Below are 117,059 nucleotides of genomic sequence, written 5' to 3'. Positions count from 1 at the left end.
TGCACTGCTGTTACAGTCTTACAATCTATGTCTTGATGAGGTCGGCACGTGCTCAGTGCACTGCTGTTACAGTTTTACAATCTATGTCTTGATGAGGTCTGCAAGTGCTCAGTGCACTGCTGTTACAGTCTTACAATCTATGTCTTGATGAGGTCGGCACGTGCTCGGTGGGCTGTTGTTAATCACGCGCGAGCGATAGAGGACACTTATTAGTGAATTCCTGAGAACTTTTTTTGTTGACACAATTTTTTTAAAGCTTACATGCCGATCTCCCCAACCGGGGAACGCTCTAGCTATTATTTTACGAAGATCTCGAGATAGTTTACTGAACTATCGATCTCCAGGGTCTGATTTAAGGCAGCGCAAAGAGTGAAGCCATAAATGGGCGTCTCCCTCAAGTGGGACCTTCACAAGCTACAAAATAATGTTTAAATCTTACAAATATGAATACTAAATGTAAAAGAAGGAGGAAACTGATATTGAACGCTCGAGTGATCTCATGTGTCATTATTGTAGCATTAGTGAGGATTGTCTTCATTAAAAACTTCGAAAGAGGGTAGGAGTCCCCACAAAAGTACTGATTAGGGCTCCACTTACTTAGATCCGGCACTGCTACTACATATTAACTAATATAAACAAATTCTGTTTTTCATAAGTAAATGCAAAGTGGAGTAATTTTTTTTTTGTTGAGACAGTGGGTAGGCGCCAAAGTGGAGTAACTTTTTTTTGTTGAGACAGTGGGTAGGTGCCAAAGTGGAGTAACTTTTTTTTGTTGAGACAGTGGGTAGGCGCCAAAGTGGAGTAACTTTTTTTTTGTTGAGACAGTGGGTAGGCGCCAAAGTGGAGTAACTTTTTTTTGTTGAGACAGTGGGTAGGCGCCAAAGTGGAGTAAATCTCACTTTCGTTCTATCTTATCATCTAGGTCTAAATGAAATAAAGAGAAGATCAATTCAAGACACAAGATCTAGGTCTAAATGAAATAAAGAGAAGATCAATTCAAGACACAAGATCTAGATCTAAATGAAATAAAGAGAAGATCAATTCAAGACACAAGATCTAGATCTAAATGAAATAAAGAGAAGATCAATTCAAGACACAAGATTTAGGTCTTAATGAAATAAAGAGAAGATCAATTCAAGACACAAGATCTAGATCTAAATGAAATAAAGAGAAGATCAATTCAAGACACAAGATCTAGGTCTTAATGAAATAAAGAGAAGATCAATTCAAGACACAAGATCTAGGTCTTAATGAAATAAAGAGAAGATCAATTCAAGACACAAGATCTAGGTCTTAATGAAATAAAGAGAAGATCAATTCAAGACACAAGATCTAGGTCTTAATGAAATAAAGAGAAGATCAATTCAAGACACAAGATCTAGAGACCCGGGAACAGATGGTAAGAAACAAAGGAGTAGAGAACATAGGTAGCGCCCGGTGCACGACATTTTAATAAAAGTACACTCCATAGAACAATTGAATATATTCCCTAACTAAAATATCCACCATATACATGCAGGCCCGGTCCTAACAGTTGCGGGGCCCAATGCGAAACGGATTGCGCGGGTCCAGTCTGTGTAGGAATAAGGAAATTAAGTGAAAATTAAGAGTTTGTGTTAGAAAACAAATTCGTCTTTGCATTTTCTTCATTCTTTACTACTTACTATAAAATCACGACAAAATTTTTAAAAATATCGCTTTTGATTTTTTTTTTTAAAGATTGAGATAGATTTAGATCTATATTTATATGCCAATGACATTTACAGTACCGGAAGCTCAAAATTGGAAACAGTGAAATCTGCCCATATGGAGTATCACCAGAGAATGCCGACCACGTCCTCCAAAACTGCTCTCTTTACCAAGAGGCCCGAATAAGACACTGGCCCCAAAACACCCCAATAGAAAGAAAACTATATGGAGAGCTCCCTGATTTGGAAACCACTGCGCAGTTTATCTCATGTATTGGTCTAGTCATATGAACACTCCAACATAACAATGAGAACAATGAAGAAGAAGACTTACAGTAAAAGAAAGTTATAGAACTTTCGGAATTGGTTAAATTTAGCCTTGTTATTACAATTTTAAAAAAAAAAGGAACGCTGACAATACCTTTTATTAAATCGCGCGTAGAATTGACGTTTTCAATTTTAAATGATACGCCAAAACGACAATTTTGTCTATTTTTCATGGAGGCCGACCCTGTATACATAATAAGCCTACATTACAAAATGTCACTACTCAATTTCGTTTCTGCAAAATAAGATAGGGGGGCCTACCGTTTAAGGTGATAACAAGTAAAATTAAAAAAAAACAAAAAAACTTAAAAAACAACAACAAAGCTTGTATTTAGTGTATCAATTAGTTTGAATCAGTCATGCCATTAAATTTGTATAGATCTAGAATAGTAATAATAAATCTGTGTGATTACAAATATTTGTACAAACCATATATCAACTCACTCTATTTGTTAAAAAGTTTAAACATGTTTTTATTTTTGTTTAGCGCAATTTCATGCGCTTAGCTTTCTTAATACACTATTGGACTGGGCCAGATGGAAAAGGGTAGTGGAAGAAAGAAGGGTGTATCTGGGTGATCGCTTTTTAAATGCATTAATTAAAAAAAAAAGTGAACGATCTAAATTCGAATTCGAGGTCTAAAGCCTCCTCATCCTTCTCAAGCCAATACACTAAACACTATGCCAGCGAATGGCTAATGAAATAGAAAGTTTTAAACTTTAAAACGGCGACCTACAAAGTATTAAGGGGGCTAATTCAACTTATACCACAACATCAGTCAAGTACAATGGCTTTCCCTTGTTCGAGATAACAAACAAAATATTTAATTACCAATAGTTAAGTAACTAATTTTTTTAATTTATTGATTCTTGTTTTGTCAAGTAAAAGGAATAACTGTGCAAAATTTCAGCTTGATCTGAGATTGTGTGTTTAAAAAAAAAAAGTAAAATCTTTTACCAGACAGACAGATAGTCAGAGGGAGTTTATATAGGCTCTGAAAAAAGACTTATAAGTACATCCATCACCAATTACTGTTGAATCCCCCAGATATTCCTTTCTTTCTCCCCCCCCCCCCATATTTTCCCAACTGGGATAGGATCATAGCACATTGAGAAAGCTATAGCATGAAATAGTGCTAAACCAAAACAATCAGTATAAATATTTATAACCGAACAGACTTATTGTTGTCTTAATATGAAATACTTATTAACCCTAACCCATATTATTTCTTAAATTTGATCGCTTAAAAAACTAGCAAAACAAATATTGAATTTTGCTATTAGAAGGATCGTTAACACTTTGAACCAAATAAAGATGAAAAGAAAAGGGACATAATGAAGAAAAATCAAATTGTTTTAAATTTCGGATAATCTCCCATAACTTGATATTTTTTTATTTTTAAACTTTAATCTTTTAAAACCCAATAATTATGACTTTAATTTTACTCGATCGTTTAAAAAAATTGACTTAAATAATTATAAGTATATTAGCTTTCAATGTTGGAGGCGCGGTGGCTGTGTGATAAGCGCTTGGCTCCCGGGTTCGAATCCTGGTGAAAACAGATTTTTTTTTACTTTCAGGATCTTTAGGGTGCCTCTGAGTCCACCCAGCTCTAATGGGTACCTAACATTAGTTGGTCGTTGTGCTAGCCACATGACACCCTCGTTAAGCATGAACCACAGAAACAGATGACCTTTACACCATCTTCCCCATAGATCACAAGGTCTGAAAGGGGAACTTTACTTTTGAGTTCACTGTAGAGTTGTATTTAACATTTAACTCAAGAAGGAGGAGCTTAAGATAACCATTGGTTACAAAAATTAATGTCTAAAAATAATTGCAAACAAAGAAAATATACACCTAGGATTGAACTTTACACTTTAGAAAAACAAGGTCCCGTTTAGATCTCGTAAACTAGAAAAGATAGTGAAAATCCGACATCATGATATTTTAGACCATTCAAAGTTCTGATGCAACGGCTACTTTCTTCTTTTCTGAAAGCGAAAAAATTCATTTTTAAAATCAACTATGCAAGCAGTTTTTCCAGACAAATACACCATTTTTACAACTATTCACTATTAATAGTACCAAAACACGGGAGGCTATTTAGTAGGGGAGAATATAATCTACCATATTTGCAACACATTTATGCCAACGGTATAGATTTTTTGTAAAATATCTATATTTACAAAAAAATAAAATGGTTTTTTTTTTATGTTATTTTCTCGACAATATTTCATTAGGCATAGAAAGTGAATCAGAGTTTCTCTTTCAAAATCTTCGACAAAAAGGGACAATTGTTTTCGAATGAAATTAATTCAAACATCGAAAAATTGTAGTTCTTAACCGACTATTAAGTTGATTTAGATGAGAAGTAACCAACCACTATGAAATAAAATTTCTGGAACCACATTTCATCCTTTAACTCTAGTGCGCACGCGCACTCTTCTCAAGAAGAAATACTTTTCTTTCAGTAAACAGTGAAGCGAAATGTTTAAAAACGTTTCTTCGCTATATCCAATGAACTTTGTTATGCAGCAGATTATCTTCATACTCTCTCTCTCTCTCTCTACCTCAATAATAATAAGGCTTTCTTTCTTCGAGTCCGAAGATTAATGAAGAGTACAGTATTTCACTAGCCACGCAGTCCCAGCAGCAATCCACATATTTTGTTATATCCAGCGCAAACATAACCGTTGTCAAGTGGTGGTCGACTTAGATTCTCCTTCCTTCCGAAAACGTTTGTCATCGGCATTAAATGTTCTTTTGGTCTCAAATTTGCATACCGCGGCCTTCGTCAGAAACCTCAAACTGTCTTTTTTGCAATCGGATGCTGCCAGGTGCTCTTCTCGGTGCTAGTTAAAGCAAGCTGGTTTTCAAAACGATTCCGGGGCAGGGCCGCTGCTACCTATTGGTTTATTTTTTAAAAAATATGATCGTGTCCAATGATTGTGTCCAATGATCTAGGTACTAAGCTAAAGAGTTGTAGATGTATTTGTTTTGTTTTTATGTAACGTAATGAATTCAATCCTTATCGTCAGTAAATTATTACAACAGCCTAAATTACAGTTTTTGTAATCAGTAATGAAAAAGCTGAAAATTATTTTACCGCTTAAAACCAATTTATATTGCCTTTTTATCCACTGTTGAGTATATACTAGCCTTCACCTTGACCTATACATTAGTCCGTTAAACCAATTGGGGCACCACACACGATCTGTCAACCGTCTTTCTCCATTCCACTCTGTCCTTTGCCTTGGATAGAATTTCTTTTGATGACAGGCCTATCCATTAATTGATGTTCTCTTCCCATCGCTTCCTTTGTCTTCCTCTTCTTCTTCTTCCTGGTACTGTTCACCTAAGGAGGGTTTTTGCGATCCTTGAGAACCTTGTGATGTGGCCATAGAGTTTGAGTTTACGTTTTTTGACAGTGCTTAGCAGGTCATTGTAGGGTATTAATCCTGTTTCTAATGTCTTCATTCGTGATACGGTCTTTGTCAATGACACCTAGGATCTTTCTGTATCAACGTTGTTCCAATCTTAGGATCCTCTTCTCGAAATATGTAGTCAGCGTCCAAGATTCGCATGCATATAAGAATGTGGCCGTGACTAGGGAACGCATCAGTCTGAAACATTTAGTTCTATAGAAATCTAAGGCTCCTCAAAGCTTAAATCATAATGAGAATACCCTGGCAAGACTACCTTACAAATTATCATGTTCTGTTGGAAACCGGTGTTTAGAGTTTAGGGGTACTGTGTCGGACATCTTAACTGTATGAGGGATGACCGCATACCAGAAAGCGATTTTTTGTTAGCGAGTTCCAAAGAACAAAGGTGCCCCAAATTTTAAGGAAGCGCTATAAAGATCAGCTCAGAGACCATTTTGCACATGACAAGTTAATAAATAAATAATATTTAGTGCCTGTACTAAAGATTTAAAAGAAGAGCCGCATTTTGCGAACACTGGACTAAAGATAATATTTATATGTAGTTAGAAAATACTTGAAGAAAGAAAAAATGTGTTAACTGATCTGGTTCTGTATAGTCGTGTATAAGAAATATCACCCAGATAGAATACATAGAAAAGTCCAGAAATGAGTTGGCGCTTATAGAAGGATTTGTGAGAATCCCTCGAGCTTGTCTCTATTTTTGTAATTTTGTCTTTTCGTTTCTAAAATAATTTACGAATATCGTTTTTTTTTAATTTTAAGTTTTCAAAGGATAATGTAATATTTAGAAATTATATAAAATATTTTAGAAATTATAATTACTTTTTTTTTTTAATATTCTAACCTAAAAAAAATAAATAGATAAATAAAGGTAACCTTGGATAATGATTTGGCCGGCCCCTAAATTCGGCCGCCTACGTGCAATGCACACATTGTAGGCCAATGATAGGCAGTGTACCGTCGGCCATATGTGTCTAAGAAACACTTTTTTTTTTCTATTAAAAAAAACAACAAACTACATTCTAGTCTTGATGCAAATTCATAAATTTCAACTCCAAGCATATTTTAACCATATAGGCCTATGCAAAGAAAAAGTGGAAATAAATTTGTCTAAGTTTCTTTTCTTTTTCATCACATCTTTAAATCTTTAAGCCTTTCCGATCTGTCACTTACTGTGCGAGCTACCCCTAGACCCCAGCTGGTTATTTAAAAAAAAAAGGGGGGGGGGTTCGTGAAATAATTATTTTAAGGTTGGCGATGGAGGTGGGGGCACCACTGGTAAAAAAAATGAGAAACACTGCATTAGGCTTCGTCAGAATGACTAGTTTAGATGTAGTTCTAGTCTAGGGCTGAAATAAATTTCAATAATGAAGAGCGGAAATGACTTTTGTTTATGTAATCCCGCGAGCTAAAGATCTACTATTATAGTCTAAAGAGGCCTGTGCCACAGTGTCTGTGTTGTGAACTCAATATTATACATGCCCTGACACTCAAACAGTACACACAGTCAGTTGTCCTCGCTTAACACAAGGGAGGAAATACTGTTAGCTGCATACCTGTGCGACACTCTAAGGCCAGGTAATGCTGCAACGGTGTTAGCGTGTCCACGACTACACACCTTTCTGTGGAATAAGGTTGACTGTGTCGTCACTGTTAATGTAGGTAAGGACGCCTTTGCTTGGCTGACTGTCAACCTGAATACCCTGTTACCTGTTTCGGTTCTCTTGAACGAGAAGGGAAAAAAATCGTATAGAGGTCTAGATCAACATTCTATGATTATGGACTATGAGTAGACTACCGTGTCGTAGTTTTCTTGTGAAGTGTTTGTGGAATTATTTTGTGAAATTCGGATTATTTATTCAAAGCTTATTTTTTTTTATACTCACTGACAAGTTGAAGTAGATATACATTTAAATTTAGTTTTTCGTAATAATAGGCCTACATAAATTTAAAATTATGATAAATACTAGATCTATAATTTTATCTAAATCTTTAACTTTAATCTAATTTAACTAATTATAAAAACATTGTGGACTATTTCTAGAGTCCGGGTCCAGATTCTAGATGTAGATCTACCTAGAATCTAGATTTTTTTTTCTAGATCTATAAGTAGTAAGTTACTAAGTAGTAAGTAAGTTAGATTGGTAAATTGATACAACCAAACAACAAGTAGATGTAAAATCTAGAGGTAGACAGCCGAGATATAGAGATCTAGAATCTAGATCTATACTCTAGTATAGATCTATACGACTAGGCCCTATAAAAAATTATTAATATAGCCTATATCTATATCAGTATATCTAGATAGACTTGCTATAGTATTTAACTTATACTGTCTTAGTATAAGTATAAATATAGTTAATAATACAGATCTAGAACTAGATAGATCTAGAGTCTATATATCACTATCAGTTATTTACTTTAAGCAATATCTCAACTAATCTAGACTAGATGTAAAAATCTATAAATCTAGTTTTTAAGTAGATTTACTTTACAATAAAGATTCTTTCTAGATCTAGATCAAAATAGAATCAAGTAGACTAGACTCTTTCATAATCACATGAAATACCATTACAACTAGACTAAATCTATATATATATATATATATATATATATATATATATATATATATATATATATATATATATATATTATTATACTGAAGTATAATATAAATTATATGACACTCTTTTATTTAATGCATCAGTACATAAATATTAGATCTAGATTTAGTCTAGGTACATGTCAGTCAAAAAAACATTAATGATGCTGCAATATGACTTGATATTTAAGCAATAAAATTATTTTTCATGTCATAATGAATTTTAAAAAGTGTTTACCAAATATGCTAATTGAATTAGATTTTTCAACATTTATTTTTGTTTGTTTGCTGCAATATTTAACAATATCATAGGACTGTACCAAATTATAACTTCTTATGGTTTAAATAGTCATGCATCAACCCATCCATAGCTGTAGATCTGTTGATCTCTCTCTCTCTCTCTACATATATGCATATATTTATGGCTGCTGGTCATGTATTAGACATCCTGGACTGTTTTTTAACTGTTGTTCGGTCATCTTGATGGTCCTGGGCTCATACCCTGCCAGTACCATCCCCCGTTGTGCTTCAAGAGGTTTGAGTTAGGATGTAGATTATCTTAAACTCTGAAAGAACATACATAACATGAAATAAATACAAGAAAAATAAATTGACATTTTTAAAATCTTTTTTTTTTAATATACATTATTTATCAATTTTCTGTTCTAATATTTAAAAAAAATTTTTTTTTACTTCTAGTAATTTCCTTTCTCACATTTCATTTCATAAAATCTTTGTCTTTTTTAAAACCAAGATAACTCAAGTTATCACTGCAGTATTCAATTACTTCCATTTTATTCTCACTATGTAGCTCAGTATCAAAATGTCTTCAAAAATGTAATTTGAGAAATCTTTCTATCCTAGGTTAGAATGAAAAAAGTCTAGACAAGTTTATTTTTTAAGCTTAAATGTAAAGAGTTTTCAAAGTTTCAAATAAATGGAATGTGAAAACCTTTTTCTTTATCAAAAATCTTATAGACTGCCTAGAGTAGATTTGGAAAGCATTGGAGATTAATTAAAATTTCATATTCTTCTCAACTTACCTGTTAAAAAAACAACAACCAATCATCTTACTATCAGCTATTACAATAAGAATTTAATGCTTTCAAAATTTAGTGAAAATCTGCAAATAATATTTCCCTTCATTCGCTTTTCATATTCAGAACTGTTGATTAAAATGCATACATTCACAAAAACAATGATAAGATATGACTTTCAAATACAGAAAGAATACAACCAATGAAACCTTCAGAATGCTCAAATATATTTCTTATTTCACATATATATTGAATTTTGAAATAAAAACTCATGTAACAAGCAAAGTATAACATACTCTTAAAAAAAAATATAATGATAGATCAAAGCTATATAAAGGAAGGAACTCCACATCTACACCTATATCTCAGTAATGCAGAATTTATTTCCCCCTTTTGATTTCTAACAAAATTATTTATTACCTATAATTAATTGACTTAGTAGTTATTTTTTAAAGTGTTTTGTTAGGTACAATAAATAATTGTGGAAAGTTAAAAACTTGGTCATAGAATGGGTATGGGAGAAATAACATGTACAATTACCCAAGGGGATAAAACCCCACATATTTAGCCATATCACTTAATACTGAAAGATTAATTTCTCTTGTTGTTATCAAACAAAATAATTAATTTTTAGATAATTTTTAAGATAAAGTTTAAAATATAAAAGTAATCTCTTTCATAAGTTTCCCTAGCGATAGTTTAAAAACATAACTGTACAAAGTCAACAAATCATGTTTTTATATTCTTTCCCTTATCATTATTAAATTTATCTGATCATCATTAAATTAATTCTATAATTAAAGAGAGAAAATTTTTTTTTTTATTAGTGATAAAGCACAGTTTGAATACAAAAAATGCCTACTAAAATTTTTGCTCTCTAGTTCAAATTAACTTTAAATGTCTTCTACATTCCTGATAGCCAGCACATTATTTACACTAAAAAAAAAAATTCCAAGATGACACCTGACAAGTCCAAATAATACAAAATGCAAATTAGATACATCCCTTACATTGCTCTGTTTTGGTTCAGGAGCTGGTAAAATGTTTAGGTAGCATAATGTCACATAGATGTTGGAACACTGTTAAGATGAAGCTATAGCCTACTTTCTAGATGAAGTAATTATTAGAAATGTAAATAGTATTTTTCTATACAGTGTAAACAAAAAGTTGATCTAACTGAAATAATAATTACAATTATCTGTGATTGGAAATACTAGCAATTGTAGTTTATACATCACAGTTTTGTGTATAATTTTGATTCCATTTAATGATGTTCTTGTAAAGTATTTTAAGATTTTGTTTTCTTTTAGACCAAATTTTTTTTTTTTACAGTTAATTTAAAAGTTAAATGATCTAAAACTAATATTGTAAAATGAAGAAATAAAACATTTTCTGTATTATATCCCCCGTCATCCTGCGGGAGGTTTGGACTAGGAAGTAATTATCTTCATCTCTGAAGGAACATCCGAAACATGTAAATACAAAACATTAAACAAACAAACATTAAACATTATATATTCAACATTCCTTCTTCTTACAGTGCTACTCTGTTACAGTTAAATGAATGTAAATATATCTATAGATACAATTTCACATTTTTCTATTCCATTTACAAATCTGTATAGGTATGTAGGCTTACAGTTTCATTGCTCAACTACTCATATCTAAACTAATCTAAACTAAAAGTTGATCTTTTTCATCTCATAAACTTTGTCATTCATTTTAAACATAAACGTTTTTGAACTAAAAAAAAAAAGAATAACCCCAGTAGCACTTAAAGTGATTATTGAATGATTCAAAAAGTGAAAGACTATTTGGTCTTATCTTTGGAGTGATTGTAGCTGTAGATTGAAACCAGGTCTAAGGCTTAGTGAGAGGAAGTGTTGTAGGTGGAGCTGATAAGAAAGTACTGTGGTTCAATGTTACACATTTTTTAAAATTCAAAATCTATGTTAATTTTTTTTTTTGTGCCATGTTTTTGAAAAGAAATCTTGCTAAAATTATTCCTTTATAGTTGATTCAATTCATTGTATTTGTGTTTGTTCTCTGAAGCACACAACTCATGACCAGGCAGACATCTGTAAATGGCTGGTTGATTGTGTTGTATGTGCTCTGGACTGTCATCACCATTGGTCCATGTGATACAGTCATCCTGTGGGAGTTTTGAACTAGGATGTAACAATCTTCAAATCTGATTGAGCATCTGAAACATGTAAAACAAACCAAAGCCATAGCACTAATTATCATATCTATTGCCTATTACATGTTCTCCATTTAGATTTCTGGAAGTGATTTGTATGGATATAAAAATTCTCAAAAGATGGATATATGTGTTCTAATGTGTGGAACTTATAAATGAACTGAAATATTTCATGGATTATGGCTTATTGTGAAATGGATAATTATCAAGGCTGACCAATGATATGGCCAGTAAAGGTCCAAAGCCAAAGGTAAGTTCCATGATGTGTTCTGTTTATTATTATTGCAGTGGTTATAAATTGGAATCCTAAAATTTACGTTTTTTTTTTTTTACTCACAGCACTTGAATAATGATTGGTAAATGATTTTATCAAATTTAAAGCATTATTAAGTATAAAAAAATGATCATAATACAAATAAATAGATTGCCAGATTTATTTTGTACCTATATAAATAAAAAAAAATAATCCACAACATTTTATATGATAAAAACAATGTTAAATTAGCAATGCCATACTGCTATACCTAAGTTTGGAATGCAGATGCTTATTATGATAGCATTGTATGAAATATTATGTCTGCTGACCAAGTTAGTGTAGCATGCCATTTAGGAATACATAACATTTGCATAGTTACAGAGATGATTTAATTTTGCATATTTTTCTTTCTTAACTTGATTGATTCCTCCTTAGTTCCCTCTAAAATCTTCAAAGCACTTTGTACTATGTTGGGAAGTATTTGAAGTAATTGTTGGTCCCTGAACTTTTAAGTTTATCTAGTTTATTTATAGCTCTTTGTTTCTTCTAATGAACCACAGAGGACCCTCATGGACTTATAAAGAGTTCTCTCTCTATTTTTTTGTGTGTGCAAAGTTTATAGCAACTCATCTGTCTGTTTGTCTATCTGTCTGTCTGGTAAAATGTTTGTGTTTCTCCCGCACCCATTCTCGGATCAAATTGAAACTATGCACAATTATTGGCATAGACAATACATGAATCAATTCAAACAATTATTCAATTAATTACTGGTAGTTAATTTTTTTTTTTGATACCAACAAGGGAAATTAATCCTTCAATATTCGCAGGTACGGCTAAATATGTAGGGTTTCACCCCCTTGGATAATTGAACACATTATTTCAACCACACCCATTCTTGGCTCAAGTTGAAACTTGAAACAATTATTTATTCTACATAAAACATAAATCAATTTAAAAATTAACCAATTAGTAAATTAATTATTGGTAATTAATTATTTTGTTAGATATCAAATTAAGGAAAATAACTTCCACATTGTTGAGAGATAGTTGTAAATGTGGAGTTCTTTCCTTTAGATAAGCTTTTTTTAAAAAATGATTTTATATATTTTGCTTGTTAAAAAATGTAATCAGGGGGTTGTCAGGGTAGATCCTCACTGTCTCGATTTTAAAGAAAAAAAACTGCCTTATTAAATTTAGACTTGAAAGTGCCCAAAGCTTTTAAGAGTAATGGGGTCCTTATAAGTCTTGATATTATATATTTAATTGTTTAATATTTCTTGGGGGCCCTAAGTTATAGCTTATGTTGCCTATAGGCCGTGAAATTCGTAAGTCCGGCTCAGCCAAATGTCTTTTGTTTTTACCTGGCCCAGCAGGGTTTTCTATATTTATGGTATTTTTTAAAGGTGTAATAATAAAATACACACAGACAGACGCATGACAATCGTATTAGGCCCTAAGTTAAAGGAAATGTAAACATCCAATACAGAAAGTCCTTCAAGATAAGTGGCACTTAGACACTGTCAAGATTGCCAACTCAGATTAGTGTTTCTAACTTAGTGTATACTTTCATTGCCTCATACTGTCGACAGACACGGCCTATTTATGATGTTTTTTTTTTTAAATATGTATTAAAGAAAGTTGTTTGCAGTGATTCTTTATTTTATCTTATATAATACATACGTTACTTTAAGAAAGAATCTGATTAAGTACTAATAGCACTAGGGAAGAAGAGGCATTTGTACAAATTTGTCCTAGCATATGGAACGAGGAATGTGCCTTCATTATATATATATATATATAGCTTTGAAGAAAAAAAAAACATAAACTGTTTGATGTAATACATACTTAATGTCCTGGACACTGCTTAGTGTTTTAATAACTACATATGTTTAAACAGACATTGATGATCCAGTAATGAGAGGAATTCACTTAATGAGGATATTTTAAAATAAAAACATGTATTCAATTTGAAATAAAAAAAAATCATGGTATCATGGTACATGGTATAGGATGAGTTGATTTACTAGATCTCATACCTTTCTGTTAGTATCTCTGTTACATGGTATAGGATGAGTTGATTTACTAGATCATACCTTTCTGTTAGTATCTCTGTTACATGGTATAGGATGAGTTAATTTACTATGTCCAAAGACTATGTATTACTGCCAACCCAGCGACAGATGGCTGCCTGGTAGGAATGGCAGTCTATTCGTGTGGTATGCGCTCCAGACTGTCGTCTCTGTGGTCCCGGGTTCAAACCCTGTCCCGCCGTCTTGAAGAAGATTTTGGTTAGGATGTAATAATCTTTAATTCTGAAGAAACATCCCAAACATGTAAAACAAAGATAGAGTGAACCGCGTAGATTTTATTTCTCAATGTGCTTAAACATGTTAAAGAAACACTTTCTCTGCTTGGCTTAGTTCTCTTTGTCCATCTCTGCTTCTAGTTGCCTCATGTCATGTTTTAACTTGACATCCGTGTAAAGTTGCTATGATACTAACGATGGGCATTTGGATATAGAGAGACTGTAAAGTATGGAAGTATGTCCCACACATGCATACGTAAGCACATAGACTCAACGAAGAAAAAAGTCAGTAGTGGCCTACATAAGAATAAATCAACATAATAAGATGAAGCACAGATACGAGTTTAATACACAGACATGGCCAAGCACTGGTAGAGTTCAAACATATCTGTATTTATTACACATTTGTTAACCACTGCTGAAGTAAAACACAGATCTGTGTTTAATACACAAACATTGTTGAACATTGTAACATTCTTTCCTAATCCAACGTGTGAAACAGTTCTAACCACCACAAGACACATTCCTACGGACCGTCTGTGATAACCATCTACAAGTGTGGCGGCGGCGCTCTTCCCCGTGCTATTTTATCCTTCCTATTGTCGGAGTGAAGTCTTCAAGATTGGTCTCGACACGGTTGAAAGGCACCAACCAAGGACTTCCTCCACCGCCCTGATTGAAACATCGTTCAGAGCCTCTATCAAAAGACGCCATGACGGCAACCCAGTTCGGGGCCATTGTCGGTAATTTTTTTTTAGAAACAAACTTCGAAAAACTTTGCGGCCTAGCTAAAGATTCTGAGATTATCTCTTTGATATCAGTCCATTTACCTTGTCACAAAAATTGAATAAGTTTTAAATTGATATTCAACCAAACAGTCGAATGCTGTAACTGGGTGTGACTCCAGACATTTCAAAGAGCTTCTTCATATTTGAGGAGCAGTGCTTTTGAATTAGTGTTCACTGTCTGTTCACTAGAATATTTTTTTTGTGGCGCCTGTTTTGTATGGTTTTTCTACGTTAGTAATTCTGCTACAGTTGAGTATCATTTGAGATGCGGACATTTCATTAGAACTTGAGATTTGGTACAGTTCACTATCAGTTGACTTATGGCGGAGTTCACTATTAGTTGAGATCTGGTGTTGTTTACTATCAGTTGGTATTTGGTGGAGCTCACTGTCAGCTTACATTTGGTGGAGCTCTTACATCTGGTGGATCTCACTGTCAGCTTAAATCTGGTGGAGCTCACTGTCAGCTTACATCTGGTGGATCTCACTGTCAGCTTACATCTGGTGGAGTTCTTACATCTGGTGGAGCTCACTGTCAGCTTACATCTGGTGGATCTCACTGTCAGCTTACATCTGGTGGAGCTCTTACATCTAGTGGGTCTCACTGTCAGCTTACATCTGGTGGATCTCACTGTCAGCTTACATCTGGTGGAGCTCTTACATCTGGTGGAGTTCTTACATCTGGTGGATCTCACTGTCAGCTTACATCTGGTGGATCTCACTGTCAGCTTACATCTGGTGGAGCTCTTACATCTAGTGGGTCTCACTGTCAGCTTACATCTGGTGGATCTCACTGTCAGCTTACATCTGGTGGAGCTCTTAAATCTGGTGGGTCTCACTGTCAGCTTACATCTGGTGGAGCTCACTGTCAGCTTACATCTGGTGGAGTTCTTACATCTGGTGGAATCTGTTCTGAGAGAGAATTTTATAATGGATCCTAATTAGCCTTGTGGTGCTACGCTAATCACTTACTTAATGGATCCTAATTAGCTTTGTGTGGCTACGCTAATCATTTACTTGGTGGATCCTAATTAGCTTTGTGTGGCTACGCTAATCATTTACTTGGTGGATCCTAATTAGCTTTGTGTGGCTACGCTATGCATTTACATATCTACGATAGCCGCCCTGGTCTTTGGTGCTGAGAACTTGGTGGAAAAAAAAAAGAGAAGGAAAAAAATTGTGTGAAGGGGGAAGGTTTGGGGGGGCTCGGGGGGCTAGTTGTGTATATAACGTGTGTGGATCTGGCGGAGTATTTCTCGACTGTTGAATTAGCGTTGACCGACAGCGGTGTTGTGTTTGGCCTGCAGGCGATCAGTCGAGCCACGTCTCCCTCCCATTAAATACTTGTATCACACTTGGATCTCAGGTCCAGTCAATTGTCGCTCTAGTCAGCCAAGCTTGGGGGCGGGAATTAGGATTATTTTAAGTGCTTTAAAAAGTTGTTCTCCATAGGATCTAAAATATAAATTGATTTAAAATCAAGATAACGTTTTGTTAAATTAACGGCATTTCAACATAAAACTAAACAAATATCTGCTGAGGAATGTTTGCCTTTGTTAATATTAGCAACACTATTTTTGTAGGCACCAGAAAGCAACTCTTTAATTTTCGAACATACACACGCGGGACATTTTTTTTTCACTTTTATATAATTTTTGGCTTGGTATCTGACGTCGCTTGTGTCAATTTGAATAAATATTTCTTGAAGTAGGGTTTAAGTGACTCAAGTTAATAGAAAACTGAGATCCAGATAATTTTGTTAGTCTCGCATTATCGTCACTTCTTGCTACTGTTCCATATAGATGTATTAGCATTACACACCGGCTACCCCAGTTGATTTGTTTCCTTGCAGTATCAGTATATAAATAAATGATTTTTCTCGGATGGCCGCGCTCAGACTGCAGATCTATATCAAAACCTTTTCTATGTGAGGACCTAAGGGTTGAAAGAAAAATGTGTAAAATATTTCTTCCGAATACGTTCAGCGGTACCAGAGATCTGTTGATAGATGAATAAAACATGAATCAGTCAGTTCGTGGTATTTTGAGAATATATATATTAGATTTGAGTTTCCCACATATAGACTATAACATGACCAATAACTTGGACTATAAATGAGCAATTGTGGAGGCGCGTGGCTGAGCGGTAAAGCGCTTGGCTTCTGGACCGAGAGTTCCAGGTTCGAATCCTGATGAAGAGGGACCTTTGGTCGCCTCTGGGTCCATCCAGCTTTAATGGGTACCGGGCATTAGTTGTGGAAAAGTAAAGGTGGTTGTTTGTTGTACTGCCCACAAGACACCCTCGTTATAGACACCATAGAAACAGATGACCTTTACATCATCCGCCCTATAGATCACTGAGTCTGAAAGGGGAATTGTACTTTTTATAAATGAACTATTAACTTGAAAAATAAATGACTTATAAAATGGACTATAAATGAACTAGTCAATGTATTATAAATTAAATGAACTATTTACTTGAAATATAAATACATCAAAACACGAACTATCGTCTAGACTACTGTATAGGTAAAACTGGCGTGCAGTATGTCTGGAGAGAAGACCACCATCTCCACACGAAATTGTTTGAAGTGGGTTTGTTTTTTATGTGCACCGAGGATTAACTCAACCTAGTCACCGTTAGTACCTTGACCTTCATTCCCCGCCCCCCCCCCCCCAAACTTAGAACATTGAACTAGTTAACAACTGTGTTTCAACCTCGCTTAATCATGGGGGAAAAAGTTTAACATTTCTCCATCAATTAGCAATGCTCTCTGCTCATGACCACTGTAGACCATCTTGTCTGTGCCTGCTGCGTTAGTGTCTATCTGAAGATTGCATGGCTCTGCCTGTGAATTACTATTGGCTCTGAGTTCGAATAGATTGGGCAAGATGCATAACAAGAAAGATGAACGTAGAATGACTAAGTCGTCAACTTCTGGAGTTGAAATGCTTTAATACAAACGGGAACAGCCTAGTCTCGGCCGCAGTGTAATAGCTGTTCACTCTACGAAAGCCTGTGCATCAACTCAAGTTCTAAGCTCCAGTCTCGGTTTCCATTGGTGTCGTCATTTGTGTGCGTTCACAGCCGGCCGCATAAGGTGCGTCGCTACCATCACTAAAAATAGATAATGTAATAGGATTATTAAGCAAGCAAAAACAAAAATAATTACTTCAAGAAGACAATACCTCTTTTATACAGCTTATAGAGTTATTATTGTGTTTTATAAAAGAACTTTATAAAAATGTGGATAATAGTACTTACTTAGAGTAGAAAATTATAAATTATGCGTAACTTAATTTGTTTAATTTAACAATTTCACATGTGGACTGCCTGTGCCTGGTAAGATTTGGAAGCGCGTTACTTCCAAACTCAGAATTCCTAGTTCGAATCCTGTATGTGACTGACCTTGTAATTCCTTGTCGCCGCTCTATCATTTAACCTGCCTGGTCACAGTCATATGTACAAGGTCATTGTGCTGTCCACCTAATACCCTGGTAAATCATAAGGTCGACTTAGGCCATGAAAACAGATGAATTATAAATAATTCTAACTTTTGACTTGTTACTTTGACTTGCGTAAATTGCTCCGTTCAGACCTTGCGATCTCTAGGGCGGAATGATGTCAAGGTCGTATGTTTCTAAACGTCATGAAATTCAAAATCTTCACTGAGATCAGAAACCGGAAACCTTCGATTTATCTTATCTTATAGAATACAGACGTTACTTCGAAAAGAAGATGATTACCTCCTGCGCGTCATGCATCTAGTCATGCATAGTAACCAATGACTTAAATTCTGCCAAGTCACTGGTTTTCCTGGCTGGCTCAGGCAACCCATTCCATGCTCTAATAGCACTAGGAAAGAAGGAGCATTTTTACAAATATGCCTTAGCATATGGGACGAGGAATGTGCCTTTATCTTTGTGTCTTTCTGAGTATTTGATTAGATTTTGTTTTTGTATTTTAAGATTATGGTTCAGTGTTTTATGTATAATTGCTACTCTACTTTTGAGTCTTCTGTCCTGAAGGCTTTCTAAATTTAGTGATTTAGTCAAATGTGAATATTCGTTTGTTATGAATCTATTTTGTGTCTGCTCCAGTTTCTTAATGTTTTATTGAGTTAAGTGGTCCCAAGCAGAGGATGCGTATTCTATTATTGGCCCAACCAAGGTTTAGAGGCCAATCGCTTTATCACTCAGCTACCGCGCCCATTACCCTTTTAGGCATACATTCTGATTTTGGTGACAGAAATCACTCAGAACTACAAATGTTTCAACAGAATGAATACAAGACGCGGACACACAGAAACCAACAGAGAGCCTAAGATAGTCCGCCCCAGTCTAAGCGCGGCGACCAGGAGCATAAAAACGTTATAGCTCTCTTAAGTCAACATAGCTCTTGTTTGTGATTGAGTTTTAATTTATGGGTTTCACTTTTTGTTGAGATATGACTCAGGCCTGCACCCGCTCTCTCACCCGCCTCATTCTCCTTACTGGAGTCACCCAGACTTAGAAAAAAAAACAAAAAAAAAACAAGCCTTTGGCGATAACTAGTTTTAATGGTATTTAATAGTTGAACTGTTTGCTTCAAGGAATACCAAGTAAATGATTCGTCACATTGAGCCTACTATTTTGAACAATCAGTTATATCGCAAATATTTATAGCAAACAGAAAGACATACAGTCAAAACAGTCATGAAACATTTTTTTTTGTTCCATAGCTCAGCTTCCAAGTCCAATTTCTTTTGTTCACAGGTTGGGGAGGGGGGGGGCAGGGAGGTATGTGGGTGAAGAGTTCCGTGTTGTCTTCAGGTGCTCAGCAAACACGTTCAGCTGGAGTGCAGTCTTACTACTCCTTACAACAGCAACCTGGGTGCCTGAGTGGACACGGATCTCGAAAAGTGGACAGTTTATGTATATCTTTGGGGAAAAACAATAACTAGCTAATTAACCGCACAGGAAAAAAATTCAGATTGACCGTTATATTTTTATAAATCTATAATAATCTTAAAATAAATTTGGCTTGCGTCTTTGTATTTTGAACAGAAGTATGTCAGTTGGTATTCCCGCATTGAGATATTCAAGAGTTTAACATCAATGATTAAACGTTCAGGAACATTTTGCGCACCGTCTTTAGTGCAGCTCATTAGCTGGGCTGATACAGTGCGCACCGTCTTTAGTGCAGCTCATTAGCTGGGCTGATACAGTGCGCACCGTCTTATGTGCAGCTCATTAGCTGGGCTGATACAGTGCGCACCGTCTTATGTGCAGCTCATTAGCTGGGCTGATACAGTGCGCACCATCTTATGTACAGCTCATTAGCTGGGCTGATACAGTGCGCACCGTCTTATGTGCAGCTCATTAACTGGGCTGATACAGTGCGCACCGTCTTATGTGCAGCTCATTAGCTGGGCTGATACAGTGCGCACCGTCTTATGTGCAGCTCATTAGCTGGGCTGATACAGTGCGCACCGTCTTATGTACAGCTCATTAGCTGGGCTGATACAGTGCGCACCGTCTTATGTGCAGCTCATTAGCTGGGCTGATACAGTGCGCACCGTCTTATGTGCAGCTCATTAGCTGGGCTGATACAGTGCGCACCGTCTTATGTGCAGCTCATTAACTGGGCTGATACAGTGCGCACCGTCTTATGTGCAGCTCATTAGCTGGGCTGATACAGTGCGCACCGTCTTATGTGCAGCTCATTAGCTGGGCTGATACAGTGCGCACCGTCTTATGTACAGCTCATTAGCTGGGCTGATACAGTTACACATGTGATTTATTAATACCCATTATCAATGACCCTGAATCTCTAACTAAATCCAGTATTCTAGTCTAGACTTCTGTTTTAGTGTTCTTAAAGAGTCTGGATCTGTTTCAACAAACTAACATTTTATATACATGGTCGTAACCATGATTTCTTTTTCGGGGATGTGGGATACAAATGTATCATTCATTCGATATGAAGAACAAAGTAATCGAGCTTACAAAAAGTTATCAGCTTCATAAAGGAGGAATCCTCTTTAAAATAAAAAAAAACCTTTTTGTGTTACTTGTTACAATTCCTCTTAGTAGCTTGCAAACTTTTCATGGATTAAAGATGGACACGTATTTCGAAAACGACTCTAACGATTTTGAGAAAAAAATACTTGCTGATTGGCCACACAGGAAAAACTCTGGTTAGATCGTTATAAATTTTTAAAATATAATTATCTAAAGATTAAATCTTGGAAATTCCCGCTTATATTAACTAAAGAGTTTAACAAACAACAAATAGACGTCATTCTGCTGACTTGACTTTCTATGTTTCCAAGTCTGGATCTAGATCTATAGCACCCAACTAGAATCTGTATATATAATTCTCTTCGTCGCCCGACCATGTGGGACACGCACGCACTCCGACTCTCTAACCCTCGATGAAAAAGTCATGGAAAGATAACTCTTTCATTTCTGCAAATAAGACTAGAGTTACCACAAGTAACTTTCGCTGCAACAGAAGCCGCGCTCAGAAAAAAAAAGAAAAATTACTTGCGGGGGAGAACAAGTAATCTTCTCTGTATTCACTCGTCACTAAATAGCAGGGCCGGACTTAACCATTGCGGGGCCCTATATGAAACGGATTGCGCGGGCCCAGTTTGGGTAGGGATACGGATAATAAGTGAAAATTAAGACATTGTATTAGAAAATAAATTCGTCTTTGCATTTTATTCATTCTTTACTACGTACAGAATTACTTTACGAGCCTTGCGAGTAGCGAAATCATACAGTATATCATAAAAATTATGTTTCCTACATAGATCACGCTCAATAGCAAGAATTACCAAATGTTTCAATCTATCTTTGAGAATTATTGACCTCGAGTAATTTTTCATTAGTTTGAGGCGCGAGAAGCTTCTTTCACCTAATTCCACAATAACGGAAATCGTTTTTTTTTTTATTGCGCGTAGGATTGACGTTTTCCATATTGAATGACACCCCAAAATAACAATTTTGTCTCTATTTCTTGAGATTTTTATGAGTTTTCAAAAGATTTTAATAATGTTAATAATTTCCTGAGATTTCCAGGACTTTTCTTATATTTTGCAATTTCATGAGATTTCCAGGAGCTCCTGGTAAATCAGGAGGCCGCGGGAAAAAGTGATAAAATGTTTTAATTTAATAAATTACACCTTGAATTAGCGCGGGGCCCACTGCGGGCGCATAGGTTGCAGTTGTCTAAAGCCGGCCTTGCTAAATAGCGGCGTATGCTACGCCGCGGGTCGACTAGTTTTATATACTCTGAGTAGATTTATAGAATGGCGAAAACCAGATTTTATTTTTGACGGAGGAAACATGGCTTAGTCTACACCTTTTTTTTTTAAATCTACCATTCATCAGTTATTACGAGCAAATAATTCGCTCTTATATAACATAAGCAGCCTCCCTAAAGCTTTTTAAACATCGATGTTTTTTTCAGTCATTTTCATCCGAAGTCATCCAGTCAAAGTTATCATTTGATTATTTTTACTTCTTGGAGCAGAACCAAAATTGATTTACGATTGTACAAGATGAATTAAAAAAAAAAATGTTAAACTCAGTTAAATACGTAAATTTGGTTAGTTAGATTTTAATTTTCTATGTTTAAAAAAAGATTTCAAAGTAAGAAAAAGGTTATTACAACATTAAAGGCTTCACAGCAAGCACAATAATAATGTTTGTCATTGACATTGAAGTCTTTTCTCTTTTAGAAATATTCTTTACAACGGTAAGGTTTCTAAGTGCGTCTTGAAACCAATGACCCCACAACAACCAGGGCACATTTCATGGTGTATTATGTTTCACATATTAGGACATAGTGCATCAAGAATTTTGTATTGTCATGAGATGTGATAACATTCGAGTGTACATGACTTTGCATAAATATTTTGTAGTTCCTCAAATGTCCCCCTACCTTCCACCCCCCAGCGCAAACTTCAATGATAGATACTTAGGAGCCTTATTGTCTATCTAATGTCTGGCATACCTTCAAAGACCTTAGGAATCAGATTTTATCTTTTAATTCCTTTGACTTAGTTTTCTATGAAGAAACAGTATTAATTGATCTTTTTTTTTATAAAGCATTGTTACAAATTAAGTGCTTTGTGTAGATCCTCTGGAGTCAATGCTTTGGTCCTATGGAGCCAATGCTGTAGATCCTCTGGAGCCAATATTCACACCTTCAGCCACATGCAAGGTGGCAGGGGATTATCTGCGTCGGGGAGTCGAACTTTGATCATCTTTTCGACCATCCCAATCCTTGACCTCTCCGTGGAATTGGCAGTCAGTCTTGTGTCTGGTCTGCACGGTTATGTTGTGACACCTTGAAGCCGTGAAACCTTTTCCCCAACGTCCTCGTATCTCTTTACGCTGCAAGTCACGTCGGGAATGATTCAGCAGAACTCCGTGGGATCTCATCGCCCGGATTCAGTTACAGCATAAAACATGACATCACTTCAAACACGGCGCCCAGACTTTCCCTACGCCCTCCCCTACCGGCTCTCTCCTTACAGCCCAAGGTCATGGTCATTCTACCCGCTGGTAAGGTGATGCCATAGTTTTGATATAGAAAATGTGTCAACCGCCAACTGTCAGCTCTTAACACATGTACAGCAGGTAGTTGCGTCATTGGCGTTAGGGGAACATTGGATATCGCCACCCGTCACTGATGTGCGTTTAAAATGAAGGAATAAATATTTGATTTTATCTTTAGGTTTCTATAGGGTATACATTTCATGAATGTCTCTAGATTTTCGAATTAAAAACAAACAAACACCACCACCACAATGACGGAAACAACGCGCTGAACGAAAAGCTCAAATATAACATCCAACTTATGGTGTACGCTAATGGGTATGAAATTGTCGGGACACACATTTGAGACTTAAAGAAAACACCTTGCCGAAGACAGACGCAGACGACGTAAGGAAAACTTAAATAGGTCCGAGGTGGACAACGACTTTGTCTACATCAAAAGTGTCAAAATTTGCAGGTCACAACTTTGTCTGTGTAGTAAAGGGAAATACTGAACTCGTCCTCAATCATCGGAATCGACAAACAATTCCTTGTATGATTTATTAAGGCTCAAAGCAAAGATGATAATATTATGAGTATACTCAGACCTCAGCTAAAAGTATGCGTCTTCTTTATGTGCCATCACATTTCTGTGCCGTCATTAAAAAAATATATCCCTGTTTTTAAACGGCAGGGGACAAAAGAATTAACAAGGCTTTTGTTTGGAGATTGTTGCGCCGGAAAAGTAGTCCCGAAATCGCCGGAACTATTTTTATTTTGTATTCCTAAAAACAAAGTACCAAAATGTCTCCAGCCTACTTGTTCTGCATGTGAAATAAGATCGTCTCTGATCTCTTTCTTTTCTTCCTCTTTCCTGTCGACAATAAAATGTCTGAAAAGAATATGGTAGCTTTAACAATGCATTAGAGAACAGAAGCGCAGATAGTGTCAAGCGTGGAACCAGAAGGAACGCGTGCAAGCGATCTGGAACCGACAGCCGTATCTTGTAGAGAGATCGCTAAGTTTCGTGATCTGTTGTGGTGGTTAGACCTAGCGCAGGCTTCACTCGTCTGGCACATTGCACTTGGTCAACCAGCATTTCGTTTGTCATGTCTTGAGTCTGTGGGTGTTGCATGTCAAGGCGGTAATCAATTCATCGTATGTGTGAGATGGATGTTAGCCGAATGTGTGAATGAAAACTGGAGGTGTGTCAAGTTTGCTGTGTGTGTGTGTGTGAACGTCTTTGAGACTTTTCTCTCTGAAAAAAATTTATGAGTTTACTTGAAAGGCATACATTTAATCCTTATCAACCATCTTCATGTTGGTAATGATAAATTCAGGTGTTAAAGCCAGGTGCCGAAAAAGGGGGCTAAAGTCAGGTGCTAAAGTCAGGTCGCTAGATTTATGGTGTAAGCTAAAAGCAGATAGAAACTAGAAGTTATTAACCAGACTGGAGCTGGAGTTTCGTTAATCACTTGTGTTTCTTTCATCTAGGTGTTAATTTAGTTAATATCTACACTAGGAGTTTAGTTACTAACTAGACTAGGACTTAATTTAGTTAATATCTACACTAGGAGTTTAGTTACTAACTAGACTAGGACTTAATTTAGTTAATATCTACACTAGGAGTTTAGTTACTAACTAGACTAGGAGTTAATTTAGTTAATATCTACACTAGGAGTTTAGTTACTAACTAGACTAGGAGTTAATTTAGTTAATATCTACACTAGGAGTTTAGTTACTAACTAGACTAGGAGTTAATTTAGTTAATATCTACACTAGGAGTTTAGTTACTAACTAGACTAGGACTTAATTTAGTTAATATCTACACTAGGAGTTTAGTGACTAACTAGACTAGGACTTAATTTAGTTAATATCTACACTAGGAGTTTAGTTACTAACTAGACTAGGACTTAATTTAGTTAATATCTACACTATAAGTTTAGTGACTAACTAGACTAGGAGTTAATTTAGTTACTATCTAGATTAATTTTAAAAGCATTCTGTCGTTACCGTCTATAACCCCCTCCCCCCCCCCCCAATAGGACGACAATGGTTATGGGATACTGTAACTTGAGTCAGTGACTCTCATTGGCGGTAATATGATCACGACTCAAGCCCTGCTTATGACGAAGATATCGGGCTACAGATAGATGATTTTATCTCTCAAGGTTGTACAAGAATCGGGTGTATATAACCCAAAGTCGTGGGCGGCCCCTGTGGGTCTGTCGTTTATTCAAACATCTCGTCATACGATAGCAATGTACAAGTTGAGGATTAACATGAATTCCCTTTCAAATCTTGTATTAGAATTATTTTTTTTTACTTTTGTGCGTAAAGTACTTAAGTTTTAAAAGCTAAAGTGCCCGTTTTCAGAAAGTCAAAAGTAACCCTTGCATTTATTTCGAGCAAAGTACATGCAATGGTGATTTCGTATTTTCTATAGAGTTTTTTTTTTAAACATTCCATACGTGACAAAGACTACAACTGCCTTATTGATTCTTATTTGAAAAAGTGTTGTATCTATAAGGACTCTTTTTTACAAAATAATAACAACGGAATTCCACAAAAGAGAAACAGACACAGGACACAGAGAAGTTCATGGAGAGACTACTGAAACGGATTTTCCGTTACTGTTGAGTAGATTCCATTTCTTGACTCGTAACCTATCAGAAGATGCTTGTGTGTCTATGTAAGGGCGTATTTTGATATACTGTTATGAAGCTCTTGACCACTCCGCCACCAGACAGCCCCTGTATGTACGTTTAATGTAAACAAATTAAAGTCGACCACAATATAATATAAACAATATCCAGTGAACGATTTATCCGTTAAAATATTTGTCGTTGAATCAACATGACGCGTTGTTTTATTATTGTTGGCTCGTTTGATAAACTCTCTTATTTCTCCCGCTCACTTATAGGATAATATATAACAGGCATTCCGCAGCTAAAAATAAGAACAGACTTGTAGATTTCAATAGAATATTTAAAATAATGAATTAAATACAGCTTACAAGAATATTTGGTGAACTAATAATGGAATGATATTGTGGTATTAATGGTTAAAACAAATTGTGATCATTAATTGTGACTGAACGATTTGAGTGTCCCAATAGTCTGTCCACTTGCTTGAATAGATGTTGACACGTGGTGTCGTCTTCTGGTGATTGCGTTGTGGAACAGTTACTCGGAAGAGTGAGTTATCCTGCTCTGTCTTACTATATCGGCTCGGGAGGCCTTCTATGCTGCAGGCAATCTGGCTCAAGAGCGATGCCGCTGCCGGTCTAGTTGTAGAGATAGTTGGTGCTGCTGTCTACGCTCTAACCAACTACCAGTCTGAGGAGATGATAGACCATTAGGAACCTCCTAAAAACATTGAGTAGAGATCTCTTATATGCCTTACAATCATTCAGATGCAGGCATTGGCATCAATCCCAATAAGACATTTAATTTCATTAGGCATGTAAGTTCAAAGCAAACAGAACTCAATGATACAAAAATATACAAGGGAGATAAGTACAATAAATGTGATAATATACTATTTAGAATGATACTAGTTATCGTTCCTCCCTTGAATGTGAGTGCGTTGGTATACAATGAATTATTATGAAAGGAGGATGAGTATGGTGCACTGGATAAGGAGAAAATAAAAGACTAGAGGGATCAAGTTACAACTCTCTAAAAACATTTGCGTTTCTCTCCAAAATAAACTTTTGTATGCAGGCTTTCGTATCTCACAACCAAATGTAATGGAACAATTCGTGAACCTGTTGTCGGAGAACGATATGTCGGGTGAACGAATTGTCTGTGAACGATATGTCGGGTGAACGAATTGTCTGTGAACGATTTGTCGTGGAACCGTCCGGAAAAGTTGAGCCCAGTGCAAGTCCGACACGGTAGTTGAGAGGCCAGTAGAGTTTGATACAGCGGCACAAGAGTTTGATACAGAGGCTCGGTTATCAATGGTGAAACATTTATACAGTCAGTGCTACGTGTTGCTAACTTTACAGTATTGACAATGATTTATTTGACATTGAACTGTTACGTTATTTCGGAGCCCTGGGTTGTCAAGTTCTTTGAGCTGGTTGTGTCGTGTGGTACAGGCTGCAGAGAGCCTCTGGATCGACAGAGTTGTTAAATTTTGTCGGTCTCTCTGGGCCATCTGTATACCTTGAGAAACACTATTTTTCGGATTAAATATGCATTAGGGGACTTTTACGACACAGTAGCAATGAAGACAATCTTGTTTGGCGAAAAGAGAAGCCATGAAGTTCTCAGCTGGTTAACCTTTAAAAACAACAACTCTTCCTGGACCCTCCAGACTTGTAGACACTCTCTGGACTTCCGTGTAGTTGCTATGTAGTCTCATATATCTACATTTTAAAATATTAATATCAAAACATTTGGGAGATGTACATTGAGTGCAATTTTGTATTAACCGATCCAAGACGATTATCTCAAAGTCGTAAAAAAAAATATTTATAAGACTTGCACTGACCGCATGTTAAAATAAGAAATATTTCTACCATCACAATATGTGTGTCCCATATCGTTGGAGAGCATTGATTTGGTTTTCCTTTCAATTGTTTCTTGGATGCATACATTCCTACTTTTATATAGAGAGAGTTAAATCAGAGGAGTTTCCTAAGAATTCTTTTGTTGTTGTTCTCTCCCCTTATATTTGTCGCTTTCAAGTCAAACGATGAAATATTTGCAGCCCTCGCGGGGTTTTACCGTTAACTTTTTTGAAAAGGGGGGGGAGGGGATGAGTTCATTCAGAATCAACTGTGCGTGGTGGCGTGGTGGGTTTAGATCTGGATTGCAATTCAAGGTTTACGTCGTTGATGTTAAGCTTCTGGTATTTCATTTTTTTTTCCTCGTCTCTTCACAAAGGTCACATTTTGAATAAGTTATTTCTTCTAGTTGTAACACAGACTTAAGATGTTATTTCTTCTAGTTGTAACACAGAATTAAGAAGTTATTTCTTCTAGTTGTAACACAGAATTAAGATGTTATTTCTTCTAGTTGTAACACAGAATTAAGATGTTATTTCTTCTAGTTGTAACACAGAATTAAGATGTTATTTCCTCTAGTTGTAACACAGAATTAAGATGTTATTTCTTCTAGTTGTAACACAGAATTAAGATGTTATTTCTTCTAGTTGTAACACAGACTTAAGATGTTATTTCTTCTAGTTGTAACACAGAATTAAGATGTTATTTCTTTTTTTTGTACTGTAAGGCCAAGAATCTTTCCGCTTTAAAAAAAAAAAAAAAACTATTCACAGAAGCGATGGAAAAGATGATTGTATTGATTACAGTAATTTTCTGATTTTAGATATAATTAATCTTTGGCGGAAAATTCCCCTATATGGTCGGCCCAAAATTTGGCGGCTTGTTTCTGCTAAGTCCGAGTGGCGCTTTTATTTTTAAATACGTAATGACTCGATTCCCAGAAATGGACACTGCCATCGACAGGAAAATGGAAGGGGGGGGGGGGGCGAAGAGTCTTTAGTCATATCCTGACCACTGAAAGAAATCCTTCTGGGAGACTATTCAGCTCTACGAAGATGAGCTACGCTCCTGCCCTTAGTTCTACGAAGATGAGCTACGCTCCTGCCCTTAGTTCTACGAAGAGGAGCTCTGCTCCTGCCCTTAGTTCTAGGAAGATAAGCTCCGCTCCTGCCCTTAGTTCTACGAAGATGAGTTCCGCTCCTGTTCTTAGTTAAGATGAGCTACGCTCCTGTTCTTAGTTCTACGAAGATGAGCTACGCTCCTGTTCTTAGTTCTACGAAGATGAGCTACGCTCCTGCCCTTAATCAACCGATTTTTTCATTGAGTTATAAAATCATTCATGAAAAAGAACCTAATCTTTGTTTGTTTGATAGAATTCTCTATTTACGAGCTAAATTTCAAATTTCTAGACTGAGTAGCTTTTTTTGTTGTGATACTTTTCTTTGTTTTAAATGTCAAAAGTGAAGTGAAGGTAACCCTTTCAGACCTAATCACCAAGGGGGGGGGGGGGCAGGTGATGTAAAGCTCATCTGTTTTTGTGGCCAGTGGCTAATTTGTGTGGCATGTGACCAGCATAAAGACCAACAGATTTAAATTCTTCTACGTATGTCAGGTATCTAGTAGAGCTGGTAGGACTCAGGGTGAGTCCCAAATCTCAAAATCCAGCGATTCGAACTTTAGGCTTCTCTTTTCGGATTGCTTAACCACTCGGCCATGTTTTATATGTAACTGTAAATAAGTCTGTTGGTTGTAAGTACGTAACTCAGTTCTGTGAAGTGGACATACACGTGACAGTAATGTGCATCACCGTAAATGTTTTTAAAGGTAAAACTCTGACAGGGTTGTAAGAACTAATCCTCCTATGGTTCACCAGCAGCCCTCCCTCGGAAAGCTCTAATCCTATTCCAGTCTTTATGCGAAGTAAAAAAAAAAAAGTCCACGACTCCAAAATGTCGAGAGACTGAGCTTGTATGTGTTAACATGCACTGGTCTGGTCACGCTTCGTTGCTCACGTGCTATGTCGATAGCATGCCCCATCATACTATCAATAATACGTTTCTTTGAGAGCTCTATTTCTTTTCTTTAATAATATGTTTTTTTTCCTCTTGACAGGGAGTACCACCCCCAGCCCCTATTTTTTTTTCAAAGTCCCCATCCTCCGTTTTCTCCAAGTCCAAAACCTTTCTTGTATACTATAAATTGCATGCTCCTCCCTTCCATTGCATCGGTCACTGAAGTTGAAATGGGGAAAACAACCTTTTTTTTAAAAAATATCTTTGTGTGTGTGTTTTTTTCTCTCCCATAATGAAGAAATTATTTATTGTGTTCTTGCAGGTTGAAAATGTCAGTTCTACTATTCCGGCCCCCACACCGTCCCCTACAAGCCAAGCCATCTACTTGCAGAAACTTCTCGAAAGCAGTGAAGCTGTCAAGGCTGGCAATTTCAGGTAGGTCAACATGGTTTCCAACAACCTGTTTGAAATAGAAGGCCCACTGTCTCAGTCTCCTGTCTAAAGGTTCCCAACAACCTGTTTGAAATAGAAGGCCCACTGTCTCAGTCTCGTGTCTAAAGGTTTCCAACAACCTGTTTGAAATAGAAGGCCCACTGTCTCAGTTTCGTGTCCAAAGGTTTCCAACAACCTGTTTGAAATAGAAGGCCCAATGTCTCAGTCTCGTGTCTAAAGGTTTCCAACAACCTGTTTGAAACAGAAGGCCCACTGTCTCAGTCTCGTGTCTAAAGGTTTCCAACAACCTGTTTGAAATAGAAGGCCCACTGTCTCAGTCTCGTGTCTAAAGGTTTAGAACAACATGTTTGAAATAGAAGGCCCACGGTCTCAGTCTCGTGTCTAAAGGTTTCCAACAACCTGTTTGAAATAGAAGGCCCACTGTCTCCGTCTCGTGTCTAAAGGTTTAGAACAACCTGTTTGAAATAGAAGGCCCACTGTCTCAGTCTCCTGTCTAAAGGTTCCCAACAACCTGTTTGAAATAGAAGGCCCACTGTCTCAGTCTCGTGTCCAAAGGTTTCCAACAACCTGTTTGAAATAGAAGGCCCACTGTCTCAGTCTCGTGTCTAAAGGTTTCCAACAACCTGTTTGAAATAGAAGACCCACTGTCTCAATCACGTGACTGAGTTGTGGTGACTGAGTGGTGGTGGTGGTGGGGTGGCTGAATGGTGGTGACTGAGTGGTGGTGGCTGAGTGGATGTGACTGAGTCATAAATCTTCAGAACTGAGGAGTCTCGAGTTTAAATCCCGATGAAATTTAAAGCACTTTTTTTTAGGACGATCTTATCCCAGCCAGCTTTAATGGGGTATCGGACATACGTCTGGAAAGTAAAGGCTGACCACATGACACCCTCGGACACAGAAACAGATGTGCTAAAACTGATCCCAAAGATTTCAAGATTTGAAAGGGAATCTTTACCTTACTTTATCTTATTTTTACCTTACTTTACCGAATTCACACAAAACAGTTATTGTATCTTAACAGATCGATCAATAATACAGAAGTCTCATCAGACCACATTTACAAAAGATAGGCGTGAACTACTTTATCATTTGGAGATGTCTTAGTGCTATCGTTCTCACTTAGTAACACCACTTGATAGCTCCAGTGCATTGACATATACACTTTATTTGAGATCAGTATTGATGAAGAGTGTATGAGAATAACTATGACATGTGGACCAGGATATCGCCCCACAATATAAGTAACACCAATTACTTTTACACAATAATAAAACAGACATAATGCTGCTCTCCATTTCATAACCAAACAAAACACCAACTGCCTAACTTTGAGTTACATTCCTTTGAAACCACTCTCACAGAGCAAAACTAATTTTTAAAAAAAGTATCTTGAATTGAACAACCTGAATAGTCCCCTTTCTCCTCCAAAGTTAACACAAGGCCCAGACTGAACAGAACTCAGTTCTGACAATAGGTATTTATATTCGACCATCCAAATAAAGATAGATTATTCAGATAAAGATAGATTATCTAGAATCTAGAACTTTCTAAATAAAAACATTTCTATTCACCATACGAATATTGTCTTCTTCTGTGATTGCTCTTACTCTGTGTCTCTTACAGGCGTGCTGTCCAGCTGTACACAGAGGCCATCGAGCTCGACCCAGAGAATCACATCCTCTACACCAACAGGTCAGCAGCCCATCTGAAGAATGGTCAAATCGAAAAGTCCTTGGAGGATGCTAGGAAGGCGAGGACCATCTGTCCTAAATGGGGAAAGGTAAGTCACCCCCCGCATCCTCTCTAGGGTACCTACTTAGTTTGGGATAGGAGGGAGTACTGGGTGCGAAGACTCGCTTTTATTTAGATAACTTTGTTTGAACTAGTCTGTTTAGATCTAGTTTCTCATCTCACACACTTTAATTATTCTCAATATTCTTATTCTCCTATTTGGCTCTTTTTTCTTATCTAGTAACCGTTTTGACCCCAGCGCCCAGAGAATAATGAGAAGTATTGCCCGTTTAAAATGTTACCCATCTTGCGTGTCCATTAAGGCAAATGTAGGACTAAAAGAGACTTATACGTGAAATGAGAAAAAAAAATACAATAAAGGGAGAGAAAACTAGAAAATTGTACATAGTTTTGTTTCCTCGTGTTATCTCCCTTAGAGGGAAAGACATTTACAGAATGAAAAGTTTCTTCTATAAAAAGAGATCTCTCGCTACTTCGCTACATCCTTAGCGGATTTGCTACTTAGCGTTTTTTTTTTTTTTCAAGGGGGCTAATCGCCGCTATATCGCGAATATTGAGGGAAATCTTAAGTAAACCATGAAGGATGAATAACCAAAATATTTCATAAAATCCATTAAAATTTCATAAAATTGTATATCCAATCTTTATTATTTTGTTTTGAAATTCCTTCCCTCTTGCTTTGAGTTCATTTATTATCCTATAATAAGCTAATTTGAATATTGTAGTTGACCCTACCCATACTTTGGCATTAGAGTAGGTTTGTAAAGGAAAAAAAAACTTTTTTTGTGCTGTAAAGCATTCATTAAACAAAGTACCTATAAATACTTTGTCACAATATTGGAACCACTTTATTAAAGAAATTGGGAGAACTTGGAACCATCGAGACCACCGAACGACAGTCCAAAGCGCATGCCACACGACCAGGCAGCCATATTAAGAGTTATTAAACCTAATGAGATAAAAAGCTTAACATAGCCAATTTATTGTACTTCATTAATTTTGTTTCTCAACGCTCCAATGTAGATAGCTCAATAATATTTTTACTACTCATTTTTCACAAGAGCGAGAAGATAATGTACAAGAGTATCAAACCAAGATTTAGAGGGAAAAAAAACAACAGCAAAACTTAACCTAGACATACAGTGCGATCTATAATAGTTATATAAGCGACTTAAAAAGAAAAGTTTAAATGACATTTGTAGAGCACTGACTTTCAAATGTTACTTTGGCTAGTCTTTAGAAGTCCGCTGGCAGGGCTACAGTACACATAACTATGTTCTGCTGGAGGCCGGCGTGGACAGTATTGCTTAATTATCTGAATGGTAATTTTTCTAATTCTTAGAGTGGTCATTGTTCAGACTTTTACATTCGTTTGTTTCTGTATATTGTCCAATCACCTGATATATATTTTCTTATTAAAAATATTAATTGATTGTATTAAGAAACTAAATATTCATGAATATTCCTAATGAGCCCCCCCCCCTTTTTCCTCTTCTAATTACTCCCTCCCTTAATGACCATATTCTGCCTGGTTCAATGTCGTGATGTCCTTTCTGTGGTCAGTTCTAGGTGTGTTGTCCAGAGCTCTTATCCTCGGGGGTTAATGTTACTCCTAACCTTCAGTTTCCTAATTATCTCCCTTCTCCTCCTCATTCATCACCATTTCCCGATCATTTTGATTTGTGTGACAGCGGCGCATGGTAAAACGTTCGAATCCTTATTTTAGCTTTATAGATTTTTTTGTCTTCAAATTTTTGTAAGCTTAAGAAATATTGTAGTTTAACTCTTTTTCGTCCGAGGGCAAAATAACAAAACCAAAAAAAAAAAAACCCGCCAAATTAATTAATCTATTTTCAAGTTAGAGTTTTGGTTTATCCTCGCAAAGTTTCTGATTGCATCTGGTTGTTATTGAAAATAAAGAAAGTTTCCACAAAAGGGATCGAACCGACGACATTCTCCTTGTTAGCCCAACTGCTGTATCAATTTTGGTTTCGGGAATTTCCAGACTTCCAATTTTTTTCCTTCCACCCCTGAATCGTATCATTTTTAAGCTTTTTTAGGTTGTGATGTCCGTCTTCGTGTCAGTCCACAGTTGATGATGTTTGAATCGATTTAATGACAGAAAAATAGAAGCTAAAATAAAATATTGCCTGGAGCTTTAGATTTAGAACTTAGCCAAATCCTCTTTAATCCCTCCTGTCGTGAGTGAAATCCTCCCTGATCAAGATAAAGTGACGTACAATTAGTTAATGAAAGCAAAGAAATAGTATTACGTCTCCCTATCACGTCATGTCAGACACTTACCAATACACACGTACACACACCTCTACGTCTGCGACCAATAATCCGGGCGACACGTCACAACTATTTGACCTTGACACTTACGTGTATCGATCGAATGACTTTAATTTTGTTTTGTTTGTTTTATCTGAAGTTCCTGTCATTCAGTTTTTTTATTTTGACAGCCATTGGTTTACCCCAAATCACGTCATCAAAACACGTGTGAGACTGCTTCGCAATATCAGCAATCCCAAATCTTTTTTTTTTAATTAAAAATTTTGCTTTATTTTTTTTTATTACAAAGCTTTTATTAAGTCACTCTGTCTGTCTGTTTGTCTGGTAAAAAGTTTGTACACGTTATTTTCCTCACACCCTATCTCGGATCAAGCTGAAATTTTGGAGGATCGGTGGCTGAGCGTGAGCGGTAAAGCATTTGGCTCCCGAACCGAGGTCCCGGGTTCGAATCCTGGTGAAGACTAGGATTTTTAATTTGGGGATTTTAGGGCTGAGTCCACCCAGCTCTAATGTGTACCTGACATTAGTTGTGCAAAGTAAAGGCGGTAGGTCGTTAAGCTGGTCACATGATACCCTCGTAAACCGTGGTTCACAGAAACAGATGACCATTACATCGCAAGGTCTGAATGTGGAACTTAACAATCTCGTATCAAGTTAAAACTTTAAACAAATATTGATTGGCATAGACAAGACATGAATCAATAAAAAATTAATCAATTAGTCATAATTTATTTTATTTAATACCAACAATGTAAATTAATCCTTCAGTATTCATAGATACGGCTAAGTATACAGGAGGGGCTCGTTCCTTTAGATAATGTTATAATATAGTTATAATGTTTTTTGTTTGGTGTAATGCACAAATTGTAAGACAAATTTCCATATGGGCAATAAAGATTATTATTATTATTATTATAATTGAAAATTATATTTCTCCCATGCCTATCTCATTTATTGTACCTAACAAAACATGAATCAATAAAAACAAAAATAAACCAATTAGTCAATTAATAAATTATTTTGTCTGATATCGTTTAAGGGAAATAACGTCTACATTATTGAGAGAGATATTTGAAAATGCGGAGTTTTTTCCCCAAAGAAAAGCCTTATTATTAAAAAAGGATCTTTTATAGTTTTCCTGTTTACCGAATATCTCCCATTATCTAATAGGACTCTTAGGAGCAGCCAAGACACACGGGGCATTACACCGTCGCCAATATCCTGCTCGAATTGGGTGCAAGGAGCAGTTTAAAGAGTTTTGTAAGCAGATCATTGTGCTGTTCAAATCCAAGTTTGCATACTTCTCTCTACATTCGGATATAGTATAGACTAGTGCATAGTTTGACTTTATCAATCAGCAAGAGAAATAATGTATATAAACAGAAGACACTCATTAGTTTGCTTGTTAAATAGATGTGAAATATAACTACTTAAAGTCTAGCTTATGTGTGGTGCACCTTTTGTAAAACTAAGTATGTGTATTGTATGCACATACATAGTAACGTAAAAAAAAGGGGGGCAGTATGTGTAAACCAGTGTGTGGTTTACTGCCTGGGCCTGCCCACGGGTATACAAATTCTCTTTATCTTGTATCGAGCTTTTAAGATTTTACACAGATTTCCTTTGCTGTAGTTCGTCGAGAGGTCATCAAGACTCTGTGGTTTAAAACGTGTTTAAATTCAACTCTCGGACCAAACTGTGTGACCACACTAGATCCGTGTATTCTCGATAAATTGTAAAACTCATCAAACCACAAGTTCCTGCTAATCTATTGATAGGTTTACATTCGTCTGAGTGGTCCTATTGTAATGCGATTCCCCCCTTGAAGGCACTTGACGATGTGTCCAGTTATCTTACAAGTCACAACTTCAAGTCTATCGTGCCTTCTGTCTCTCGGTATCCAGTTCTACCACTCGACCGTTATCTCAGTGAATTCAAACGTTCTCGTTATCTCGTGAATGAATCTTGACGAAGGAAATCGCTTTGATTGATTCAAGAGACCAATCCCATTATCACCCTCGTTCGAATGTTCGGTTACACTAGCGAACGGGTTAGTTGTTTCCAGTTACTTGGATTCACTTCTTCCAAAGGCGTCAAAAGACGTGTCTAATAGTTCCGTCCTGTTCCGTTGAATTCAGAAAACATGGGCCTCGATTCTTGAAGAACATGGCCAGCTCCTCTACCATCAAAGCGAAAGCCACCTTGACATGCAATACATCCAAAATAGGGCTCCACAGCCACAGTGTTCGAGATGAACCATAATCGTTTCACGACTGAAGGAGGCCAATGACTAATGAATAAAGCATTTTTACCCCCCACCCCCTTCCCCCCGAGTAAGAATCCTGGTTTGACGATTTTATAAATATACTAGACTTTATCAAATTCCAATGATAGGTCTCTATATCTAGTGTTTGAAATCGATGCACAAACTGCTCCCGAACATTGACTCTTGAATGAATACGTAAAAACCCGAAGACTTAGAAGATGAATTATTTTCTAGTTCTGCAGCCAATTTGAAATTTATTTCTGTTTTTACTTTGAACAATAATAGCAGCCAAAATAGAGTTGTGTTAGTGTGGCCAACTAGCTAGTAATTCTTTTCTCAACAAAACACACCATCTATCAAATTTCTATGAAAATCGTTCGAGCCGTCGTCGAGATCCGTTTCCAGGTTCCTACCAAGTTTTTAAGCCCAGCCAGTGTCCACTAAGATACGAGGTATTGTAAAATAAAAACAATAAAGATGGTCTGATAAATAAAATGGTATAGACGAATATTATAAAGTTGCATATACACATCTTTTTGTGTTTGGTTCTTTTTTTTGCTTTGACTTCCGAGTCGAGAGGTCTCGGGTTCCAATCCCTGTGAAGACTAGTATTTTGAATTTGGGGATTTTTATGACGCCTCTAGGTCGCAACTGGGTTTGGGTAGTCACGCGAAACACGTCACCCATTTTAGAGACATTACCCTGAACAGGTCTACTCATCTCCAGTAGTGGTACAGTGGTTGGTTGTGGTGCTGATCACGTCACCCTAGTGAACCGTTTGTTATAGAAATAGATGAGCTTTATATCATCTGACTCCTAAATCATAAGGTCTGTTAGGGCTACTTGACTTACTTTTTTATCTTGAATATGTAGTTCAATTTCAAAATAGTGAACATTGATACTGACCATTGGGAAGACATAGCCTTAGACCCTAGTATTGATACTGACCATTGGGAAGACATAGTCACAGGAAAAACTGTTCTATGAGACGAGCCATAGTCGTTCTGCGACTGAAGGAGGCCAGCCAGTTTAATTTCTCTGACATGACATAAAGTAGATACAATTAATTAATTCAGATACATCCCATTCTCGGTCAGTAAATAAACTCTTCGAAAAAGAAAAATCCTTTTGCTGACCAAATGTTGCCAGCCAGTCGTGACTCACTCACGTCTGTCCCGAGTCAAGTTTTATACGTCTGCTGTCGGGTTTACTAAGATTACATAGCCCTTTGTCTCTCTGTACGGTTTTTTTTTTTAGCCTTGTCGCAGTTACCTCCCTCCGTATACCTCACTTTTATGCCACCTCTGAAATTGACTACTTCACCTTTCAACTCGGGCTTACCTGTCAAGTGGCAATGAAATATCCCTGACCACCTCTTTTCTACGCGCTACCCCACACAAACCCCCAATCCTTCACCTGCCGTCTCGTCTGGCTGTTGCAGTGTCGCGCGCTTCAAGCGCGGGCGATACGAAACTCAAAGCCTAAATGCTCTGTCCTGTATTTTGACTATTTGCGTGCGGCGAAAAACTTGAGTGGAAGGTCGAGGGGGGCAGATACGTGAGAGGTTAGGTGTGCGGCCCAAAATGAATGAAAGTAAAGCGATTTGTGGAGTTTTCACAGGTGACGTAACGTGATGTTTACAATCGTTCAATCATGTTCTGGATATATGAGTGATTCTATTGTGTGCTTAGTGTGAATTTCATTTGGGATTTATTCCATTGATTCATCTCAACGTTGGATAGGAGAGACAATGTAGATCTATAAGATCTATAGTTATAGATCTAATTTATCTAGAGGTTACATTGTAACCGACGGACAAAAAGTGAATCCTTTTATTACGATTTATTTTCGTTTAAAGATTTAGATCTAGATTTAGTATCACAGAAATGCTGATTAGAAAGACTTCCTACCCCGTTAATTGTTTGCTCTATATTTTTGTAATTGTGTCTCTCCTAACGAATATGTAAGTTTTCGTTGAATATTCTATAACTGTTATTTTCTGATATCAATGCTCTTTTTAAATATTCAGATAGACTCATACCAATAATACATTGTTTAAAATTTCCACTTATAGGCCTACTTACATGCATGCCAAACTATGGGTAAATGAAAGAATACATATACATATTATATCATGAAATACTGATTACTCCCATCAAATCTTTTGAATATTCGTTGTTCCCAACTGCGTCTTTTTTTCCTCTATCAATAAATCAATCAAAGTAAAACAATCGCATGTGAAGTCATATCTTTAAGCTGTAGCTTATTTGATCTCTTTGGCCATTGTTGTCAATACTGTTATTGTAGTCTGTCTGCTAGACCTTGCTGCGCGATCGATAAGCCCTAAGACTGTTGTACAGTAAGAGACCCCTATGGGAGATAGGTCAAACAGTCACCCATGATACACGTTGACCTTAAACTGAGGCACACAAATCACTGTGTTACATTGTGGACATAGACAGGGGCGTATTTGTGAAGCACGTGTATTTCTGTAATGTGGACATAGACAGGGGCGTATTTGTGCGGCACGTGTATTTCTGTAATGTGGACATAGACAGGGGCGTATTTGTGAAGCACGCGTATTTCTGTAATGTGGACGTAGACAGGGGCGCATTTGTGAGGCACGTGTATTTCTGTAATGTGGACATAGACAGGGGCGTATTTGTGAAGCACGTGTATTTCTGTAATGTGGACATAGACAGGGGCGTATTTGTGAGGCACGTGTATTTCTGTAATGTGGACATAGACAGGGGCGTATTTTTGAGGCACGTGAGGCACGTGTATTTCTGTAATGTGGACATAGACAGGGGAGTATTTGTGAGGCACGTGTATTTCTGTAATGTGGACATAGACAGGGGCGTATTTGTGAAGCACGTGTATTTCTGTAATGTGGACATAGACAGGGGCGTATTTGTGAAGCACGTGTATTTCTGTAATGTGGACATAGACAGGGGCGTATTTGTGAGGCACGTGTATTTCTGTAATGTGAACATAAAAATGAGCGTAGTTATCTTTTTTTTGTTTGTTTTAGACCAAAATAATCGAGGGAAAGGTAATTTTAGTTGAGTAAAAATTGCCTTTCACGCCCATTGCCACCCTTCTCCACGTTTTCTTCCTCTTCTTCATCTGTTCGGCGTTTCGCTGCTGACTGTAACCTCCTTTGCAGCTTGTACTTTGGAAAAGTAGCGTGCTGTTCTCAGCTGTTCCATGCTGTTCCGTGCTGTACTCTGCTGTTCCGTACTGCCACACCGAGAGTGTTGATTGTGCTGGGTTATGGTGAGGCGAATTAAATTTGGACATTCAAAGAGCGGTATGATTGATAGTATCTTGAGGGAGGGCGCAGTGCTTGCAGTGTAGTAGGCCTGTGGGGTTTATAGGTTCTCACCCCCCCCCCCCCATTAAACAAAAAGGCATCGCTGGCTTGGAGTTACAAAAGTGTAAAAAAAAAAAATGGACCTCAGTGCTTTCTGGTGCTTAGTTACGACATGACATATAGTGACTAGAGTCGCGACTGATAACAATTTAGCCATCAAGTCTGCAATGATAATGGTTCTCAACCCTGTTTTCTGCGGTCTTTTTTCTTTTGTTTGTTTGTTTTGATCCATGGGCTTGTATTAGTTCGTGGTCACTAACGTTACGGTCTGCCAGCCATTGGTGCTATCTGCTCTCTGGTTCCTCAATTGGGGGCTATTTGCGTTCATTAGCCCCCTCCCCCCCCCCCATCCTGATCCACAATAAAAAAAAAATGTGCATTCACTGATAGGCTTTTTTATCAGTCGAATCCTATAGTTAATAATTAGTCTCTGAATTCCCAAAAGGTTAAAACTAGTAGAAACTTGTTTTGTTGTGTTTTTGTTTGTTGGTATGATACGTTCATGATAAGCTGATTCTCATCTCATTTATACACCCGTGCATATTTACTTTTTACCCGCTATTGTAAATTCCAACTAAACAACTTTTTACAAAGGTTATATTAACTCTGTCTGTCTGTCTGTCTGTCTGGATTCTTGTATACGTTTTTCTTCCTCTCGGATCAAGTCGAAAGTGTGCACAGTCATTCATTGTGGATGTCAATACAGGAATCAATGGAAACAAAAAACAATTGGTTAACCAATTAGTTGTGATCAATGAATTTTTTTTTTATTTAGAAAAAGAGGAGATACAGCTTGCATTATTGACAGATACGGCAGCGATTGAAAGGTGCTCTCCCTTATTTCAATATAAGTTTTTTCTTTAAAGTATTTTTTATCAATAAAGTTTGTTCTTCCTATAATGAACATGATGAAAACCACGTGATGTTGAAGTGGCTGCTTGGTCGTGCCGACATCCTGCAATAGTCGTGATACTGTGAGATCCTTTGACTTAGAACGTGGCTAAAACTGGGATTTGTGTCTGTTGGTGGTTATTGATCTGTGCCTTAGTCAGCACCTCTGTATCTGGCAGGGGAGGGCACTGTTTTATTTCGCACATTGTGCGTCGATCCTCTTATTCAGTTCATTCTTTAGGTATCATTGTTACTGCCGATAGCTAATTAGTAACTTTATGTTACCACTAAAATATATTGGTTCTGACTTGGCATGTTGACACAAGGACTACGCCCTGTGTTAGATCTTGTCACAATGGAATTGGGTGGTGAATACTTCTCTGTGTTTTCAGAAGTTAAGTCCGTTGAACTATTGTCTAATGTAAGTCCGTTGACCCATTGTCTAATGTAAGACCGTTGACCCATTGTCTAATGTAAGACCGTTGACCCATTGTCTAATGTAAGACCGTTGACCCATTGTCTAATGTAAAACCGTTGACCCAATGTCTAATGTAAGTCCGTTGACCCATTGTCTAATGTAAGTCCGTTGACCCAATGTCTAATGTAATTCCGTTGACCCATTGTCTAATGTAAGACCGTTGACCCATTGTCTAATGTAAGACCGTTGACCCATTGTCTAATGTAAGTCCGTTGACCCAATGTCTAATGTAAGTCCGTTGAACTATTGTCTAATGTAAGTCCGTTGACCCATTGTCTAATGTAAGTCCGTTGACCCATTGTCTAATGTAAGTCCGTTGACCCATTGTCTAATGTAAGTCCGTTGACCCATTGTCTAATGTAAGTCCGTTGACCCAATGTCTAATAAAAGTCCCATGACCCATTGTCTAATGTAAGTCCGTTGACCCAATGTCTAATAAAAGTCCCATGACCCCTGGTCTAATGTAAGTTCGTTGACCCAATGTCTAATGTCGGGGAATCTTGTTTATGTAAAGAAATTATAGATTTTAATAATAAATTCACATAAGTAGAATTAATATGAAGCTTGACACTTATTGACTGACCTCTCTTATTGCCTTCCATATTCTCTCTGAAATTAGGTTCTCCAATAAGCTTGAATTGGAAAGATCCCCCCCTGCTTATTTTTACCCCACCCCCCTCTTTTTTTTTTTTTTTAGTTCTGTTGGAAAATTACTGTTGTTTCTCGAAATGTTAACATGTTATATTGGAGATTTTCATGCAGTGTTGAAAAACTATAAATAGCTAGTTGTGATTTTTTTTGGTGTTTCCGGTGTATAAACTAAAGGAAGCGTTGATAAACTATGTTTTTAAAAGGTCAAGGATAACATCCTGCGCATCTTTTAGTACTGCAGAAACTAACTTCACACAAACTCAACATGAAGGAAGCAGTAGACCTTCACTCCATAGGTACCTGACATTAGTTGGTGAAAGTAAAGGCGGTTGGTCGTTATGGTGGCTACAGGACATCCTAGTTAATAAACCGTGGGCCACAGAAAGGAAAGGGGAGTGGGGAACGTTTTTTATTCTTTCTAGACAACTAACTAGCGGTAATAAAGAAATTTGATACGAAGATCAACCACCAAGCATTGAGATTTAAAATTAAAATTTTTGTTCAATTTTTTTTTTATTTTGTTGACGTTCAGTTTAGCGTCCTTGACATTGTTTGATTGATCTTGAAAACCTCCAATGCAAACTAGAAACAACATTGACCTTGACATTTATTATTACGTCACAGAGTTTATCATATCGTCCAAATGTTTAAAAATAGTATTTCTATTATATCATTTTTTTTTGTTGACGCCAACTTGTCTCTTGTTTACATGTCAGCCATATCACAAGTGTCAATACGAACTACATGTCAGCTTCATCTGACAATATTTCTTTAAAAACAAACAAAGATTCAGTAAGGCTTACTAGAAACAAACAGACAAAACTGATGAAACTAACTTGGGGGACCATTCGTTAAATCGTGCGCAAAGTTTCCCAAACAAAGAAAAATACTTTGTCCGTAAGCACGTTGTCGATTAAATATTTGTCGTGAAAATCTTTTCGAGTTGGCAACATTTGCGGTTATTGTTTGTTTTCTATAAGTTTGCTTGCTGAGTGTTGCATTTCAAGAACGCCGGAAGTCTCCGTCAGTAGCCGATCGTAGTTGCTTCACGTTGGCAATGGAAGGAAGGGGGGATTAACTGTAGTAACACGTCACAAGGGGGGAATTAATCTGAAGTAGCATGCTCAACATAGGCGAAAAACGTTATTGAATTCTTTAATATTTCTTTATATGTATTATGTATATATATATATATATATATATATATATATATATATATATATATAGAGAGAGAGAGAGAGAGAGAGAGAGAGAGAGAGAGAGAGAGAGAGAAAGGGGGTGAAGCAGAGAAAGAGAGAAAATACAATTTTGAGATGATAGTTAAAAAATGAATGCAATGCATAGATCTGTTCACTAGCTCAGACCAGGAAAGATTGTAACTTGCCAGATATATGTTAGCAGATAATATGTTAGTAGGTCATATCTTTGTAAATAGTATGTTGGCAGGTAATAAATGCAAAGTTTTGTATTGACTCCATCTCATATGTTCTGGTTTGGATTAGTATTGTTTTTTATCTTGACATCTACGTCGTTATAAACCAAAGCAAGTTTTCTCTTCCTCGCCTCTCTAGTTCTCTTAATACTTATTCATCTCTCTCTCTTTCTTTCTATCTCTCCCTCTATTTTCCTCTCACTACCCTCCTTATTATTGAATCCTATTCTCTCGAACTCACTACCTCCCTCTGTCTCCCTCACTCACCCCTTCATTTTTTTCTTCTGATGTTTTCAATGGCCTGTACATATTTATGAGGCGAAAGTTATAATTCAGGGGCAGTATTTTTTATCTCTATTTAGCTCGTTAAACCAGTTGAGTTACAGTTTCTAATCAGGTCCCCAACCCTTTGCATTCATTTCCAATCAGTCAAGGTCCTCACGCTGACGCCAATCGTCATGGTAGGCCTGAGCGCTGGTCTGCGACGTGGCAACCTGGGGTACAGACACTGACCACAGGCTGTCACGTCACAGGACAGTTTTCAGGCCTTCTAAGACGATAGGTCTCGCTCTAACTTAGTGTATGTGTAGATATTTCTCTTGTTAATACAAAGTTTACTTTGATCTGACGCTCTGTTTCTAGTCAATTATTGAAGACGAATCTTTCTGTCTCCCTATCTTTTTATTTGTTTCTTTCTCTTTCTTTCTGTCTCCCTATCTTTTTGTTTCTTTCTTTCTGTCTTCCTATCTTTTTGTTTGTTTCTTTCTGTCTCCCTATCTTTTTGTTTGTTTCTTTCTGTCTTCCTATCTTTTTGTTTGTTTCTTTCTGTCTTCCTATCTTTTTGTTTGTTTCTTTCTGTCTCCCTATCTTTTTGTTTGTTTCTTTCTCTTTCTTTCTGTCTCCCTATCTTTTTGTTTGTTTCTTTCTGTCTCCCTATCTTTTTTGTTTGTTTCTTTCTGTCTCCCTATCTTTTTGTTTGTTTCTTTCTGTCTCCCTATCTTTTTGTTTGTTTCTTTCTGTCTCCCTATCTTTTTGTTTGTTTCTTTCTGTCTCCCTATCTTTTTGTTTGTTTCTTTCTCTTTCTTTCTGTCTCCCTATCTTTTTGTTTGTTTCTTTCTGTGTCCTTATCTTTTTGTTTGTTTCTTTCTGTCTTCCTATCTTTTTGTTTGTTTCTTTCTGTATCCCTATCTTTTTGTTTGTTTCTTTCTGTCTTCCTATCTTTTTGTTTGTTTCTTTCTGTCTTCCTATCTTTTTGTTTGTTTCTTTCTGTCTCCCTATCTTTTTGTTTGTTTCTTTCTGTCTCCCTATCTTTTTGTTTGTTTCTTTCTGTCTCCCTATCTTTTTGTTTGTTTCTTTCTGTCTCCCTATCTTTTTGTTTGTTTCTTTCTCTTTCTTTCTGTCTCCCTATCTTTTTGTTTGTTTCTTTCTGTCTCCCTATCTTTTTGTTTGTTTCTTTCTCTTTCTTTCTGTCTCCCTATCTTTTTGTTTGTTTCTTTCTGTCTCCCTATCTTTTTGTTTGTTTCTTTCTGTCTCCCTATCTTTTTGTTTGTTTCTTTCTGTCTCCCTATCTTTTTGTTTGTTTCTTTCTGTCTCCCTATCTTTTTGTTTGTTTCTTTCTGTCTCCCTATCTTTTTGTTTGTTTCTTTCTCTTTCTTTCTGTCTCCCTATCTTTTTGTTTGTTTCTTTCTGTCTCCCTATCTTTTAGTTTGTTTCTTTCTGTCTCCCTATCTTTTTGTTTGTTTCTTTCTGTCTTCCTATCTTTTTGTTTGTTTCTTTCTGTATCCCTATCTTTTTGTTTGTTTCTTTCTGTCTCCCTATCTTTTTGTTTGTTTCTTTCTGTCTTCCTATCTTTTTGTTTGTTTCTTTCTGTCTCCCTATCTTTTTGTTTGTTTCTTTCTGTCTTCCTATCTTTTTGTTTGTTTCTTTCTGTATCCCTATCTTTTTGTTTGTTTCTTTCTGTCTCCCTATCTTTTTGTTTGTTTCTTTCTGTCTCCCTATTTTTTTGTTTGTTTCTTTCTGTCTTCCTATCTTTTTGTTTGTTTCTTTCTGTCTCCCTATCTTTTTGTTTGTTTCTTTCTGTCTCCCTATCTTTTTGTTTGTTTCTTTCTGTCTCCCTATCTTTTTGTTTGTTTCTTTCTCTTTCTTTCTGTCTCCCTATCTTTTTGTTTGTTTCTTTCTGTCTCCCTATCTTTTTGTTTGTTTCTTTCTCTTTCTTTCTGTCTCCCTATCTTTTTGTTTGTTTCTTTCTGTCTCCCTATCTTTTTGTTTGTTTCTTTCTGTCTCCCTATCTTTTTGTTTGTTTCTTTCTGTCTCCCTATCTTTTTGTTTGTTTCTTTCTGTCTCCCTATCTTTTTGTTTGTTTCTTTCTGTCTCCCTATCTTTTTGTTTGTTTCTTTCTCTTTCTTTCTGTCTCCCTATCTTTTTGTTTGTTTCTTTCTGTCTCCCTATCTTTTTGTTTGTTTCTTTCTGTCTCCCTATCTTTTTGTTTGTTTCTTTCTTTCTCCCTATCTTTTTGTTTGTTTTTTTCTGTCTCCCTATCTTTTTGTTTGTTTCTTTCTGTCTCCCTATCTTTTTGTTTGTTTCTTTCTCTTTCTTTCTCTCTCCCTATCTTTTTGTTTGTTTCTTTCTCTCTCCCTATCTTTTTGTTTGTTTCTTTCTGTCTCCCTATCTTTTTGTTTGTTTCTTTCTCTCTCCCTATCTTTTTGTTTGTTTCTTTCTCTTTCTTTCTGTCTCCCTATCTTTTTGTTTGTTTCTTTCTGTCTCCCTATCTTTTTGTTTGTTTCTTTCTGTCTCCCTATCTTTTTGTTTGTTTCTTTCTGTCTCCCTATCTTTTTGTTTGTTTCTTTCTGTCTCCCTATCTTTTTGTTTGTTTCTTTCTCTTTCTTTCTCTCTCCCTATCTTTTTGTTTGTTTCTTTCTCTTTCTTTCTGTCTCCCTATCTTTTTGTTTGTTTCTTTCTGTCTCCCTATCTTTTTGTTTGTTTCTTTCTGTCTCCCTATCTTTTTGTTTGTTTTTTTCTGTCTCCCTATCTTTTTGTTTGTTTCTTTCTCTTTCTTTCTGTCTCCCTATCTTTTTGTTTGTTTCTTTCTCTTTCTTTCTGTCTTCCTATCTTTTTGTTTGTTTCTTTCTGTATCCCTATCTTTTTGTTTGTTTCTTTCTGTCTCCCTATCTTTTTGTTTGTTTCTTTCTGTCTTCCTATCTTTTTGTTTGTTTCTTTCTGTCTCCCTATCTTTTTGTTTGTTTCTTTCTGTCTCCCTATCTTTTAGTTTGTTTCTTTCTGTCTCCCTATCTTTTTGTTTGTTTCTTTCTGTCTCCCTATCTTTTTGTTTGTTTCTTTCTGTCTCCCTATCTTTTTGTTTGTTTCTTTCTGTCTCCCTATCTTTTTGTTTGTTTCAATCTCTTTCTTTCTCTCTCCCTATCTTTTTGTTTGTTTCTTTCTGTCTCCCTATCTTTTTGTTTGTTTCTTTCTCTTTCTTTCTGTTGACCTTTTTTGTTTCCATTTTCTCTCTCCTTTTAGTCATGTCAGAGTGGTGAGGTCGACCTCCCCTCTTACTTCCCCCCTTTCTTGTATGATTGATGAGCAAGATCTGTCAATGGCTTTATCAATTTATCGTTGTCCCCTCCTCTGCAAGCTGACAAGAGGGACCTATCAAATGTGTGTGTGTGTGTGTGCGCGCGAGCAGAAGAAAAAATAATTCTTCACGCACAAAAAAAAATATATATAATAATTCAAACATTTAGAAGAATGTGTTGATTCACATGTGAAGAGCAAGCACTTTGACTATGTTAAATTATTAGTTAAATGGAAAGAATGGTTGTCCAAAAAACCGGTTTAAAATTGATTTGGTTTATAAATTAATTAAGCCAGAATGAACACTCTTTATAAAAAAAATGTGTATTCACACACACAAATCACTATGACAAATTGACTGGATGTCTACAAGCAAGTCCATGAGTTTAACATCAAACTAAAATGTGGATATTTCTCATTGAACGAATTTCAAGGTAAACCTAACGTATGAGGAGTTATAAAAAGAATTTGTTAGTAAAGATTTGTGCTCATAATTTGAGTTATTTATCTACTGTCTCTGGTTTTCTTTATTGCACTCTCCTCCTGCAGGTGTGTGTGTATACATTTGTGACATTCAGGGAAGTATAGTTGTGTTAGCTTCACTATTCCATAGTTAGTCATTTTAAAACACAGTTGAACTCTACTTCGCACGCCTCCAGGCTATTAGAGGTCCCTCAAACAAAAATGAACACATATGCTCCTTTTGATTATCTCCCTTTGGGGGTGGTCTATTTCCAACGTAAAAGAAGACTTGGTGAGGTGTTGAAGATAAAGCTTTTAACCCAGTGCAGATTGGGCCGAGGGCGTTAGACAGATAGATGTGAGTGTATTTGGGCTTATGGCTCAAGTACTTTCGACTGATCTGACTTTAAAGATTGTTCTAAAATAAAGATAAAAGATTGAAGCTTCTGTAAGATTGTTCTAAGATGAAGATACAAGTTTGTCCAGCCTGTGGTCACCTACTCTGTCGTGTTTTTTCTTAAAATCATATCATTTTTTTCTTGCGTTTTCGACAGATTTTCCAAGTCCTTCCTGGGCGTTCACCTACACCGCATGACCAGTAAAAGTACCAATGACCCTATTGACCGGGATCGAACGATTGACTGTTAGGATATTATTTCTATGCTAGAGGCTTTCGGAACGGGAGCGAAGATGTAACATAGCTGTTCCCTTTATTTTTAACCTTGCTGTCCCGTCTCATTGAATTACACGAGTTCATTTCATTTTCTATTTATTTATTTATTTACGACGATTGGAAGGTCGAAAATGTAGTGGTGGACAGGGTCATCAGTGGTTAGACTCTTTTATCTTCGTCAAGTGCTATGAACTTGGTTCCAAGCATCACACGGGGTTTCCCTTTAGTTTTCCTATTCTTTCATTTTCTTCTCATTGACTTTTCCACGCAGACACCAGTTTAAGTTTGTTTTTTCTTAGAGTAGCCTCCCCTCTTCTTATGGGATTGGTACACTTCCAATAATAGAAACGCGATTTTGACGACACATTGTAAACTGTTGATGTAAGAAGGATTTTGACTTGCATGTAGACATACTTAAGTCACGTGTCTGAGCTACGAGACAAGCGCCCCGCGGTGTTTAGATCTTAGAGCAGCGGTTCTCAACCTTTTAAGCTCGGCGACCCCTTTATACAACCCCCCACTCTGCCTCGACCCCCCCCCCACACACACACATACAACAAAAGAAGAATAGACAAAAACAATCCATATTTTCGATGGTCTTAGGTGACCCCTAGCAAATCATCAATCGACCCCCAAGAACCCCTGTCTTAGAGACATAACAGTCAACTTGTCAAAGTCTACAGATAGCCAATGTCTGATAGTTGAAGTTATGTACAACTGTATATGAGATCATTGAAATATGTCAGTATTTGACCAATTGGCCACAAATCTAACTAATAATTAATTTGAACACTTGCAAAGACACTTTAAACCTTTTTTTATTTTATTGTTCATTTCTCTGCAAGCATTGACAGAAGCCCACTGAAACTCTTTTAGTATTTGTGTATACTTTCTCTCTCTCTCTCTCACTCTCTGTCTTTCCATCCATTTTTATCCTCACCTCTCTATCTCCTTTCTCTCTTCATTTGTCTCCCTCCCTCCTCTCTCGTTCTCTCCGACAACTTACAAACTTGTCCTACTCTACAGCCTCTCCCTTGCTTCCAGCCTTCTCTGTTTCTTCTTTCTCTCACTCTCTCTCTCTCTCTCTCCTTCCACAACACATCCTCCTTTAGTATCTAGGCCTATAGTTTCCTAGTGTATTTGAAAATAGCGTTAGATCTAGATGTCTCCTCTCTTCCCCTAGCCTTTACTTACTTTAGACTTGGATTCTTCCGCGCATTTGTCGGCAAGCTGTCTCCACACAGATCTGTGGCAGACAACGCCTGTAGCCTCACTTGGTGCTCTGGGGACACCTTCCTGAAGGTGGGGGCGCCAGGTTATGCTACGTGGACGTCCCTAGTGGCGCTCTCCTCGTAAGTTTACGTTGAAACGAGAAAAAAGAATCATCAATTTGTTTATTTAAAGACTCAGCCCAGTGAACGTCATTACCGTCCAGGTTTCTTTTGATCAGTGCAAAGAAAACAGTTTTACGTCCGGGTATCTTTCCGTCAATGACACTCATGGGCCTCAGCTTTGATCACCCCCTCCCCCTTTCCTCCCATCAAAAAAAAAAAAAAGTTCAGTTCCTAGCTGGAGACGTTGGCTCGTGTAGATACATATTATTCAGTGTAGGTGTCCTCCTTCCCATGGATGAGACAAGACGACGAAATCGATTTATCTGAAAATAGGTGTTTTAGTATTTAGTAAGGGCGCTCCTGACTCCAACCTACCTGTGTAGGTACCTAACTTATACTTAGGGATAAGCAAAGATGGTTGGTCGTTGTGCTGGTTAAATAGCATGCTGTTTAAGCGAGGATCATAAGTGAATGTTAATATACCCTATAGATCGAGTGAACCGATAGGGTATACATGGTTTGTTTAGGGTATAGTAACAAAAACTATTATTGAGTTTTTTTCATTTATATTTTGAAATCAATGTTAATTTCTTAGGACACATGTTTTTGAATAAATTGATTAATTCAGCAGACTTCTAAAGCTATATGATCGTCTATTTTGTCCTCTCGGCCCTTCGTTTTATTTTTTGCTTACCTTCTAATGCGTCTAGTTTGAACACTGCGTAAATTAGAAAGATCTGTACACACCCGTACTTTTAACACATGCAGCTTTTGTAATGTATATATAGTTCGTCCATCGTGGTTCAATGATGACCACTTTGTCATCCAGGGGGCTGAGGGCTTTGCACTTGGGTTTTATGCCTTCAGAGAAGCTTTGAGGGTGTCCCTGAAGCGTTTTCTTTGACCACCTTGCGAGCGCTTTCCTTCGCTTAGTTGGCCATTCAAGAGTCTTTTAAGGATGCGGCTGATCTTCCATTCTGCAGACGTGTCCTGCCCATCGCAGCTGGGACTGCATCAGGATTGAATGTAATGTAGACGTTAGTTCCTTCACTCTGTGGGACCAGTTCACCCGTTGGACGTAACTCGTATAATATGGGAGACAACCTTTTGTTTTTCGTAGCAATCTGTTGTAGTGAAACAAGGGCTGTAAACTTTTCATCATACAATGCGTAGATCTAGTTCTACATGGAGAAGACGTCTACATAAAGGATTTTCATAATTATGTTCTTTGTTTGCATTCTCATTATTTATAAGTTCCGATTTATATCCATTGAGCAATAAAATACAATAAGATAGAACACGAAGAGAAATGGGGGGGGGGGGGGAGTTGTAACGGAAAATCAAGAAAGTGAGGACAACAGCATTTGAAGTAATTTTGATAGTCTTGCAGCTATTATTATTATTATTATGATGATGATGTTAGAAACGAACGAGTATTCATTCTCTGGCACTGCCAGGGTCAAGTTTCGTTAAAACAAAATTCATTGTAGTCCCTTTATCAGTTTCCACTGAGAAATATCCTGGCGATGTGCCAGATCTGCAGCAATACAGCCCTCTGACAGGCAATGAGAATCTTCTTAGGAATATTAAGGGCCTTGAAGGTATCTGTGAGGTCAGTTGTTAATATCCCCTCGCTTGATATAACAAGGGATATATTGTTTTTTGGAAAACTTCCATAAACGATTAATCTCCAAGCCTAAGTTCCCATATTTTCGTTGTTTTTCCATGGCAGTTTTTCTTAAATTATGAGACAGTGATATTATTATTAATATTATTATTATTATTATTATTGCGTTTTGTTGGTTGAACCCAAATGAGAAAAAAAAAATGGTTGCTGCTGGAATTTAAAAGTTTGTCATTGAATATGTTCTTGCAACACACATATACACACAGACTTTGACAAGGGCTGACAAGCTTTGAGAGTTGTCACCTGGTACTTCCCAAAACCCACTGTTTCCGATTCCCGCGTATTTCTCAGAATCTTACAATGGTCCCAAATAGGAGTGGAGAAAGGGAGGGGCTCCATTGGATCTGGTCACGTTTAAACGTGAGTGTGTATCCTAAACCAGTGTACTAATTAAGTTTCTGCCCCGAGAATCAGGCTAAGCAGAACTATAGAAAGAAACTGTTGACTCACGAGTCATCAATAATGCCGGCTGTAATGGTGTTTAGTATTGTTGACAGGCTGACAATGTGCTGATTAGACATGTACTAGAGTTGTTTTTCCCCTCACTTAATGTACTAATCACTTCACCAGCTCTTGTTTTACTTACAACATACAAATACTGTCCATTAAATCTATCGTTGTGAACGTTCGGGACGGAATAGCGTTAGATTTATAGATGTGTCTTCATTGGTGAACATCTCAAATAGTCTATCTATCTATCTATCTATCTATCTATCTATCTATCTATCTATCTATCTATCTATCTATCTATCTATCTATCTATCTATCTATCTGTCTGTCTGTCTGTCTGTCTGTCAGTTCGTCCGTCTATCTGTCTATCCGTCTTTCTCTGTCTTTTTGTCTGTCTGTCTCTCTGTCTGTCTGTCTCTCTTTATAATTTATATGTATATAAAATTAAAGCGAAGAAAAAACAAAATGTTGGCCAGACATTCCATCAGACTTTACGATGAGATGGGTTGCTTGAGTGAAAGGAATCTCAATGAGGATTCTGCGCTGCAGTGGTGCCGGTATTGAACAAAACAAATGTATGGAAGTTATGAACTAACTTAACACATCATTTTGACAAGATCGAATATCTTTATAATGGGTGAAGTCCAGGCCAACAGCTGGGATGGAACTGAAGGTGTCACTAGTGACTGATCTCTGTGGAGACATTTTCCAAGAGGCGCAAGAGGAACTACTGTTAAGTAAAAAGCTCGTTGAAAAGACAAAAACTGGGCCATGTATTCGGTTTGAGGGAGGGGGGTAGTTTAGTCAGTAACTAAGTTCGTTATAACGATGTACACAATGTCATTCAAAAAAAAAAAAGGGTAGTTCCTTGCTTAGAGTTGATCTCGGCTTTATGTCCTATAGACTTCACTTCATTGAAACCTACCCGTGTGTTACGGAAAGTAATGGCGCAGTCAAGTGTTTAACTCTTTCAACTTAGCACTCTAAGGTCGCCGCTCTAGGTGTGTGTCTGGGTGTGTATTTTATTAGCCAATGTATGGAACGCGACCCATTTTTTATCCTAGCATACACACACTCCAATTTTTATTTATTTGTTTGTTGTTTTTTCGTTGAGCCAAACAAATGTCTTTGAATAAAACATGAGATTGTAATACTTGCGTCTCAATGAGATTGTAATACTTGCGTCTCAATGAGATTGTAATACTTGCGTCTCAATGAGATTGTAATACTTGCGTCTCAATGAGATTGTAATACTTGCGTCTCAATGAGATTGTAATACTTGCGTCTCAATGGGCGATCAGCTTTGTCCAAAGAGAGAAAATTCATTTGTCAGTTCTTCAGACATTGCGTTGTTCATTTTTTTTTGTCTTTTTTTCTTTATACAATATTTTGGCAATATCTTTCTAAATAAACCATCTTCTACTTTGCCTGACGTAGATCTATACAATCTATAGAACACCTAGGCAAAAGCTAATGACAGGTGCCCATTAGAGCTTGTGGACTCAGAAGTGGTCCTGGAGATCCCGAAATTCTAATTAAAAGATGCAAAAACATTTTGCATAGTGAGCGGGTAAAACTGTCTACAGGCAACAGCAACTGCGGATCAAAGTAATTGCAGGCTAATCATTATTTTAAAATAGTTTCGTTAGTTTTTTCCCAAATACGAAAATAAAAATAAATTAAATATTGTTCCTATCAGTTGTCTTAATTAAAAGGCCGATAATGAAAAGGTAATTTAATAAATTGTCGATAATGCAAGTGAAAAAAAAAAGGTCGACTACGCGTTTTTATTGCATTTCCCAACCCTTCCTCTGTTTATGCTTTTTAAACTTATGTTATGAAAGAAAAAAAACGCTGCGAAACCCACGAGGGCTTACCAGACACCTTCAAAATCATAGAAGGACAACAAAGAGACAAAGGGTTTTACTTAAGAAGATAGAAAGTATAACCAAGATCAAAACTAGGTCTATAAAGTGTTAATAGAAAAATGTTGAAAATGAACCATTAACTCTAATGTTTATCATGTATTTGTGAGACGAAGTGACTTTTGGCATCAGTTTATCATTTATCAATTACTAGGCAAAGTGAGAAATGGACAAATCATTGCCTACTTTGCTTGAAATCTTTAGGCATTCTATAGAATGTGTATCAAATACATTGCCGGTAATATATAAAACTTCCCAACTCAAGTACCAGCTCATCTTGTCATGGCCTGTGAAGAAAGGAATATTTTCAGCGTGAACATTAGTGTTATGGCGTATTTAGCTCAATTTTTAAAAATGTGGTAATTAATATTACAAATAATTAATTGTGTTTGTAGAGAGGCAGACCCCCCCCCCCCCTCCACCCGAACTAAATTCATTATGCCAAGAACATTTTCTGAAATCAATCAATTCATTGATAATGTCTGCAGAAGAGTTTTTTGTTTTGTTTTAACTACTTTAACTTAATGAACGTTCAGAAGTTTTCATTGATTTGCCCATTGTCTCGATCAATGAAGTCATCCATTCGATTCTAAAGTAGGGAGGGACTCGTTCACACGCGTTCATTGCTTAGAGGAAGGAGGTGTGTGTGTGGGTGGGTTGTGACTATAGATTGCATGTTTGAGGAGGAAGTGCCGAGTGTTGGACCGTGAGGGCTCTTTCAGATAGTCGTCGGGATCTTTAAGGAAGGAAGTCCGTGTTGACAGTTTGATACCGGGCGCAATCACGTACGTCTCCTCACCCCCTACCCGCCTCCTCTGGGTACCCTGTGATGTGGGGAGACAAAACAATGTCTCTGCTAGTTGGTGTGTTTTTTTCTTTTGGTACCTTGTGATGTGGGGAGACAAAACAATGTCTCTGCTAGTTGGTGTGTTTTTAAATCTCTTTGGGTACCCTGTGATGTGGGGTACTTCCAGGAGAGTATACCGACATCACAAAACAATGTCTCGGTGTTTTTTTTTTCTCCTCTCTTCTTCAGCCTGGCATCTGTCATTCTTGAAACGCTGTGCTTTAATTTGATTTTAACTCTTTCCTCTACCTTAATTTGATTTTAACTCTTTCCTCTCTACCTTGTTTGTACGAGTTCTCTTATCTGCTTGCAAAATTTATGTAGATGTCACTAAATGTAGATGTGACCTTATGTTGATGGGACTGCATGTAGATGTGACTCAATGTAGATGTGACCTTATGTTGAAGTGACTTGATGTTGATGTGACTTGATGTTGATAAGACTTTATGTTGATCGGACTGTATGTAGATGTGACTTTATGTGACTCAATGTCGATGTGACCTTATGTTGATAGGACTGTATGTAGATGTGACTTGATGTGACCTTATGTTGATCGGACTGTATGTAGATGTAACTTGATGTGACCTTATGTTGATCGGACTGTATGTAGATGTGACTTGATGTGACCTTATGTTGATCGGACTGTATGTAGATGTAACTTGATGTGACGTTATGTTGATCGGACTGTATGTAGATGTAACTTGATGTGACCTTATGTTGATCGGACTGTATGTAGATGTGACTTGATGTGACCTTATGTTGATCGGACTGTATGTAGATGTAACTTGATGTGACCTTATGTTGATCGGACTGTATGTAGATGTAACTTGATGTGACCTTATGTTGATCGGACTGTATGTAGATGTAACTTGATGTGACTCAATGTTGATGTGACTCAATGTTGATGTGACCTTATGGTGATGTGGCTAAATGCTTGATTTCAATAAATCCTACCCCAGTGCTGCTGCTGTAGGTTTCTGCTGTCTCCCTGGAGTCTCGTCACCAGAGGTCAAGATCAAATAAACTGGAATCTTTTTAGACAGCGGCATGTAGTGGTCGCCATCTGTTGTTAGTGGTCAGTTGTTGAAATGTTTGTTTAGTTCCGTTACGTTCAAATATGTCTGGCCATTCCATTAGCTTTGTACACGTGACTTTTTTTTTTCTCTTTTCCAAAAGATATTCTTTCTTTTTTTTCCCCTTCATGTATTCTTCCTTTTTTTCTTTCTTTGTGTGTGTGTGTTCTAATTTCCCCTCTCCAAAATGTACTTTTTTTCCCCTTTGTTTTATTTACTTTGGTTCACTTCTTTCAAACCTGCCTTCTCTCGAGCTGCCAACCTGTAGCACATGTTTGAACCACTGAAACGTGAGTCTGGCTCGGTGGGGGAGGGGGAGGGGGAGACTTGTTCTGGTTGATGTACATGTTGATGTAACATTTTGGAGAGTCCAGTTTAAACTGTCTGGCCTGGCCCCGTTGTAAATACACACACATAATTTCACTATCACTCTTTCTCCCCCCGCCCCGCTCTTCTCTCTCTCTCTCTCACTCTCTCTAAGATACACTCAGAGACACACTCCCACTAAACAATGTATTACATAATGACGAGGTCTCAAGTTGCGATGATTGAATCCTGCACTCTTTCTCGCCACCACAAATCCGTCAGCATATGCTAATACTCTATTACTCACCAGTAGGCTTACTAATCCTCATCATAATCGCTCTATTTACATAATAAGTCAAGACTAGATCCAGAATATAGAATATATATACAATCTAGATCTAGACAAGATCTAGATTCCTTGACTAGTTCTAGATATGATATATATATATATATAGTCTAGAATCTAGATCTACATCTAGACTAGATCTCTAGACTAGTTCTTGATGTAGATCTAGATAGAACTAAAACTAGAATATAGAGCTAAAATCTAGAACTATAATTCAGACTAGAGGTAAAATTGGAATCTAGGCTAGAACTAGAACTATAGTTTAGATATGGATCTAGACTCTTGATCTAAACTAGATCTAAATCTAGATTTAAATTTATCTAGATCTCGATCTAAAATCTAGATCTCGAATCTAGATTAGGTCTAGAAGCTATAATAGATCTAGACTAGGTTTAGGTCTAGACTAAATAGACTGTAGATACAGATCCAGAACACTAAATCTATAGCCTAATCTAGACTAGATCTAGAAATCTAGAAATAGAATCTAGATCTACTAGAGCTAGATCTAGGTCAATATTATGATCAGGATTAGTAGGCCTACTACTGGGTTATAGTGCACTTATGCTGTTCGCATCACATTCACTTCTTGGTGTGAGACTGCTGTTTGCATAATAAATAAATCTGCATCCCTAAGCTATCAGAAGATAAACTATTTTCTTAATGGATTATAAATGTAAATTTTGTTCAAATTGTTTAATACAATTAAGTCTGGCCTCTATTTATTGTAATTTAGATTGTTGTCAAATGTATAGCCTAATGAGGATATGTGAAAACTGCGCGCTATAAAAGTAGTTCGTTTTTTGTTGTTTTTTTTAAACTTACAATTGAAACGAAGTTCGTATTAAAATTATTTTAAAAACAACATTTGAATCAGTATTGTATTCCATGAGTTAGTTAGTAAATGGAAAATCTATTTTAAAATGATCCATTGATACTTTTCCATTGTGATCTTAGATGCAAATATTTTGTCCCTATGCGCGAATCTATGAATGAAGCTTGAGTTATTAATGAATCAGTCTGTGACCTTTTTACAAGACTTACCTCCCCTGAAGTTTTTCATTTGAAAGTTATGTCATTTTTTGAAAAATCTGGTTGCATATATAATTTTAAAAATTAGATGGTTTACTTTCGGAAAAGAAAAAAGTAGCCGTTGCATCATAACTTTGAATGATCTAAAATGTCCGATTTTCATTTTCTCTTCTTGTTTCTGAGATGTAAATGTGACGGACGGACAGACAGGCCACACAAAACTAATAGCGTCTTTTCCCCTTTCGGAGTCCGCTAAAAAATGACTAATGAATTTTAGTTGATATGAAACTCTGATGGACCACTGTTTTCTTTATATGTTAGTCATGTGTCCACTTCGACATTGATAGCCTGATGACCGTTTGATGCTCGTAGTACTTCTTATGGTTATGTTGTCTACTTTAACTTTGATAGAATATATAGGCCTGTGACGATCGATTCAGTCGCGATATTAAAAGCGATTTGTATGTCAGATGACTTCGAAATTAAGCACAGAACAAATCCAAGAATAGAAATTCAAATACTTTAATTCATGACTGCAAACTGAAGCCTTACACAGACAAAACAGAAACATATGCGGTGTAATTTGGATGTACAATCAAGACCGCTGGATGTTTATGTCACTAATGTGTTGTCCACTTGATGACTGTTGTGTTATTAAATCATTACGCCAGTAGTAGTGCGTGCCAACCGGACACTGCGCCAACGCTGAGGTTGTTTACTTACAATTGACCTAACGACATCACTGATGGAAATGTACAGATTATGTGCTAAATTCATTGAGAGCTGGTCTATGTGGAACTGGCCGTGCTCACTTCTCTTCGGCAACAGTGCTATGACTCTAAGAAGCACACAGTCTGAAAGTAGCTTATGAGTTGATTTGTTTTACGCTTATTACGATGACGTCATTTGGCGTTTTAAACAAACAGAGGCATGTCGCCTAATAAGTCAGTGTTGTGCCGGTAAACAAAATATGTCGATACCTTCTTCGTGAGAAATTCACTTTCTGATGAAATGATGGGGCCGTGCATCAGATAAGTGTGAATTCATGCCCTGAGAATTGGAGTATCATGATGAAATGGTCTTACCATACAAAACTTAAACACGGCAACCGAAAGGTAAGTTTTTTTTTTTCTTGAACTGTAGGTCTATAATGTGTGAGCGGGCATGTGATAACAATACAATCTTTTTCTACATCGCATCTTCAGCTAGGTTTATTGTATGCATTAATCGCTTATGAAAGACATTGTTTTAAAAGTCAAATCGTATTGGGACATGGGACAAATCCTAGTTGTGTTGTACTTTATGAACTTACTAACAACTGAACATGTTTTGGTGACTTACAGAATTATTGATCTTACAGAACAATCGATCTTACAGAACAGATGATCTTACAGAATGATTGATCTTACAGAACAATTGATCTTACAGAACAGATGATCTTACAGAATGATTGATATTACAGAACAATTGATCTTACAGAACAATTGATCTTACAGAACAATTGATCTTACAGAACAATCGATCTTACAGAACAGATGATCTTACAGAATGATTGATATTACAGAAGAATTGATCTTACAGAACAATTAATCTTACAGAATGATTGATATTACAGAACAATTGATCTTACAGAACAGATGATCTTACAGAATGATTGATATTACAGAACAATTGATCTTACAGAACAATCGATCTTACAGAACAGATGATCTTACAGAATGATTGATATTACAGAACAATTGATCTTACAGAACAATTAATCTTACAGAACAGATGATCTTACAGAATGATTGATATTACAGAACAATTGATCTTACAGAGCAGATGATCTTACAGAATGATTGATATTACAGAACAATTGATCTTACAGAACAATCGATCTTACAGAACAGATGATCTTACAGAATGATTGATATTACAGAACAATTGATCTTACAGAATAATTGATCTTACAGAACAGATGATCTTACAGAATGATTGATGTTACAGAACAATTGATATAGAACAGATGATCTTACAGAATGATTGATATTACAGAACAATTGATCTTATAGAACAATTGATCTTACAGAACAGATGATCTTACAGAATGATTGATATTACAGAACAATTGATCTTGTAGAACAATTGATCTTACAGAACAGATGATCTTACAGAATGATTGATGTTACAGAACAATTGATATAGAACAGATGATCTTACATAATGATTGATATTACAGAACAATTGATATAGAACAGATGATCTTACAGATTGATTGATCTTACAGAAAAATTGCTCTAATAGAATAGATTGAGCAAATACAACTATTGATCTTAAAAAACATCTATATAATACTATAGAGAATAAATGATCCAATAGAACAAACAATTCATTACTCAGAAATACTGATCTTATTTTGCCCCCTGAATTTGAAACAAGAAAAACATTAAAAACATTTTAAAAAAAACTACCTTCATTAAACAGCTTGAAATAAAATAAAAAGAAAATATTTGTAAAATCTTTACTCAATCCGGGTATCGAACGCATACTTCAGCACCGTCAGCTCGATGTCGCAACCACGTTAGCCATTTAGCTAAATCTAGAATTCTGTAAATATATAATTATTTGCTGGTACTTTTATTATATAGAACTAGATCTAGATCTTAACTTCTGATTTAGAGCTCTCAAGATCTAGTCTAGATCTAGAACCTATATTAGATTCGTAAAAATATTAGCAAATCTTAGATAATCTATCAATAATCTGAAAGCAACATTCAATTTAATAAACAATTTGAAACATTATAAATTAACGGTCAAACTAGAGTCTCCCCAGTGTGGCCAACGAGTTAGTCATTCTTTTCTTAGCGATAAACATCAACTGTCAAATTGATAGGAACATCGTTAGAGCCGTTTTGAAGTTGTGACTTGAATAGAGGTATTGTAAAACACAAAAAAAAGTATCCCAAGTCTTCTGAAATATAAGTTCATTCATACACATTCACTGCGCCCACAAATGCAGTTAGTTTTACAGTCATGGAGTCAGGAACTTGAGATTGTTCGACATTAATTTTACATTAATCAAAATGATCCTCCCCCCCCCCCTCCAATTTTTTTTCCCAACCTTAACAGTCCTACCAGAAAAAAAATGTGCAGACGACAGCTCTGCCGCGTGAGCATTTTGATGGTATGCCATTAACACATCTCGGTAACTATGTTAATGATTTCAGTGACTGTGTATCTTAGTCAGTAGAGATGAATGCATGATTTACCTGGCATTAGATAGAATTAAATTCTAACCCCCCCCCCCCCAACCTTATACGTAAACGCACATGTTTTTTTTCTTTTTCTGTTACAGCCCCCCCCCCCCCCCCAATCAATGATAATGACCACATTTTTGCCCCGTGAACATACTGATAAGTGGGGCATATGTTTAGACTGTGAAATTAAACAAGCACTTTTTAAGTAAAAATTCAAATTTCAACGTCTAGCTAGTAAAATCTTATGTCAGAAAACCTAGTAAGTATAAACATAATAACCGAGGTGAAAACTCATTTGTAGTCAAGTTATGCACTACCACTAGACCTAGATCGACATAGTCAAGTAATACACAAGTACTAGACCCAGTGAACGACATAGTGTGTAACCAGACTTATTCGCGTCATTCAATCCTCACCTAGATCCAGAGCCTCGGACGACTTACGAGGACGTCACTGTTTCAAATTTTTATAGGAGGGGGTGGGGTAGAGTTTTTTTGCCTGGGTACCTTATCCCCCCCCCCTTTTTTTTTATAATTTTTTTTTTTTTTTTTTTTTAAATCTTATTCGCGCCGCTCTAGTCATCCACTACCCAGGCTCGTATCCATACACACAGGACTTGGTACATATGACTTTCCCCACCGCTTTCATAAAGGCCTCGGGTTTGTATCTTGTTTGAAAACGGATTTATTGGGATCGCCCGGGCGTGACGGCGATCTGGTTCAAGCTTTCCCCCCCCCCTTTTTTTTTTTTCGTTTACTTTTGACTTATTGGCCAGGTAGGATCATCCCCACCTGACGTCCCACTGTCAGTGTACGCGGCGACTCTTTGTTGACTTCATTCTAGAATCAAAGAATCTGAAACAGAATGCATCGCTTCCTAGTTATGTGTCCCTCTCATCTCATACATCTATAGAGATCTATAGAGATCTAGTCTCTATGTCTAGTTGTGTTTTACTTTACATATAGAGATCTGGTCTCTAGGTCTAGTTGTGTTTTACTTTACATATAGAGATCTGGTCTCTAGGTCTAGTTGTGTTTTACTTTACATATAGAGATCTAGTCTCTATGTCTAGTTCTGTTTTACTTTACATATAGAGATCTAGTCTCTATGTCTAGTTCTGTTTTACTTTACATATAGAGATCTAGTCTCTATGTCTAGTTGTGTTTTACTTTACATATAGAGATCTAGACTCTATGTCTAGTTGTGTTTTACTTTACATATAGAGATCTAGTCTCTATGTCTAGTTCTGTTTTACTTTCCAGAGATCTAGTGTCTGTCTAGTTGTGTTTTACGTCACCTATAGAGATGTAGTCTCTATGTCTAGATGTGTTTTTTACTTTATCTCTATAGATCTAGTCTCTATGTCTAGTTTTGTTTTAGTTTATCTACAGAGATTCAGTCCTTTGCCTAGTTGTGTTGTTCCCATATTCCTTGCTGCTGTGATAGATTCCATCGCGATAAATTAAATCGGAACCTTTGCCCTCTCGTGACACAGCTGACTTCCAAATAAATTAACTACAGAACAAATCCTAAGATACATATTCAAATACTTTAATTATCCAACAAGATTACCACGAACGTTTATAGAGCCTAATTGAATCACATAACATCTATTTGTTAAGTCTTAACTCTAACTAGCAAATCAACGAATCAGTTATCTGTACCATTTTAGGTTACCTCCCTTTTGTAATATTTACAAACCCTAAATAGTAGGCCTACTATAGTGATTGTTCTTGAATTGTACCATCCGGTCTATTTCTGTTTTTACAAAGCGTATATCAACTCACTTATTTTATTTTATTTTACATAACAACACAAGAATCAATAAAAAAAAAATTAACCAATTGGTTATTGGTAAAAAGTAATTAATTATTTTGCTTGGTATCTCGAACAAGGAAAAGAAATTGTACTTCACTGATTTTGTGGTATAAGCTGAATTTTGTCCCCTTTATAAGTCGTCGCCTGAGTCTTAGTGAGCATAATATTGTTACGTATTTCTGAATCTTCTGGCTAGATGTATTAGTTGTCACACAAATAAAAACACAGCAAAGAACTTGACGACTAAACTTTCAGTTTCATATAACTTTAATGACTATTAACTCTAACAATTCGTTACTGTAACATGTAGCGTAGAAGACTGTACAATATCTGTCAGTTTACAGTTAGCTATACTTCGTTGCAATTCATCTCTTCACTTCGTTGCAATTCATCTCTTCTCAACTTTCCTCGAGCCGTATTCCACAGAACAGACCAACGACACACTTCCCAGTGTCGCTCCAGGTCTCCCAAAGCTGAACCAAGTCGTACTCAAGTCTACCGAATCAGAGCCGCACACGTCTTACATCGACTGTATCGACTGTAACGGCTCAAGTCCACTGTAGTTCGCTGTATAGACTTTAGCGACAGTAGTCCACTCCAGTTAACTCTACCCTAGTTAACTTGCATCGAGTCGTACACATTTCTCTTCCACAGAGCCTCACACGTCTTACATAGTCTGTCTCGACTGTAACAGCTCACTCACGACTCCATACGACTGACTTTCACATTAACTTTCTGGCTTATATAGAGTCCCTAATCGCTTCTCCAAAGTTGCACAAACACTCCTAGTATCCTCTGGAATAACATGTCAGGAAACGTCACATCCTGTCTTTATTTATACACGTAGATTCCAGAAAACATCGGCTGCAGTGTCATCAAGTCGGGGTCACACGTAGTGACCTTTATCTGTCACTGTTCATTAGTAACTGTCCCCCTACTTAGATCTGTTCGTCCCCTGGAACAACACGTGTGGACACGTCACATCCTGTCTTTGTTTGTACATGTAGATTCCAGGGAACACTAGCTGCTGTGTCATCTCGCCGGGGTCATACGTTGACCTCTACCTATCACTGTTCATTTGTAACACTATGAAAAGTTCATGTTATGCTCACTAAGACAATATATATATACAATTTTCCATGTTCATAGACTCTCCTTTAGCAAAGTGGTTATTGTGTTGGCTTGAGAAGGCTTGAGCCATGAGTTCGAATTCATGTCGTTCCCCTTTTTTTTTTTATTTTTACAAATGTTTTTATTGTTAGTCTAGATCTTTACAAATTTAATTACTTGACTTATCTAAACTAATTGGTACAACTATGCTTAATATAAGCTTTTTTTTATTTTTAAAGTATTTAAAAAAAATATATTTTCTTATTCCTAGCACATGATCGCATGACGTTATAACGATAGTAAATGACTATATTAAGCTCCTAAGCTCTTGCCGTGGTCCTGCTGGGGGTTTGGGGGTAAGAACGTAATGATCTGGGGGCCTGTCTGAAACCTTATACAGACAAAACACAACTACTTGTGCTGTATAGTTTGTGTGTCTGTGTCTGTCTTTCTCTGATACATATTATACAAGAAGGGACAACAGATGTTTATTATTTTACGTGGGAACAAATCTTTTTTGGTTTATTATTACGAGGTTGGGGTGACCTATATTATTTAATCTATTCACTTCACCCTGGAGACTGGTTTCATTCTAATGGAAGGGTCTGTACTAGTACAGACTATTCAAATGGGACCATTTGATGGACCGTCTTGACCACTGACATCCAAGAGAATGGTGTGATGTTTTGTCTTCTCCCAATTGAAATCGTCTGCTACACCGACCTTGATGACCTTGGCTGGTTAATTACGTAACTGGCTTTGAAGTTAACGATCGCCTTTTGACCATCTTTCTTCTTCGTGAGAAAACGCCACTTTCATTGACCTTCTTAAACGTATTATTGATTTTTTTCCACATACGAGTTCGATTTTATTAGTATACAAGTAGGTCAAGCAGAGGCTCTCTAGACGAAGTTCAGGGTCGAGGAGGGCCTTTTTTTTTACTTTTAGTCATTGGTGTAGAGTTGAGTCAATTAATTAGTCACTTGGTCATCAAGTCACCTGGTCATCAAGTCACCAAGTCTGACTTCCAGTTGACTGTTTGTGTGAACTAACTTGATGGGCTAACTTTCACGACCCTTACGTGGACGCTGGGGGGAAAGGGAGAAAAAAAAGGAGGGTGGGGTCATCTACGCCACACGCGAAAAGAGTTTCTGGTTCTGTTGTCCAGATGTTACAAACCTGTGTTCTACGTCACGTTGTTTGCTGTACTAACCCGGGAGAGCCCCCAGGGGCCAATATTGACCGCCGCTGAGACGGGAATGTAACGAACGTTTGATGACGTGACGTGCCTATATAATTAGGGCCGTAGTGGGGAGGGTATATTTTGTGTTGTTTTCGGTATGTTAGGTTTGAATAGTGGACGTTACAATTTAAGGTGAGGGGGGGGGCGTTATAAAAGTAGGAAGGGGGGGGGGTGTCAGAAGAGTGGAGACCAATCAAATTTAAAGGTTTAAATTTCTACTCCAAACTACGATGTTCAGTAAGCAATGAAGCAGTGCTGAAAAGAAATTGTTGGATCTCTATGGAGGCTTTTTTGGGATAAGCCGAATGGAAAAGCTGCCTTTGGTTTTATGCTGTCCGTCTGTTCGCCTAAACGTCATGCTTAGATCTAAAAACTTAATTTTCCTGTCGCTCGTTTCCTGGAATGAGTGGTGGCTGAGTGGTTAAGCGCTTGGCTTTCGAATCTGTGGCCCTGTGTTTGAATCTCGGTGAAGACTGGTGTTTTGAATTTCGGGATTCTTAGGGTTCCCCTGAGACTAACTAACTCTAATGGGTAACTGACTTAAGTTGGGGAAAGTAAAGGCGTCTGGTCGTTGTGCTGAATACACCCTGCGCGTTAACCGTTGGCCTAAGAATCAGATGGCCTTATCCATCTGCCCTATAGACCACGTGGTCTGAAAGGGGAACTTTTGCGTTGCCTAGAAAGCAGGCTGGGAGAGAACTCCAAAACCTTACTCAGTTTGATCAAAGTTGGGTTATGGTTTACAAATATCGTTTTGGGCTGCGAAATGTGACATTAATAGCATGTTTTAAAAAAATACTTTGTTAGCATGCTTCACGACATTTAAGTGTTATAAAGCATAAAAAAACTACAAATAAAAGGCTCATTAGAAAATAGTGTAAACGGTTTTTAAATGGAAATAAAACGCTCGACTAAGCAACGCGCTCCTATTGCTGATCGACTCGGTACGTTTTTTTAACGGTCTGTTGAAGTCAGTGGACCAACTAGGTCTTTCTAGATCTCTGTAGTCTGAACACGGCTGTGCGGAAAATGGATCGGTTACACACATTTGCTAAACACTGGTCATTAGGGGTACTGTTGATAATTGAGCTAAATTGCTGGTTGAGTTGCTGATAGAGCCGTAACTTAGCCAAACAACGTAGCAAGATTATTCATGTCCAAACTATTTAGGTCCACATTGAATAAGAAAATTTAATAACACTTTGTACGTGCGTTAAAAACAAACAAGCAAAATAAAACAAAAAAAACACGAAAAACAAAAAAACAAAATATTTTAAAAACAAAAACAAAGCGTATAGGAAGTGTAGAGGGCACAGCGTCTTAAAGTGGTTAACTGGTTGGCTTCCGAACCTGAAGTCCTGGGATTTTCAATTTCATGATTTTTAGGGCGCCCCTGAGTCCACCCAACTCTAATGGGTACCTGACTTAAGTTGGGGAAAGGAAAGGCGGTTGGTCGTTGTGCTGGCCACATGACACCATGCTAGTTAACCGTTGGCCAGGGAAATAGGAGACCTAAACATCATCTGCCTTGTAGACCGCAATGTCTGAAAGGGGAAACGTCACTATGCGAAGTGTATTTGTATCAATTAGTTTGGATTAGTTATGTAATTAAATTTGTAATAGATCTAGACCAACAATAAACCTGTGCGATTAGAAATATTTTTACTAATTGTTTTTGTTTAGTGCTATTTCTTGCCTTTAGCTTTCTCGTCGCTATGATTCTATCACTTGTCTGGACCAAGAAGGGGGGAAGAAAGAAAGGGATATCTGGGTGAATTTTACTGTAATCGCTTGTAACATTCATTTTTAAAATCAGGGGAACGACCTGAATTCAATTCATGGCTCAGACATCCTCAATACGACGTACTATCCACTCTGCTAGTGAGGTAGTTATGAAAATAGAAGATTGTATATTTGTCTATTGTTTGTTGGGAAACTACAGCGGCGACTTATAAATGGGACTAATTCAGCTTATACCGCCACTTCAGTCAAGTACGATTTCTTTCCCTTGTTCGAGATACCAAAAAAAAAAATTAATTATCAATAGCTAATTAACTAATTGGATATTTTTTTTATTCTTGTGTGGTCGGGTATCTTTAATTTTTTTTTTTTTTTTACTTTGAAAAATTATAACGGTCAAACTAGAGTTTTCCCAGTCTGGCCAACGAGCTAGTAATTCTCAACTGTTAAATTTCTAGGAAAATCGTTAGAGCCATTTTTGATATCAGCGTCCGCCCTCCCTCTATGAAGGAGTGACTTGAATAGAGGTATTGTAAAAAAACAACTTTTATTTTATATAAAATGTAGGTTAGGGGTTTGCTTTGATTGTGATTCCAGCTACACTTTGAAACTGTCCATCCCTACCATTGAAACCATTGGGTGGTCGTGTGGTATGCGCTTGGACATGTCGTCATGACGTTAGGGCCGGGACGAAATTATCTTTATTTCTGACGGTACGCTTCAAACGTGGACCACGGATACGTCGCCAGAGGTGTGAATGAACACACTGAAGCAGGGGTAGCGTCAAGTCAGGACAATGCTAAGACTGAAGTTCAAACCCCTCTGCCAATGTTGGCAGTGCAAACCACCTTTCATCCTCTGAAGCTTGTGTACGTGACCATGTTCCGGCATTCCCTTTCTGCTCCATCCTTAGAGAAATAAACACCAGTGCGTGCTATAGAGTGTCAGGGAAATGGTTGACCGCGTACAGTGACCCATGGTCATGTTTGGCTCATAAGGCGTTCTTCCCCCTAACTTTTAAAAATGTCAATGGATGGAAGATGGCACGCTGGTTCTGTCCTTTATAACTCTTTCTCTCCTAAATGACGATACCAACGTTGAGTCCACTAGAATGTGGTAAATAATTACGGAGAGAAAGAGTTAAAACCCAAACGAAGTGATTAAGTCACGAGGATGTAGTGGCACTGATCGATATCGTATATTGATGTTAATTTATCTAGATCTTAAGTTGATTACTGCTAGGCATCTAATAACCACTCTAAAGGTTATGGGACGCTTGTGTATGTGCGTATGTTATCGTGTACATGAGTGTGCGTGTGTGTAATTAAAACGAAAGTCTTGAATTAAAAAAGATTAGCGTAGTACAACGTACACACACACACACACACACAATCTTTTTTATTTCTATTAAGACTGCTTCTCCGTCTCTCTTCCTGTCTCTTTCTTTCTCTGTGTCTTTCTGGGTGTATGCCTTTCCTGTCTCTCGCTCTCTCTCTCTCTCTCTCTGCTGTGTCTCTTTCCTTGTCTCTCTATCTCTGCCTCTCTCTCTCTCTCCTTGTCACCTGCCCCCCCCCCCTCCACCTGTTTCCCTCACTTACTCTTTTTCTTTCCACACTGACCTAAACATTTTCTATTTTGAATGCATCTTGTCGCGGCCACTCAATAAGATATGTGTATGGCGGAAAAAGGAAGGGGAGAGGCGAGTGTAGTTCACCTCGAAGGTTTAAAAAATGGGGGGAAAGTACTCTGAGGACTTGATTAGGTCTGGGGAACTGAAATCATTTGAGTCGCCCGAGGCCCTTTTAGTTGACTAGGTACCTGGGCTGGACAGGGCAAAGTAAACGCGGTGGGTCTTATACTGGCCAATCAACACACCTGTAAGACAACGGCCACGGAAAATAGCCGGACTTGGTCATGTATGTTCTCAGGAAGACGCGTTCACCCCGAGCTGATATCAAGTCTGGTCAAAGTCTTTTACACGTTCTTTCTCCCAGTTCCCAGTCTCAGATCAAGTTGAAACTTTGTTCAATTATTTAGAGTTGATGACAACATAGGAACCAATAACAAAAGTTAACTAAATAGTGAATCAATTAGTCGTCATCAATTATTGTTGTTTTATATAGGGAAACTGGGATAAATCGGTGACGGGTGACACGTGACAATAATCACAATTATGTATTGAATTAGGTTGTTCGTTAAAAAATTCGACAAAAATATTACTAATAAGATGACAAAATACATCTACACTGACTTGACAAATTCTAATATTGCTCTCTTTTTTTGGACAACAAACCTAGATGATGTTGCAAGTTTGTTGTTACATTTTGAGTAATTAAAAATGAATTACATGATTAATTCAAAATAATTGATTATTTCTCTCAATATCAGAGAGATTTTAAAAAGTATTTGTATATTTAATAATTTCTGTTTCATCCTCCTCATTATCGGAGACATCGCTAGTGTCACTCACTTTGACCACATGTCCCCCTTTAAAGAAATGTTCCCAATAAAATCTATCGTTGATTTGATCTTACGGAGAGTTGAAAATACATTCATTGATTGGTATACGATTATAAAACATAGGTCTCTTCTTTTAAAAACATTTCGTTTTTTTTTTAAATAATATTATTACAATAGTTGTTAATTGTTAAAACATGTCGGATTTAAAATAAAATAGAAACCGTTTCTTTTTCTAAAAAAAAACAAGCATTTTTTCCCTCCACTTTTGAGTCACCCTCTAATAGGTGTCGCTCGTTGCGCTACGCACCACTGACGTAATCATAGTTACGCTACTGCTTTATTATCAATATTGTACCGGGTGGTTCCCTGAGCAGCCAGTTCTCTACATTTCTATATTTTATCTTTTTAATTATAATCCTTTTTTTTTCCTGTCAATCAAAGTGAATGAAAAAGAGCTTGTTTCTTGTCACGTGTAGTTTTGTAGAAGAAGAAAAAAAAAAGATGTGAATTAACGTTCTTAGCACACGTCTGCTCTGTTGGCTCAGATTGCATGAACCAAGTTATCCTTCTTTCATTGAGCGATTAGCTAGTACATGCTGGGTTGTGTCCCTTCCACTGAAGATTTGAGTCCACACTAATAGGCTCTCGTCCCCACCCCCACCCCCTTTTTTTTTTATCCTTGTCTCGTTTTATTTTTTACCTTTGCAGTACAAAGTAATCGAATCATGGATAATTCTCATCTAGATTTAAAATGAATGCAGTTTGTGTTGTACAGGCAGACTTTAAAGGTTTGGTAAAAAAAAATAATATAGGCCTACAGTGAAATAAAGATTCTGAAACATTTAAATGATGTGGTACGTAGATGTAAAACAATTTGAGTTCAACAAAATTTACATCAAGATTGACTAGAGCATAGCGCTATTAGTTTTGTGTAGTCTATCTGTCCGATTGTCTGTTTAGAACTTAAAAAAAAAACAAAAAAAAACGAAGAGCTTTAATTATCAGATTCTCTGGTGCAACGTTTGGCTTCTTAAGAGAGAACCATTTTGTGACTTCATATGCATACAGTGAAATCATTTTTAAAGAAAGACTCCCAGAAGTTTTTTTATAGAATATACTACCAGGTCTGCTCTACGTTTGAGCCGCTTATAATTAATGTATACAGTTTTGTTAGTTCACAATATATTGAACTAAAAATATATATAAACGTTATATAGGCCTATCTGTTCATGGGTGTTACAGCTGGCAATAGTTTACCGTAAACATGCAATTGTTTTTTTTAAACACACAAAACAACTAAAAAGGCATATTGTATTCACATATTCGTACACCTTTTTAAAAACAATATTTAATAGGCAGTTCGTGTTAACTGCCATTACAGACGATTATTATACATATGTCTGTCTGTATATATACACAACATCTTATGTTCTCACTGGCCTTAGTTTTACAGTTCTTGCCTTTTGATATTATAGAATCACGTTTTGAATGTAGGGCCTACACATTTGTAGGGAGATGACATTGTGGCTATTGATAGTTTCATGAAAGTAACCCAAAATTGACGCTTCTCAATGCATTAATAATTACTTCTATAATTAGTCGCTAGTGATCAAGTCTTAGTTCAGAAAAAAAAATTAAAATGGAAAAAATTTAATTTAGTTTCTTCTAATGTTCGCTGTGCTGAAAAAAAAAAAAATCCAAACCTGCCCAAAAACATGCATGGCTGACTAAATAACGGACAGTAGGCCTACTTTTTTTTTATCATCCTTTTTTATTTATTATTTATTTATTTTGGGGGGGATTTTATTTTAAAACTCGAATTTATTTTTTTTTAGTGTACTTTTGTGTCCTTTTGAAACATTTGTTAGTGTCACTTTGATACCTTTTTTTTTTTTTTGTATACTTCCTTTGTACTAGATTATATATTGATTAAAAAAGTCATGCCATGTCTAGTTCTGTCCTGAACGCTCCGGGTCAGGGTTACTGTGACCTTAATAGCAGGTCTTGTTCTAAATTTGTTCAGATAATTAGACCCTGTTTCCCCGTGGCGATTAATGGAACATCGTGGGAAGATCAAAGCGCTCACAGTTAGGCGCGACCCAATCCTTAGAGATCGATGCGAAATATAAAAAGACAGAATGTTCGCCAGATTGATCTAAATACTAGAAATTATTATAATAATGAAATGCGAATCTTATTTTGGGACGTTTAATCCTAAAATAGCTGCTGACTAAAATGTGCTGTAGTTAGAAGTGTATGGAAGTGTCATGGAGCAGAACAACGTGTGCTATTAGCTATAGTGGGTCTCTTAAGTGATGGAGTTTCTGGCTACAGGAGTTTTGTCTTAGAAATACTTGGAACATGACTTATTTTAGTCACCTTTTTTTTTTAATGATAGTGTTCATAACTTTTGGCCAATATTTTGTGACCAACTTTTGAAGATTTGATCCACGAGAAATAATGTTAAAGACTTCAAAATCTTTGTTTTTTTTTTTGTTTTTTTTTACATTTTTTTAAATTGCTGCCTGGTCGTGCGGTTTGCGCGCTGGACTGTCGTTCAGATTTATCGATGGTCCAGGGTTCAAACCCTGCCCGCTCCCATCCCCCGTCGTCATGCGGGAGGCTTGGACTAGGAAGTAATTATCTTCAACTCTGAAGGAACATCCAAAACATGTCAAACATTTTACAAACATTTATTGCAGCCCCTCATGCTCCTCTAGTATATTCAATAATCGTCTTGATGTCCCGGTTTCAAACCCTGCCCGACGCTCCTCCGACCCCACCTCTCGCCCTCGAGCCGTCACGCGAGAAGTGTGGGCTAGGATGGAATAATCTTGAATTCTGAAGGAACATCCAAAACGTTTAAGACATTCAATGCTCTCTGGTCAACTCTCTTTTGTGGACATGGGAGCAGGCAGGGCCGGTCTTAGGAAATTGGAGACCCTAGGCAAAGTATATTTGGTGGCCCCTTATGAAATATATATATATATATATATATAAATGTAACGAAAAAAAAAACAAGAAGAAATAAGTACTCAATTTATTTAAAAACCTGCCTTTATCAATACCTAAATTTAAAACAAGAACTGAAATTCATCTAGCGCTATTTCCATACCGTTTCAGTTGCGCACCGATGTAATAAATCTTTAACAAGCTGTAAGTCTCGAAACTAAATGTGTTATTTAGTCAGTTGCCAAGTTTGCCTATGCCTAAGTCCGGCCTCGTATCTGGGAGAAGCATCTGGAATTAAATCCCAATTCAAAATTCTTGATCGGGATTTGAACTTGAGCCCTCTTGTTACGTTGTCAAACGACCAGCCAACACCCAACTAGCATTCCTTATAATGCACACATACACAATGGTCTATTGAAATGAATTCATCTTCAACATGTGTGATGAAAGGTTTCCCCAGAAGTCATTCTCTGCCTTTATTGTTCAATAAGTTGAAGTTAGAGGTTCAGTTTTGGTCGCTTCAAATATCTTCTAGAGACGATACTTACGTCACTCAACACTATACAGATGTACGTAATACGGCGGGGGGGGGGGGGTGTCTTACTGTCATTAGACAATCAACTTATGTCACTACGTAATCCTCTGCCAGTCCTCCTCCGTCTCGCCGGGGTCGGACACCAAGACGCGCGGCTCAGCTGCTAGAGGGGCTTTCAGGAGGCTTGAAGTAGCAAAGCTAAGGGCAAACATCTTCTGCTGGGACATCGTCTGCTGACATTTTGCATGAATCCCCGGACAAGTTCGCCCAGTACTTGACGCTAACCACCCCCCCACCATCCCCGTGTCTCACTGGCATGAATCATCCAGTTGAGTTTCTATACCCCGAAATTTTCTTTCCGTTAGGCTTTTTTTTTTTTTCTCAACGCAGATTATTTTGTAAAGTTTGCCTAGCGCAATCGTCACGTTGTTGACCACGTTATTGTCAACAGAGTGCGCCACGCGAAAAAAAAAATGCTAATCACTTGTCCACGAAGGCATCTCTCGAGTGGGTCCCTGTATCCCGTCGTCTTCAATGCCCCTCCGTAATTGCCAGTTTCAAGTTTACTTGTGTTTGAAGTAATTGCCTTTTCTTGACTTTCTTTTTTAATGTCTGAAGACTAAAATGTGACGTGTTTTTTTTCCTCTTTGTAATCGCAATGATTGTTTAAAAAGTGACTTCTGAATTACACATAAAATCGTTTTTCAAGCTTTATAATCTAGGTCAGTGCAAGCTTTGTGCTAAAACAATGAATGATCGAAGCAGATCTAAAAAAATCAACTTAAAATAATGTTTTTTTTTTTTTTTCGTGTTGACTTGATTAAAAAAAAAGTAATTAGAATAGCTTAGCATTAACTTTACAGGGCACTGTCTGGTGGCTACTGAACTGTAAATCTCTTAAAATACATGCTACCTCTGAGCTATCCATTGTAAACATGTGATGTTATAAAATCAGGAGATAACTAAAGTAGGCCAACAATATGAGACTGTACTATCCATAGTAATTTTTTTTTGTCTGTTTGTTTTCAGGCCTATTTGAGGGAAGGAGTGGCACTTCAAGAGCTGAGTCGTCATGGAGACGCTTTGGCAGCATTTGCGTCTGGACTGGCTCAGGAGCCTGGGAATGGCCAACTGTTGGATAGTTTGGTGGAGGCGGCTCTCAACTCGCCACTTAAAGGTACATACATTTTATTTGGGGGGAGTGTATAGAAAATATATTGTCTTAGCGCAGACGGTTGGTCAAGTCTTTTGTCTCTGCTGGTCAATGACGCAGTCTTCAAAGGTCAAGTCCCTCCTTGATGTTCTCCACCTATTTTCTATCATGTCCCTGCCCTCTGCTCTGCTTTTTGCCAACAAGTCTCTGGAGACCAACTTGAGGCCAATCGCTGTGGAAGGCCTAAAGAATGACCTGTGATGTCACAACCTGTGGACTGTTTAAATTTAGACCAATAGCTAGTTTGCCACAGGTCATGCCTTGGTCCCCTCAACTTCTTTCTTGGAATCTTCTTTATGACCTGTACAATTGTATTAGAAATGAAGGTTATACCTTATAACCTTGTCTACACGTCTAAACTTTTCCAATTATTTCCTTATTATTTTATTTGTATTTTTTGCACAAAAAAAAAGTTTTGTGATTAGCATGCCCATTGTTAAAATCCAATTCTGTTACAGACATTTCTGCACATCTTTTCAATTGTTATATACTTTGTGTATTTTAACATTGATGGTAACATCCCAATTTAATGAAACATGCAAATGAAAAATAGTTTTCTTAGAACCACTTATAGTGATGACAAACTAGGCATAAGGGTCTGTAAAAAGAAATCTTAACAAATATATAACTCTAGTTAAGCCAATTATAATTAGAGTATGCTCCACTGTTCAGGACCCCTAAAATTACATTAATAATTGCTAGAACAGACACAAAATATTGGTGAACTTTATAACAAATGAACATTCGCATTTGGCTTGAGAAACACCTTAGTAAAATCACTAAGTTTAGAGACACTTTGAGACAGATGACTTAAAATAAACTATCTGTAATGTATGTGTCAAGGTCTCATTGTTTGGATAAATATAATGTTTACAATAAATTAACTTCAAGCATTGGCTCATACTTCTAGTAAGACATTGGGATTTCCTTAGTACTAAAAATATATTTTAAGCTAGTTCTCAGCAATCGGAGACATCAAGAATGGGAAGATAACTAGGTCAATTGTTCAGTTTTCAAATAAGTTTGTGTACACTTTTGTAAAGTCTGATATTGAAATTAAATTATATTGTGAATTTATAGAATGTTTTCTTTGTTTGTAGTGTGTGTTGTGTGCGTTAATAGTGTGTGTGTTGTGTGTTTATAGCAATTTTCATGATTTCAGTGTGAGGATTAAATTTATTTCATAAAGAGGATTTTCGCTTTATTTCTGCTCTCAAGTATCTCTGGCAATATGGTGGAGTTTGGAAGATCAGACATAGTTCTGGAAATACCAGCACTTATCTAGTTCTTTACATGGTGACCTTAGAAGCTCACTTTACTTATGGTACAGGTTGGACTAGGTCAGATCTATCAATGTCTAGCTCTGTAGGCCTACTTCATATTTTGTACTGCTACACTGAGCTAGATCACTATCGAATTAGTCTTCTTTACATTGACACTGTGCAGTTGGAGACTCACTGATTTTGGAGACCCACTGATTTTACATTGACACTGTGCAGTTGGAGACTCACTGATTTTGGAGACCCACTGATTTTACATTGACACTGTGCAGTTGGAGACTCACTGATTTTGGAGACCCACTGATTTTACATTGACACTGTGCAGTTGGAGACTCAATGATTTTGGAGACCCACTGATTTTACATTGCACTGTGCAGTTGGAGACTCACTGATTTTGGAGACTCACGGATTTTGTTTTTATTTTTGTGTTGCAGAGAAACTTGAGCCCACCTTCCAGCAATTGGAGAAATTTGGCCTTAAGACCAGCCCATTTGTTATTATTGCTGTTGTTGGTCAAGAGCTAGTAGCCACTGGTCACTATGGTGCTGCAATGACTATTCTTGAAGCTGCCTTAAAGGTGAGGAAAACTATTTGTGTGACAGTGTGAGTGTTTTTTCATGTGTGTGTGTGTGAAAGTGTTTGTTTGTATTCCTATGTTTATGTGTGAGTTCATATGTTTTTGTGTGTGTTCATGTGCTTGTGTGAAACATTCATTTTGTGATACATTACACATTATCAAATAAAAAAATAAATTGAAAAATACCTGACCTCAATTCTTCTTTTGTTTAAAAAAAATAATAATAATTATGGATAACAAATTTTTGCTGACAATGTAATTGATGAAGCATTCTTCCAAGGGTTAATTGGTAATGCAGTTTGTGTATATTGTTATGTTACCAAACTAAATGGCTGACTCTCATGGGATGGCTCATGTGTTATGTGCTCTAGACTGTTGTTTGATAGTCATGTGTTGTGTGCTCCAGACTGTTGTTTGATAGTCATGTGTTATGTGCTCTAGACTGTTGTTTGATAGTCATGTGTTATGTGCTCTAGACTGTTGTTTGATAGTCATGTGTTATGTGCTCTAGACTGTTGTTTGATATTCATGTGTTATGTGCTCCAGACTGTTGTTTGATAGTCATGTGTTATGTGCTCTAGACTGTTGATTGATACTCATGATTCTCCTGAATACAAACACTGTCTGCGACTATAACCCTTCCTGTCCTGCAGGAGGTTTGGGATAGGATGAAATTATCTTCAAACCTGAAGGAGCATTCGAAACATAACAATATTTAAGGGTCGTGATGGCTGAGTTTTTAAAGTGCTTGGCTTTCAAATCAACATTCTTGGGTTCAAATCTCGAAGACTGCAATATCTTAGGATGCCCCTAAGTCCTCCAATTCTAATGAGTACCTGGTATTAATTAGGAAAAGTAAAGTCATTGGTCTTTGTTCTGGCCACATGACACCCTTGTTAACTATTAATCATAAAAACAGATGACTTTACAGATCCTCTTCCATATAGATCACAAGGTATCTAAGGAGTACTTTGCTCTTTTTCACTCTGTCCAATTCAGACGACAGGCTTTTTGCTATCTTTTTAAAAAAAATAAACATTGCCCTCTCTGTTTTTGAAAGCCTTTTCTTTTGCTGTTAGTATGTTTTACCCATATTTTTACTTATTGTGGTAATTCAAGTTTGTACAAAATCTTTTTGTTTCTTCTATATTTCACAGGTTGGGACATGCAGTCTGAAATTAAGAGGTTCTGTTTTCTCTGCACTGAGCAGTGCACTATGGGGGCTAGGCAACTTGGACAAGGCTATCTACTACATGCAGCAAGACTTGGCTGTAGCCAAAACTCTTGGTCAGTTGAATGGCATTGTATTGAGTCTTTATCTCAGTCTGCTAGGAAAATTGAAAAAAACAAAAAAAGTATTTTTTACACCATGACTTGCAATATATTCTATTGTTTCTATAAGTTTTCTTTACTAATAAATTCATCAAATTTGTTTCAAGTAGGTAGAAAAATAAAGTTGTTTTTATTCAATATTCTTAAGATGTATAAAGTATTGTTTCATAAAATAATTTGTAAAATGTCATGGCCAATTTCCAAGGCAAATTTTCAAGTTCTGGTTAATTTAAATATTTCCTAAAAGTATGTCACTAAACAGTATAATGTCTTACACATGAGCCAATGATTTAATACCCAGCCAGGCTGTCAGCCAGTCTGAGTACATATTAATGGCTTGATAGTTGGATTATATTTATTTAAAATAAGAATAGCTTGATAGTTGGATTATATTTATTTAAAATATATCAATCAATTTGTATAAAATCTATATGATTAATTTTCAGTTTTATTACATCTATAAAATATTTATTTAACATATTTAGTAAATCCTCTTACTGTTGATCTATCATTGAGATTCATTTAAAAAAAATCAGTGGTTTTTTTTATGGATTTATCTTCTTTTTTATGTAATATCTAGAGTTAGTACCCTAACTGTGGCTTTATCAGCTTTAAGAACCTTAAAGCCAAAAAATGAGATGAACTTTGAGACTCTTGATCAGAAACACTTGAATTTTTTCACATGCTGTGGCAATGTCTCTGGTCTGCAGTAGGCATGTTTCCATGCATATGCATGTTTTCACCATCACTTAATCTGAATCTCTTTTGTATGGGTGACACATTTAAGTCCTCGACAGTGTCATCAAAATAAACTAGTTTGTTTCTCTAACAGGAGACCAGGAAGGGGAATGCAGAGCATATGGCAACCTGGGCTCAGCCTGCTTCACCAAAGGCCATTACAAGGAGTCACTGGCCAAACACAGGTTTCAGCTGGTCCTGGCCATGAAGTTGAAGAATCGGTCAGTGGCAGCAAGTGCTCTGGGCAGTCTAGGACATGTCTATACAGCCATAGGTACTTTGTTTTTATTTCTTATCTTCTTAGATTATGGTTTAGAATTGTTTTGTTGAAATACATTCTTTCACCTTCACATAAACGTTAGTCTGATAAGCCTTTGGGGCATCACACAAGATATTTCTCCCCTTTGTCTTTTTCCTTGGATAGAATCTCATTCAATGACAGGTCCATTCATTCTTTTATGTTGTCTTCCAAATTGTTTTCTCTGTCTTCCTTTTCCTCTGTTTCCTGGTACTGTCCCCTGAAGAAAGGTCTTTGCAAGCACTGAGGACCTTGTGATATGACCATTATACTTATCAGCAACTATTGTTTGTTTACGTGTTACATGATTTTTGAAAGTTCATTTCTATTCTTTTCTTTTTGTTCTATTTCATAATCAGGAGACTATCCCAATGCTTTAGCCAGTCACAAGCAGTGTGTGCTTCTGTTGAAACAGTCCAGGGAATATCTTGCAGAAGCCAGAGAAATTGGCAATGTTGGTGCTGTGTACCTGGCCATGGGCAACTTTGAGAATGCAGTAGAGTGCCACCAAGAACACTTGAAAATTGCTCGCAGCATGAAGTCGAGCATAGAGGAGGCAAGGGCTTACAGCAACCTAGGTAGTGCCTACCACTACAAGAGGGACTATCATAAAGCCATGATGTTCCACAAAGAGGTGCTGAGGATTGCAGAGCAGGACAAGAACAAGACTCTGGAGGCCAGGGCTTATGCTGGGCTGGGACATGCTGCTAGGTGCTGTGGTGATGTCTTGGCTGCCAAAACCTATCATGAGAAGCAGCTGGACAACGCCTTGCAGATCAAGGACAAAGTTGCAGAGGGACGAGCTTGTTCAAATCTGGGTATCATCTTTCATCAGCTGGAGGAATATGAAGCAGCATTGAAACTTCACAAAGTTCATCTGAAGATTGCCATGGCCTTACATGACAGAGCTAGCCAGGGGAGGGCATATGGCAACATTGGGAATGCTTATAGTGCCCTTGGCAAGCATGAGCTAGCTGTCAGTCAGCACAAACAGGAGCTCTCCATCTCATCGGAAGTCAACGACAGGCATTCTGAAGGTGCAACTCATGGCAATCTTGCTGTGGCCTATCAGGCTCTTGGAAAAACTGAGAAGGCTCTCCACCACTACCTTTTACATCTGAGTATTTCTCGAGAGCTCAAAGACTTGCCCAGTGAAGCAAGGGCCCTGTGTAATTTGGGCAACTTCCATTGTGCCAGGGGCAACCACTCCAGTGCTGTGTCTTTCTATGAACAGTTTCTGTCTTTGTCAAAGGATTTAAATGATTCTGAAGGGGAAAGTAAAGCTTGTTTTAATCTTGGCTATGTGCATTTCAACCTTGGAAATTTTAATGAGGCTGTGAAGTACTACGAAATGGATTTGTCATTTGCTCGAGACAGGAAGGACAGATTAGCATTAGCCAGAGCATATTGTAATCTTGGTTTGGCGCACAAGTCCCTAATGCGATTTGATGATGCTTTAGAATGTCAGAAGAAATGCTTGAGATTGATGGATGCCTTAGAAAACACACCCGGTAAGCTCCGTGCTTTGGGAAACATAGGTGATCTCATGTTGAAAGTTGGGGATATAAATGAAGCCATCAAGATATACCAGCAGCAGCTGACACTGGCTAAACAGTGTGAGAACCCTGACTTACTGGCTACTGCATATGGGGCCTTAGGATCGGCACACAGAATGCTAGGCCAGTTTGATAAATCTCTGGGCTACCATACTCAGGAGCTGACCATTCGCCAGGAGATCAGTGACCTTCGAGGAGAGTGTCGTGCTCATGGGAATGTCGGTAATGTCCACATGTCCCTTGGAAACTTTATGACTGCCTTCAAATGTTACCAGGAGATGCTGGAGCGAAGTAGGGAGCTGAAGGATCACCGCCTGGAGGGTCAAGCATGTGGCAATCTAGGCATCACAAAAATGAACATGGGCCAGTACGAAGAGGCCATTGGGCTTCTAGAAGAGCAGCTGGCCATGCTGGAGCAGAATTATGGCCCCACAACATTACAGGATAAAGGGAAAGCTTTTGGAAATCTTGGTGACTGTTATGAAGCTTTGGGTGATTACGAGGAGGCTGTGAAGTGGCATGAGCAGTGCTTGATCATTGCCCAGCAGACAAACTCCCTAACTGACCAAGACAGGGCCTACCGAGGACTTGGTAATGCTCACAAGGCCATCGGCAATCTTCAGCAGGCTCTTGTCTGCTTTGAGAAGCGTTTGTTTGTAGCCCATCAGACTAACAGCGCCTCGGCTAAGGCTTCAGCATATGGAGAGCTGGGATGTCTGCATAGTTTACTGGGTAACCTAGAGCAGGCCATCGCATGCCTGGAGCACCAACTGTCTCTGTCCCAGGAGATGGGTGATGCCACCTGTCAAGGTGATGCTGCATGTGGACTGGGTGGAGTTTATCAGCAGATGGGCAAGTATAATACTGCCTTGACCTACCATCAGATGGACTTGAGGATAGCAGAGGAGACGAACAATACTGCATGTCAGTGTAAGTACTCTTAAGTTTGTATTTCTTTTTGTTTTCTTGCTATAATGATGATACATTCAAACACATTCGTTATTTAGGATTAAATATTCTATATTTTTATTTACACTCATATGAAATGCATCATTTATTTTTGATGGAATACATGCAATTTTAAAATATTAAAATAAAGAGTTGTAATATCTTTTTGATATGACTTGTCATTTAGTAATTCTCTAAATAGTTAGAAAAAGTTTTTTCCTATTTTTTTTAAAGGCAAAATACAGAGTTTGTTGCTCCCAAACTTTTGACCTATGTTTACCCCTTTTATAATTTTTGTAATGCTGAGTATCCCCCTCCCCCCCCCCCCACACACACTTAAATTTAACAGAACCTGATAAATGGGCATCTTAAAAAAGTCAGCATAATTAATGAGGTGCAACACATATCCCCGCGCTCCAAGACACTCTTGCTGGCAATGGCGAGTCTACAATTTTTCCACTAATTACAGGAAGAACATTTTCTAGGGTACAATAAATGTCTTCCTAAAGAATGAAGGGATTAATTATGTACACTACGCACACACACACACATGAAATTTTTTTGCCTTTGGGGGGGGGAAAGTCCCCCCAAAAACACACACACACCCACCCCTCACCCACCCCCGAAAAAAATCCTGGCTTTGCCCATGGTACAGGTACACCACTTTGGGAGACAATGCTCTAGAAGTTTGACTTTTATTTCAACCTGCATTCAATCAGAAAGATATATTTTTGTCTTACTATTGGCAGCTTTGAAATTTTTTTTTTTGGTTCAATTTATATCTGTTTCTTTTTTATTTCTGCTCTGCAGGTCGAGCCTATGGTAATTTAGGATTGTCTTATGAGTCACTTGGTAACTTAGAAGAAGCAGTTCGACACCAAGAGCAGCACCTGAGTATAGCTGCACAGATGAATGATGGTGTGGCTAAAACTCTGGCATTTAGTAGTTTAGGTAAAGAGAGACACTGACACTTTTCTTACAGACCAAAACATGCATTTTATTATAACATTGTATTATATTATATTAAAACATTTTGTGGTTGGATATTAAGGTATTACATTTAAAAATAAAAATTGTGCAATAAGACTAAGACTGCTTTATTGATCCTTATGGAAAGTTCTTGTGATTACAAGGACTCTTTTATCATATAAAAACAACACAACAGAAACTTACACATAAGTAGGACAGACACAACATAAAGAGTTCATTCAGCGACTACACTCAGGCATCTTGGTCTTTTTCATGTTTCCTGATCAAAGGGTGGCATTGATAAAGTCTGACCGAGTAAAGTACGAATGAGTTTTTGTACCGCTCTGTTCTTGCCTTGATTGACAGAAGTCGCTCACTTCGCAATGACCTGACATAGTTATGATGGAGCAGGTGACTGTTGTCTTCTAAGATTTTTCCAATTTTTCTTAGACATTTCTGTTCAAAAAGTTCATTTAAATATGATAATGTTGTGAGTGATTTTTGATGCCCTTTTTATAATGTTTTCTAGGCGGCGCAACAGTTTAGATGAAGCCTTGCCTTGCCAACAAGTTATTAACAAGTTAATATATTATTTAAATAAAGATTTCAACTTTGAATTTTGTTTTAACAATATAAATTCCATATATGATGTGGAAAAGTGTGCAGTTCAATGGGTTTCTATAGTCTTGAAATACTGCACTCAGCCTTAATCTTCTGAAGACATTGCCATTACTATTATTGTTTTTTAAAAAAAAAGATTTATACACTTCATCCTCACTAAACACTTGGTAACTAATCACTTGAAATAAAACATTACAGGCCGAGTCCACCACGCTCTAGGACATTACCCTCAGGCAGTCCAGTACCTTCAGCAGGGTCTCCAGATTGCTGAGCAGCTGCGCAGGAGAGAGGATGAAGCCAAAATAAGACACAGGCTTGGCTTGGCACTCTGGGCTGCAGGTGACCTGGACCAGTGCCAGCAGCAGCTCCACCGGGCAGCTGACTTGTTTGAGATGATACGTCGTGAGTCCCAGTGCAGTTCTGAGTACAGGCTGTCATTGTTTGACCTGCAGACTGCATGCTATCAGACATTACAGGTCAGTTGTGTTTGTATGTAGGTCAGTGTAGTGATCAGTGAAACTATAATCTGAGAAGAAGTCACTGAGAAGCTGTCTCTTTCATTATTGGGTTGGAGGATAAATCTAAATGTAAGCTTCTTTCATGTTTGAGGTGTCTTCAAAGTTTCTTTATGGAATGAGATTATTTCCTTTCTATAAAGCTGTAACCTAAAATTAACTTGTCTGTTAGAAAATTACATTCTTTTGAAATATATAAAAAAAGCAACTTCAGCTTGAAGTAAAAAAAAAAACACTAGCAAAATAAATTTTAAAAAATCAAATTTTTATATATTGAGCATTTAACACTTATCCATGTGTTGACTCTGATAATACTTTATGCTTATTTTAAAGTTATGTTTCAAATATGTTCATAGAACTATTGAATGTAGACAGCAATTGAATGTTGAAAATAATAATGATCAGTAAAATAAATTTAATAAAGTCTGTTATCCTGTTCAGTCTTATCAAATAGCAATGGCACTTTTCTGGATTTGGAAAGTTATTTACTACTAGTACATATCTCATTAATATGTAGCTTTTGAAATAGACTTAGATTTGTGTTTGATTGAAATGCATATTATACATTAGCCTCTCTGACTATAATATGATCTAGTAAACATAAATAAAGTAATTATAAAGAAGTGAATAGTTAAAATTATTTTTTTTTATCCATTTAATCAATTATTAGCTCAAAACAATTGCAGCATTACTTAAAGATAATTAACCATTTCAAGGTTTTAGTTCTTCAATCTAGTTTCAAGGTCTAGAAATAACTCACTAGAAAATCAACTACCACTAAGAAAATGTATTCTTGTAACAATGTTTTGTGTAAACAAAATGGCAACTTTGTCTTCCTCTAGAGAGTTCTAGTTTCACTAAACCGACAAGATGAAGCACTTGTTGTGGCTGAGAGAGCTTGCACCAGGGCTTTCATCGACTTACTTCTGGAAAGGCAGGCTGGCTCTGCTGGGCTGTTTAATGGGACTACCATGGACTTGACCCCTATCTCCATTGACCACATCACCAGCACAGTGTCCAAACAGAGCAGCATCGTCCTGTGTTTCTCTATTGCTGCTGGCCACTTGTACAGCTGGTTGCTGACACCTAAAAAAGGTGAATATTTTATTGGCATATTTCTTGTATATATTTTATTGGCTCAAAATTCTGTTTCTTGGTCAATAAATCCTTTATTACATACAAATATCATTTAAAAGAGATGTTTCTTTTAAAGTTGCTTTAAGTAATAAAAACCTTAGAACTTGTAACTTGATTTTTCTATTTGATAATAGGCTAAAATGTAAAGACTATTCTAAAACAAATATTTTGGAGTTATTCCAAAACTAATCAACAGGAAAATTTCAATATGTAATAAATTACATTTCATGTCTCAAATTTTATTTACGATCTAGTTGGTATAGTTAAAAAGTACCTAAGGCTTGTAAGTGAATGTACCATATTATATAAATGACTGAGGTTTTGTTTGCTTGTCAGGTATCGTTAAGTTTCACTGCACTCGCCTGTGTGACTTTGACAGCGACAGTGAAGTGATGGACACCCACTCTCTCATCAGTATCTCTGGCCTGTCACTGCTGGACCAATGTGTAGGTCAAGTCAGGGAGTGCATGGGGATTGAGAGTCATATTACAACTACATCCACTGGACACCGGTCAGTTTTTAATAATAATTAATGGCATTTTGTAGCACTTACTCTGTGAAGATAATTTTTTTTCACCCCAGTCTTTCAAACATCTATTTATAGCTGTCTCATTTCAAGTTATCATTTTTTTCAAAGTATATCCATTTCTTGTTTATTTTAGGGTGCTTTGGTGGTCTAAACTATATATTCAATATTGTATTGTTATTCGAATACCTATAATTTAACTAATAAATCTTAATATAGAAATAAAATGTAAAAAAAATAAAAACAAAAGAACAAATCTAATAATTGTGATTGTAGCAATACTGTAGATTAGTGTATCAACATTTTGCTATTAATACAATAGATGAGTTGTTAGATACAATAGATGAGTTGTTAGATACAATAGATGAGTTGTTAGATACAAAACTTTCGATCAAAGAATCAATTATCAGGTTCAATACTATAGTTCAGAATATTAATTTTAGTAGAATATATATTTCTGAAATATTTTTATTTATACAAACATGCTATGATTTCTTAGTGCTTTGTAACTATTTAATGTCAGCCTAAAAATCATACTTTTTACAGTTTACCACATTAGCATTGATGAGAAGAACTTTAAACAACTACCGTGTTAGCATTGAAGAGAAGAAAATGTTTAATGATGAAAATACAAAACTATTTTTGTTAAACTAATTTGCAAATACTTTAAAATTCTTACCTGCATAATACTGACTTATTATTGTATCTGACAGGTCCAGTACTATATTGGCTGGTCAAGAGTACAGTGACACTGACAGTGAAGCTGATGATGTCTTTCAGTTACAGCTGGAGGAACTCGGTGACAAGTTGAATGCTGATAGTGACAGAACCGGTTTCCTGGCTATGCTGAACCGGAGCCACAACCTGAATGCTAGTAGCTACAGCCTGGGGAGTGTATTCAGTACAGGTCGTGCTAGCATCTCTAGCAACGTGCTCAACAGCTTCGGTGGAAGTATGCGAAGCATGGGTCTGACCAGCCTGGGGAGTGGAAGTCTTCGAAGCATTGGCAGGAAGATTGGAGCCAGGTCTAAGTTTGGGAGTGGCAAGTCACCACTGGCTCTTCTTTACCAGCTGTTGATTGAGCCAATGGAGGCAGTGATTGCTGAGGTGAAAGAGGCGGAGTCTATTCAAAGTAGTGGGAGTGGACATGGAACATCTGACCCAATAGACTTAGTGTTGGTGTTACAAGGAGATTTGTATCTTATTCCCTTCTTAATGCTGCGGAGAGAGCAGGCGGATCATTTCCTGTTTGAAAAGTTTACAACAATAATTGTGCCCTCCATAAGTGCACTTCAGAATGCACAGAATGATATGAAAGGGAGGCCACTTGTTCACTCTTCTGGGGCTTTGGTGGTTGGCAACCCTCGTCTTACCCCTGCCATTTGCCAGCATTGGCATCTGCAGGAGATTCCTGGGGCAGAGTTTGAGGCTAGGATACTAGGAGAACTGTTAACATGCAGTCCTTTGATTGGAGCTGAGGCAACAAAAGGGGCAGTGCTGCATCAGATTGAACAAGTGGAAGTAATCCATTTTGCTACCCACATTTCCTGGAAGCTGTCCTCTGTAGTGCTGTCCCCTGGTGAGTTCCTTTCCAGCCCCAGCCAGCATTTTCCCATGATGGATTCTGATGACAGTGCCAGTGATATTGGAACCATGGGTGGGCCATCATTATCAGAATACCTTCTCACCGCAGCTGACATTCTTAATCTTAAACTCAGAGCCAAGCTGGTGGTTCTCAACTCTGGCTACACAGACGACCGTGCTGGGAGAATCAACACTGATGGGGTCGTGGGTCTCACCAGAGCCCTCCTTTCTGCTGGGGCACAATGTGTCCTCTTCTCTCTATGGCCTGTTCCAGACACAGCATCAAAATTGTTGATGAAGACTCTCTACACTGCACTCCTGGATGGAGTAAGGGTTACCAAAGCACTGGCCCTGGCAGTCAAGACTGTTCAAACCACTGCCCAGTTTTCACATCCATCAAACTGGGGTGGCTGGGTGCTTGTAGGCTCAGATATCAACCTGAGCTCAAAGGTGGCTTTGATGGGTCATGCCCTGGGTCAGATAGTAGCAGCCCATAGTACCTGTCGACAAACACTTAAAGTTCTGCTTCATCTTGTAAGTAAAGAGGAACTATTTTAATTTGATAAGAAAATATTTTATGTTTGTTTGGGTTTTAATTTTATTTTCAATGATGAACTTTTTTTTACTTATAGTATTTACATAGTTTTAGGTACAATTGCTTGCTTAGCAATTTCCTACTCTTAAGAGTTATGTCCCTGTGAAAATGAACAAGTGTTTCAAAAATTAAAATATTGCATTCTGCTGAGATTAAAAATAGCCTCCCTGTTATTTCAATGAATGTATCCACCATGCAATTCTTGTGATGTTCAGCATTAGTCCTTGTCTTGAATTCTTGGCCCACTGAATCCTTATATATATATTTCATTGTTAAAAAGTCTGAGGGGACACTACCTTAATTCTTTATGGACACCAACAGTATTAGCTCTATGATATGTTAACAGTATTAAAACTTGTCTAAATGAAAGGGTTAACACCAACATACTTGAACAGTGTCAGATCCAGACCAATCATTATAGAAGGCCTGAACACTCACCTTCAATGTCACAACCTGTGGGCAGTTTAGACCAATAGCTCATTGCCATGTCACAGGTCTGTATGATGTGGCAACAAGCTGTTGGTGTAAACTGCCCACAGGCTAAGACACTGCAGGTCAGTTTTCAGGCCTTTTATAATGAATGGTCTCAGTCAGATAGACTTTGTTTAAAAAGAGAAGAAATCATGTTGAAACCAATGCATGGTTCTTCTCAGACATAGGATGACTTGTCTGAACCCTTCATAAAAATGTGAATATTGAAGAAGTAGTGACAATTGTATTAGTAGAGGAACATTACTGAAAAACTTGATTTTTTTTGTGTATACTTGACAGGTGGAGAAATCTCTTCAAAGAATACAACAGGGCTGTAAGAACTCCATGTTCACCACACAGCAGAGTATAGAAAACAAGGTGGGTCAGGTGGCTGGGTGGAAGGACCTCCTGCAGGCTGTAGGTTTCAGGTTTGAGCCTTCCACAGGGGGACTTCCTCCTGCTGTCTTTTTCCCACAGTCTGATCCAAGTGATAGATTAACTCAAGCTAGTGCTAGTCTTCAGGCCTTTCTAGGTGAGTTGAAAAATAATATATCCATTTTAATTTGCAAGCCCTTGAGTTTAATTCATTATTGGTAGTAGCAATGTTTCTTGGCAAACAATATTTTACAGGAGAAGAAATATCAAAGAGAAAATTTAAGTTACAAAATAATTTCTAATTAATGTTTTGTAGACTCCACCCCGTCACCCCATTACATTAATCACAGCTAGAAAATATAAAAGACATAAAAAATAATGTTTTTTTTAACCTTTATTTATGGAATGTGATATGCATTTCTAGGTCTGCCAACGAATTCAGTGAATGCTATGTCCAAGTTTGTCAATAATTTTGATGTGGGTGAAGCTTTGATCAATGTGGTAAGTAGATTCACTGCAATATTGGCAAAATAGCTCTTTTAAACTGTTTTTTAATTGTTTTAATGCTGAAAATGTGAATAATTTGTGTCTCACTTTCTAACAGCTTCGAGAAATTCTCAGCAAACTGTCTGCCAAAGAGTCAGGCATAGATGTCATGGTGGATGTCAACCTCTGGGGAGTGTCTGGATGTCATGAGTTCCTAGCATCTTTAGGTAAGTTGTGTGAAAGGAAAGTTGCTTATTACTGTCATTATAACCTACTGGTGTGGGCAGTCGGTTGCCCTGAGTCACCAAACCATATTCTCTCATTCTTTATCATGTAATAGTTGTCAAGGTGAGTTTTACCAGTCTAGCAAGGGGATGATATAAATAACCAGGTCCTCCACCTAATGGCCTAAGTATATAACGACATCAAACAGGGATTACATGTTAATGAACTCTAAATGACTCATCAGCGATCGTTAGCAATAAAACATTTAATAATAAATGCAAATGATTAAGTAACATTAACATGCAAAATAGTTACAAGTGTGCATAGTAATTTTCATACAGTATTTATATTGTTAATTATGCAAAAAAACACACCTTGGCATGCATACCCCCATGCACTGTCCGATAACTTCAACTAATATAAGTCTCAACCTGCCCAAGACCTGGGTCACTCACAGCTCCAAGGACAAGCTCAAACTGCTCACTACACGTAGCCCCCAGTCTAAAACATGAAATGCAAAAAAAGACCCCAGTCTTCTCTGCTAAAGAAAAATACTAGAACTAAAGTGTGACATAAAATGCACACAATATTCTTGACATCAAAACATGCCCTATTAAACTAATTCATATACCTAAAAACACTTTGATTAGACAAGAAAGAAAACCTCATGAACAGGCGACAATAATTTGAGATAAATGGGGTGTTTGGTTATATTCTAATATTCAGAACATTAAACTCAGAGTATCATTCTTAATTCATTAAAGAAAATTTTTTTTAGGGTTGGATCTTGTGGATGTTGGACGAGACAATGTCACTTTGCGTCTGAGTAAACAATCCATCAGACGCCACCTCCAGTTTGCATTACAAGCTCTTGTTTCTGTTTTTGGTTTGTATTACTTTCATATAAGACTTTCTTAGTGTCCAACACAAAAATAACAATAGCTAACAACCAAACTTTTTATTAACATAGATTTCTATTACTGAAGTTTTTTTATGTGCTTTAACAATCAATTTTATTTGTTAAAAAGATAATAATGGATATAGTACTTCATATTATAGCTTTTTTTTATATTGTGCTACTTTCTTGCTTATAGCATGCTCAAAGCGCAATGGTCCTATCTCATTTATGGACCAGTAGGGGGAGGGGTATCTGGGAGAAGGTTTTCATGCTGCCTTTGGGGGCTCAGTAAACACAACTCTGCTCAAGTCGGATGTCGAACCTCGAGCCCCCTTCATAGGTTGCCAAGCCAAGCTCAAGCTTACTTAGCCTCTCGACCATGCTTCCCACGCTTTTAAAATGTTTTTAAAAAATGAAAAATGATTATGTATTTTCTTATATCAAGTCAGGAAAAAAAAAGCTATTGCAACAAACAAAAATATAGAAGAAATAAGCCTAAATGCTGTTCTTAGTATTGTTAACTTTCTATTTTTCATGCTAAAGCTAGATGTTTGTACCATGTTGTAATGTCACAATGTTTGTGTATTGTACAGACACCCAGGAAGCTCCACACACACTTCACCTGGACAGCTCCAGCAGCATGGAGAGTCTCTCCTCCAACCAGTCGGCACCCTCTTCCTCCACATTCTCGAAGTCATCAGTGACCCCTCCACTTTCCCCCTACTCCAAAGGGAAGAGGTCACTGTTTAATCCAGCGGAGATGGAGAAAGTGAAAAACTCTCACAGAAGTAGTTTAATGCTCCAGGTAGGAAGTTAGTTATTCATACAACAAAGACAAGTCTCTAGCCAATATTATGTCTGTAGCTCTAGTCATACAAACTTAGCTTGACATAAATTCTTCATTATGTTGTGGTGCTTAATACTTGCCTTTTATCTTAAAAATAAGTTAAGTACCCTTTTTGAACTTTGAAATCCTTGGGGTAGATGGTGTAAAGGTCATCTGACAGTTCTCAAGGCTGTCATGTAGGATGTGTGGCTGAAAGGCTAAGTACGCTTGAATTGGGCTATGAAGTTGGACCATAATGCTATGAGTACATGAGTATGCTTATAAAGCATGAAAGGTGCAATTAATAAAAGCTATTTAAAAAATAAAAAACTGCTTTTACCTTCCTCAACAAATGTCAGGGAAGTCCTAAAATTTTTAAGCCCCAGTGATCACTGTGATTCGAGCCCGAGACTTCTAAGTGTGGAACTGAAGTGTTTTACCACTTGGTTCTTCTAAAGATGTTTACCTAAAATAACAATTTAACTTCATTTATGGAAATTTTTTATGGCAAATGGATATTGTATTTATAGACATCATGAAATATGGTGCTAGTATATGTGGCATTGGTTTTGAGAGCGCTAATAATGAAGTTCATAATGGTAAATACTGAGGTACACTCTAGAACAGCTAGAAAACATCATATGGATTCTAGTAGAAACATCATGATGACATAGGTAGATAAATATGCAATATGATAAACTTGGTAGAAAACATCCAAATAATCTTTATAGAAAATATCATAATGATCTTAGAAGCTATCCTACATTAAAACCTTTGTGGGTAAACATCATGATCTTGGTTAGAACATCATGATGATCTTTGTAGATATCCAATAACAGTGATATGATAATCTTGGTAGAAAATATCATGATAGTCTTTGTAGACTTGTTTGGCTTGAAAACCTTTATTTAATAATACTTATCTATCAATACTCTACTAAAAAAATTTTTTTAATGTCTTCAGGGAAGTCTGTCTGGTCGGCAAGTAGATGGATCACTGTCACGCTCAAGTGCATCAGATTTTTCTACACCTTCGGCATCACCACATTCGCCTAGGTCACCTGTCCTTGACCCTTCCATCCAGTTGCTTCACCAGGCCAAGATACGTACAATGTATGGCACAGGAGTGCCATCTAATGAGAAAGTTCAGGAGCCTGCTGCAACTGCTCTCCCTGTACCAGGAGATATAAACACCCAGAATAACAGTAGACTGTCTGCTCCTGTGGGAAGCATTGCACCAGAGGATCAGGAGTCTAAATCTACTTCAGGATTTGGCTCTTATTCTGATAGTGATAGTCGGACTACACATTTAGGAAGTGACCAAAATAACTTTTCAGGTAGATTATTTAACCATTCCAGTCGCTCAGTTAGGAGTAATGTTAGTTCCGGTGTGAGTGAGAATATGACAAAGTCAGTAAAATTTGCTGACAATCTGGTCAGCCAAGAGATTTCGTTTGATCCTCAGAATGATCCTTTAAATACCTTGGACTACCATCATGGAGAAATTGAGTCTGCGGTCACAGAATTTCATCATACAGGGGAACCTTCAGGGACTAGTTTGCCAAATACAACACAGCTCAGGCAACAGTTTGAGCAATTGAATCTTCAGGAAAGTTCACTCTTTCAAAAGAAAGCTTTAAATAGCATGCAGCCTGCTGTCAATACTAAATTAGACCCTGGGAACTCTATTGGGAACTCTATGTCAGGTGACAGAGACACAGAAAACATTGCCATGAAAGTTTTGGCTGATGTGGCCAGTCAGCGGGTGGCTGTGGAAAACATGCAGAGGCACAGCCTATTCCAGTCACAACAGGCAAGCAGAAGGCTTGCACTGGAAAGGTCAAACTATCCAGTGCCTGCTCTTCGCAAGCAGCCTCCCTTACCTCAGCCTCGAACATCATCCTTTTCTGCATCTTCAGATACAAGTGACACCGAAAGTGTTAGCACAGGCTTTCACAGTTTGAGATCTGCTGGGGGTTCTACCTCCTCTAGTCGAAACACTTCTAAATTCCCTGCAGCGACCAAAAGTGGGATAACACCACACAGTCGCTCTGCGAATATTTCCTACTCAAACTCTTCTGACATTTTCCCCCTGAGGAAAACACCAGCACAGAGCTCAAAATCAGCTTACAGTGCCCTTTTCCCCAATGGTGGACCCAATTCTACAAGCCCAAATTTGTTTCAGGGGTCTCAGCTGAAGACTGCTCCATCCTCAGCATTTAGCTCAACAAGGCTGTCTCAAATTGTGACTGGCCAGGGTAATGTCGGCAGTGGTGAGAATAGCATCTCATCTGATAACAGTGAAGGTGCAGAGAGTATCATGCAGTCTTCTGTCTCAAGTGGCTATCATTCTGAAAACAGTGGGCTTAAAGGTCAGGGACACTTGAAGACAGTTCCACCACCCAGTCATGTCAATCAAGATAAAGGACAATACACACAGGAGTTTGTGAATCGGACTCCATCTTTCACATACTCTTCGGGCTCCTCATCACCATTTAGCCGAGCATCAAATGATGAAACTGGAAATGAGGCAGATCAGCCAGCACTCAGCCCCCTGTCAAATGTTCTTTTTCCCAATCAGGTGCCGAAACACAACCCAAGACCTGTCTCTATTAGGAAATCAGCCCCTGTTCATGGCCAGCCCTCAAAGCCACTCACTCCTCCTGCAGTACCCCTGATCAAGACCAACGCACTCCAGTCTCGTCCAGATAGCAGTAACAGTGTCAGCAGCCAATACTCCACATCATCCTCAAACCTTTCCGCTATTTATAGGCCATTTGGTACAAGAGAGTCCCCTAAGGTCAAGGATCAAAGATCATCGCTATCTGGCAGCCTGGAGAGGGGCTATCATCCCAGTGGCCCACCTCCACCATATACTAAGCCAAAAAATTCAAACCTACAAGGCACTGACCCTGCATCAGCGCTACAGCACAGACATGAGCCATTCAAACATCCCAACCACAGCTACACCTTTTCTCAAAATAGTCCAGCTAATCACTTGTCCAACATTGAAGTCTCCAGCACTGACCTCAATACCAACTGGGACTCAGAAAATGGAGATGCAGAGTATAAGACCAAGTTGGCAGCAGCTCAGATGAGCATGTACAATTCACAGTTTAAAAAACCTGGCCACAGCTCAGAGTCAGATGCCAGCACTAAAGCCTCATTTAAAAGTTACCTATCTGGCTCAGCAAGGAATACCACAAACTTCATTTCCAAACCTCTGAAATCATTTGGGGATGTGAACCTGAATAGCTCTAGTGCTGCATCTACCAAGACAACAGACATTGATTTGTCTCTCCAATTAGAACCACCAAACAGCAGGTCCATAAACAATAATCCAAAAAGGAACATGCCACCCAATTTTGTTCTACATTCTTCAAGGTGTTAGAACTCTTTGAGTCCTTTGTGGACTTAGCATTGAACTAAACTTGATGAGTGTCTGGAGACTTAACTGTGTTCAATTAGCAGAACAAAACAAAAATTCAGTGATATTATTTATTGCCATAATATTATGTAGTTATTTTTGATAATGTGATTCTCTCAATGTACAACTTAATGATTGTAGATATGATGTACTTCTGATATAAAGGAACTCCTGTTGTATGTATATATTTTATATATTCATATATAAATAGGAATCTACTTAATGAAATTTTGTTTCATAGTTAATTTTGTTTTTAAACTTCCAGAACAAATTTCATGTTAATAGTTCAAATCCTTTTCGTTCTATTTTTGTTGTTATTTGCTTTGTTATGGACAAGCCATTTTGAATGATAGATCTATGATTGTGACTTTGTTATTGTAAATACAAAAAAAAATTGTTTACACTGAAAATATTTATTTTATATTTACATTGTTTTACAATTACAAATTTTATTTCTATCTATGTGTTAAGGTTGTTGTTTTTTTTTTAAGTAGGCCAACTATTAGAATGGGTAAAAGAGATAAAGCTAATCTCTTGTCTGTGTGCACTAAAAAATAAGCCTGGTTTGAACACTGTGAATGCTCTTTGTATTTTAAGCATTGACCTAATGTTTAGTAGGACAAAGTAAGTACACAAACTGTGTAGTCAGTGGGTGATGCCTGTGATTTGTGGGTCAGACCATCACTGCTCTTCTCTTTCTTCCTCTCTGCTAGCAATGTGTATAATTAATCAAATAGTATTTTCCATTGGAGGTGAGGATAACTCTTGCAATATTTTGTTTTTTATTTTACTGTGTGATGATACCCCACGGGGAGAAACATTTTTGTCAAATAAATCAAAGGATTGTCTCTCTTGTCAAAGTAATGAGCTTATATTCAGATACTTAAGTGCCCAAGTACAAGACTCACTGCTGATTTCCTCACCATCCTCTACCACATATCAACTGGCTCTAACACTAACATTTATTTTGCTCATTTATCTTTTAAATTACCAATGTTGCTTCAGAAAATAAAACTTATTCTGTGGTATTTTCAAGCCACCTTTCAATTGTTCCACTAACTGCTTACAACACAATATAATCTATCCTTATAGCCATGCTGTAAGAAAAGAAATGTTTTATACAGAAATCAATGTCTCTTGATAAGTCAAGAGTAAAAAAAAAATGAAGAAGATATATTGAAATATAAAAATACTAGCTCTTTGATTTTTGGAGATATGAAATCTAGATAATAATTAAGGTGAGGAAAAAAACAAAAGTGAAATTGTAGAGTTATCTTTTCTTGTTTCTACTTCAATTCATATCAAAAGTTAAAAAATCTAAAAATAATGGGGGGAAACAAGTGACTCTAGCCAACCTGACATTCCACAACCATCCTGTCAATGTTAATAAATATCACTAGTGATGATATATTCTAATTAATACATTCCATGTTTAACATTCCTTGTACTATACTATTTTTACTGTATATGTAAATGTCTTATTTTCACTTCAATGTTCAAAAAATGTTGGTATCATCAAATTAGAATCATGCTTAGAAAAGATGATTGTGGAGCACACTTGTGTACATTTCTATACAAATCACAAATCTATTTATTTCAACGCAATCTAATGAGTTTACTATTGATATTAATTGACTAAAGAAATGTTCTACTTTCAATGAAGAAGCTTAAAGTTCTGTGTGTAATCATCACAGCATTCCTTAGAAATCCAGAGTGAATAAATCTTAGGATGACTAATTCAATGTTGCTCATTTTAAAGTTGCCTAAGTATACATATAAACAAATAAATAAATTTAAATCTCCATTTATTTAAGCATATTTGTATTGCTAGAAGACTGGATCATTTGTGTTGTTAGTAAGCTGACTTTAGTTTGACCAGCCAGTTTATTACCAGTCCTGAAACTACTTCATTTATAAACATTCAGTTTATGTTATTTATACAGTGATTTGTTATAGGAGATATTGTCACTTGCGACTAATTATATATATGTATTGTGCATGAGTGTGACAACTATATACCTAGATACATTGACAACTTTATACCTAGATACACCAAATAGTACTTTTACATTGTAAAATTTCAAGTTTCAAAATGAATTTTTTAAATTGTATCTGTGCTAAACTTTAAATAAAGCTTTCAAGTTTGTATTACGCTTCATTGGACCAACTTATAACAACAGTTCATCAGCATCAATCATGAACTCATGTCAATATGACCACTAGTGGTGATGAGCTCGATATTTCAGAGGGAAAAGTTATTAGTATTGACAAATTAATTTTAACACATAATTATGTAAAATTAATGAATCCACTTCTTAAAAATGAACAAAATTAAAAATTTAGGATGTTAATTGTATTTTCTAAGTAATTTTATTCATTTACCATGGTCATGTTTTCAATGCTACATTAGATATGGTTACCAGACATCTGGCAAAGGAAGGCACATTACTCAAATGGTTTGAACTGCAGCGAATCAGCACTTTATTTACTTTGTATGCTGGGGGGGGGGGGGGGGTTGTCCTTCTAAGGATTTTTTTCCTTTGAGCCTGCAGGTGTCTGGTAACCTTAACATTTATTAGATCGTTAAAAGATGAATTACACACCAAGCTGCTATGTTGTTGTTATTTGTACAAAGCTTCTATCAACTCACTCTGTCTGAGTGAAATCTTGTACACATTATTTCTCCCACTTCCCTTTCTCTGTATTCATTTCCAATGGCAACACATGAATTGATCAAAATTTAAACCAAATGTTTTATCAATTAGTTGTAATTAATTAATTTTGTTTTCCTAGAAATGTAGAGAATTAAGTCATTAACTAAAATTTTTAAAGACTTTTTTTTAGGTTATAAAGCCTTCTATTTTTATAAGTATTTGTATAGTTCAGTGGCTAACATGTCTGCCTTTTGTTTTTGAGACTTACAACCCTGAATTCGAATTCAGACTGTGGAATATATATATTTATATTTTTTTATAGCTTTTGAAAAACAGTATAGAAAATTCCCATATTACCCCACCCCCTTCTAAACTAGTCCAAATGAAAGTTGTGCTAAACAAAAACACAAATTTACTACTTAGTCTATATCTTTTAAAAAAATGAATGAAATAATTGATGCAATGTCACTCAATATAAGCTTGTTTTTAAAAAAGTATTTTTATATTTTACTTGTTTAAAATACATTGTTAGTTTGTATTTTTATTATACATTGTTCCATCCTTAGCAGCTATTTATAGGTAAAAATTATATTTTTGCTTTAACTTACAAATTTTTTCATGACAAATCTCTTATTTTAAAACACACTTTTCAAAATATTACTCTTTACTACTTCCAGACAGACATTTTTCAACCAATACTTATAGATCTAGATGTACAAGTATCATTTTAAAAATAAATGTTTGAAGCAATAGATCTAGATGTACAAGTATCATTTTAAAAATAAATGTTTGAAGCACAGACCTATGTAGAAATAGGTCTGGTGTTTGAAACATGAAATGAAATTGTAAGATTACTGATACACAAATTTAATTTGTGACCCATGTGATGTGGTGTAAAAGAAATGAATCCCAGAAATAAATCCTGTCAAGAAGTTAGAGCACTAAAGTTTTTAATAATTTTTTCTTCAAAACTATTTCATCACTTCCATAAGTCATTCTAGATGCCAATGTTATTGCTTAGAAAACAAACAATAGGCTTACATACCGGTGTCAAATCTTCTACATTTTTTGAACCATTGTACAAATGACTATTTTATATAGAAGAAATGAAACTTGTTTCAAAACAGAGCTATGTCTTGATAGGAGCTATTATTGTCAGCCCTGCAGCTTGATCCCCAGATGATTGCTTGTTGGGATCTACTTGTTATTGTAAATACATTTAGTACTTTATTGTTTTTTTATTTTTACTTAGACCAATCACTATATCATAACACAGATTTAAGTCATGGTTTCAGTTTTTAGAAAGAGGCTCTTTACTTACGTATTGAAACATTTATTTTACTTTGTAGATTGACCCATTCAAATTTAGAAAGTTCATGTTTAAAACATGTGCACTTACCTACATTATTTTAAATTGTTTTTCACAGATTTTTATATTTATACAGAAACATTGATCTAGTTTTAAGTGTACAGAGATTTATCATTACTTGTTACATTTTGGCTGAATACATTATGCAATAAAATACTTTTCGATGAATTCAATGGACTTTTTTATTTTTATGGAAAGATTGAAACAAGGGTCAGTTCTAGTTAGATCCAATGCAGATTGCACTCAATGCAAGCCTGGAACCATCATTGGGTTCCAAAAGTTTGTGTTAATGTTTCAGAACTAACTGTTCACTTTGATCAGAGTATTGCATCAATGTCACAATGTTATTCTATCTCCTGGTAGTTGGTAACTATCACAGAAGAAAAACAAGAATGCAATTTTTCTACTTTTTATCTTGAATCAACATAAACAAAACAACATTTGAAAGAAAATCCACAAGGTTCAGTTTAAATTACAATAGATTAAATATTTGTGTTTATTTGTTTGAATCAATAGAGCTTACAAAAGTTCTCAAGTGAAAGACAAATTGTTCCATTTGATTTCACAATCAATGCAGAAAGATTGCAGAGGACATCACACTACCGTACTGACATTACTAGACATACTTTAAAAAGTTTTCTTTGTCAATTATCTTTGAACTAAAACATGCTTCTCAAACATTGTCAAGTATCTTTGAACTAACTAAAACATGCTTTTCAAGAATGTTCAAATCAGCTTAGTATCTGTACCATTAGTCTATGTCCTGACATTTTGAATTTTTAAGTCTACACCAGTTTAAAAGGTCATAAGACTTACAATGTATGCAGCCTAGTCTAAGTGCTTAGTTATGCACTAGAGGACAAGTCATATAGTAAGAAAGGGCTGTAGACAGTCATGAATTCTATGCATGCATTTTTGTTCTACCTTGACAGTGGGAAAGAATAAAGTTTAGTAGATGTTAAACATTGTGGTATTAGTCAAATAAAAACTATGAATGATCAAAGCCACCAGTTTTAAAACTATGACATTTAATAAGTCTGATAATAAAGGAATTTTTAATCTGATGTCCTCTACATCAGTACGGTAATAAATTAGCATATGATGAATGGTGTATTTAAACTAACCAGGTTACTCTTCCATGAATGACAGAAAACTTTTGGATGCACACAGTGCAGATTTAATAGAAAGCTGCAATTCCTTGATTTTTCACAAATTTGTTTTACAGCCTCTATGCTATAATCTATTAACTTACCCAGAGTTTGATGTTGCCAATAAATACCTTATTAGGTTATCACATTCATAATGCACAATTTATGAACAGTTTGGAAACACAGGAAACTATCATGAATGCCTATACTATATAATCCTTACCATGTAAACTTTGTTGATAGATGCCTAAAGCTTAACATAGTTACATTAATTTCTCTTGTTTTGGCACTGTACATGGCAGTACAAGCTGAACAAATCACACAAAAAAACTCTCAAAAACCCCACCCTCCCCCAAACACTCTTATGTCCAGTGACACACAGCAATAATCTTTACCCCATGCAGGACACACCAAAATATAATGTACATATTAAAAAAATGTAGCTAAATTTAATGGATTATTGCCCAGTACAAACTGTTTTAAAAAATGGGCAGCATAGAAAATATAGCATCATTATAATGCTGAACATGAATTTGAATGGAGTCGCTGTTAATTTATGTGCAACTTTTTTTCAGTTCCCCACTTTTATGCCACACAATTATTCCAACTAACTCAATAATGTGTTGGCATATTCTATTCACAAAATGGTTTGGCTATGCAGCAATCATCTCTCCCCAGTAAATCTTGGAAATAAGGGGGTGGTGGGGGGTATTAAATCATCCCAATATTCAGTTTGTGCTTATATTACCCATTAGAATATACATAGAAATAAAGATTTATTTAAACAAGTTACATTTAAAATATTTTGTTGTTATGTGTTAAAGTTTCATTGTCTTGACATCGGAGTATCAGATGTAACAATGTTTGGTTTAATAAGATAATTAATTAAATCAAGCAAGGATCAAACCAACAAATAAATAAAATGATTATACACACTCTTCACACTTGGACCAAATTTTGGTTTGTAAATCTCACTATGTACAAACATAGACAAATTTAATGCTAACCAGAGGACAGGAAAAAAAAAAAAAAAAAAAAAAGAGTGTGTGCTTATTCAGACAGGAGTAGAGGCCACACACACACACACACAAACATAATTGTGATCTAACTTTGATGTGATATTGCATCAGTCTGCCAGTCTAAAAGTACCAAGCCATATCTGCTATTTTAATGTCATTCTGAAATGAAGTTGATATGAAGCCCCTAAATGGAGAATGGATTTAGTCAACAGCTGTGATTAGAGAACTAAACTGTACAAGTCATTGAATATACAAGCAAGCATTTAGTTTATCAGTGAAAGTTAAAAACACAGAACAAAGGAAGAAAGAAAACTTTAAAGTTGACTGAGATTTAAGTACACACAATAGGGCTATAAGGTTCCAACAGGTTTTGCTTTGGTGGGCTAACAATGGAAGCTACAGTGAGGCGAACTCTGTGATGTTGAATAGAAAATGGCACAAGGAAGACTAGATTTAAACAATGAACGTACTTTATAAAAGAAATAGATATATTTCGTTATATAATGATATGTCAGTACATATTCACTCCTACAACAAAAGTAATATAAACAATATAGTAACAAGTTTCACAAGATATTTTGGGGATAACATTAACAAATCTGCCAGCTGCCACATTATAAAGTAGAAACAGTTTCCTTTATTTACAACTGACAACAGTCTCTTTATTGGCTTGTGAGTCTACTCTCAGTAGAGTTATTTTGGATTGATTTAATCTCTATGACGGTATGGTGCAATAGACGAGGTTTTGATTAAATGGAATGAGCACTTCAATTAAACCATGTGCCATCAACTCTTGGCTACCTTCAGCATAGTCTCCCCTGTCTTTGTCATTGTGTTGACATCAGAGATGATCATCTGTGCTATGCGCAGGGCCATCTCTTCCTCCTCCTGGATTACAATATTTTTTATTAATATAAGATAAGATAAGATAAAATATAATTTTTATTGGTCCAATCAAATGGAAATTCAGTTTGACTATTATTGACCACCTCATATCTAGATGAGCTTTAAAAGTTATGTAATACTTTGAACATCAAAATGAGTAAAACAAATTTGCATAAAGTGCACTTAGGGTTACATTAAGTAATAAGCAAGAAACAACCAAAACTATTGTTACCTTTTCTTTTTCTTTCCGCCTTTTAAACAGGAGAGGGCCTGAAAATTTATTAAAACATAACAATGAATTTAAAACATTTTGTTCATTTTACTTTTCAAACAAGATATATTTACACAGTTTTAAGGTCTGTGATCTAACATTACCTTTTTTCTCAACCATATGTTACAGAGCAGAGATAGAGAGAACATTTAGAAGCAGCACATTTTTATTGTGTTAAAAAATAAGGAATAAAAATGGAGGTAAACAGATCATCGACATAAGAATGTAGGTCTATTAGAAATGTTCCAAATCTCAGTTGGGTAAATGTTTGAATTGACTAAGTTCCTTTTGTTCATTCACTTATATTTACAAAATTGATATCAAGTTATATGTTACATCAAGTTACATGTTACAACAAGTTACATGCTACATGAAAGTTATTTCTGAAGTCTCTGTTTAGTTTGATTGTACTGGATGAAAATTTTCCCTCAGTTTTATTGAACTAAAATCTATAATCTATGGCTGCCTGGTAATGTGGTGTATGCTCTGAACTGTTGTCTCAATGGTCCCCAGTTCAAACCCTACCCGACACCATACCCTGCCATCCTTTTGGAGGTCTGGGCTAGAATGTAATATTCTTCATATCTAATGGAAACAAACAAAACATTCCCATGAGTTTGTATACAGCCACAAGTCTTTGAATTGATTAGGTAGAGTTCAATGCTCAAGGTCAAATTGCATGACATTAATCTTTCAAGGAAATTTGTACAATTCATATGAAAAAGAAAATTAGAAAAGTATACATAATCATAAAAAGTGCAACAATTAACACATAAAGCAAAGACATTGCATGCTTGTTTGCTTTGGTGTTTCTGTAGCTAGTGGTTTTTCTGCAGGGTAGGGTATGTGCTATGAGAGTAAAATGTATCCGGAGCATTGGATGTATCCAATATAAACAAATGAGTCAGTAACTTTGCTACTTTGAGATTACCACATGTGGCTGTTTCAAATAAAGTGAGGAGCCCTTGATAAAAAAGAGATTTGAATTCATTCTTTTTAGTAATAGAAGTAAAAAAAGCATTACCTTTCTTTTTCTCTGCCTCTATATCTGGTTCAAAGTGTGAGACAAACTGTCCAAGTTCATTCACTGAGCCCAGGATCAAGTTGCTGGTGATGGAGGAAGGATCATTTCTGATTTAGGAATGGGGTGGAAATAAGAGGAAGGTAACAAAAATAAAACACAAAGAGATGATGTTGCACCACACAAGGTCAAGGTGAACACATAATCCAGACTTGACTGTGTCTATCTTATATACCCATCTATAGTAATGAAAAAAAGACAGTTCCTAAACACTGATGAAATGTTTTTTCAATGAATGCACTCAGGTTACAAAGCAACGTCAATTGTAGAGTCAAGACTAACAGATCTGAACATATTCTTCTTCTAGCCAGTTTTTTGCTGCGGAGCTGTCAGCTCTTTTGCAGACTGTGCCAAGGAAAAATAGTGTGCTGTTTTTTTCAGTTGTTGAGCACTGCCATACAGGGTGTTGGTTATATTGGGCTGGAGTGGTAGTAGGGTCTGCCTAAGGTGGATTAGGGAGGGGCATTCAAAAAGGATATGGTTTACGGTTTCATAAGGGTGGGCGCAGTGTCTACAAAGGGGGAGTTGTGTGGGATTTCTTTTATTGAGATGGTAATTTAACAGAGGTGTGTGTCCTGTCCTTAGTTGGAAGATTGTAGATTGCTCTTTGCGGGGAGGAAGTGAATAGCATCCAATTTGTTAGGCATGGTCATTTCTTTGTACATGGCTCTGTCTGTGTTTCCTGATGCCCATTAGTTAAGCCAATCCTCTGTGGCTATTATTTAATAAATGTGTCTAATGGTTCGTTGTTGATTTGTACATCTATTTCATGCCATGTCCTAAAGGTTTAAAAAGATGTGAACTAACAGTAGAGCACTCAATTGAAAGCCCAAATATAGAAGTGGATAATATATATTTCACTTGCAATAAGAGGATATGCCCCTTTACCAGTGGCATTTTCTGCTTTATTGACACAGTTGAAGAGATCGTCATTGTGTTGGACACACAATCTAAAATATAACTTCAACATTTACCTCCATAGGTCACATGGTTTACAAGCAGGTTTACTTTTAAAGATTTTCTTTTTTTTTAAAGAATCTATATACTATATAAAAATCTAAAAGTCCTCAAAATTTTCTATAAAAAATTAAAAAAAAAGATTCTAAGATAGAGACATACTTTGCAGCTGGCCTTTTCCAGAGGTCATCAGGGTTCAACATATCCATGTTCATGCTAAAGTCACCTTCAATGACTGCACCTTTGCGCGTTTTCCTGGTATCAACTGCAAGCAAAGTGTTGCGAGAGACCACGCTTTCAGCCCCAGTGCTGTGGCTACCAACACTGTGCTCGGATGATGCGTCACTCTCTAAAAAAAATAAATAAAATAAGGTAAATCCATGGGGTAAGTTTTGTTAGATTTGATTGAAAATAACAAACAAGTTCTCACATATGTCATTTTAAGACTGTTTATAAAAAATTTTTTACATAAAAGAAGTCAAAGCACAAAAATATTTGCCTCTGGCAATGCCTTGATGGGGAAAAATCTGGAAACTATAAGAAATCTATGATTGGTTATATCCTCCACTCCCCCACCCCTTCCACAGCTTTTGGAATGTGATGTACAAAGTACCATATAGTCTCTTCTAATGCACTAAGACATTTATTGAAGCTGCTCAACACAGCAGTTTATTTTTAATGGCCAAAACTGGAAGAAAAAAGGGAAGATTTACTCAATGAGCAGCTTTCATTGTCTGATCTCTCTAAACATTGTTTCTACTTAAAGTTGCACTTTATATGGTCACAAAAACATAAGAGATTAAAAGTTACAGAACCAACTTACATTAAAACTAAGGTTATCATCAGTAACAGTGGTTGGACTTCACTAGCAGTTTAGCTTTTGCTTAGTTCTGGAATATCTTAAGAAAGCAGCTCACCTGTTCTTTTGTGACCTTTATGGCTGACTTTACTTGGCATGTCTTCAGACATCTGGACAGTGCAGATGAGGTCAGACAAATACCTATAGTAGATCTGACTCTGTAGGTAGTTACTGAAATACAACTGGACAGAAGACACAAACACAATTATAAGCTGAGTCTTTGACCATCAGAATAACACTAGCATATGCTCGCAAAGACCTTCCTTCAGGGAACAGTACCAGGAAAAAGAAGAACAGGCAAACAGAGAAAGCAATGGGAAGACAACAAAAAAGAATGGAAGTCTTGTCCAAGGCAAAAGACAGGAATGGAGAATGATGGTTAACAGATCTTTTGTGGTGCCCCAATGGTCCAACAGACAAAGAGATAGGTGAAGATTCTGAACAGCAAGACAGCTTGACATTACAAAAAAGAAAAAGTTGGAAGAAAGTCACAAATAGTAGCTTATATTCATAATAAAGCTATTTTAAATACTACTATATTATTGAAGATTGTAGCTTATATTCATAAAGCTATTTTAAATACTACTGTATTATTTAAAATTGTACCGGTACTGTGTTTATGACTACCACTACAGTTGATCATTAAAATTAATTTCATAATTCATCAATAATTATACTAATTGACAGCAACATATTCATAATGTCTGTTCCTTAATTTCAAAGATGCAAGTCTGTTTCCTGGCTTTAATTTTAATTTGAGCATGTTAACTTTCTCAAGACAACATATCAGTCAGATTAAAATAGTTAAAAGTCATCATCTTATTAAGGGACATAATACAAATAAGTAGTCACTAGAACCAACCTTATCAATGATCTTCAAAACAATGTTTTTAGCTTTAGTAAAACAGCCAGGCAGTGGGCCACCCTCCCGGCATATGTTTCCTTCAATCTCAAATCTCATCTTGTCATCAAAACCTATTGGGTTGGTGGCCTGGAGAGAGAAGTACCTGTCAGGAGAAAATACAAAATTACATCATAGCAGTCAAAAAAAAGATAATACATAAATAACCACATAAGGCTTTATACATTAAAATTCTATCACAAGTATTTATAAACAATGCCAATGAATGATCATCTTATTGATCATAGAATGAAAGATTTCTCAATTAGTTTATTTATATGGGATAGTTAGGTGTAGTTGTAATTATGACTTGTCTTCAAGAATGTGCTCACAATATGCTATGAATCATACTTAGTTTGCAGTTCTTTGACAGTTAATAGGATACACTACATATGTCCCAACTCCAGGTGATCCTCTAAGACTGAAGGATGTGCTTCCCAAGAAATTAATGTTTAACGAAATACTGTCCTCATTTACAGTTTGTAACACATATAAACACAGACACACACACAGATGAAACTAACTTGTCATAAATGACCATAGCATCAGCCTGAGCCTGTTCTGCATCATAGGAGCCATTGGTTGAGGTCAGCTGTTGCTGAAAGTTGTCCACAGCCAGCCACATCTGCATCAGGTCACTGGCTCCTTCCTGCTCCATGAACTACACACCAGCAGACAACAAAACATTAAAGTAAGAAATGTTGTGGCAGGGCTCTAGCCAGCATTGTTTGTATTACATGGCTACCAGACTGACAGCATTGTTTGTATTACATGGCTACCAGACTGACAGCATTGTTTGTATTACATGGCTACCAGACTGACAGCATTGTTTGTATTACATGGCTACCAGACTGACAGCATTGTTTGTATTACATGGCTACCAGACTGACAGCATTGTTTGTATTACATGGCTACCAGACTGACAGCATTGTTTGTATTACATGGCTACCAGACTGATAGAAAGAAAAATTAAAATGACTTTTAATTCAGACTACAAGCAAGCTTCGGCAATACTAGAATCTATTTGTTGTCCTGGCTATAATGTTATACAACAGAATTAATTACAAATAGAATTCAAACTTATTAACTTTAAAAAAAAAATATATATGTAATTATTTCTATTGGAATGCCAGAATAATGTTGAAATCCAATTACTTCTATTTAACCAGGTTACATAGTTACAATTTAACAGCATTTGCGGAATAGAAAACATATCAGACATTAAAAGTAAAGAAATATAGACTCCCTTTTAAAAGTTGCATAGATATAAGCCACAACATAAGTATGATAATATGCTAAAAAGTCAAGATATATGTATTTCTGTTTTTTACTTTTAAGACCTAAGCCAACATATGTTACACTGCAGACCTTAACCTGAAACTCAAATCAAAAACTATTTTCTAATTACATTTGTACTAGGTTTTGTTATGGCTTGTTTGACAATGTCCATAATAGAAAGCACTGACCTCCATAAAGTAAATCAAAGCGTTTTCATTCAACAAAATGTCTGGCAGGTAGATCTTCTCCCCAGTCAATAAGTTAACTTGGTGGAGGCAGTGAAACTCACTGTCTTTGAAAGACTGGTAATATCTGGACAAATGTGAAAATAAAACATGAATTTTTTTCTACCATTCAGAGTTAATTTATTCATGTTTCGTATTTCATTTCAATGCATTAATCAAAACAACATCATCTTTGCATAATCCATCAAAGCTTCCCCTTGTTGGCTTCAATTTGCCTCCCTTCTTTTAAACAAATACATCTATAAGGAGAGATTACCTCCTCTTGGAAAGAAACCATACAGAATTTAGTTGTATATTATAATGGGCATAAATCTTGACTAAGGGTTTATAATATGCATAAAACTTGTCTGAAGATTTATGATGGATAAAATCCTTGTCTAAAGATTTAAAATGGATACAAAACTTGTCTAAAGATTTAAAATGGATACAAAACTTGTCTAAAGATTTAAAATGGATACAAAACTTGTCTAAAGATTTAAAATGGATACAAAACTTGTCTAAAGATTTAAAATGGATACAAAACTTGTCTCAAAGATTTCTAATTAATATCCTTGTCTATCGTCTCTCACGACATAAAATACTACAACAATGTCACTGATTATCTTTGTCTTAAGATTTATAATGGATATAATCCTTGTCTTAAGATTTATAATGGATAAAAACATTGTCTAAGGATTTATTATTTAGGCTAGCATATGAGTCTGTAATAGCATTATTATAGTGTATACTAGCTACATCAATTATAAATATAGTTTTCTAATGATTCCTTTGGAACCATGCTAAGAGAGGGTAGCAAAAATCAACATTTTTTTTTTCTTTTAATTTTATCACAAACATCTAAGAATGAAGAGAAAAAAGAACTAATTCTGTGGCCACAACTCAATGTGATGAGTAATGAAATTAGAGCTGAGATTGTTACAATAAATCAGTTGAGTGTTTTTGTTAAAGGCTTAATTTTTTAAAATTTACCTAATAAAGGAAAGATAGTAGGTTCATTCTGCAATAACACTCTTGATCACCTGGCTTTAAAAATAGATAACATTTGCCTTGTCTCCCCCAAGAAAACTTTCAAAACTCGTTTAGAAAATGTTTAGTGTGTTGATTGATATATACATGACAATCTATACATGGCAAAGATGGACACATTCAGTGCTGACTCACTCAGACTCCAGTTTACTTAGAACAAATCTCTGGCAGCCGACAAAACATTCTGGGTCGACTTGACCATTCTCTTTACAGATTTGACCTGTGCAAAAGGTTTATGTAGGAAAAAAAAATTTAGAATGAGCTACAAAAAATTTTTTAAAATGTAAAAAGAAAATACAATAAAAATTTGCATAAAAGTTTTTTTGTTCAAAGCAACATCTCTAGTTTAAATGTTCATACGCATGGAAATGTAGTAATTATGTAAAAATTAATATTAACAGACATGGAATATCAAATGATAAAAGTGTGCATGTTACATTTGATCACTAGTGAAGACAGAACAACTACAAATGAAAAGTTAGCAGTGGTAGAAAAGTTTGAAAGGCTAAGAAATAACATTCGATAAAATGAATCCATTAGAAAGTATGGGAGTAATTTCTTTTTAAATTTGAAAGAAGATTTTATAAAGTATTTTTATTAAAAGATAATATAAAGAGAATTGAAATGAAAAAACAAATTTGTTATTATGAAGAAACAGGAGAGTTTGACTAACATAATAACACATGTGCTATTCTATCGTAATAACAAAGTCCTTGAACAATTCAATACTATGAAATCTTTAAGAAATATTTACTTATTGCTTCAGCTCTGAGGTTATCCTCCACACCTATTGGCTGAGGAGCATCTTTAGCTAAAAAGGTGGAAAAAATAGTCACTGCATCTCTCTCTATACCTGAAGAATGTAGAGACAAAACTTGGCATTATAATTGAATGTCTATGCACCAAACATTTGTTTATTGATAATTTGTGCATTATTTAAAACACTGTTCCAATGGAAAGTTGTAGTTCAGTGGTATAACATTAGGCTATCAGGTGGTATAACATTAGGTAATCAAGTGGTATAACATTAGGCACTCAAGTGGTATAACATTAGGTTATCAAGTGGTATAACATTAGGCTCTCAAGTGGTATAACATTAGGCTATCAAGTGTTATAACATTAGGCTATCAAGTGTTATAACATTAGGCTATCAAGCTGATGAGCCCAGAAGTTTTAGTCCCTGATGTTCTTATGTTCACCCAAGCCACATGGACATCTGTTGGAGAAGCAAAGACAGATGTTCATTGTACCGGCTACACAATCCCTCAAAAAAAAAAAAATAATAAAAAAAATCATGTATTTCTTTAAGGGATCTCACTAGAGGATCTCAATATTGAAATTTGATGCTACATAAAGTTTTTGTCTAAAAATACCATGTAAAAGTTAATGCAATTGGTCTTGTAGACTCATCAGGTTATTAGTAATGCCAAAGAAACATACTAATATAAGACCAACAGGTATCATAAGACTTCTAGATTGTAAAGGAAACCTTCTGCTTTGAATGTAATAAAGATTATAGAAGAAGTCAAACCAAGACAGTGAATGTTTTCCATCCTAACTCTCAACTTCTAATGAATAGGACTCTCACATGTAAGACCCTTACTCTACCAAAAGTTTGTTCCCCTCCCCCCCCTCTCTACTGCATATTTAGTTCAAAGCAGGCGTGAATAAGTGTAGTATTGGATATTTGATATTTTGGGGTTTTGGCACATCAGCACAATTTAGGCCATAACCTTTGACACTAGGTACTACATGATAACATTGTTTTTTTTTTGTCTGGCTTATCTTCTCTCCCCTCAAGCAGTCCCACTCAGACACACAAGTTGCTAACTATTTACCTGACAAACACAGATGACATTTAAACTCTCTTGTTTCTTTTATCTACACAATTACCAGGGCTCTTCACTTACTTTAGGATTTCCATTTTAAAAGAATACAGGACATAGAGGTAGAGTAGAGAGAAAGGGAGAGAATAAGATTCAGCACAACAAATAATTACTCCACAACTGACAGTCACTCCATAACAATATTTTATTCCTGTTTTTCTTTTACCCATTTCCCAAGCATGCTCAGTGCATTTCTTATTTCAATCTATTTTGTGGATGTGTGGAGGAGGGTATATCTAGGAGAAGGATTTTGTGCTTCCTTTAGATGCTTAGCCTAGATGTAGAAAAATATACAGGTCACTACTGGGTTTGTGTAGTCTTGTGACACACTGCACTCATCCTTCATCTTCGGAATTGAAGACACTGCCATTATTATTATTAGATGCTTAGCAAACACATAGCTTGGGTTAGATCTCAAAACTATAGACAGAAGTCCCCCTAAATAAGTCAGTCCCCAATTTATAATAAATATAACGAAATAGGTCCAAGTTGTCTTAGTTATAAGAAAAACTTAGGATTAATTTTAATTAATACATTTATAAATAGCTAAAATAAAACAAATGTAACTGTGAATACTTTTGAATTTATATATTGCATAGCTGGGGGAAAAAATTATTGCACAATTTACAAAGGAAGGTAAAATTTTGATGATCACTTTAAATTTCTTAAAAAGAAATTTAGGTGCATGGTGACAGATGTCCATGTTAATTAAATACCAAAATAATAATATTCTGTTCAATTTTGTTGAATAACCTTTGTCTGGTGTATCATTCATGCTATACCAAGCTAAGTGTGCTCTGATTCAATCTCTTTTGTGGAAATGTGGGGAGAATGGGTTTCCGAGCCGCCTTGTGGCACACAGCACAACTCAGCTGAGTCAAATCCCTATTGGTAGCCAAATGGATTAAGCTGCTCAAACATTCCACTTCCTAAAATAATAAGTTTAAAACAGAAGCTAATAATGATTTTAAAAAGTTCCCTTTTCTGACATTGTGATCTACAGGGCAGATGATGTTAAGGTCATCCGTTTCTGTGGCCCACGGTTAATGAGGATGTCATATGGCCAGCATATCAACCAACCACATTTAATTTTCCCCAACTAGTATCAGGTACCTATTAGAGCTGGGTGGACTCAGAAGCACCCAAAGATCCAGAAAAAAAAAATCCCAGAATTCAAATCCGGGACCCCCGTTCGGAAGCCAGGCAAATTAACAACTCAGCCACCGCGCCCCCTAATAATGATTAAGAGTAACTAAAAAAGAAACTCATAAGTGTTTTTGAACATTAAATACTTGAAAGCAATAATACTGTAAGTCCAAGCAACAATACTGTCTTACTTTTTTTTAGTTTTCCAGCTAAATCTTCCTGACTTCCTTCACTGAAAGTTTTATTGGTATCTGGTGTTTCTAAGGACTTGGTATTTGATACTTCTGTGAGATGATTAGCTGGATCTACATCTATACAATTCCCTAAGGCAGGCTGCTTAGCAAGAATGCCATTTGAGTCTATACATGGAACAGTACTAGTGTTATCACAAATTTTGGACGCAGGGTTTGGGTTATTGGATGCAGTGACTATAACATTAGACAGTGTTGAGCAAGAAGAGTCATGATGAGTCAAATCCGATGATGAATGATTCTGTTGACAAGACGGATGGCGATGCACTATAGATGAATCTTGATCACCTGATTGGCAGGAATTAATAATGTAGGATGTGCCATCATCAATATTTTTTGTATCCTTTAAGATATTTTCTACTATGTCGTTGCTTTCACTGTTTGTATCCAGACCCTTCGACATACTTTCTGAGACAGGTGGAGCTGCCTCAGGGCTGGTGCAAAACTTCATGCTGTCACTTCGTCGTTTGTGAATGGCACTTTTAGAGATACTTTGCAGAGACTGAGTCCTGAGACGCATCAGCGTGGCAGCATGAAATGACTCTGCCTCACACCAAAACTGAATGAGATGTTCAGCCATTTGACTTTTCAGAAAAGCCTTGAAGCAGGAAAGAGCATCTTTGTCTCTGACAATCTCAAGAAGAGTTTTGGAAAGTCTGGAGCAAGTCCTGAGTGGCGATTCTAAGGAATCATCTTGGGTCACTGAAATATGGCCAAATGAAATTCACTCTTACAACAAGCATAAAATAAAATAAACAATCAGTCAACATATTCATACCAAATTGTATTACTGATAAATGATGACAAAACTGATTAAACTTTGAACACACAAGATTATCCCAAAGTGCCTAAAGTGGTAGGATGCATTAGGACACTAGCAGCAGTTTTTTTAACTTTCCATTAAGAAGAGCTCGTAACTTCTTGTTCAGAACAAGATGTCAGACATTGTGACTCTTTTTTAGCGAAGACTGGATGTGTATAGGTTTCTAATTATTTTTATCCCTGGGCATTTTTTAACGAAGTGTCAATACCACAGTGTATAACAGGGAAACAGTCTTTTTTTAAGCTTGTTTTTATTCTAAAAGTATTGAAGGTATATTACCTTTATATACTTTTATTTTAAACTATTTATATTTTTTTAAAGTTGTTTATTTTTTTTTATTGTAAAAAAATATTTTTTTTAAGAATTTTTAAAATTAAGAGTTATTTGTCTTTGTTTAGGATTTCAAGGGTAGTTTTTTTTTTCAAAATGAAAACATAGTTATGTAATTGGTTCCCTTTTGAGGGGGGGGGGGGGGGTCAGATTGCTTAGAGATTAAGATTTTATTGGAATTAGAAGGCATCTTAAACCAGCTCAAATAATTATCTGACATTAGTAATATTCATTATTACTGCTAATGTGTAGTGCATCTTTCATATTCCTATTGCACGCTCGTTCTGCTTTAATTTAATATTTTTTGTGGACAAGTGAAATGAAAGGGTTTCTGCTCTAATCAATTTAAATCTTCTATTGAAAAATTTGTAGTTTACATTCTGGCTTCGATTTTGATGCCCCCCTTAGTTAGTTAGTGAAGTGGTTTATTCACTCAGCCCCACAAACATTGAAACGAGTAAAAGTCATTGACCATTGTGCTTACTCTATAAAAGTGATATTAACTGTTCACTTAGTAGTTCTTGGGTTGCAGGCTGTCATTGGGCTAAACTTTATAAGAACAATATGATGAACAAATGTTCAATAAATAAATTTTTCTTTTTAAACTTGATATAACTTAAATTTCCAAAAGACAACTGAGAGCCATAAAATAAACAGACATTTGATGGATTTATACTCTCCTGCTCTTAATTTGAACTGCAAAGCTGAAGCAGACATTTCAAATCCACAAAACTAGGCACTTTTTGGCCCACCAACAAGGTGGACTAAAGGATGCCTATAACTTTAGCTCAAAAACCAATTGATTTAAAAAAGAACAAATCTATATTGTATATTATGGATGTGAAAATACAACTTGATAATGAAACTCACCTGGGCCTTCATGAAGAACTGATTCAGAGAGGGTCAGTGTCCTTGGCCTTTTCTCTTTTGGTATTATGCCATTGAAATTATTATAAGGAACACCTGCAAATAAAAATGTGTAAAAAAAAAAATCTCCATTCTACCAACCCTTTTTTTGTAATTAAAGAAATTTTAATTATTTAAGAAAGGTTTAATAGCAAATATATGCAAGGACAGACCTACCACTTTATATTCATAGAGCTGCAAGGATAGCTTCAGACTAAACAGAATGCAGAGACTGCGTATTACTAATAACAACTCAATGTTTTCCTTACAGTCATCACAACTACTCAACTACTTTGACAGAAACACTTAAAATAAAATCTACATTAAAAATATATTACACTATCATTACAATACAAATACTGGTAAAAGGTAGCAGCCAGACACTGACCTATATCTGATTCATCTCCCCAGGAGTCTGGAGTTGATGGTGAGCGAGGCGAACTAAGACTTGACCTGGTGGAAGCAGTCCTGATGAGACCCGAACCAGTTGAAGGAGACTTGACTGGCTTTTCAGCTAAAGACAATTATAATAACATGGCATAAGCAAAGAAGTCTTTTTCACTATCACATTATAATGTAAACACTTTGCCCCCAGTGATTCAATATTATAATTGCATTATAGTGCTGTTATGTTTTACCTGTTTAATCCATCATTCAATAATTTGTATTTTTATGTATTTTGTTTAAGCTATATACATTGAAATAATCCTGCTTCTGCACAAGCTTATGGTGTCCAAAAGTGCACTGATGGACAAACTGTGTTGATGGGAGAGACAGAGTTGCCATGCCTAAAGTGATTAGAAAGAGTCTGAGCTGTCTGGAACTAAAACTGGAGTAGGGACCTGAAGCAATATGGGGACGGCTGAAAAAGGACTGGCATAGCTAAAAACCAGACTCTTGTGTATTAAAGGCTAAAGTCAATGTCTGTGTTTTACCATTGTTATTAAACACGAAATATCTTTTAACAATAAACCATCAATGAGTTGATTCCCTTACAATTATTAAATATATTATGCAAATTCTGATTTTTATCAGATCTAGAAAATGTTCCAGGGGCAAAAAAAAAATTTAAAAAAATGGTAAAAACAAATGTATATGTTTCACTATCATCTCCATATGTACTGTATGAGGGAAAGAACACTAATTAAATACAGTCATAAACTAGGCATGCCATGTTTATCATGTTGCAGTCATAGATGTAGTTGTTTTGTAGTTTCTTATACTTTAGGTCTCTAGATCTAAATCTTCACTTGTTTATATCTAGATGTAACAGGTTAAATCATAGACCTATGAATCAGTGCTGGATTTACATAAAGACAAACTTAAGCTATAGAGTAAGACCCTCAAGAGACATGTCTGAATGCATGTATGCTTAAATATATTATATTGATTATTTTTTAATCCATTGCCTATAATTTAAATATTTTATTATTATTTTGAAATATAAATAGAGCATGTAATATCTAGTGTCTGGCAAAAGCTATTGTATGCATGAAATAATATTGAAGATTAACAACAATGATTAATCCAGAGTCCTGTGATAGATTGTATTTTGCCCATAAATATCAAATTTACTGATTTTACAAACTAATTGTCACCACCTCAGTCGGTGCCATACAGTAGATACCATATTTTTATATTATGAGTGGATTTCATAACTTATGGTTTCTAATGGTAAACACTTTTAGCCTTGAGCTAAGTTACTTGATAGCAGTCAGTAAGAGAAGTCAGTAAAAGGGTAGTCATAGAAGGTAGTCACTTAAGAAAGTTATTGTAGAGTCACTATGGAGTTATTATAAAGCAGTTGACAGTTGAGATTTGTACTAGTCAATAAGTTAGTACCATTATAAAGGGTTATTACTGATTATTCTTGGATTGTGTATATCATATTTCCTATGTGGTGTTATTATTGTATGTGTATTAAACATATTATTTGTGCCTGCTACATAAGGAGTTATTTCCTCATGTATGAGAGAAGTATGAAGGTGCAAGTATTCATCCTGATTATGCCTACAATATATATCACTATCAAGTTTCCAACCGATGACCCTGAAACTCCAAGACACATTGACATCAGCCTTATTATAAATCTTCCACATTTTATGATTAATTTTTAAGTTATACAGTGGTAATTCATGTTTATTAAATTGTTTTTGTTTTTTCGCATGCCTATCTAATTGTTTTATTATGGATAAATATTTGAAACGTAAGAGCAAGAGTGTAATGGAATTAGTGACAATGAACTGAAACACAATGCCGTTCATAATGAGCAAACAAAAAAGCACACACGGCTTAGAAATATATGATTTGGGCAGACAAACCAGGGCTGTGTCAGGGGTATGCTAAAATCATATAGCTTGTAAAGGGGAGCCTAAAATGAAAAAGTGTATGAGAATTGTCAGTCTGTTATATGTTCACCTAGGGTCAAGAGGGTGAAAAGGCATACAGTGAAACCTCTGAGATAGAAAGAGGAAGCAAGAATGACTAAATCTACTTTTAGTCAGTAGGATCTTTTGGTCAGTTGCAGACAGTAGTAACCTTAGGACAATTGAGAGTGGTCACTTGAAGACAGTATAGTATAGTCACTGGAAGTCAGTAGAGACAGTACACGTATTTCTAATACTAAGTTAAGAGATTAAGTATTCTAGAATTCTATCTGAAGTATCTAGTCTAGATCTACTATCTAGTAATCTAGTCTATAGTATAACATTACCGTTACATTACTTAGATATCTTTATAACATAGATCTATCTAGAATTAGATCTATTTTTTTCTAAATCTATTAAATCTAGATATCTAGTCTAGATCAAGATGTAAGAAATAATTAAGACAATTAAGTTAATAAAGAATACTAAGTATCAGTAAGAGTTACTAAGACGTCTACTAAAAAGAATCTTAGACTTAGACCGACTTAGTTATAGATCTAGTAAGATCTTGCTAATTGCAGCTAGATTCTAGATCTAGATTTAATTTGTTATTAATTAATAATAATATAATAATAATTAAAACACTTTCTCAGACTTTCTGCAATTAAATATTTTGTCTAATATACTATACGATATAATAGGACATAATATGTAAATGGTAATTGAATGATTTATGAATTCTAATACTTGAGTAATACGGCAAGAGACCCAGCCCCAGATCAGGGCAACGCCTCTTTGCCAGTGTGACTCTGTGAGTGAGTGAACAACACTGACAACAGTTAGTTATAAATGGTAAAAATATTGGAAATTAGAGTAAATTGAAAGAAAGCGTACTTGTTTTACGTTTAAACAACGGCATTTTTTACATCTTTTTAAATTCTCTATGTTTAATATGTTGGCTAGATCTTGAATCTAGGCTAGATCAAGATCTAGATCTCTATATAACAACAAATTTAGTTTTTTGTTGCTGTCTTTGATTAAAACGGAAGTTGACATTTTATTGTTACTTCAGAGCAAAGCGGCGTAATCGAAAAAAAAAAATATAAAAAATTACATGGTTCCGGTGACTATATAGAAAAAAGCACTGAAAATTTTGTAGTGATCTAGATCACTGGTTCTCAAACTTTTTTTTTACCCCAGAACCCCTTTATGCAGTCAAAGCTTGAGAGAAAAAGGTACATAAATGTATTGTACATAAGTTACAAATGTTTAAACAAATTTGTTTAAGGATTGTTTTATGGAATTAGGTATAGCTTTTGTTTTAAATAAATTTAAAAAAAAAAATATGAGTGTATTTATAATGTTCGGCTCGATGTCTCTAAGTAGAAATCGCAAATCTCAACGAAGCACAAATTCTGTCCATTTCTTTTATTTGTGATGAGTTTCATTACGGCAATGAATCCAAATTATTAGACGGGAATTAAAGTAGTTTGCAATTTCTGTACAATGGCCCATAATGTTGTAGGTACATGAAATTGGAATTTTTTGTTACCAGAATTTGTGGCAACCTTGTTCAAACATTTGTCTAAGTTCCTCTTTTGTGGATTTGTATGGATTTATTTGTGATTGGGATCTAAGTTTGTCCACAAGCAAAAGGGTTTAACCCAGTAGGGAATATCGAAGTGAAGAATGTTTTAAAATATTTGTATTATAACGTCATAGAATATTATGTAATAGACATTAAACAGTAGTGAGGGGCGATGTTGATGTTAAGTCAGCCTCTAATTTCAATAATTTTGACATATATGTATAAACTAGTGTTACTATAATATTGATAAAATATCACAAACAATGAGATTTTAAAATATAAACAACATTCATTTTACAGTTGTGTAACAATCAACGAATGTGTACAATTAGTTAACAGACGCAGAATTATTTTAAAATAAAAAGAACAAACTAACAATACTAAAATTGTTTTTAGGATGGGGGGGGGCATTGATTTGAAAAAAAAAAGGGGGGGTGCTAAACAAAAGCAATTAATAACAAGGCTATAAATACTAAGACAGTTTATGTGGAAACCCAAACTCAAAATCGGCCCCCCAAAGTAGTACACTCAGGCAGGTTTCAATGTTTTCAGAAATAATATAAAGAAAACAAACTATGAACTACAAACTATCAACTACTACAACCCTATCTCCTTCGATACACAAGTAAAAGACGTGTGCATGGCAAAAGTGTAGTCGATACTGTTGTATTAATAACAACTTGATACCACAGGATGCGGACATTTATTAATGTTATTATTACATTGTTAATATTCCTACGTATTCAATGAACTGATAGTTATGAAGATATAGTTAATATAGTTAAATCTGAACCTGTTATTGAATGATTATCTCATTGATTTAATTATTTTGTAAAGGGGCCAATATCTCATTCAAAGCCTCAACAAATAAAACATTTTCCATTTAGTTTGGTATTCCACTTTGGGATACATCGTGTTCTGTGTTATAATATATCAGATATCTGGCATTCCTTTCCCGCGTGTTTGATACAGCAGGTTCTGAGTGCAGACAAATGTGTCGATTTTATACGTTCTATTGATCGAGTCTTCTTTAAGCATAGAGTAATGTGCCCCTTGCCCCCTCCCCCTCTCATTAAATCAAAGCTCGTAGACATTTTTAAAAATGATTGAAAAAGCCGTTACAAAATTAAGCATTCTTTTCAAGTGGCAGTTATCGTGTGCTGACCTGTCTTCTCTCGAGCATAATTAGGCCTCTTTGAGAAGCCTTAATGAGGCAAATTTTCAAAAGAAAAGCATTGGAAGACGCGGAAACTCAAAGAAAATCTCGAAAAAAAATGTTCAAAAATATTTTTTTTTTCGGAAAAGGCCTGAAAACGGTGTTAAATGAAAGAAAAAAATTAATTGATTTTTAAGCAAATCAGCAATTAAATAAGT

The 117,059-nt window shown here is 36.3% G+C and overlaps 2 protein-coding genes across 13 annotated transcripts; one reads left to right on the top strand and one right to left on the bottom strand.

The window, feature by feature from the left end:
* Window positions 1-6,944: 6,944 nt before the first annotated feature.
* LOC106056144 (tetratricopeptide repeat protein 28-like) lies at window positions 6,945-95,205 on the top strand. 11 transcript variants are annotated; one of them, XM_056005993.1, is made up of 20 exons: window positions 6,945-7,122; window positions 11,156-11,553; window positions 30,030-30,142; window positions 31,787-31,943; window positions 73,130-73,277; window positions 75,028-75,170; window positions 76,328-76,457; window positions 77,335-77,514; window positions 77,898-80,024; window positions 80,853-80,993; window positions 81,831-82,108; window positions 82,990-83,242; window positions 83,621-83,795; window positions 84,524-85,928; window positions 86,761-86,992; window positions 87,260-87,336; window positions 87,440-87,548; window positions 88,325-88,432; window positions 89,038-89,249; window positions 90,234-95,205. In XM_056005993.1, the coding sequence occupies exons 2-20, from the start codon at window positions 11,527-11,529 to the stop codon at window positions 92,658-92,660; spliced, it is 8,442 nt and encodes a 2,813-aa protein (XP_055861968.1). In that variant the 5' UTR covers window positions 6,945-7,122; window positions 11,156-11,526; the 3' UTR covers window positions 92,661-95,205. The 11 variants fall into 11 exon arrangements, with proteins under 11 accessions (XP_055861968.1, XP_055861966.1, XP_055861967.1 ...); XM_056005991.1 differs by having other exon boundaries at window positions 6,945-7,126; XM_056005992.1 differs by lacking the exon at window positions 6,945-7,122 and adding an exon at window positions 7,124-7,219.
* A 1,371-nt stretch (window positions 95,206-96,576) lies between these two features.
* On the bottom strand, window positions 96,577-115,174 carry LOC106056158 (A-kinase anchor protein 10, mitochondrial-like). 2 transcript variants are annotated; one of them, XM_013212760.2, is made up of 14 exons: window positions 114,992-115,174; window positions 112,120-112,245; window positions 111,696-111,788; window positions 109,613-110,374; window positions 107,144-107,242; window positions 106,525-106,609; window positions 105,307-105,430; window positions 104,365-104,501; window positions 103,802-103,946; window positions 102,998-103,121; window positions 102,243-102,429; window positions 101,067-101,173; window positions 100,004-100,041; window positions 96,577-99,774 (listed from the first exon to the last, which is right to left on the bottom strand). In XM_013212760.2, exons 1-14 carry the CDS (start codon window positions 115,014-115,016, stop codon window positions 99,673-99,675), a joined length of 2,154 nt encoding a protein of 717 aa, XP_013068214.2. In that variant the 5' UTR covers window positions 115,017-115,174; the 3' UTR covers window positions 96,577-99,672. The 2 variants fall into 2 exon arrangements, with proteins under 2 accessions (XP_013068214.2, XP_013068215.2); XM_013212761.2 differs by having other exon boundaries at window positions 101,067-101,149.
* Window positions 115,175-117,059: the final 1,885 nt, after the last annotated feature.

The sequence above is a fragment of the Biomphalaria glabrata genome, chromosome 12 (assembly GCF_947242115.1).
Source record: "Biomphalaria glabrata chromosome 12, xgBioGlab47.1, whole genome shotgun sequence".
Lineage (NCBI taxonomy): Eukaryota > Metazoa > Mollusca > Gastropoda > Planorbidae > Biomphalaria > Biomphalaria glabrata.
This window is presented reverse-complemented; position numbering and strand designations above follow the sequence as displayed.

Excerpts from the sequence above, each read along its gene's own strand:
- LOC106056144 (XM_056005993.1), top strand. The coding sequence starts at position 11,527 with ATGGCCAGTAAAGGTCCAAAGCCAAAG. Across the intron at positions 80,025-80,852 it reads GAACAATACTGCATGTCAGT|GTCGAGCCTATGGTAATTTA; the intron begins GTAAGTACTCTT and ends TCTGCTCTGCAG. Across the intron at positions 87,337-87,439 it reads GTGAAGCTTTGATCAATGTG|CTTCGAGAAATTCTCAGCAA; the intron begins GTAAGTAGATTC and ends ACTTTCTAACAG.
- LOC106056158 (XM_013212760.2), bottom strand. The coding sequence starts at position 115,016 with ATGCCGTTGTTTAAACGTAAAACAA. Across the intron at positions 105,431-106,524 it reads CTAAGTAAACTGGAGTCTGA|ATATTACCAGTCTTTCAAAG; the intron begins GTGAGTCAGCAC and ends ACATTTGTCCAG. Across the intron at positions 103,122-103,801 it reads TTTTGAAGATCATTGATAAG|TTGTATTTCAGTAACTACCT; the intron begins GTTGGTTCTAGT and ends TCTTCTGTCCAG.